Genomic DNA, 144,179 nt, shown 5'->3' on the forward strand with positions numbered 1-144,179 from the left:
TCTCTTGAATCTTATACCTGAAAGTCAAATTTTATGTTTAATGCTAGACTTTTTATCAGGAAAGCTTGAAAGACTCCTATTTCATTGAATATCCATCGTTTCCTTAATAGAGCATACTCATTTTTTTTTTCTGGATAGTTGATTCTTGGTTGTAATCCAAGCTCTTCTGTCTTCAGGAATATCATACTCTAAGCCCTACTATCCATTGATATAGAAGCTGCTAAATCTTGTGATATCCTGACTGTGGCCCCACGGCACTTGAATTTTTTTGCTTTCTGGCTGCTTGCAATATTTTGTCTTTGAACTGGGTGCTCTGAAATTTGGCTATAATATTCCTGGGAGTTTTCATTATGAAATTTCTTTCTGAGGATAATCAATGGATTCTTTCAATTTCTACTTTACTATCTGGTGCTATAATATCAGGATACTTTGATAACTTCTTTTTTTTAAAGATTTTTGTAAGGCAATGAGGTTAAGTGGCTTGCCCAAGGCCACACAGCTAGGTAATTACAAAGTGTCTGAGGTCAGATTTGAACTCAGGTACACCTGACTCCAGGGCCGGTACTCTATCCACTTGCACCACCTAGCCGCCCCTATTTCTTGAAAAATGTCTAGGCTCTTTTTTTGTTAACTCTGGTTTTCAGGTAGTTCAATAATTTTAAAAATCTTCTTTCTGTATCTATTTTTGAGGTCAAGTATTTTTCCAATGAACTATTTCACACTGTCTTCTATTTTTCCATTCTTGTTTTATTGTTTCTTGATTTCTCACAAAGTCATTAGATTTCATTTGTTCAATTCTATTTTTTAAGGAATTATTTTCCTCAGTGAGCTTTTATACCTCCTTTTCCATTTGACCAATTCCATTTTTAAGGAGTTTTTTTTTCCCTTAAGTGAATTTTTGTGCCTCATTTTCCATTTGTCCAATTCTGCTTTTTAATCCATTCTTCTCCTTATTGAGTTTTTTGTCCCATTTTAATTATTTGGCCTAGTCTGGTTTTTAAGATGCTATATTCTTCATTATTTTTTGTTTCTCCTCCATCAAACTGTTAATTTTTTTCATATTTTTCATATATCACTCTCATTTCTCTTCCCAGGCTTTCCTCTACCTCTTTTGTGATTTTCAAAATCCTTTTTGAGCTATTTCAAGACCTGAGACCAATTCATAATTTTCTTGGAGGTTTTGAATGTAGGAACTTTGATTTTGTTATCTTTTTCTGCATATATATTTTGATCTTCCTTGTGACCTTAGTAATTGTATATGATCCAGTTTGTTTTTTCTTTTTGCTTATTTTCCCAGTCTATGGCCCAGGCATAGTGTCACAAGCTATTTTCAGAGATATTTCTGGGGACCTACAAGTTTTCAGTTCTTCCAAGGTGATATGATCTAAGGAGAATTATTTACTAATCTCCTGTCTTCTGGGGTCTGGGAGTGATCTCAAGCATTCTTTTCTGTCCTGGAACTGTGTGGAGTATCCCTGTTCCCCTGTGGCCCCAAACCCCTCCCCTCTGCTTTGGTTTGCCACCTAGGACTAAGACCCAGATGAAAATATGGGGGAAAGTAAGTATAGACCATGCAAGCATAGCAAAAACCCCTGTAATCTCTTTCTGAGCAGTTTTTTGACCCCCTTGTAATCTGTGGACTGAAAGCTCTGGAAGTAGTTGCTGCTGCTGCTAATTCAGTGACTCCTAAGATCTGCTCCTGGCTTGTTCAGGCTGGGGCTACAGTGGCTCAGACCACACTCCTCTCTCACCCTGGTGCATCTTTCTAAGTTGTCTTGGACTGGAAAATTATTTTGTTCCATCTTCTTATAGGTTCTGCCACTGAGTCAAGGTATTTGGAGGGATTTGAGGAAGAGCTCAGGTGAGTCCTTGCCTTTATTCCATCATCTTGACTCCATCCAACGATTTTGAAGTTTCAAACTCGTTACCATGAAATTCTGAGGCTTTGTCAATATTTATGGTAGTTCTCAGTCACTTAGGTAGGTTGCAGGGTGGATAGAGCACCAGGCCTAGAGTCAGGGGAACCTGAGTTCATATCCAGTCTCAGGGTAATCACCTAACTTTGTTTGTTTCAGTTTCCTCATCTGTAAAATGATCTGAAGAAGAAAATGGCAAACCATTCCAGCATATATGCCAAAAAAACCTTAAAGGGGTTCACAAAGAGTCTGATATAACTAAAAATGAACCTATCACTTTAAATGTCAAGTTTATCACTGACATGTGAATTCCATTTACTTCTGCTTCTCACTTTGCCATTAGTTCAATTCAACAGAGAAATAAGACTACTCATGCAAAACAAAGGCAATACTGTGGCACAGTGAATAGAACACTGGGTCTGGAATCAAGACCTGAATTCAAAAATGATTTAAGACATTTACTAGCTATGTGACCATAGGTAAGTCATTTAACCTCTGTTTGAATCAGTTTCCACATCTGTAAAATGAGCTGAAGAAGGAAATAGAAAAATACTTCAATATTCTTGCCAAGAATACTCAAAATGGTGTCACAAAGTGTCAGATGCTATTGAAACAGCTGAACAACATCTACATATTAAGGACAAGTCATCAATCTGACTGTAAAGAATGCCAAAATATTTGACCAGGTCCTGCCCCAAGGAATTTAATGAGTTAATGAAATAATATAGAAAAGTACAGGATATTAGATAATAATGTTATGTTAAATATAAGCAAGAATTAAAAGGCATAGTTCAAAGGTAAATACCATACTAGTGGAGATGGGGAAGCATTTATATCATCTGAAGTAAGAAGGAAGGTTTCATGGAGGAGATGTTATTAGGAGCAGCTGATGTTTGTGAGCCATGTGTAGGCAAAATAGGATAGAAAAGTAGACAGTTCCCAGAAGTCCTTGAGTGAATAGAAGTCCCTTCTTGACATGTATCATTGTGCTTCCTCTCTCTCACTCTGTTTGGACTGACTCTTAAATACAATTCAAAAAAACAAAAACAAAAACAGACAGGTCTGGAAATCCTTCTCTCCCTCTTCATGGCTTCTAGACACTTTCCTTCCAGATCATTTTGGTAGGTTCCTGGGCCAGACTGTGACTCATCCATTCCACCCTACATTCCTTAACCTGTAGCCAACTGAGGTAGCATGACAGATGAGACTTAGAGAAGACTGTTGGAATGTTTGATAGAATTTGAACTGGGTGAGACAAGACCATTTAAGAAAAAAAGGAATAGCATGATTATAGGTAGTCAGAAAGAAGACCAATGAGAAACAATGGAAATAGTGTGGTATTTGGAGTCAGAAGAAAGTTCTAATACAAGAAGTTTTATTTACTCAAAATAAGTAATTCTATTACTCACTTACTGTGTGAACTTAAACAAAACACAAAAACCATTCTGTGCCTCAGTTTCCTCATGAGTAAACTGATTATTACAAATTCCCTAAAATGTCACATAGTTCTGAGGTTTGAGTGCATTAACTTATGGAAAATTATATGTTATATAATGTAGAAATATCAGCTAGTAGCAGCTACTGAAAAATGCATTTTGAGGAAGGTAAAGAGACAAATTTGATTCTACCAGGGAAGATGTATTTAGAATAAGAGACAATAATAGCTGTTTTTTATATAACACTTAAAAGATTTACAAAGTACTTTTCATATATTAACTCATTTGACCCTCCTAATAAGCCCATTTTAAAGATAAGGAAACTGAAGCCAAGAGAGATGAAGTGATTTGCCCAGGATCCCTGAGCTGGGAAGTGTCCTAGGGTGGATTTTAACTCATGTCTTCCTAATTCCTAGTACAACGCACTCTCCATTGCTCCATTTTGTCACCCAACTGACTAAAAACTTTCCTATATTCTCTAGGGAACCTTCTCAACAAGAAAGACATATTGTGTGCTTCCATGTGTATGTATATTGATGCCCAGGTGTCATTTTCTTCTAGCCTGTATATTACCACAAAGTCTTAGTTACATGATCCCACAAGAAGGATATAATTCCATGCTAGCTAATTATACAATTGGTATTAGATAGTCTGACCCCTAGTTGGTCTGGAAAGCACATCAAATGAGGAAAGGACCTGGAATGTCTAGTATGGAGAATAGAAGATTTAAAAAGCAAAGAATAAAATTCTATCTTCAAATAAGGAAGGGTATTATGGAGAAGAGAGATTACGTGCTTTCTATAGAACTCCATGGCCAAGAACTAGGACATACAGGTGGGAGTAACAAGGTGACAAATTATAGAAGAAACAACCATGTGTGTATTATGTACATGTATGTATTTGCATATGCATTTATATGCCTGTGTACATGTGTGCATATATTAACTTAGATAACTAGATATAGAAGCAAGGATATGTCTTTGAATGCTATGGCTATAACTAAACAGATCTAAGTAGGGGCATAGAGACATACCTAACTTTATTTCTATCTATCCACAAAGCTAAGTTCAAGTCCCACCGTGTTAACAAGCCACTTCATTATGAAAATCACTTAACTAACCTTGTGGTACTTGTAGGCAACTTTCAGACTCTTGAGTTTCAAAAGAGTTACAGAAGTTAACAGTACTGATTTTTATGGAATAATGAGAGTTTCCTACCTTGAGAATTTCTCTACATGGAGGAAATCATAGGTCTGATTACATAGTAGATCAAACCCATGATTTCACTGGTTTAGGGAACTCCTAAAGAGTAAACTCTCTTTCTCAAAGCCAGGACAAATCAAAAACTAAACTTGAACCCAGATCTTTCTAACTCCAGGGATGGCTCTCTATAAGCTATACTTGTTACATACATCTCATACACTAAGCCAATATCTTTATTTAACCCCATCTCTCTCTTTGTCTCTCTGACTCTGCATCTGACTGGGTCTCTCTCTCTGTCTCTGTGTCTCTTTCTGCTTCTCACTGTGATTCTCTCTGTCTCTCTCTTTTCTTTTTTCAGGTCTAACCTTAGTTACATCTAACCATTATCTAGTTTAAGAATTAGTACTGTCCAAAGATGAAAGCAACTGTTTTGCCTCTGAAAATGATCTTTAAGGCTAAAATGATTAAATAAAGTCTGCACTAACTAGGAGAGGTCTTTTCTGAGTCAAGAACCTCTGAACTTAATCAAATGAGATGAAATCTTATTTCAACCATTCTGTACACCTCAAAGTCTTGTATCAATCATGGCTGTTCTATCACTATCACTATTGGGTGGTCTCTGAAGTCCCTTTCCATTATAATATTCTCCAAACTGTAAGTAGGTTTCCCTGTCAAGAGACATTTGTGCCTTTTGCCCATGTTTCTGTCATTTATTATCCTGATCTAATACATTCTTTGTTTTTTCTAGATTTAAAGGGGTTTTAGTCTGTTTTTTTTAAGGTGAGTCAAAAATTCCTGTTAGTACTCTGTTGAAGCCAATGGACCCCTTCTCAGAATAATGTCTTTGAATGAATGAAATAAAATACATAAAATGTCAAAGGGAACCAATTATATGGAAAATACAATATCTATCTATCTATCTATCTATCTATTCATCCATCTATCTATCTATCATCTAAAACAAAACCAAAATTGCAGATCTCAAGTTGGGAACTCCTATTCAAGACACCAAATTTTGGCTCCTGTGAAGCTGTGGCTTAGGGGTCCTGTTCTAATTAAACCAGAAAATCTGATGTGGAAGTCCCAAATTGCTCTGTTCTTGAAACATAAGATGGAAACATCTGACATGAGATTATTAACAGTTCTGGTTATACAGTCATCATTTCTCATGCTCCTGGGGAATCTTCATTGGCAAAATAGATGAAACTGGGCTGCTACATTTGTTACCAAATCATTGGAAATTCCCTTATTGCACCCTGAATCATCCTGAGATATTTTCATGTTTTAAACCATTTACTAAATGTTGTCATAAATCAGGGTCTCTCTCTAAATCCTAGTGTCTCATGTCTCATCTTCAAAAATGTGCACAGCATTAAAAAAAATTCTCTAGCTTTCTAAATGTATAGTAGATGACAAGGTATTTTTGTAATTTAGAGACCACCAATTTGCTTTCCCAAATCAAATCTGATTTTACTATGTTCTTCAACCTTCCTTTCTCTGAACACAAAAAAGTTGAGGTAAAGACATATAACTAGTTTGGAATTTATCTGAATAATTTTTTGACAATTTTATTTCTAGCTTTTCATTCAGTACTCTTTGTTTAGGATAATATTTTGGGAATTTCCATGAAAAGATTATAATTGTGGCTAAACATTGCATTTTTAGATATGTTGAAGCAAGTTTTGTTTGAAGACAGTAATTTGCTCTCTATCTTAATGTAAGATGATATAATGGATGTGTGTGTGTGTATTAGTGTGTATATGTGTTTGTACAAAATGTATAAGAAATTATACTAGAAAGTACATACCAGTGTTAATATTAGGGCATGATTCTATTTCTTCCTTATCATAATCTCCTCTTACACACATCGATGTCATACACATATACATATATGCACAATCTTCCATACCATTACTATTTTAGATTATAAACCTCACATGTCCAAGAATCCTGTTTTCTTATATTTGTGTCCTAATGTGGCCTAATACAGAACAAAGAATAAGCACTTTAATTTATGTCTTTTGAATTAAATAACATATTTACATCAGGGCTTCATAACTAGTGAGTGTCTGAGGCCACATTTGAATTTGTCTTCCTGACTCTAGGTCTAGTGCTCTATCCACCGAGCCACCTAATTACCTAGACTTTGAGATTGAAGGGACTTAAAATTTTAGAGTCCAACTCATCCATTTTACAAAAGAGGAAACTGAAGCACATAGTAGGTTTAGTGATTGTGACAAGGCTCATATAACTAATGTCTGAGGTAGATTTTGGAACAAGATCTTCCTGATTCTAGGTTCTATGCACTGTCCAATAGATCGTGCTGCCTTTTGAACTTCCTTGTCATTTCTTCCCATCAGTCTCATGAAACTCTAATAATCTTATGACTAATAATGATCATAACTCTTAATTTGTGACCTTACCTCCAATCTCTTTTCCCCTTCAGTAGATTCCAGATTCTGGGTTTCACTGACAGAGTGACCTCTAAAATGTCACAGATATGACAGAATTATAGAATGGAAGAACTTAAGGGGTCATTTAGGCCAATCTCATCCCTGAGCAAATAAAAGCTTTGCATCTCAGAAATATGTAGTGGCATTCTCAAGATCACAGAGCTGTTAAGTAGCAGAAACAGGACCAGAATCCTCTAAATCTAAGAACATTCTCTCATACCATACTACTCCTCTATTTAAGAATCTAAAGTTGTTTCTTTTACCTACTTCATCATGTTCAAATTTTCTGTCTGACTTTTAAAGAGACTGAATCTACTCAATATGATATGTTGATCTTCAGTCTCATCAATCCATTCACTGGTCCCCACACAGATTCCCCTTTCTCTGTCCTACTGCCAAATCCTTTTTTTCCCATCTTTCCCTCCGTTGAACCACTGTGGTTTCTTGTCCTTCAAGGCTCAGTTTGATTCATATTTTCTCCATGAAACTTCCTCTAAAATAATTTTGTTTTATCTTATTACTCTAACTGAATCAGAATGTTACCTGTGCAGCTTGTACAACACATTGGATATGAAGCTGGATTTTTTAAAATTGCTTTTTTTAATCACCTTACTTAGATCATAAACTCCTCATACTTAGGAGTCACATCTTAGACTTTGTATCAGAGAATCATAAAGCCTAGGAAATGAAAAGGACATAAGCAAGGCATTATTCTCACCCAATCCATATATAAAAATGTAACATGTATCTTGTGAGTAATCATTCAGTCTCTGAATAAAAATCCTCTAATGAAGTAGAAACAAATATCTCCAAGGAAGCAAGTCTTTTCTAACTTTTATTGGCTCTAAATGTTAGAAACTTATCAATATGCTTTCCTGTCATCAATTCTAAATGTGCATTTTTGACATTTCTACCCCTTAGTCCTGATTGTGCCTTCTGGGACCAAAGAGAATAATTCTAACTCCTCTTTCACACAACATCCTTCAAATATTTGAATATAGCTACCACATTCTCACTGATCCTCTCTTCTCTAGGCATCCTGAAGAATTCCTTGTAAACCATGATTTTATGAAGCAGGAAATGATCACAAAATAACTGGTTGATTATTAACCAGCCCTCTCTTTATAGTTCACTTCTGCCAAGGGTTTTTTACTTTAGGCATTCCAAATTTTCGGTGAACCCACAACTAGTCTTTTGATAGTTTTAGGAAGCCAAGAGTCTTGTTAAGGTCGTCTGAGGAAACTTGGGCATTATCTGTTCCTGTTACATTCAGCCTAGATCTCCTCCCCAGCTTCTTGTGCCCTGCCCCTCCCCCAATCCTACTTTGAAACATTGTGATGACTAGACTTTTTTATGTCCAAAAAAGGCTCATAAGTAAATCTGAGAGTTTAAATAAGAATTGTCTCAATCTTTTACCCCCCAAAGCCAATGTCAAATGAAGAAAGAAAGAAGTAAACACCATGAGGGATGGTATATTATTATTCCTATCCCTTCACTTAGAATAACTTTTGACTTTCTCATAATGTCAAGCTTAAAAATTTCAATAAAAAGAGGTATATATATATATATATATATGTGTGTGTGTGTGTGTGTGTGTGTGTATAAGAAATCTGAGTCTCCGAGGACAGAACAAAATATAAACTATAATAAAAAGTATTAAAGTGCAGTAATTCACACACATACGCACACAAATATAAATCATAGCATAGTAATTAGAAAACTGGCCAGAGTCAGGAAGTCTTGGAATCAAGTGTTACTTCTAATGCTTCATGGTTGGGTGACTTTCAGCAAGTCATTTAAGTTCTCAATGCTCTAAGAAAATCACTAAGACTGTTTCCAAGAATGTGCTGACCAGCCCTTTAATGAAGGCTTGCTGATGGATTAATTGGTAGAACTAGTTTCCCCAGACCAAAGAAATCAGAAGTTCAGTCTCTGTGCTTTATAACTGTGAACGTTCATACTACAGCGGAATTTAAAATAATTCCTCAAACGTGCTGCTAAGCTTTCATGAAGATTTCCTCTGTCATTTGTAAGCAAGGCAGGCAAACTACAAAAACAAATCAGCCTCCAAACCCTTGTTTTCCTGTGTTACTGGTGTATAATCAGACACTGTTTTGACAAAGTGAATTTCTTAACATCATAGAATATTATTGAAAAAATCACCCTAGATCATTGGGTCCAAAACTTATGTTTCATAGTGAAAGAAAATGAAGCCCAGACTTATCCAATGTCATACTTGATAGAAAAATTTAACTATTTCCTCATATTTTCTGATTTTTATGTTTCTTTTAATTCTGATTTTTTTTAAAATGGAGAATACAGCAAAGCAGGCACTGTTTTCTTTGGAATAGTAATTCTTTCCATGTATTCGGTATATTAGACTACTATTTTTCTTGTCAGTTATTAACAATAAACTGAATTTATCTTAAAATGACTTTTCTCCCCTACTGAATTTGATCTGACCACTCAACTTTTCACTTCCTTCTGCACTCACCTTTTATGTGGGCATTGACTCCCCAGTATTTTCCCATTTACTTTATTGAGTCTCTTATTTCCCAGGGAATGGAAAAAAAGGCCTAGAGGCAAGTTTGTGATCCTTAATCATATTTACTATTCCCAAGGTTTGGTTCTAAAATGTTTGAGTGAGATTCTTTGCCTTGCTTAGCTTCTCATAGCCAGAACCTTGATGCAGCAATATATTATACTGACTTGTGACAGCACTTGAATGACAGAGGGAAAATGATGCTTACTTGAAAAGCTTTAGGTTTGTTCCCTGCCAACAAGGAAACAGGAACTGAAGAGACACCTTTGAGAAAGGCCACTTCTATGTGATAAATTTGTGCAGGTAATTAATCTCCTGTGCCCTACTCAAACATACCTAGGGTTCTGTGGGCAGTCACAGCAATGAGGGTTGAGACTATAATACTTTTTGAAATTGATATTGATTGTTTTTATTGATGTTAGAGGAAACCCATCAGCTCTGCTGCCTTGTTTTGTTTTAAAAAAAATATTTGTGATGCTATAGACCCCTGAAACAGAGCAATGTGAGTTTATTTCTCTTATAAGGATTTCTTGAATTCAGGGGTGTCTTATTTTTGTTATTCATAGAGTTAACCTATGCCTAGATTCTATTCCTGTAAAAAAAAGATGCTGGTATAGGGAAAATGTTTTTTCTTGGGTTTTCAAATGACTTTTTATATTTATTTTAATCCTTTTTAAAAACTGCTTAGAAATGGAGTAAGATGTAGATTATGTAAGAAAACTCCAGGCCTAGCCCTAGTGGTTAGCTTGGAACCCCAGATGTCAATCAAAAATATTTATGAAGCACTAATGTGCTAAGTACAGCATTAGATACTAGGTAGAGTTGCAAAAACAAAAATTGAACATGTGTTTTCAATGAATATGCATTCTGTGATAGGGGATCATGTATATAGAAGCAATACAAAATCCAGTAACTAAGGTGATTGGGGCAAAAAAAAAAGTCAAATTCTTTGAGCAAAAGATATAATTTCTAGGTATAAACCTCAAAGAGGTCAAAGACAGAAGGAAAGGAATCCCATGTACAGAAGTATTTAGAGTACTTTATTTGTAGTAAAGAACTGAAAGCAAAATGAATGCCCATTAGATGTGCAATGATTGAATAACTAGGAGGTACAGGAATGTAGTAGAATATCATTCATATTATAAGAAATGAATATGAAAAATTCAGAGAATCCCAGGACTACTTATATGAACTGATACAAGGAAAATTATGTGCTCAATGATTATAACAATATATAAAAAAGAGTTAAGTGTGATAAATTTGGAAAAGCAAACTGGAACCAGATTATGAAGGTTTTTAAGACAGACAGAAGTGTTAAGGTTTTATCCTAAAGACAATAGATCCAGATCTTCTGAAACCCTAAGAGAATTTCTGAAGAGTTACAGAGTAGATTCAGAAAAAAAGATGTACTTTGGAAACTTTGTACTGATACAAGAAATATGGAAATTCAAGTTAAAATACCAGATTTTTTAATTAAATAATTTTGTGACCTTCTTTGGGTAAGCTACCCACTCCTTGGGACTCAGTTTCATCATCTGTAAAAGGAGTCAACTAGAATTGATGTGCTAAAAGATCTTTTTCAGCTCTAAAATACAATGATTCTATAACTAAGATGATTCTTCGATTCCATTTCAGCTCTACAATTCAATGACACTAACAACAAAAATATCTGGGAACCACCTCATCAGGGTTATTTTCACTTCTCAAGAACTCTAGTAACCAAGACAACAGTTTGACATGAAATTACACAGCCCATATCTTGGAGTCATGAAGTCAGGGAAACTACATCTGGTTGGCGGTGGAAAATGTGCTATGAAAGTGTCCCACAAGAAGGGAGGATAACCATATGAAATGAAAAAAACAAGTCCTAATGGGCAATGAGAAAACATTAATACATCTATTCATACCTATGACTATGGGGAATTTGTGGTGGAGCAATTTTAAGTGATTGGGCTTGTTTCTTATTGTCCCATGATATAGTCTAACACAAAAAAACAAAAATTCTGTTATGTATTTCAATTGCATGACTGCAAAATTTTCTCATTATAAAGACATAAATAATTGTACCTAGAATTCAAATACGATGCCAGTTTCTCATTTCCAATTCTATTTTTTGGCTACACTACTTTTCAAACTCAAGAAACAGGAAAAATAACAACATAACTATTTTTTTTTCATTTTGTATGAAGTAATCTAGTTCTTTTTGATTTCTTTCTGGTTTCCCTTCCCTAATTTTATACAAATGAATAAAAAGCATAGAAAAAACAAAGATTGAAGAAAAACAAAACAGAAAGAAAAATATACCCAATTTGTCAGAGACTGACATTTAAAAGGTGAGAGATGTTTGCCTGAGATAGAAAGACAGGTAGAAACTAATGAATTATTTCTTTGATGCTTAAATGCGTAGATGAAATCCAACAATAAAGGCACTGGCTTCAATGGTAAGCTTAATCACATTGTTTCAGACAGTTCTTTTCTCCTCCATCTGTCCATATCTTTTGTGAGTCTTTAGCCAATTTACTAGAAAACTTTTTCTATAGCATCTTCAATTCTGTCTTTACAGTTTCTTCTCCTGATGTCTATAAGCTTCATCAGTCTCCTTCATATGACACAAATTCTGCTTACATCTTAATTCTGTTATACATTTGAAAGTCATCTTTCTGTAGTTGATGGATTCATGAATTCATCAAATCTTGAGATTCTCACAAGTGAACAAATGTATCTTTACTTCCTCATCCTCTTGCATAATTGTTCATGCCATTCAATGAATCTTTCATTGAAGATATGCATAAAATGCTGGGATTTTTTAATATTTTGTTGTTACTATTATAGAATTCACGTTTTCTATTTGTGATTTTTTTATTCTTACTTCTATGTTCAAGAAAGGTCTCCCCTACCAAACCTTACTCTGCCCCTACCTAGTTATACACATCCTTTTTTTCATATCTTTTATATTCCTAGGAAAACAAATAATCCTTAATGATATGCTTCAGACTATTTACCTATCATTGCTATTAGGAAAATATTAATATTGTAAAATGATATGCACTTGTAGCAAGAAACGACTTGGACCTAGTTTTCACATGTAATTTCTCAAATGTGATCTAACCTACTCTCTTTTTCCTATTCAATTTTTGGGCTAACTCATTGTTTATCTGTAATATCTGTCCAAAACAGAGGAGCTGATTCAATTGGCCGCCAATCAAATGATAAGCCATAAACTGGGAGAAAAGCATTGCCCAGATGGTGAGAATGATCTTTTTTTTGAATGGTTGTGGATTTCATTAAGGAGGCTCTCTAGTGTTCCAGAGTTTGATGTAATCAAAGCAATGTCATCTGCAAATAGGTATATCTGTAGAACTTCATCATGTATTAACTTTGGAATACTTGCAGACAGATCAAAAGAGAATTAACTGCAATTTGTTGCAAGGGGGGGAATAGGACACAGATTACCAGCATTTTCAGTTTTCTCCAACCAGTTTAACTTTTGTGATTTTTTGAATAAAACTGAGGAACACATTGGGTTGGATGGGGCTTGACAATTTCTTCATCACAATTGCAATCAGTTCCTTTTCTGTTCAGTGAAGAAGAGTCCTAGGGATACTTGCCATATTTGGGGGTGGGAAGCATGGCTGGGAGGGAAGATTTTGTTAAGAATTAAAAACTTAAAATGTGTTTTTGACCAGAAGTCAGAGGAAAGTTGAAAAGAGAGGTTCAGAAGAGATAACATAGGCATTCATCATAATAATTGTGTTGAAAGATTGGTATCCTTCTCCCTAACAAAGAAGGCTTATAAATCACAGCACACTCAAACGGGTGGTGTTCAGAGTAACAAAGGGTCCCTGAAAATAGTACTTCAGTTGAAGGAGCTCAGTAGGAGGCTAAAAGGATTACATGTAAATAACCACAGAATTCTCTAGTGGATGGTAGTTTTACATGATCTGAAGCTAGAAAGATAACTGAAGGCCAGTTAAAAAGAAAAATAAGTTCATGTGGGAGCAGCAGGAAGAGGCACCTAACATAATTCAACACAGCAGACATTATACTAGCAAAAATCAGTCCTTGGAAGCTGTTAGTTGTCCTTCCATGAACATGCCATATTTATTTTCCAAACAGCACTATTAGTATTTGTATTTTTTTTATTTTATTTCCCAAAGAGAACTCAAACTCTTCCTGTGTAAAGCTAGGGTATTGATTGACTTTGAGGAAAAAGAGACAGATTAAATACTTTTCTGATAAGTGGACCAAATTAATATAGGGTACTACATAGACAAAGGATCTAGGCAATTCTGCTAGCTCCAAGATGCATGAAATGACATACTTGCAATTGTTTTGGAAAGAGTCTAACTTTATAGATTCATTGAAGTCCTCAGATCCTTGATCATTATAATTATATTCTATATCTCCAATTCATAATAAGACACAGGAAATGTGTCTAGAGGCACTTTCTGAGCAAAAACAAAGGAATAAAGTAGAGAAAAAAAGTTTTTTACATCACATACTAATCCTAACTGCTGTTAATCAGGAAAATGCTAACAAATATTTTAACATGTACCAGAAAACTGGCCTGATAACTTCGACATTTGAAAGACCTAACAAGAGAAGTTTGTCCTGTTAGATAATGATTGGATAGGGAATTCAGGATCCAAGAAGAAAAGAATTCAATAGTCCTTTCTATTTTTTCATCTGAGGTTGGCATAAAGGTCTGTACATATTTTCTGTGCTTAGAAGAAAATGACTTCACCCTTTAGAATGTCATGCTTTGTGTTAGAAATCAGTGACTAAAGATGACTTCTAAATGCTTTTCATGCTGAGACTAGATTTTATCTGAAGATGTTTCATCACATAATTTTCCCTGCTATTAGAGCCAATTATTATCTATGTGAATGTGAGTGCACATGTGTGTATAAGTTTCTGTGTATGTGTGAATTTGTGTGTGTATGTGAGTTTGTGTGTGTATTTGTGTGTATATGTATCAGCATGTGTGTGTGTGTGTGTGTGTGTGTGTGTGTGTGTGTGTCTGTGTGTGCTCTTTTGGCACAGAGGTGTGGTTTAGGTCTGAGAAGAGGCTAGGCTAGGAGGCAGGGGAGAGAAGACCATTTTTAACTGTACACCCCATATATCTTCTGATTCATGTCTTCCTTTATGTATGGGTGCATACCTGCATCCACAAAGGCAAGTTTCCACTGCTCTGAGATGCTCGACCAATTGAGCTGATGGAGAGCAAGTCACATTCTGTTTTACTTCATACATCACCAGCCAAATATCCAGCTGAGCTGCAAACCCACAAATCATTATTGGTGATGATGTCTAAAGATGCAGAGTGTTAGAGCACAGCATAGTCAGTCTCAGATTTGGCAGTTAAAGCAGTCTTGTATTGACTTGTAAACTTTACATCTAATATGCAGGATATTTAGCACATAAATTATGCATAACTCTGAATACCAAGATGTCATTTATAGAGATTAGGTACAGTCCTAGGCCTTGAACTCAAATAGGTTTATGGTAGAAAAAGAATATTCCTAACTTTCTGATAAAAGAAAAAAAAGACTCTGCTAATTTTTCATTGTTCTAAAAATGAGGAAAAATCTTTGCTAGAATGGGCATGTTTTAGGCAACAATTCATTACAGTTGCTAAAAATTTACTACCAAATTGCCAGGTAAGGCAGATATTTTTTAGTTAATGTAAAAATCAACATGTGAAAATTCATTTAAAATAAAGACAATACAAATCATTGCAGTTTTGATCTTTAAAAGCTTTGAGTATGTTGTGATTTTATTGATATGGACATGTCTTCCCCTAAAACAAAATGAACACACAAACACACATACACACATTTACACACATTTTCTCATTCCATTCAATTTCATCTGTGTTTTACCATGTCATTATAGAGTATCTATCCAGCATACAAGAGTCCTTCCTTTTCTTATTTTTTTTTATTTTACTGGTACCATCAAGTGGTCCATTGGTATTTTAAGTGTTTAGGAGTTTCATTCTTTGTAAGATTATAAGTGTAAAGCCAGAAGGAATCTCTGAGACTTTCTAGTCCAATTCCCTTCTTTTATAATTGAGAAAACTGAGGTCCAGGGAAGTTGTAACTCCCCCAAAGTCAGATAGGCAATAAATATCAGAATTAAGCTTTGAGCCCAAGCCCTCCAAATTCTGAAAGTGTTCTATCTACTATACCATCAGCTTCTCATTATTGTATAATGATTAAATTAACTCCAGTTAAGCAAAATCGTTTATTAGACATAGGATGTCTATATTTCAGAGAAGCATTGGACAACTTGTGGACTGCTTGATAGGGGGAGCCATAACTGGTTGAATTACCAGAAAGAAGGAACAGAGTGATACTTACCTGGAGGGAGAGCTCTAGAGAAGTACTCTTTGAATCTGCCCTTGACCTTAGTTCTTGATAATATTTTTTATCAATGACTTGGATGGAGGCTTGCTAATCAAATTTATAAAATTCAATTGAAAGACAACTATCCTGTTGAACATTTTGGAGGACAGAGTTTGACTTAAAATGAACTCAATGGACTAAAGCATTGTACTGAATTTAATAAAGTGACATTAGGGATATATAGATATAACATTCTACATTTAAGTTTCAAAAAATTACTTGAGTACAGGACAGGGGAGGTTTGGTTAAACAACAGTTCTTGTGAGGGGAACAAAAGATTTGAGTGTTTAGTGGTTTGCAGTGGTTCAGTATGAGTCTGATATAAAAGCCAAAAGAACTTCCAAAATCTTAGGCTAACTCAATAAAGATACTAGATCAAGAATGAGGGCTGCCTAGGTTCCACTGTGCTTTGATAACTAGGATGGTAAGAGCACTAGAGATTGTGCCATAGGAAGATGGATTATAGGAAGTGGGAAGTTTTAGCATGGAGAAAAGAAGATGTGAGAGGGAGGGCATGATAACTCTCTTCAAGTCTCTGAAGGGCTGTCATGTGGAAAAGGGATTAAGCTTGTTTTGCTTAACCCCAGAGGGCACTACTAGAAACAATGGGTAGATATTTCCAGAGATAGATTTGGGTTGCTACAAAGAAAGACTTCCTAAGGATTCCAGTTGTCCAAAAGTGGGATGGACTGCCTGAGGATACACAGGTTCCCCATTACTGGAAATCAAGGAGAGGCTTCATGACCATTTATTAGAGATACTTTAATAGTGGGACAAGAAGACCTCTGAGTTCTCTTACAACTTGGAGATCTCATGGTTTGTCAGACCAAAGTATGTTCTCATATCCTTTCTTGGCAGAACAAAAGAAAGAAAAAGTGGTAAAACAACTAGAGAACTCTACAACTCAAGTATTAAGGAGGGATAGATAACCATTGCAGCTTTGGCTTCATCTCAGGATTTATGGAAAGAAAGAACCCAATCTACCTTCCTTAGTTTACAGGTAAAGAAAACAAGGAAGAGAGAGATTGAATAAATTGACCAAAGTCACAGAAATAAGAAGACCTGGTATTTAATCCCAGGTCCTGGGTTTCAAAATCCAGATGTCTGTTCATTATATGCTATAGTCTTTCAGCTAGGAGGAAAAGCATCATTAGGGGAACAGAATTTGAGCTGGTCCTTGAAAAAAAGTAAAAGATATGAATTGTGGTGAGAAACTGGGAGATGATGTTGGTGATGGGATCAACAACAGCAAAGAGTGAGGGACAAATGAAACATGAACAAGGGACAATAATGAAATTGCCCTGAGGACAGAAAGAGATTCAGCAATGAGCATTTTTCAAGGATGAATCAAACTTCTATTGAAAGCTATAGTTTCTTCCATCATTTGATAGTCACATAAAAAAGTTCCAAATCACCAATAATTAAAGAAAGGCAAAGTAAGGCAAGTCCTCTGCATACACATCAGATTGGCAAAGTTGACCCCAAAATGGAAAATAACAAATGTTGGAAGGGGTGTGGAAAAACAAGCACACTGATGCACTCTTGGTGGAACTTTAGATTCATCCAGTCCTTTAAAAAAGGAATTTGGAACCCAAGAGTTACTAAAACACATTTCCTCTGACTACTTTTACCAGCACTAGGCTTATACTACAAAGGGATAAAAGAAATAGGGAAAATTCCTATAAGCACAAAAATATCTACAGTAACTCTTTATGTAAGGGCAAAGTATTGAAAACCAAGAGGGTACCTATTAATTAAAGATTGCCTGAAAAAATATGGTAGCTAAATACCATATATGTAATAGAATACTACTGGCATATGAGAAATGAAAAAAAAAAGAGATGGTTTCAGAGAAACCTGAGAAGACTTGAATGGACCAATGCAGAATGATGTGAGCAACAATCCAAGACAAATTTATATCATAATATCAATACTGTAAACAAATTTTATGTCTTGGGCACTCTGATAAATGTCAATAATCAATCATGATCCCAGAGAAGTGGTGATGAAGCATTCTATTCTACTCACCTCTTGACAAAAGGTAATAGATCAATATGAAGAATGAGCCACACTTTTTTTGGTTTGCCTATCCTTGTTTATAACAAGATTTTTTCCCCCATAGAGCAAGGAGATTGGAGAGAAAAAAAGTAATGTTCAACAATGGAAAAGCAAATAAAATTTCATCTAAAAAATGATACCCACAGTTGGCCTAGAATTGTATATTAACTAAGAAGAATCTTCCTTTCAGCAGATTTCACTAAAATTCTAGAACTCTTTATTGATTAGTGGAAGGCACAAGTTTTACACTTTTCCATTAATAACAAAGTTGGTTTAATTAAGTTCTATTTTGCCTTCTAAAAGTTCAACAACCTATAATCTTACTTAAGACTTCCCTAACACAACGGCCCTGGAGTCAGGAGTACCTGGGTTCAAATCTGGTCTCAGACACTTGGGCAAGCTACTTAACCCCATTTGCCTTGCAAAAGAAACCCTAAAAAAAAGACTTTCCTATCAGTAGTCTGGAAATTTTTGCCAATTCTGGAAGTACCTGCAGAAGTTATTGAAGTAGCAAGGTCAAGTCAAACAAGTAAACAACAGATCTAGGATCAGATGGTGTATGTTTAAATGCTGTCACTATCAAATGCCACATCCTTTCACTTTATTTTATTTGACCCTCACAACAATCTTGTGAGGTAGGTGCTATTATAACCTCTATTTTACAATCAAGGAAACTGAAAGAGAAAGAGGTTGAGTGACTTTCCCAGGGTCACACAGTTAGAAAGTTCCTAAGGTCAAATTTGAATTAAGTTTTCAAAACTCCAGGTTAGGGACTTTATCTACTGTACCACCTAGCTGCCATGGGCAAAACTCCTACCCTCATACCCCAGTGGTATTCTATTACATATATGGTATATAGATACCATATTTTTTCAGGTAATCTTTAATTAATAGTACCCTCTTGGCTTACAATACTTTCTCCTTACATAAAGAATTACTGTAGATATTTTTGTGCTTGTAGGAACTTTCCCTATTTCTTTTATCCCTGTGTAGTATAGGCAGAGTGCTGGTAAAAGTAGTCAGAGGAAATGTGTTTTAGTAACTCTTGGGTTCCAAATTCCTTTTTTAAAGGACTGGATGAATTTTCTCCTCATTAAATATGAGGTCAAAGTCCTTACTTCTCTAAAGCCCCTTCAGCTCCAAATCTATCATTCCATCAGAATGTCATCACACACAATCACGAAACTTCATAGTGTTACCCTTAACATATTACTACCACTACTACAACCACCACTATGTCTTAGAAACTGTTCTAGATGCTGGGAATATACAAAGACAAAAACTAGAGTCATTGTTTACATTCTACTTAATATTAGATAAGAATCATCTGTATCAAGCTCTTCACTTGCTAATTGAGGAAAATAATTACAGAAATACAGAGAAATGACTTGCCTAAGATAACACAGCAGGTGAGTGCAAAGATGAGATTCAAACCCATCTAAATAGAAGTCCCCTTCCTTCCCTCCATCTTTCCTTACTTACTTCCTTCTCTCCTTTCTTCCTTCCTTCTTTCCTTCTCTCGTTCCTTTGTTCCTTCTTTCTAGTGTTTCTTCCTTCCGTCTTTCCTTCCTTCCTTTCTTCATTCCTCCTGCCCTGCCTCTCCCTTCCTTCTTTCCCTTCCTCCTTTCCTTCCTTCTTCCTTATTTTCTTCCTTCTTTCCTTTCTTTCTTTTTATCCCCATCACCTAGTACAATCCTTACTACATGGCACTTAATAAATGTTGCTGGTTGATTCTGACTCAAATTCTAGAGTTCTTTCCATTAGCCAGGCCAAATTCTATTTTCTGGTATGTCAAAAGACCTGCAAGAGGAGAAATGAAAAAGGGTTATTTTTCAAAGTCAATATAGCACTGAATCTTGAAAAAAAAAATCAAGATTATATAGGGAAACTGCATTCAGCCAAAGATTTTTAATGGCTATACAGGCCTGAAATCTGCCTCCAGATTCTGCTGTCAAATAATGCACTGAAAAAAAAAAAAAAGAAACAAGTTTTTTTTTTCAAAAATCAGCATGTCTTTGGGATGCTTGTAGACTTTTCAGTATCAGTTAGAAGCAGAGCTAAAAACAAAACATCTAACAAAGCACTGTAGTGCTCAACCTATATTGTGTTCTGTTATTCAATCTCTATGTGGTCTCAGCCAAGGTGTTTTATACAGCTTTCACAAGCCGTGTCATCACCATTACCAACAAGCAACAGGCAGGATCAAACACAAAGTCAGACCAGTCCGCAATAAGATCCTGGAACGGAATCAGTCCCTTAGCAATGAAGATAGGATAGATAGCTGCAGCTCAGCTCTGGTGTTCGGAGACCAGGAAGATGATGGATGAAAGAATGTTTAAGCAGCAATTGTGTGTTGAACTCAAAGGCAGGCAGAGAGAGCATTTAAATGCAGACCAAAGGTGGATGGAAAGGTTGGGGAAAGCCAAGAAACAGCGGCGCATGAACTGACATAATGCACTGTGCTCAGAGATCTGGAGCAGGGTGTTAGGTGTCCTGGGAACACGCGGAGCTCTGCCCACGCCAGACCCTGCAAACAGCAAACACAGATCCAGCCAAAGCAGAGAGGGTGAGGACCGCTGGGTGAGCATTTATTTGTCCTTTCAGCCGCACATAAACACACACGTACAATTATTCGGAGTTTTCTCTGTCACTCTCTTCTCACATCCTGCTCTTAACTCGAACCCCCCGGCTAGAAGTAGTCAATTCCCCCAAACCGCACCACCTATAAACAGAGTTGGAAGCATCTAAGAAGACTGGACCTGGAGTCGGGTGGACCAGAGTTCATCTGCTGCTTCAGTTGCTTGCTAGTTACTGGGTGATCCTGGGCAAGGCATTTCATCCTACCTCTGTTTACTCATCTGTGAAATGAGCTGGAGGAGGAAATGGCAAAACCACTATCTTTATCAAAAAAGCCCCAAACAGGGTCACAAAGAGTTGGACACAATTGAAAAGCAACTGAACAACAATATTAATATTCCTTCAAGGCTAAATTCATATAACAGCCTTGACATTTTCCTCGTTGGTCTCCATTGAAACTGATTTCTTCCTCCCTCAAAATTCTCAGAGTATTTTGCCTGGCTCTTTTACCTCTATAGAAAAAGTGCTAAACTTTTTTTTTGTGACATGGACCTCTTTGGCACTCTGGTGAAGCTTAAGAATCCATGTTCACAACAGTGCTTTTAAATATATACAATAAAATCTATAAGATGACCTAGAAAAGCAATCTTATTGAAATCCATTTATCAGAATATGGAAGAACAGGGTCACAGATTTCTCTGGGTTTTGTGGTTGTCTGTCTTTCCTTCTCAAAGAGAACCATGGGAATCTATGTCCTGCCTGAGAATTGGATTGGGGGGGGGTGCAGTTTACAATGTCACCAGCCTCACACTTTTTTCTCTGGTCCAGTGCCAGATATAGATCAGTATGACTGAAGATGACCCTTCAGGTTTAAGAATTTGTCCCATCACTTATTGCATGTGTGTGTCTTTCATAAATATCCTCTCTCATTAGAGTTTAGGGTACTAAGGGAATTTCTCATTGGTCATTTTTATACTCCTAGTGCTTAGGAGAATGAGAGGAAATCTGGACTTGTGATCACTAGTGTACGGAACTTCTGATATGGAAACCTGTCTTAACAATGCAGATGTCCAACTACAGACTGGGGTTCAGGAATGACTGAGAGAGTTTAAGAGATTTGAATAATGTGTCAGAAATAGCATTCAAGGGCAGCTAAGTGGCGCAATGGATAAAGCAGCAGCCTTGGAGTCAAGAGTACCTGGGTTCAAATCCAGCCTCAGACACTTAATAATTACCTAGCCATGTGGCCTTGGGCAAGCCACTTAACCCCATTGCCTTGCAAAAAAAAAATATAGAAAGAAATAGCATTCAAACTCATGTTTTCCTGACTTTAGGATCAGTTATTCACTAAAACAAACTGCCATGCACTTTTCACATAGTTGAGGCTTAATGCATTTTTATTAAAATGAGTTACAATAGATACACATTGATGGGGCAGTTTATTAAAGAGAATATTGGATGTGGAATCAGGAAGATTCAAATTCAAAACCTATTTCATACACTAATAATGTGACCCTGGTCAAGTTGTTTAATCTTTCTCAATTTCCTTCTCTGTACTGTATCCCCCAAAAATAACATCAATTTTTGCTCCAATTTTTTCAGGAGATTTCTTTTTTCATGTGCAACTATCTGCATTTATTCAAATACATGTCATCATCTTCTGGAACATCACCATAACTCTTCAAACCCCAAACTCTGATCTGAATTTCTTTTGACTCCATTTCCTGTAGAACCATTATTCTCATGTTCAGCAATATAGCTCTATGTAAATGAGCTCTCTTTGTCCTTGTAGGCTTTTCCTAGTGCATTGGCATCACAACTATCAGTGATTTTATTTCATGAATTCTTCACTCAAGTCACCACCTCTTGCAGGCTCAGCTTCACAAAGTTTATATTCTATTTCCAATATGTAAATGGATTGTTTATTGCAATATCAAGAGTCTAGAGATAAGCAGTGGTTCCTGCGGGAATCATTATTTGATCTACTCTTCTCTGTGCAAGGAAATTCTTGTTTTTAGAGTGGTGAACACCAGCTGAAGCCCAGACTAACAGACTTCTTTGACCACCTTGAAGAACAAGTGGAAGCATTAAATCGACCCACTTCCTTATAATTGCTTGTGTGCATGGGGCTTTTTTCCATTCCAAGAACATAATTGTCTGAAACACATTCAATCTTATCTTTCTTCCCCTTAGTGATAATTAGAGGTATAAATTGTATTGAATCAAAACTATCAATGTATGTTTTTTTTATAAGTTCAGAGACCCCACAAAGGGCCCATGAAAGAGGTTCAAAGACAAATGCTCTCTGAACAGGTTTAACCTTTAAGTTTTCTTCTATGTCCATCTTGGCTTGACATGTTGATTTGGATAGAAAAGGGGAAGAATAACTGAGTAAGTGAAAGGAGGTAAGAGATTTGACCCAATTGGTTTGGGTAGGGGACTGGGATCTGCCAAGTATGAAGACCCTGTGGAAAAACAACAAAAGGACTTTTTTTCTGTGACAAGAAAGAGACTCTAAATGAGACATGGAAGGGAATCAAAGAAATAACTACCCTTGCAACATTGATAAGACACCAGCAAGAGCATGGCAAGATTGAGCTAACCCTAGGTCACATAGCTAAGTAAATATTAAGTGTCTGAGGTTGGATTTGAACTCCGGTCCTCCTGACTCCAGAATCATTACCACCTAGCTACTCCCCTAAAATACTTTTGCAATAACAGATATTCATTAAGAAGCAGTTAGCTGCATTCAGCTTCCTCATAAGCATTTTTAAGGTAATGGAAATGTCAACTACATTGAAATCCTACTTTAAAACCATAGTGTGGTTTCCATCATGTGGAAGAGGAAGAGAATCCTGAAGGCTCAGAGACTATGTCAGCAAGCGTACAGGCCTTGGCTGGTTCCACCAAAATAGGAAGGTTCTAAGCACAGTTCCTGCAATGGATGTGTATTTCTGTCCTTTTAGGTCAGAGAAGCTCTTCTAGGTGATGGGTCCACAGAAACTGATTAAAAAAAATACTTAGGCAATACAGTATCATGATATACACAGAAAATACCTAGATGTTTGGAAAATTGTATTAAAGTCTTTTATTATTTAAATTTTTTTACCCCAGTTACATGCAAAAGCAAGTGTCAACATTTACTCCAAAACCTTAAGTTTCCTCCCGTCCTACTCCCTCCATTGAGAGTTACTTAGTGTAGGTTAAAAATGTGTAGCCATGAAAGACAATATCCATGTTGTAAAAGCAAACATAATCCCCACACACACACCCACTCATACACAAAGAGAAATCTCAAGAAAAATAAAGTGAGGCTAAAGAAAGTATGCTTCAGTCTATGTTAAGACACCATCAGAGAAATTGCTTCAAAATTTTTTTCCCACCTTTCCTTCTTGTTTCTATTCTCTCTCTCCTTTCATCCTGTCCTTCCTCGAAAGTGTGTTGCATCTACCCTATCCTATGATTTTCCCTCTTTTTTATCATCCACACAACCCTTCCTTACCCCTTGTCCCCTTCCTTCTATCCCTTTCCTCTCCTATTTCCCTCTAAGGGAAGATAAATTTCTATATTCTATTGAGTGTATATTGAACAAAAGTCTTGATGAACAAATATAACATTCTGTTTCTCCCTTAACATGACAGGACAGAATCTGAAGCCAGAAAATGTGAGTTCAGATCTTAATTCTGCCACATGTGAACCAGTCACCATTTCTTTGAGCTTCAGTATCTTTATAGGGATAGTGAAGTGATATCCAGATACAGGATGACTGAACTTTGAGTCCAGAAAAGCTGAATTCAAATTCTATGTCAAATAATAGTCAACTGACCCTGGGCACCTCAGTTAGTTAAACTCTGCCTCAGTTTCTTCTTCATTAAAATAGGGTTAATCATAGTACCTATTTCACAGAGTTCTTGAGGATATGTAAAACTCTTTACACACCTCAAAATGCTCTTTCTCTGTCTCTCTGTCTCTGTCTCTCTCACTGTCTCTTCCCCCCTCCTCTCCATTCCTTTTTTTTTTTGCAAGTGAACTGGATTTATTTTTTATTTTTTTTAATTTATTTTTTATTCTAATTTTGTACAAATGTTTTTTTACATTAATAAAATATTCTTGTTTACAAGTAAACAAAATACCCCTCCTCCCCCATGAATATAGATAGACTTGCTTGGGCGAAAAAAGTAAAGGGGAGAGAAAAAAATTAAAATAAAAAGAAATAGTAATAATTGTAGGTATGGCCAGGAGGCACAATGGACGAAACACCAGCCCTGGAGCCACGAGCACCCGAGTCCATATCCAGCCTTGTAAACCCAACAATCACCCAGCCGTGTGACATGCAAGCCACCCGATCCCCACTGCCCTGCAAAAACCAAAAAAAAAAGAAAGAAAAAAAAGACCCAAAATAAAATAAAATAGTAATAACAGTAGGGGTGGCTGGGTGGTGGACAGAGCATTGGCCCTTGATCCAGGAGCACCTGGGTCCAAATCCGGCCCCAGACACCAAAAGATCACCCGCTATGTGACCCCAGGCAGGCCATCCAGCCCCACTTGCCCTGCACCCTCCCCCAAATAATAATAACAAAAAATGTGCTTGAGTCTTTGTTCCAACACCAACAACTCTGTCATGGGTGGATCTCATTCTTTATGATAAGTCCATCACAAAAGTTATTTCCATATTTTTCCACCGTTGCCATTGTTGATCGCAACTCCCTCCTTTCTTATTTCTCCACTACCATGTACTCTATTTTCTCTCTCCTTTCACTCTGACTCTGCTGTAGGGTCGCTGAGTGGTGCAGCAGAAAGATCCCTGGTCCTGGGGCCAAGAAGCCCTGAGCCCCCATACCACCCCTTAGGCCCAGAATCCACCTGGCCCTGTGGTCCTGGGCAGGCCTTCCAATCCCAGCCCCTTGCAAGAAGTAAGAAAGAAAATGTGCTATATCTGGCCACTCTCCCCCCATGGTCCATCCTCTCCTCCTTTATTCACATCCCCACCCCTTCCCCCTGCTCCCCGCTCCTTCTTACTCCAGATGTCTATACCCCATTGAGTATACATGCGGTTTCCTCTCCTAGCCATCTCTGATAAGAACAAAGATTCACTCATTCCCCCTTGCCTCCCCACTTCCATATCATTGCAGTAGCTCATTGTAATAAAAAAAATCTTATGTGAAATATCTTGGACTATTCCCCCTCTCCTTTTGCTTTCTCCCATTCCATTTCCCTTTTTTTCTATTGACTCCATTTTTACACCATATTTTATCTTCGAATTCAGCTTTCTCCTGTGCTTCAACTATAAAAGCTCTCTCTACCGGCTCTATTAACTGAGAAGGTTCATATGAGTATTATCGGTGTCATTTTTTCTATGCAGCAATACATGCAGTTCATCATCATCCTCCAGTCTCTATGCTTCACCCGAGTCCTGTATCTGAAGATCAAACCTTCTGTTCAGCTCTGGCCATTCCAACAGGAACATTTGAAATTCCCCTGGTTCATTGAAAGTCCATCTTTTTTCCCTGGAAGAGGACATTCAACCTTGCTGGGTAGTTCATTCTTGGCTGCATTCTAAGCTCTTTTGACTTCCGGTATATTGTATTCCAAGCCCTACGAGCTTCCAGTGTAGTTGCTGCTAAGTCCTGTGTGATCCTGACTGCAGCTCCATGCTATTTGAACTGTGTCCTTCTGGCTGCTTGTAATATTTTCTCTTTGACTTGGGAGTTCTGGAACTTGGCTATAATATTCCTAGGGGTTGGTTTTTTGGGATCTCTTTCTCTGGGGGATCGGTAGATTCTCTCCATTTCTATTTTGCCCTCTGCTTCTAGAATATCAGGGCAATTTTCCTGTAGTAATTCTTTGAAAATGATGTCAAGGCTCTTTTCCTGATCATGACTCAGGTATTCCAATAATTTTTAAATTATCTTTCCTAAGTCTGTTTTCCATATCAGTTGTTTTTTCAATGAGATATTTCACATTTTCTTCTAATTTTTCATTTTTTTTGTTTTGAAGTATTGATTCCTGATTTCTGTTAAATTCATCAATCTCCCTGAATTCTATTCTTTGTCTGAAGGATTTGTTCTCCTCAGAGTTTTCTTATCTCTTTTTCCATCTGGCCAATTTTGCTTTTTAAAGCATTCTTCTCCTCAATAACTTTTTTGAACTGTTTTATCCATTTGACCTAAGCTGTTTTTAGCATGCTATTTTCTGCAGCATTTTTTTGGATTTCCTTGACTAAGCTGCTGACTTCATTTTCATGTTTTTCCTGCATCTCTCTCCTTTCTTTTCCCAGTTTTTCTTCCAACTCCCTCATTTGATTTTCAAAGTCTTTTTTGAGCTCTGTCCTAGCCTGAGCATAATTTCTGTTTTTCTTGGAGTCTTTAGATGCAGGAGCTTGTGCTTCCTCATCATGAGCAAAATATTTCTCAATAGTCTTCCTTTTGTTTCTTTGCTTGCTCATTTTCCCAGCCTGGGCCTGGTTTGGGGGTGCTTCCTGAGCTTTTGGGACACTCCCACAAGGGTCTCAGTGTGTGAGGCTCTGTCCTCCCTCCTGGTCTGTGAATGACCATAAGCACCTCCCTCTGCCACGAGGTTGAGGTGAGGGGGGGCCCTGCTGTTCTATGGGGGGGCCTAGACTGGGATCAGGATCTGAATGTGGTCAGAGCCCCAGAGTCCTGTTCCAGAGGCAGAGGACTGAGCTCTACAGTCTCTCTTCACTCCCCTCCCTCAGCTCAATGGGCTCATGCCCTGGAGGCTCCTGCTTACTGGCTCCACCTGCTTCTGTTTCCTGGATCAGGGCTGGGGAAAGACCATGCTGCTTGCTGTGTGCCCTGAGGTCTGGGCTCCATGTGCTAGCTCTGGCAGAGGTCCCCCGCTGTTCCCCCACTTTGTGCCCAGTGTTCCTCGGGGTGCAGCTCAGGAGACTCCCCCGCTGCTGTGAGCTGAGACTTCCAGCGCCCTGGGGCTGCCTCCAGGAGGTTGAAGTTTTTTTGCTCTTCTGGGCTACCCCTCTGGCCGTCAACCCCTTTGACCCAGGGAGCAGAGCCTTTTTGCTCTTTTCCACGTTACCTTGAGTAGGAGAACTGCCTCACTGGGTCCCTTTGTGGGTTCTGTCTCTTGAAAGTTTAGTTAGAGTCCTTAGCTGATGAATTTTATCAGAGAGCTCCTAAGACTTGATCCCTTCTTGTCGCCATCTTGGCTCCGCCCCCTCCATTCCTCTTTATTGCTTTTCTCACTGTATAAATGAAAATACATATTTATGTAAACATAAATGCACTATCATAAGTATTATTTATAAAAATTAAAAAGGTGATGAGCCAGTTATCTTCAGAAGGCTCTTCTGGTTCTAAAGCCACAACCCTTTCATGATCCCATGAAAGTCTTTAGTATTTTAATATTTATGTTCATTGATTGTTGAAGTAAAGAAAGTTTTTCTCCTTACTCACCTCCCCAAATATCCTTTGAATTTCCCAGAGAAATAAACAAAAGAGTTCATCCATCAATAGCCTACACAATCAAGGTCATAAAGGACTGAGTGATGTTGCTTTGGAAGCAGCCACAGCAATGAAAGTTTAACCATGCCTTAGATGAGAGAAGGCTGCCCAAGGGGAGATTAGGGAGGGGCCTTCTTCCTATGTATAGAGTCATGGAGGAACCTTGAGGTTATCCTCCCATCCTTTGACAATGTTTTAACTCTTTGCCATAGCTGGGAAGGGTAGAAATGAGATGGCTTGACCAAAAACAAGCCATGCAAAGCTGCAGCAGGAGCAGATGTTCTCCAAACATGAATAATTTGAGAATCAAACCTTCTTTGTAACATGCCTGAAACTGTTGGTTGCACAATATGTATATCTTCCATTGTAAGCAGATGTGCACCATAGCACCATTAGTAATGAGCTGCCAAGTCAGCTTGTCTGACAGTATTTTATAGAATAATCTTTGTGGTTTCTGCTCCCTTGGCACATTACTTATTCTTGATCCCATAACAAATAACTTTCCCTATATTCTCATTATTTACTCTTTTGTCTGCATGGGAAAAGTGTCTCTCCCTTTTTTTTCTCTATGTACAACTACAATCTTTTCTGAAATCTATTGCATTTAGTCACATTACTTGTGAATTTGATCATTATAATTATTATGATTATAATTCATATCCATAAAGCACTTTACATTTAGCAGAGCTTTCAACTATAATTTAAGATTCTTATTTATTACAGAAATTGAGTAAGAATCATCAGGGATTGGTTATTTTTTTCCATCCTCCATTTTGTAGATGAAGAAATCAAATCTATAGAGATTGAGAAATGTAACTGAGGTCTTTTTTCAGAAGCAAGATCAGAAATCCTAGCCCTAAGTTTCTCAAAGAACCCATAGACAACTAAAAGATCACCTCAGCTCTTTAAAATTTTTAGATACAGAAAATCAGTTAAATTCTTGATTCTGCAACTTAAAAATTGCGTGACCCTTAGCTTAAACAAACTAAGTCCCAGTTTCTTCATCAAAAATGATTTTTGGAATAGGAAATTAAGTGAATGTCCTTCATTTGGGGAATGGCTTAACAAACTGTGGTATACGTATGTGATGGAACACTATTGTTCTATTAGAAACCAGGAGGGATGGGAATTCAAGGAAGCCTGTAAGGATTTGCATGAACTGATGCTGAGTGAGATGAGCAGAACCAGAAAAGCATTGTACACCCTAACAGCAACTTGGGGGCGATGATCAACCTTGATGGACTTGCTCATTCCATCAGTATAACAACCAGGGACAATTTTGGGCTATCTACAATGGAGAATACCATCTGTATCTAGATGGACTTTGAACAAAAAACCAAAGACAATTACCTTCAAATTAGAAAAAAAAACCTGTTATCTTATTATGTAATTTTACTATCTCATATTTTATTTTTCTTCCTTAAGAATATGATTTCTCATGGGGCAGCTAGGTGGCGCAGTGGATAAAGCACCGGCCTTGGAGTCAGGAGTACCTGGGTTCAAATCCGGTCTCAGACACTTAATGATTACCTAGCTGTGTGGCCTTGGGCAAGCCACTTAACCCCATTTGCCTTGCAAAAAAAAAACCTAAAAAAAAAAGAATATGATTTCTCTCTCATCACATTCAACTGAGATCAACGTATAACAAGAAACCAATGTAAAGACTAACAGAATGCCTTCTGTGGGGGGTGGGGGGAGGGAAGCAAGAATGGGAGGGAAATTGTAAAATGAAATAAATGAAATCTTTCAAAAATTGATTTTGGAGAAATCATCTAATCCAATCAATTCATAGTACATAAATGAGAAACAGATACCTATTAAGTCTTACTTCTACTACACTATGCTGCCATGTTTAATTTTTATCATTTGTTCACAAAAAATTTGCTTATGTACTTTATAAGCATTAGAGTGATTTTTTGATGTATACTTATAACTTATAGATATGAATATATGCTTATTATGTCCCATATGAATTTATATCTCCTGCTCTCCTATGAGACAATTATCACATGGCTAATCTTTTCTACACTATAGGTGTATTTTCCTCATTGCATACAATCCATCCAATAGTAGGAACTATATAATGGATTCATTCTATCTAAATAAGAATTCTACAAAGAGCAAGAAGAAAGTACTTTCGAAATCCAATGGATCTTGGATATCACAGATGTGCCTTTTTTTCAGTGATACAGATCACAGTTCATCCATGTTTGTCTGTGTAGTATGTATGATTCTTATTCATGTCCTGCCATGAATGTGCCACAAGAGTTTCACCCTTGGAGGCAGTCCTTGAGACCTCTTGGTAACACAAGGGTGCCATTGGGGGATACAGAATATCTATCATCCATCATTCTTGCCATATGACAATATCATTTTTATAAATCACATATTTAATTGATAAAAATCTCTTAGAGTGTCTTCCCTATAAATTTATATCTTTGTAACATATTGAAACCTGCTCATACCCACCATGTGCCTTGTCATTGCACTCCAGGTTACCCTCTACTTCAGTTTTTTAGAAAATGTTTCATTCCATATCTTGTAGATATACTGTGTCACCAAAAGATTATGTTGTTTAAAATAGGGGCCTCTGTTTCAAGAGAAAACATGGGGTCACTAAAAATAACTTTGTTATTTCCCAAACAATGCAGCATATCTCTTCCTTCTATTTAAATCTAGTGAAAGTTTCTTTTATTTGTAAGATATGCTCAAGATATGCCTATGTGTATGTGCTCAACCCCATTAGTACTATTTGATGGTACTATTTTCAATAGCTACTAGAAATTTCACTGCAATTTAATTTTTACTTACCTTCTTTCCTTTCTATTGCTATTTAGAATATAATCGAGTTAAGGATTTTTTTTAAAGGTGCTACATGAAGTTTAAGGGTTGTCCTAATCTTTTTATTCTCAAACATTTCACTCATTCTCTTTATAATTGTGATCATAACTTTAGGGAAGATTATTTCCAACCTATTTAAAGAAAAGTTATGTTCTCTACATTCAAACAGATAAAATGACTTTGATAATGTTATATGCACATATACGCATATGGACACACATACATATATGTATATATACATAAATATATATTTGTGTGTGCCTATATTTACACAAATATAAAAGTTTACAAATATGTTCATATATTTAGCTCTAAGTATATCTTGGGCAGGTAATGCAAATATATAAAGAAAGAGAGTGAGAGAGAGAGAGACAGAGAGACAGACAGAGAGAGACAGAGAGATGGGATGGATGAATGGATGATAGTGTGTGTGTGTGTGTGTGTGTGTGTGTGTGTGTGTGTGTGTGTTCAGAGGGAGAGAGAAACACACGGGGCAATAGGATTTTCTTGATATTGTAGTCAATTATATCTCTCATATATGAGCAGTTTTTTGGTCACATTCCACGTGAACTTTCCTCTTTCCACAATCCAGAGAGTCATTTAATAAGGTCTTTTCTTGATTACAAAGGTAAGATCATTGGGGCTATAAATACATATCTATTATTTTTTGTGCATATAAATACAGACACTGATGAATGAGTTCTATAGTTTGTCCATTTCATTGCTTTAATCTAGAGAACAATGAAAAGTAACCATGGGATTAAAAATGAGAATTTTCTTGAAAAGACATCAAGTTATTGAGCACAAATAGAAACCTCACCACTAATCTGTATGTAAAGATCCTGAATGTCACATTTTGATTTAGTTTTAAAGTATATTATCTATATTGCATTATATTTTTATATATTTTGTTAACAATTTACCAATTACATTTTAATCTGGTTTGGGTTCCACTCTAAGTGCTGTGGTCTTATATAGTCAAGTTGAAACAGCTGAAACAGGAATAGGACTTAGGAGGCCTCAATTATAGTCCTTTCTCTGCTATTCATAAACTATATGATCCTGAGAAACTCATAGTATCTTTGTATAGGACTCAGTTTTCTCAATAGAGATAAAGGAATTGGACAAGATATTTCATCTCTCAGGTCCCTTATAGTTCTAAGATGGCATCATTGCTACAGTCTCCCTGGATAGATGTCCACAATTTGGCTATAATGTCAATCGGGTCAGGTCAAAAATCTACAAAATGCAATAAATTCTAAATCTAGTCAAGGCACCAAGCACTCATTAAGGGACTTCAGTAAATCTGGCTCTTCAAATATTGCAAATATATATTTGGACTTCAAGTGTCATGGTTTTTACAAACTCTTGGAGGAAGATGAGACAACTAGGTAGGGAACAACTAGATAACAATGCTTGATGATCTGTTCTCAAATCCAAGGGTGGGAAATAAAGTTCCATGTGTTCTTAAATAAGCACTGGCTCCATTTAGAAGAAAACTGAACAGTATTCTCATCTAAAAGTACACAAACAAATTTGCTAACTAAATAAAAAGAGAATTCTCCTTTGCAATTGAATTCAATAAGCAACTGGATACTTACAAATGATTGCAGAGGTGTCTCTGCTTTGTCCAGATTTCTCTGAAGAATGTCAAGCTGTAATTCTTATCTTGGCTCTGCTATAGGATTTCAGGCCAATTCTGGAAAATTTCTTCACCAGAGAAGTAAGAACATGAGGAAAATTACTAACCAACTGCATCTGATTAGAGAGGTAAATGGGGAATATTTTTTTAATAATATAGCTTTTAACATGTAGAGTCCTTTATAACTGTTTTGCTCACTATATTAATAACAATCTGGATATATGAAGGAATATGCTATCTGCATACAAAGAACTGATAAATAAAAGTAAGTATAGAATGATTTCCCATGCATATACATATTTGTGTTTGATGGTAACAATCTCTAGGGTGAAAGAGGGGTAAAGAAAAAAGAAATTTGCATAGTTTTATTATATTTTAAAAGGAATAGCAAGTTATACATAACAGATTTGTAGCTTCGTGTGCAATCATCTTTTTAAAATTATGCTATGTAAATGCTTTTTTATTCCATAAATTAAAAATTAAATAAACAATTTAAAAGGCAATAAATATTTCCACGGAACTAAATGTAATTGAGAAGAGCAAGTGTACAATTTTTTTTTATTTTTTTGCAAGAAAATGGGATTAAGTGACTTGCCCAAGATCATACGAGGTTGAATTTGAACTCAGGTCCTCCTGACTCCAGGGCCGGTGCTCTATCCACTGTGCCATGTAGCTGCCCCAGTATACAGTTTTTAATAGCAACAACAGCATTAGTAAAGATGAGCTCTACACCTTTCCCAGACACTGAAGTATTCTGCTTTACCTAATAAGCAGAATCAGTTGTGTTCAAATATACACAAATCACAACAGCTCAGTCTTACTCAAGGTTCAAAATCTTGCAGGACAGTCATGGTGCCAGAAATTAGAGCAAGCCTGACAACTCTTTCGCAAGCTTGTCTATGACATTTTATATTCTTGATTTTAATCTAAGTGACTTTGCTGTATACATTCCCTCCAATTAACTCCTTCTCCTTTTCCAAGAGTAGGAGTAGGTAAGACTCAAGCAACCATCACGATAGCCAGGGTAATGGTGTAAAGAAAGTTCAATCTTTAATGTTTTCACTGCAATAAACAAACATCAATGGATGCTCTGAATGCCCCAGGAAGCACGTATGAATGCTCACCATGCTTTTCTCTGCTATATTTGTATATACACATTTTGATGGTTTTTCAATAGAGCTCAAGTCAAGCAGTGTGATAATAGCTTACCCTATGTAGTTTATCCTGGTCCCAACTGACTAATTTTTTGATTGACATTCGTGTGTATTTGCTATTTGAAAATTCAATTAATTATTTAATTAGCTAGCATTTCATTATCTTTTTCTTACAACAAAAGGTCAGCACAACAACAATAATCCACTTTTTTTTTAACAGTATCTGATGTTAGTGATTAATATAGAAATCCAGAATTGTTGACTGCCAGCTTGTTTTTCTAGCTGAAATAGAAAAAGGCACTCAGGAAAGAGAAAGAATTCAGAATGTGCCAAACTACCACCATGATTTTGACTACCATCTCCCCTCAGCCCAGACTGCTAAGAATAAGAGCCTTAGGAACCACAGCCCCACTAGATCATTGATGGGAGAAACTTTGTGAACAAAGGGCCTAGATTCCTCAGTACAATCAGCCACAACACCAGCCCAGCTGCCAATAGGTAGATAGGCAGAAAGGACTGAAACTCAGTCCTTCCAGTTTAGCCTTCACAGCTAACATCTAGGGAATCCTCTCCTATGAAGGAGCCATCCATCACTTTCAACTGCCACCCACAAGGCAGGCGAACCAGCCTAACTGAAGCAGAGTACCCAGACAGCATATACTGTCCCCTCAGGATCTGGCACCAACCTACTTTCACACCTGATTTCACACTACTTGCCACAAAAAATTTCTCCAAATCTATCTTTTCCCTAGGAGAGAAACCATGGCTAGAGCTGGCTCAGAATGTCTCTCAAAATCTGGTTGTTAAATTTTCAGCAAACATCTATACTTTTGAAGCTGACAAATGTTACAACTAAGGACTGAATTCATTGTTTTGCTGATTTTCAAGCATTAAGAAGTGAAAATATTAATGAACTTTAAAAAAATGTGTCATGTGTACCTTTGCAGAGAGCCACTTGTTAAATATTTACCAGAAAATTTCAGATACATCCTAATCCAGGAATGTTGTGTTTTACTTTTCTTTCTTTGTATTACTGGTGTTAAGTCTATGGTAAGTGCTTAATTAACATTTATTGACTGAATGACTGATGTTCTCACTTGGAATTCCTACTGCTAGTCAAGAATCTGAAAATAAAGTGGGAAAAGAATATGATTGGGGGGAAGGGAAGCCAAGGAAATCTAAGAAGTCGTTTGTGTGTGTGTGTGTGTGTGTGTGTGTGTGTGTGTGTGTGTGTTAGAGAGAGGAAGATAGAAATGACTCAGGCTTTTAAAGACTGGATAAAGAATGCTTGTAATATGTATTAGTATCTAGGTGAGGGAAGGATTATAGCCATAAATGGTATTAGGGGGAAAACTTGGAATATTGATTTAATTTCTAGAAAAACACCAATATTTTAATGTGATGTAATAATATGATAATAATAATAGGATTAAGTGTAAACATCATGTCTTTAATTGGTGAACATTAGACAACATTTTATAAGTAAAAGATTTATAGTTAATTGCAAGCTTAATATATCAACATGAAACATGGTAGCCAAAAAGAGAAAGGAAGGAAGGAAGGAAGGAAGGAAATATGATCTTTGGGTGTTTTAATGAAGCATGTTTTGTTACATACTCACCTGATCAAAATGTATCCAGAGGGCTATTTTCAGTTCTAGCAACCACATAATAAAAAAGATGAACAGGATAGGGAGGAGACTGGAATGAGAAGAGATTGGTGAAAGAAACTAGGAATATTTGATCTGGAGAAGAAAAAACTTAGGGGGTGGGAAGGACAGTATGATAGTTGTCTTCAAATATGTGCTAAACTATCATATAGACAAGGTATTCATTTTACTTGGTCTCAAAGGACAGCAGAGAAACAATGGATAGAAGTTCCAGAGAGGCAAATTGAAGTTCAATAGATGGAAAAATTTTCTGACAATTAAGGTTGTCCAAAAGTGAAATAGGAATTCTCAGAAAATAATGTGGTCCCCATCCCAAGAGATTTACAAACAGAGGTTTAATGAGATCTTGCTAGGGATGTCATGGAGGGGATTATTGGTCAAGATGTATTAAATGGTTCCTTCCAACTCTGATATACTCTGCTTTAAAAACTATAGAAATTAAGGTTGAGTTTTGTAAAAACAATGCCGTCAGTCATTTTAAAGTCTGTTTATCATTTATCCCTAATTAGCATGCAGCAGAGTAATGGCTGAGCATGTCATTCAATATGTGGAAGATTACCTTGTGCGAGTTTTATTTCATTGCAACATGAAGCCCCAATCACATATGCTCAGACTTCATCATCTATTGCTCTTGGAGCATGATAGTCTATTCCTAAAGCATGATTGTCTGCTCGCAACTTGAAAAGATTAAAAAGAATGCTGCTGGTGACTAGAACATATTTCTCTCTGTGAGATTAAATCTGACAGAAATATTAGAAAGGGGTTTTGCTTTCTAAAAGGCTCATCCAATAAACATAATTAGGCTAATGAAATAAAGATGAAACCCAATGCTGGTGGAAGTTATCATCTGCAATTCTCTCCTTTGAGCTTGAGAAGTCAGAAACTTATATCAGTTCACCCTGCAACGGAAAAACTACTCTCAACCCTCTCTTGTCAACCCCAAGACATTCTCCTGGGATTCATAGAGCAACACTTGGAAACCATACCCTTAGCAACATGACTCTAGGTGCTTACCTGTCAAACAGGTTTTCATTTGCACAGGAACATGAATTATAACCACTGTCCCAGAATGGCAAATGGAGTATTTGACACAGGAAAAAGGAACCTTTTGGTTGTCATATTAACAAAGAAACAAACACATTCATGGATATGCAAAAATTGAGTGGAAAATTATAAAAGCAATAAAAAGGATATGCACAGTGGGAATAAGTTACATTGTCGCCATCTCCTAAAGATCTCAGTGTTAAGGATCTTTTAGGTTTTTGCAAGGCAAATGGGGTTAAGTGGCTTACCCAAGGCCACACAGCTAGGTAATTATTAAGTGTCTGAGGCCAGATTTGAACTCCTGACTCCAAGGCCAATGCTCTATCCACTGCACACCTAGCCACCCAGTGTTAAAGATCTTAAAGAATTGTGGTGGGAAAGCATAAGACACATTTAGGATAAATAGAATCTTTCTGTGAACAAATTCTCTGCTTCCCAAATAGCACTCATTCTATACCACCATTACTGCTCAAAAACCTTTGATGGATGGGTCCTCATGGCCTGCTAAATAAAGTTCAGATTCATTATTTAATACTAGCTAGCCTGTGCCATTCTTGAAGATTTTACATGGCAATTTACAGAGATTGTCTCAACTAATCCTCCCAACAACCTTATGAAATGGAAACTCTTGTTACCCCCATTTTACAGATGAGGAAACTGAGGTTACAAGGTTTTGTTACACAAATCTACACAATTAGTAAGTTTTGAGATAGAATTCAAACTCACATTTTCCAAATTTCAAGTCCAGGGCCCTATCTTCTATACCATCTACTTGGTCTCACATCCTATCCCAAATTTAGTTCTCAAAGGCTACAAAAATGAGTTCTCTCCCACTGAATTGAAAAAGTTTTAAGTAGGAGCCCAGTATGATACGATCAGCATTTCCCTGACTCAGTTTCTTCACTGCCACCTTCAACATGAGGAGTTTTACCTAAAAGAAGACAATGTTGCTCCCAGGATCTCATTAGTCTACATGAGCAGTCCTGGCTTTCTTATCTACCCACCCCCAAGTCAAAATGGAATAGGCCTAGAACAAAATCATCTCTGGATTTTCCTTTCACAGTTTCTGGTGATCTTTGGACATTAAAAATCCCAGTCACTTAGAACCCAGGTCCCTCAGACTTGATGGATTTCAGAAACTAGAAAAGAAATTAAAAAGCCACTGCGTCCTTATCACATATCTTTGCTGTTAGGGCAAAGCAAATTTCCTTTTGTTAACTATTCAATGACTAGTACTCACAAACATTTCATCCCAACATTGAGCTTGAACTTTTTAAAAATACTGTTAAAGTCTAGGACTAGCCTATTCAACTACAATATATATGATATGTTTGACCAAAAACCAATGAATTTTTTGACCACAGCTACTCAGAAAAATCCAAGAAGTGAACTATATCCATAGAAGTAAGCCCAAACTAGAAAGATTGGAGATTCATCCATCATCAAAATAATGTTCATCAGGCTATGGACTTTGTTTTATTGGTTTTTTGGTGCCCCAGAAACTCATAAAGACCTAAGGCTTAGAAAGAATTTAACCTAAGGTAGTAAAGGAAGTGCCCACAAATGATACAGATATTCAAATTGTATAGTATCACTGATCTTCAGGATAGAAGGAACCTCAAAGAAACCTCAACCATTTGAGACTCAGTTTCCTCATTTTTTTCAGATGAAGATCTGAGGCTAAGAGAGTTCAAAGAACTCACTCAATTTCATCAGAGGTGAAATTTCAACCTAGGTCCTCTGAACCAGGGTCAACATTCTCTTTACTACTCAGGTCTAATTTTGTGGGTTTTAAATTGAATTGATATTATCAATGGGTAACAAGCATACAACTTTATTAAATCTCTACAAAAATTAGTCATTTCAAGTTTATAAATCATTTTAATTTTTCTGGGCTATCTTCAACAATACTACTGACTTCCAAAAGAGATTATAATTGCTGTAATAGAAACATAACATAAATATAACTGTATTGCTTTCTAAATCAATGTGGAATTTTTAGGACATGTCATGTATTTGAAAATCACCCAAAATGTCTTGGCAGTACCTTTCAAGCTAATTGGAAATGTAAACCCTAAGATTTAGAACCATCATCACTGAGGAATCTGTCCCCCCAAAGGATAAGCAGAATGAGGCAGGCAACCTTATCACAGAGAAACTCCATTTTTCACCTCTGTGAGTTGTCATTTCAGTGTTTGCAACATTTTGAGGGTAGACAAAAAAGACAGTAATAACTGGTTTGAATGCCTTCATGGTACAGCTGTTTGCAACAATACCTCTATTCATAATTCTCAAGAAGGGAAATGACAGGAGTGCTGTGAAAGAATATATATATTCCTCTTTACACTGTCCTTTAGGTTAACTCCCAGGGTGCTCTCAACTCCACACAACAGCAACTATAAATGAAAGCATTATGTCCAAAGTTATTACACAAGGTCAAAGGGATGTCTACAAACCCTGCAATGTTTGCTCACTGGGAAGCCTCTGTGTGTTGTATTTCAAGTGTGTAAGCATTCTCTTCTGTTCTTGTGCATATTCACATAGATGAAAGGCAAAAATGTAACCTTGACCAGAGTATGACCAAAGGATAAAAGTGACTTCTTGAGGGAGTTAGGAGGAGTATAGTAGGAAGAGAGGAAGAGAAGTCTGCCCAATCTATTAAAAAATTACCATCCCTCTTAGAAAAGGTACAATCGGGACCTACCTTTATTCATTTAACAAATATTCTTAAATACCAGAGGCATTGTGGGATAGAGCATTGACTTGGGCTTATATGTTGCATCTGATTGATACTCTGTCCAACTCTGGGCAAGTCACAACCTCTTATGAACTTCAAGCAGTTCCCTAAGATTTATCTGCTAAATTATGGATGAGATGCCTCCTGAGCTGATAGAGGGGGTTAAAATAGACTCTGAGCAACATTTTCAAGACTGTACAATCCAACTCTTTTTATTTAATGGATAAGATCCAGAGAGATTCATGAACCTATCCCAGGTCACATAGGTAGTGTATAGCAAATAACAGAGTCAGAATTTGAATCCAAATTCTCTGATTTTTTCAATCCAACAGTTTTTTCTGACATCATTAACTAGAAAAGAGGCCATTATCTCCATGTAAAGATCCCTGGGGCCATATATTAACTGCATTTTAAAATATAATATCTAGGGTTTATTGTATTTTTATTTGTATCATTATTTCCCAATTGTATTTAACCTGGTTCAGAGTTGCTGGTCACATGCAGCCAGTGGCCCAAGTATTTGATAGTTCTATTATCACCCCAAACTAGAAGCTTCCTAAGGGGATAAAATCATATTGAGAGCTTAAGAGGGGTTTTAAACCACCCCTATAGTTTTGGTGACCTATACTGAGTGATATTTTTATAATATTTTAAAGCATTCAAAGCACTTTCCTATTCATACTCTATTTGGTCCTGGAAAAATGTGCTAAAAATAGAGTCTGGGTCCCAGATTTGGGTTCAGATTCTGGTTTTGCTGCTTACTATGTGACTCTCAGCAAGGTGCTATTTCTTTCTGAGTTTTATCCTCTTTAAAATGAAGGACTTGGATTAGATGATCTTGAAAGACTGTTAGGCACCCAGGTGCATAGATTATATAGAGTCAGAATTCAGGAAGACTCATCTTCCTGAGTTCAAATCTGGCCTCAGACAATTACTGACTCTGTAGTACTTACTACACAAGTCACTTAACTATGTTTGCCTCAGATTTCTCATTTGTAAAATAACCTGGAGAAGACAATGCCAAACCATTCCAATATTTTTGCCAAAAAAATGCCAAATGGAGTCACGAAGAGTCAGACACAATTGAAAAACAACAAAAGATCTGTTAGCTAGCTATGACCTCATGATTTTCACTTTATATATTTTAAATCACAATTTCCTTGAGTTGAGGAAAAAATATGATGGTATCGTTCCCAGTGGACACCCCTCCATATCTCTAAAACAGTTTCTGAACTGCCTTTGCTTTAAATTGTCACTAATATAGAACTTCTTGCTTAGAATATATTTCTTTCAGATATAGTACAGTGGAAAGAGTTCTAACTCTAGAGCCAAAGGATCTGGGTTCAAAGTCTATTCTAATGCACACTACTTGAGTCACCTTGTTCCTAATATCTGTGAATTTCATTTTCCTTAGCTGAAAAATGAGGGGTTTAGTTTATAAACCACTTTGAGGTTCATAAATCCTAGAACTTTCTAGATCCAAGATGCCTGTGCCTCAGGGCTTATTCTTCTTACATGTTTAACTTTTAAAAGGTGATGGAAAAATATTTATAACAGCTCTTTTTGTGGTGTCAAAAATTGGAAATTGAGGGGATATCCATCAATTAGGGAATGACTGAACATTTTGTGGTATATGAATATGGTCATATATTACTGTTCTTTAGCATGAGCAGGTGGATTTCAAAAAAAATCTGGAAAGATTTAAGTAAACTGATGCTGACTGAAGTGAGCAGAACCAGTAGAACATTGTAAATATTACCAGCAACATTGTGTGATTCTCAAATGTAACAGACTTAGCTGTTAGCAATACAGTGATCAAAGACAATTCTAAAAGTCTCGTGATGGAAAATGCTATCCACATTTAATAAAGGGACTAGAGTTTGAATGTAGAACAAAACATACTATTTTCACTTTTTAAAAACTGATTTTATAGTTTTATTCTTTTTCATGAATTTTTCCCCTTTCATTCTGATTCTTTTTTTCACAATATGACTAATATGGAAATAAGGTCAACATAATTGTACATGTATAACCTATATCAGACTCATTGTCATAGGAAGGGGGAAAAGAAGAGAGAAAGGTAGAAAATATGGAATGTAAAATGTTACAAAAATGAATTTTGAAAACTATATATGTAATTGGGAAAAGAAACTTAATAAATAATTAATAAATGAAAGGTGAGTAGACATGATCAGAGAACAGAATGATCTTTCTTCAAGTTCTGCCCTCAAGAGATCTTTTTAAAAATGCTTTTAAATTTAGAATTTACTCACAGTTTTGACTTCAAGAGAACTCAGGTGTTTAGGGAATGGAGATATATTTATCTACGTTGAAACATGATTTCTTGTTTTGGGGGTAAAAAGGCAAAGACTAAACCTGAGAATGCAATTTCCTGCTTTGGAAGCAAGAGCAGAACTTTATATATCCTGCCTTCTGGGGAGCTTTATGCCATTGTGGAGAGTAAGTCCAGGAGGAAAAGTGGATAAAAATTAGGAAAAGAGCTAAATTTTATACAAACTCTGAGGGAATAAGGGGACAAAGATAAAAAAGATTTGATTATACATTTAAAGTCCCTTTAGTTCATATGACTCATATGATATAAAGTATAATATGAAAGGAATGATGATTTAAAAATTAATACAAAACAGTTGGCAAATGTAATTCAGCAGTTTTCCCAAACCCCAAACTTTCAAAAACTGTTAAAGACATTTACAGATCACACAATGTGGCCAAATCCACCATTTCTCATAAAAGGCATTGCTTCAGCAGGGGTTCCCACCAATAAGGGATCAGTTTATTTCAAAGTCTTTCAAATTCATTCATGAAACCTTTAAAGCATTTTTTATTATTCCTGGAAAATGACTAAAAATGTAAGACTCTTAGCACTATTATCACCATACATGGGGGGAAAAAAAGGGTCACGCATATACTTGCTTTTTAAATCCTTGAATTTTTTTTCCTCTCTTAAAGTGCAGTGGAAATTGTGAGGTAGGGTAATCATTTCTCTTCTGACTGAAGCAAATTTTTCATATTATATACATATATATATATATGTAGATAGAGAGAGAGAGAGAGAGAGAGAGAGAGAGAGAGAGAGGAGGAGGAGGAGAACTCTTCTTGGTAATATGCATCACTAATTTAGTGAACTTTTCATATTTCCCACTGTAAAACATTTCTTTCTCTACCACTCCTAAGTATAGTTGCCTTAAATTATTTCAGCTGTGCCTACAGAACAAGATATACTTTAAAAAAATAGCCACTATAATTCTTAGTCTGGGAGGGGCAAAGGTCTCAAGCTACATTAAGAAATAGAAGAGGAAAAGTTGGCCAGAAGGAAATGATTCTTCCATCCCTGTTTCTTTCTAATAATATATTGCAGGTGTAAATAGTCATTGCTAATTTCTATCATTCTAAAAGTTTCAGGTTTATGCAATTCTAAGCTCTTCACTTGGGAAATGCACTATACTGGGTACCTGTAAACAGATCAAACAGACAAGAGCAAAATGTAGTAAGAGAAGAATCAAACCTCCATAAGTTATTATTGATTATCAAAATCATCATTTCATTGCAAACCAATTTAATCTGAGTATACCTTTTCTGTAGTCTGTTTGGTTGATTGGTTAGGAAAATTTTCTCATAGACCAGAATTACGGAAAGAGAAAAGGATTTGGAATTGTAATAACTGAACCGAACTCTCAGAACATCAGTTTCTTCATATGTAAAATAAGGAGAGTGTACTTAAGTCCCCTCCTGCTCTAAAGTCTGTGATACTAGGCTCTTTGGATGTAATGAGAGCTATCACTCCCCTGGAACAAATAATATTGCTTCTAATACCTCTTGTGTCAGATAGAGGTCCATTTTCCACAAAAGAACAGTCTAGCAGAATATTGAATGAAAATGGGAATGAATGAATGAGTGAAATAAATGAATGGTGGGTGGAAACAATTATCCAACAGTTTCTGGCAATCATTGGGGTTGGGGGTATGCACAATTATCTAATTGTACATGGATCATAGTTCAGTCTCAAGAGCTCAAAGTTTCATATAGGGGGGTGAATAGATCCTAGAATCTTTATAGGTTAAACCATATCCACAATTGATGCTTTTATCCATAGTTTTTATAATCAAAATTAAGTATCCACAAGTAATTAGTCTTCTCCAGTTATGTTTCTGCTACCTATTGTTTCTAAATAAAGAATAGAAAAGGTTACTGGACTTTGACCTTCTATATAGACCTTCTAATAGAAAAAATAAATCAACAAGCAATTACCTGATGATGTATGAGACCAGAGGATACAAATATAGTGAATGACACAATCCTTCCTCTCAAGTAGCTTATGGAAGACACACACACACACACACACACACACACACACACACACACACACACATATATATATATATATATATATATATATATATATATATACTTACTAACAAATATAAATTGTTCAATACAGGTAGGGTACTTTGGAAGGGAGGGAAGGAGCAGTTGGAAGATGAAAGAAAAACTTACTATAGAAGGTGATGTTTGAGCTACATCTTGGAGGAAGAGAATTCCCTGAGACAAAAGTGAGATGGGAGTACATTCCAGGTATGGGGAATGGTCAAGAATAAAGGTGGGAGATAGATTGTTCTGTGTGAGGAACAGAAAGAAGGTTATTTTGATTGGATCACAGTATAGAGGAGGGAAAGTACTGTCTAGAGAGGAGGAGGAAGGTTGGAACCAGGAAGGGAACTTTAAAAGGTAAACAGAAGAGTTGACATTTCTAACTATAGGTAACAGGGTTAACTAGAGTTAATTGAGTAGGAAAAGTATATGATCAGATCTGAACTGGGGAAAAATTACTTTGGTGGCAAGGTATAGGGAGAGACTCAAAATAAAGAAACCAATTAGAAGGATGTTGTAATAACCTAAGTAAGATGCTATGAAAGAATGAACTAAAGTTTTAGATTTGGGAGCAAAGTACTCCTATCCAAGGTAGAATCAACAGATACTTGTTACATATTTACTATGTGTTAATCTGTATTAAGTGCTGGGAACTAAAATACAAGCAAAGAGACAACTGTTCTCAAGAAGTTTACATAAAAGAATGCTAAAAAGGGGAATGAAGAAAGTCTGACCCAGACACTTCCTCCAATTGGCAGAGTGCCCCAATGAGAGAAAAGGGGTATCAATGTAAAGGAGGTAGAAGGGTGAGAAGCCTGCAGAGACAGAAGGATCTTCCAGGATGAGAAGGCTGCTGAGATTTGATGGCAAAGTATGGAGGGTAGGAACTGGAGCTAGCAGTAAAGACTAAGCACTTCCTCAAAATGGAGGTTCTGGAGGATTTGATGTAGAGGTAGAAGCCACAAAGAGGATGAGTGAGAAGTCAAGAAGAATGCTGAGGTGATGGACCAGAAAACTGGAGTGATGGTAGTGTCTTCTAAAGAAACAGTGAAATATGGAATTGTGGAGGTTTTGAGGGAAGAGTAATGAATTCAATTTTACACATTTAAATGTGAAATGTTTCCAGGACAGCCAGTTCAGAACATCCAATAAGCATCCAAAATGTGATAAGAAACTGAAACTCAGAATAAGCCTTATGAATCTGGACCACCAGAAGTATATTGGTGTCTTCGATAGAAATAGAAAAGTTGGAAAGGCAAGAGTTTGGAAGAGAAAAAGACAAAGATAAATTAAAAAGGTTTTATTATCTCTTACTTAATACATCAAAGTTCTCATGTCTTGCAGTGATACAATCCCTCCACTGTTTCTGATCACAGACACTGTGTCAAGTTAGGAGACAATGGACATGAGGAAAAGACACATTATAAAATGGCTAGACAACATGGTGCTAAGCCTCTCTGAAATCAGTAAACTGACTCACATGGTCTTTCTTGCACCCAATATGCAAGCAACCCAGTTCTAGTTTGCTGATGTCCTTCCACAAATGTACTGTCCAAAATGCACGTGCTACATTAAGTTTGGCCTTCCTAGAGCAGAGAACAACAATGCTACCTTTTGGTGGGGGGCTGTACTTCTGGTAAGTCTTTGGTCATGATTTGTGATGTTGTTGGTATAGGGAACTCAAACGATGGTACCTTCTCTGCTAAAGTCAACTTATCAGCTGTTCTTCATTTGGGAATCTTTGGGAGTTTACTTTATCCATGAAACAATCAGGTGCCTTGCAGAGGGTCACATAGACAGTATGTGTTGGAGGAGAGAGAGACTAGAATTAGTTCTTCTGGCTCTCTACTCCTTATATCACTGTGCTACCTGTTGGTCTTCTGATAATGCAGCCTGAAATCACATAGGCTTTTTTGTCTACCAGATCACATAGTGGACTCATTAAGCTGCCTGCTGAACTCTATAATCCATTTTTCTTCTTTTTTTAAGTACATAAGACAACTGCTGATATTTTTAAATTGAAGGTAATAATCTTTGGTCTTTGTTTAAACTTCACAGTTCCTTCTCCAGATACAGATTGGTATTCCATCACAGATCCCCCCGAAATTGTCCCTGATTATTGCACTGATGGAATGAGCAAGTCCATTAATATTAGTCATCACACCATGTTGCTGTTAGGGTGTAAAAATGTTCTTCTGGTTCTGCTCATCTCACTAGCATCAGTTCATGCAAATCCTTTCATGCTTCTTGGAAATCTCATCCCTCCTGATTTCTAATAGAACAATAGTGTTCCATAATATACATATACCACATTTTCTTTAGCCATACAATCCATTTTTCAACCACCAGGTACAGAAATAATTTTAGATTTTGAACATTTTCCCATACTATTAAAATATTTTTGGATCCCCATTCCATTATCTAATACATTAAATATCCTTCCCAGTTTTATTTACAGACAGGTATATTTGTTATGCCTTTATCCATCTGTGCCTTTTTCCATGTCTTTTTTCCCTCCTCATTCCTAGAAGGAAAAACACTTTAAAATTATGAATTATTAGTCAGAAAAGAGCAAATGCTTTAGTGTAAATTCTTTTTGGTCCTGGATCAATATCCTTTTTCTCTTAGTAAGACTCATTGGTTTTTGTGCATCACTAGCATAATCTTCAAAAACCTAGGGAGTGTTTAGGAGTACCCTAGTTTAATATCTAAGATAATGATATACTATATAGTATGTTGTAGACATCATATATATATATATTTATAAAATTGATACACAGATATATAAGATACTAAAAAAATCATACTTTTCCTTAGGCCAGTGGTGTGCCCCTAAATTGAATATACATATATTCCTATATGTGCTGTTTTTATACTCAAAATAAGTTAAAGAAAATTTAATCTACAACTACCAGATTTCTGTATGTTGGTGCCAGGTAAAACAACTTAGGCCCAAGGGGTAGATTAACTATCTTTAGGTGAGACATCAGATTAGGAAGTTTAGGATAGGAACAACCTCCTAGCTTTGTTATATTCTATTATCCTTTTATTGCTATTTAAATCCAATTTTAATAAATTTTGCATGGAAGTAGTAAATTTGCTGCAAAAAAGATGATCAAGACTAATTAGTATGGCTTAGTTTCCTGATTATAATTATAATGTCAAACTTTATTATTATTATTTTTTCTTTCCAGGCTGCTCCCCTCCAGGCTTCCACATCTGGACTTGTTCTGCAAGCATGATATCAAGCAGTATTAATCCCTCCAAATGAACCAGTACTATCAGTCAAATTGCATCCTTTTCATTAAAATTAAGACTACTCATTAATTATAGAGTAGCAAAATGGAGGAGTTCAACAGTATGCAACAGTAAGGACAGATTTGAGGAGTTATGGAAATTAAAGTCATCATTTAGAATTCCATTTTCCAAATTACTGCACCTTAAACTCTATCTCTCTGAGGATGGTATTATAATTCCCATTTTGTGTTTTTGCACTCAGCACACATCAGTGAACCAAGATACAGACAGATGAATGAATACTTGCTTTGCAATGGACTTACAAAGCCAAGCCAGAGGGAAACTGTCAATTAGTTCAGAGAGAGCTAACACTCACACTCAACTCTTTTTATACAAAAGAGAGGAAGAACCAGAAACAGAGAAACAGAAATAGACTGGGAAGAAACATGTACATGCCTTTATGGGAAATCTGTTGTTGAACAGACTTTGATAAACAGTAAGCATCACATCTTAATGAGAAACCTGTGAGTGAATACATAGTTATTTCAGGGAATTTACAGTAAAAATTATATTTTATTAAAAAAAACAAATAATACCCCAATGAAATTCTCAGGAGTCATTTTCAAGACTGTTCTGGCAGAATAATTGCAAATCCAGAATGGTTCTTTTCAAGGAAAATTTAGTTATTATTCTCTGACCCATAATAATTCCACTTAAAGGACAGCTGCAGTGAATGCAAGGGCTCTATTTTTTTAAATGATTGATTTTGGAGAAAAACAAAAACATGATTGATTCATTGGTATCTTTAAGCTGACATTTGGTCCTAAGTCTTTTCTATCATTAAACAAAAATTTAATAGCATTTATAACAGTTATTATATTTACCCAAAAAGGTAGGCTTTTCTTTTATAGAATGAAATCATGTAAATGTATAATTGGTGGTGGTGGGGAATCTAAAACCTCAATATGCAAAAATCACACTACACACACACACACACATGCACACACACACACACACACACACACACACACATATATATGTAGAGGTCTACATACATAAGCAAACAAATAGACACTTTCCTTTCCATCTTCTGGAATATATTAATGCAGCTAATATGTATTCCAACTGTCTGGGTCTTTTTCTCCAGAGGCAAGAGGAAGGACATGTACAGAAAATCAAGCTAGAATGACTCACCAGATAGCTAAATGTAGCCCCAGACACTAAAGGAATTCTAACAATGCCAGTGTTCTTTCTATCTGGTTTTCTTTAAATGGGATGCCAGCAAGTCAAGGAGGTCTTACCCAGGATTGGTGCATTTACTATTCCCTTTTCTCTACCAGAGTATAAAACCCCACAGACCTCAACCTTCCTGAATCACTTAGAATGGTCCTACAAAGCCTAGTTGCCTAGACTTATCAATTTGATCATGATTGTCTTTTAGAATTCAAAACAGTCTCAATCATTAAGTTGCTTTTATAACCCTGGACAAATTATTTAATCTCTCTGTACTCAGTTTCCCTTTCTGTAAAATGAGGATAGTCGTAATATCTACCTCACGGGGCTGAGAGCATCAAGTGAGATAACAGTTGCAAATCTTAAAGTACTATGTAAATACCAGTTATTCTCAAAGTTGTTCTCAAGTTAGCACTTAGAGCACCTGGACACTCAAAATCATCTATCCCCAATATTGATTTTTATATTTAGTTAACCCTGTAACTAGATTGAGTGTGAGGTTTCATTTTTGAACCTTGAAATCCAAGACTTGTCTGGAGGACATACTTTTCCCAATCTAGTAAGTTTCTAGCATTATAGCCTGAGAGTGATTCAGGGAAAGCTTCTGAAGTAACCTTATTTTCATCCTTACAACAGTGCCATTTGGAGGAAAAGAGAAAGAAATTTCAATGCATTACAATGAGCAAACTGTTACTTCATCCAATTTTCAGAAACTGTTTTGTTAGGAAAAAAAATAACTTGCCTAAGCCCAACCCTGTGCTATGTTGATGCAATTCCCTAGTAGATAAGCTTCAGAGACCCAAACTGCATAAAGAAAGTATGCTATTTGTTCTGGTTTGAAGAATACCGTGCCCTCAGTCCACCATCAAACAGTATGAAGCCCTGTTATAAAGGAGAATCCAAGGATGAAACAAAATAGGATAAAGAGTGAACAGTCAGTTTAGTCTCTATCAGCAATTCCTAAAAAACATTTGGTCTACATCTCAATATATGGAATTACTTCTCTTCCTTCAAGACCCAGTTCTCTCTCTCTCTCTCTCTCTCTCTCTCTCTCTCTCTCTCTCTCTCTCTCTCTCCTTTCTCTCTCCTCTCTCTCTCTCTCTCTCTCTCTCTCTCTTTCTTTCAATTTTTCTAAGTTCTGGATTTTCAAAATATGGATGCCTTTATCACATTCTATGTTGCATTAAATGGATTGCTTATGTAACTTTTATATTTTTCTATTAGACTGTAACTTCCTTAAGGCAAGGGATGACATTGGCATTCCCAGCACCTAACACAGCACCTGTCCTCAGGTTTACCCACAGTAGGTGCTTAATAAATGTTTGTTGAATTCAACAGCATTAAACAAGCAAATATGCATGCATGTTACTATTCTAGAAGAGTTAGGAAATATTAAGAAAAATATACCACCAAACTGGGAGTGGTAGTCAATACACTGAATGATGGTCTCAGGAATCAGAAAGATGATGACCTGCAGTACACTGGTCTGAATCTAATAAGATGATATCTAGTGTGGATAAAAGTAAAACTTTACAGTTAGGTTTAAAAAAACTGATTGTAAGTTTAATATATTGAGAAAGCAGTTGGTCTAAAAACAAACTCAGTGTATTAATTGATGTATATGAGCATGATCAAGTACAAGTTTAATATGATAGCCCAAAAAACTAATATGGTCTTGATACGCATTAAGTAAATTATAAGATATAAAAATAAGAAGACAATAATTATAATCTATTCTGCCTTGGTCAGACCACATCTGATATCTAATATTCACTTCTGGGCACCACCTTTTCCTATAATCTATAACCCAGAGTCTTCTAAAGCTCAGGGTTTATGTGAACTATGGCCAATCTTATGTCATTTTATCTCTTTGGTTTATTATATATTTACCCCAATGTTTACTCTATGGAAATCTCAAATGTGAATGATGAAATTTTCAAGTGGACATTAAAGTCAATATAGCAAAGATGCAATTAAGGCATCATACAAGCAATGCAACTTTCATTTTCTGCCTTAGAAGAGTCCATGAACAAAACATTCAAATAAGCTTTCCATCAAAGGGAACTGTCACTTTGATCAGGAACACCCCTGAATTTAAAATGGTATTGACAATCTAGAGAGTATCTAGAGGAGTTCTTAAAGGATGTAAGGGGAACTGATGTCAAGCCATACTCTGCTTAGTTGAATATTTCTTCTCAAGGAGGATATGAAAGCTATCTTCAAGTATTTGAGGAGCTGTCAAGCAGAAGAAAAATTTGACTTCTTCTCTTTGGTCCCAGAGGGTCCAAATTATTGTGTAGAATAATTAATGTGGGAGAGCTAGAATTAACAGGTCAACATTGCAAAGAAGCAAATTCAGACTTGATCTAAGGAATTATTATTGAACAATGAGAACTAAACAGAATTAGAAAGTTACCTCCCAAGGTCATATGTTCTCTTTAATTGGAAGTTGAGAAAAATCTACATAACTACTTATTGGCTGTGTCATAAAGTGCAGTGGACAGTCAGGAAAACTTGGGTGCAAATCCTACCTCAGATACTTACTGGCCATGTAACTCTCACAAGATTAGCCTCTCCAGACTATAGTTCAATCATTTCAGCTTTGTCTGACTCTTTGTGACTCTATTTGAGGTTTTCCGGGCAAAAATATTATTTTGCCATTTCCTTTTCCAGTTCTTTTTTTAGAGGAGAAAACTGAGGCAAAACAAGGTTAAATGACTTGCTCAGAAGTTATATTTGAATTCAGGAACATGAATCTTCTTGATTCCAAAACCTGGAGCTCTTTACACTGTACCATATTGTTACCCAGGTCTTAGATCACTGACTCTTAGTTTGCACACACACACACACACACACACACACACACAAACTATGTACTGATGATTTTATGACAATATGATCATTGGAGTCTCTTCAAAATCTGAAATTCTGTGAGAAAATGCCATGCTGACACTGAATATCCTTATTATGTAGTTTAAGTATCTACTTTGAAAACATTCTAAGGATTAAAACACCTAAAACAATTTCCTTTTCCAGTAATATCACTGTTCAAAAACATAATTTTTTGGAAGATTTTATTTATTTTGTTTTACAATTTCCCCCCCATTCTTGCTTCCCTCCCCCACCCTCACAGAAGGTATTCTGTTAGTCTTTACATTGGTTCCATGTTATGCATTGAGCTCAGTTGAATGTGATGACAGAGAAATCATATCCTTAAGGAAGAAAAATAAAGTATGAAATAGTAAAATTACATAATAAGATAATGGATTTTTTCTCATTTGAAGGTAAATAGTCTTTGGTCTTTCTTCAAAAATCTATAATTCTTTCTCTGGATACAGATGGTATTCTTCAATGCAGATAGCCCAAAATTGTCCCTGGTTGTTGCACTGATGGAATGAGCAAGTCTATCAAGGTTGATCATTGCCCCCAAGTTGCTGTTAGGGTATACAATGTTTTTCTGGTTCTGCTCATCTCACTCATCATCAGTTCATGCAAATCCATCCAGGCTTCCCTGAATCCCCATCCCTCTTGGTTTCTAATAGAACAATAGTGTTCCATCACATACATTTACCACAGTTTGTTAAGTCATTCCCCAATTGAAGGACATTCACTTAATTTCCAATTCTTTGCCACCACAAATAGGGTTGCTATGAATATTTTTGTACAAGTAAGGTTTTTACCCTTTTTCATAATCTCTTCAGGGTAAGGACCCAGTAGTGGTATGGCTAGATCAAAGGGTATGCACATTTTTGTCGCCCTTTGGGCATAATCCCAAATTGCTCTCCAGAAAAGATGGATGAGTTCACAGCTCCACCAACAATGTATTATGTCCCAGATTTCCCTGCATCCCTTCCAACATTGATCATTGTCTTTTCTGGTCATATTGGCCAGTCTGAGAGGTGTGAGGTGGTATCTCAGAGATGCTTTTGTTTACATTTCTCTAATAAGTAATGGTTTGGAGCAATTTTCCATGTGACTACTGATTGCTTTGATTTTCTCATCTGTACATTGCCTTTGCATATCCTTTGACCATTTGTCAATTGGGGAATGGCACAAAACATAATTTTTTAATATGATCCATGAGAAAGAAAAAAGTTTGGAAAAGACTGGGAGACTTAATGTTAATGAATGAGTCAGTGGGGCCATTTTAAAGATATAAATTTCCTCCCTTCCCATAATCAAGAGAGTAATCGCCCTTGAACCATTGTTCAAGCCCCCAGAAGACAAAAGAGTCAGTCTTTCAGGTCTCTTTCAGCATTTCAGCCATGAATGACCTCTCTTTCCTCCAAGTTTTCCAGTTAAAGATTCCTCCAAGGAGATGAAGAAGTTATGAATGTTGAATTAATTCATGCATCATTTCTGGAGTCAGGAAAAATCAGTCTCCAATATTAGCTTATTTTTCCCCAGGAAATAATATTTTATTTATTTATTTTTCCAACTACACATAACAGTTTTCAACAATCATTTTTTTAGGATTTGAGTTCTACATTTTCTCCCTCCTCTTCCCTTCCTTTCCCTCTGACAGAAAGGAATCTAATATAGGCTACACAAGTATAACCTTGCTAAGCATAGATATACATTAATCATGTTGTAAAAGAAGAATCAAATTAAAATAAAAAAATACCTAAAACAACTGTAAAAATTGAAGATAGTAAGCTTTGGTCTGCATTTAAACTCTACAAGGAGCCAAGATGGCACAAAGCTAACATGCTCCCAGAGCTTTTCCCTACCAAAGATAAATGAAACCTCTATTCTGACATTCAAACTGCAGATCCCATCAAGAAAAAGAGAAGATTCAAAGAAATTTTCAACTGCAGAAATCGGGGAGAATCTTCAGTAAAGGTCTGTCTCTTTGGGGGAAAAGGGGTAGCAAAGTCTAGGAGGAGGGAGAGCAGGAAAAGCCAGCAGAAGGCTTTTAGCCACAGTACAATCCAGGTTCTGAACAGCATAATAATAACAGAGGTCCCAGCAGCTAGATAGCAAGCCAGCAGGGAGGATCCCAATTCTAAACAAAGTCTGAAGCCTGATAACACTGGGGTAAAAGACAGTATTGGGTTGGGAACAATCCTCTGTTAAGTCAGAACCTGGACAAAGGAGGAAAAAAAAAAACCTCTACAAAGACAAGGCCTGAACTGCATAGGCAACATCTTGGCCAACAACAAGCTAGGGATCAGATCCCAGCCCTAACAAAATGAAAGCTTGGATCTATACTCCATATACCCCAGGAGCATAACTAAAATAGCAAAGAAGAACAAAAAAGCCAAAAGAGCACTCACTATAGAAAACTACTTTACAGACAAAGATGACAGCAATGCCATGTCTGAAGAAGAAAGCAGTGAAAAATTACTCCCAAGGGAAGTATCAAAACGGTCTACAAATTGGACTCAAATATAAAAGCTCATTGAAGAGCTTAAAAAAGAATTTAAAAGCCAAAGAAGAGAGGAAGAAGAAAAATGAAAAAAGAAATGAAATTTTGTCATGCAGGAAAATTGTGAAAAGTTGACCAAAGAAATCAATTCTGTTAAAAAGTAAAAATATCCAACTGGAAAAGGAAATGCAGAAGCTAATTGAAGAAAATAAAATCCTAAAAATTAGAATTGAACAATTAGAAACCAATGAATCTACAAAACTACAAGACTCCATCAAACAAAAAAAAGACTGAAAAAGATTAAGAAAATGTAAAGCACCTTCTAGGGAAAATGAATGACCTGGAAAATAGATCCAGGACAGAGACAATCTATGAATTATCAGACTACTAGAAAGCCTGGATCAACAAAAGACTTGGAAAACATCATGCAGGAAATTATAAGAGAAAACTGCCTAAATCTACTAGAACAAGATAACAATATCAGCATTAAAAGAATTCACAGAACCTTCCAGAAAGAGACCCCAAAATAAAAACCAAATTCCAGAACCCTCAAATAAAGGAGATAATATTTCAAGCAGAAAAAAATTCAAATAAAAAGGGAACACAATCAGACACAAAGGACCTATCAGCCTCAGCACTGAAGAATCAGAAAAACTGGAATAACATATTTCGGAGAGCTAAGGATCTGGCATTACAACCTAGAATGTACTACCCTACAAAATTCATCATATACTGACAGAGGAAAACATGGACATTCAATGAAATAAAGGACTTCCAGAATATCCTGACATAAAGACCAGAGCTGAACAGAGAATTCAACTGCCAAATACACGACATGAAGAAGATAAAGGGGACTGAAAAAACAAAACTGTTTTAAACAAATGTTGGTGGACTATCAGATTGTATACAACCATAAAAGGGAAGATATAACATGTCTAATTCTTTAGAACTTTACTTGTCTAAGGATAAATAGAAGGTAGAATATAATTGAAGAAAATGAACTAAAGGATATGGGTATAATTGGGTCTTGTCTAAGATGGCATCACTATGTTTGAGACAAAAAGCCATTAAAAAAAAGCAGGGGTGTTAACTTTAACTTAAGTGTCTCATTATGCTTTGAGTCACTTTAATCACAAGGTGCTAAACATCTTGTCTAATGAGGGCATCACAAGCTGCCAGAACCTGAGGTGGTGTCTCCGTAACTTGCAATCATCTGTAAAGCTCTCAGTTGAGACCTCTAGAGCCTCCCAGTACTTAGAGATCTTCAAGATTCTTACAGTTAATTAGATCAGCCTCAGGTGCTTCACTTAACAAGAGGTTATTTTTAGAGGGGGTGTCAAAGTGGGAGAGGCAATGCAGGGAGGGAAGGGCACAAATAGTTCAAGAAATGATATGACTTTGGATGATACTTTGGCTTGTGAGAAGGATTGTGTGTAGATACTTGAAAAAGAAGATAAGGTTAAAAATGATTATAATTACAATTTGATGCAATTTTAATCAATGCTGCCCATCAAAAATTCAAGTAAACAATCTGTGATGATATCTTGATAACAATAGGAGCTTATCAGCCAATTAAATAATTGAACTGTAATTGATGATACCTGATTAATAATATTAGAGCAATAAATAACACCAAGGGAAGAGGCACAAAGATTTATAATTTTAGAGGAACAAAAGGGAGAATTTGAATGCTGAGTAAATTCTATTCAATAGATTTAACCATTGAGGGAATAAAATACATTCCCACTTAGGTTTAAAAATCAAACTAACTTAATCTACAGGGAATGGGGGGATTGGAAAAGGGAAAGATAAGGGAAGAAGAGACTGATAAAAGATAAGGGAAGGTATAAGTGAAAATAAACTGAAAGTTAAATTTTTAAAAGAAAAGTAAAAGAGGAAAGGTAGTAAAACTTTGGTGAAAAAGAATAAGAAAAAAGGAAAGAGAAAAATATAAATGGAGAAAGATAGCATGGAGGGAAATACAGAATACTAATCTTAACCATGTGAATGGGATGAACTGTCCCATAAAATGGAAGTGGTTAGCAGAATGGATTAAAAATCAGAATCCTACAACATGTTGTTTACAAGAAACACATTTGAAGCAGAGAGATACATGCAGAGTGAAGGTAAAAGGTTGGAACAAATTATATTATGCCTCAGCAGAAGTAAAACAAATCTGGGGTAGAGATACTAATCTCAGAAAAAGTAAAAGCAAAACTCAATCTTATTAAAAGGAATAAGGAAGGAAATTGCATCTTCTTAAAAGGCACTATTTGAAATAAAGCTATATAATTACTAAACATGTATGTACCTAGTGTTATAGCATCCAGATTACTAGAGGAATAGCTGAGTGAATTACAAGGAGAAATAGCAAAACTTTAATAATGGTATACTTCAATCTCCCTCTCTCAGAACTAGATAAATCTAACAACAAAATAAACAAGAAAGAAGTTAAGAAGGTGAATGAAATCTTAGAAAACTTAGATATGATAGACCTCTAGAGAAAACTTCATGGGGATAGAAAAGAATATACCTTTTTTCTCAGTAGAACATGGCACCTTCACCAAAATTGACCATATTCTAGGGCACAAAAAAAAAACTTTAAAATCATATGCAGAAAAGCATTTAAACACTACAGTTTCTATTCCGGATGTGGATGTTATTTTCCTTTATAAGTCTTTAAAATTGTCTTTGATTATTTGTGCTGCAGAAAAGAGCTAAGTCTATCATTGTTAATCATCACCTAATGTTGCTGTTGGTGTATATAATGTTCTTCTGGTTCTGCTCACTTGACTCAGCATCAGTTTCTACAAGTCTTCCAAGGCTATTCTGAAGTCCTATTCCTCATGATTTCTTATACAACAATAGTATTCTATCCCATTCAAATACCACAATTTGTTCAGTCATTCCCCAGTTGATGGATATCCCCTCAATTTCCAATGGTTTTGCCACTACAAAAAACATTGCATTAAATAATTTTGTACAGATGGGTTTTTTCCCCTTTCTCTTGATCTCTTTGGGATATAGATCTATTAGTGGTATTTTATTGGATCAAAGTTCTTTGGGCTTCTTCACAAAGCATAGCATCATAGATTCAAAAGTAGAATTAGCCTCAGAGGTCCATAAGGTCTTCAGGTAAATTCTCCTTATTTTACAGATAAGGACACTGAGGCCCATATGGGTTAAATGATTTTTGCAAATTACTCACAGGTAATAAGAAGGAGATTCAGGATTCAGAACTAGCTTCTCTGATTCCAAATCCATTGCCCTTTGTAGTATATCATCCTTCTTTTAAGCTATATCCCACCAGAAGGGATTATTCCCTCCCTGTGATTTTCCTAACAATATTTACTTACATTAATCAGCTCACTGATCATGAAATCATAGACTGGAGCAATAGAGCAGGAAATCACACAGCTAGGAGAGAGTTTACAAGTCTGGCTTTAACCTCAACAGTATTCATTTTAATTGTTGTTTAGTTATTTTTCAGTCACGTCTGACTCTCGATGACCCCCATATTAGGTTTACTTGGCAAGGATACAGATGTATTTGTCATTTCTTTCTCTAGACCATTTTTCAGATGAGGAAATTAAGGCAAACAGGGTCACACAGTTATTAGTGTCTGAAGCCAGATTTGAACACAGGTATTCCTCACTTCAGGTTTGATACTCAATCCACTGTGCCACCTAGATGCTTCCACCTATACTCTTCATCTAGGTCTTCCTACAGCCCAGAATGCCTCCCATACTACTACTACTACCCCACTCCATTAAGGAAATTAGTTGGGCAGAGCTAGTTCCTTGATCCTTAAGTTATTTTTTTTGTTCCATAATAATAATAATAACAATCATAATAGGTTTTTTGTTCCCTAAGAGTAATAATAATAATAATAATAATAACAATCATAATAGTTTTTTGTTCCCTAAGAGTAATAATAATAATCATAATAATAACAATCATAATAGTTTTTATAGAGCACTTTGTAAATATTTCTTTTTATCCTCACAACAATCCTGAGAGGTAGTAAAATTACTATCCCCATTTTATAGAGTAGGAAACTGAATCAAGCAGAGGTTAAAGCCCAGGGTCATAGAGCTAGTAATTATAAAAGGAGCATGTGAACTGACTCCAGATCCTTTGCCTTCTCTTCACCACCAAGTAAAATTTTAAGAAGGGGATGGTGGGTGATTTTAAAGCAAATTATTTATTTATGTAAAAGGAGTATGTAGCACAGTAAATAGAGCTTCTGGCCTGGAGTGAGAAAGACCTGGGTTCAAATGTGATGTAAGGTATTTGCTAGCTGTTTGACTTTAGAGAAGTCACTTAACTCCATTTACCTCAATTTCTTCTTCTAAAAGGTGAGATAAAGAAGAAAATGACAAACCACTCCAGTATCTTTGCAAAGAAAATCCAAAATGGGTCACATAGAGTGGGATACAACAGAAAATAACTAAGCACCAACAATTTATTTATCTCATAATAATCTAATAAAATCCATGGCTTAAGTATTAATATCCTCATTTTATAATTGAGGAAATTGAGACTAGGAGAAGCTTAGTGCTTTGCCCATAGTTACTCAGTCAGCAATTTTGAAACCAGGATTAAAAATCAGGCCTCCTGAATCTTAAGTTCAAGATTCTGAGCATAATCATAAAAATAAAATAAAATATTTAAATGATTTAGCATTATATCCATACTTATTTAACCTAAACAAGTCTTTCAGTATAAAACTGAAGCAACTAATTATTCGTTCTCTCTGTCTCCCAAGTTGCTTTTATTTTGTTTTGGGGTGGTGGTGGTGGTGGTGGTCATTTTAATTCCCTGTGCTTGGCTATTTATTTCCTTTTATATACATGTAGTTTTCTGGATCTGCTTTCCTCACTTAGTATTAATGTCTCTACATATTTTTCATATTCCTCATATTTCTTATATATTTCTTCATAATTGCATTGTAATGTTTCTTCCTGATGTTATAACATCCTGTGCAACCATTTATTAACTTTGAAATATTTAGGTTGTTTCCAATCTTTCAAAACAACAAATACTACTGCTATAAATATCTCTGAGCAATTTTCTTTTTTTTTTAGTTTTCCTCAATTCAAGTTCACAAACATTTATTACATATAATGAACTGGACTGGACTGCAGAAATACAGTGATGAACTAAGACATGGTCCTTGCCCTCAAGACATCTCAAACTCAGTGGGGCAGCTAGGTGGCGTAGTGGATAAATCACCAGTCTTGGAGTCAGGAGTGCCTGGGTTCAAATCCGGTCTAAGACACCTAATAATTACCTAGCTATGTGGCCTTGGGCAAGCTTCTTAACCCCATTTGCCTTGCAAAAAAAAAAAAAAAACTAAAAAAAACATCTCAAACTCAAGCAAGATAAATTCATAAATGTTTATATTACAAATTATAATAAAATCAAATGAGAGATTCAAGGAAGAAAAGATCATTTATAGCAATGAGATACAGAATGAAATATGAACAGGGCAAACAGAGTCCTTGACTAAAAGGAAGGACTTTATCATGTAGAAATTTAGGGGGCCATCCATTATGGTTGACAATTTTTAAAAAGTAACAAGTATTAAGGTAGAAGATACAAAAATGTTTTTATAAAGGATTAATTAATTTCATATAAAGCAATACTAGTACCTTCCCCCTTCCCCTTCTGGATTTTTTGATAAGTTGCTCCTTTGCTCTAATTTGCAGGGTAGGATAGCCTTCATAGAGGCAAGTAACTCTGTAGCAATGCATTATACAATTACTTGAAATAATATTTAAAAAAGAATAAATGTACAATCAGTGTCCTGAAGATGTACTGTAGAACTTTGAGGATGTTTGCCTCCAACATTCTTGACTACTCATCAGTTTTACTGGTCCAGTTTTTAAATCCTGACTCAAGTGTCAAAGAAACAAAACTAAAAAAAAACCAAAGCAAATAATCAAATAAAGCCATGCCAATCTCATCTCTTCTGGGGGGCAATTATCACACCTTTTGAAAAAAACCTCCCACAAACAGTTCATTTAGAAGTATTTGTAATGAGTAATGACAATAACATGTTGGAGATAGTTAGAAGTCATTTAGCTTTTGACTCTGGCTGAAGGTCTGTCTGGTTGAAAAGGGGGAAAAAAACGTAGAGGTTTTACTTACTTCCTCCCCTAGTTTTCACCCTTGGAAGGTAGGTGTTTCCATCTTGGTCCACATAGTCTCTCCTTTCATCAGGCATAACTGGGTCTCTATTCAACATTCCATTCCTACAGGAAAATCCCTAAGCAAAAAGTAAAAGAGGACTGGACAGTCAGGGTCTCTCTCCCTCTTTTCCACCTTTCTCACAGGTGCCCTCATCATCTCCTAAGCACAGTTGTTTCCACCAGCACCAGAAGAAGCAATTCTGCCTATCCAGAACCATATCTCCTAGAAATTCAGGTCACTGGACATTAAGAACATACTCTTTGCAACCAAAAGAAGTCTCCCAGAACATAGTACAGTTAACAAAGACTCTAAGTCTACAAAGCACAAGACAGAATCAGTGAATGTATGGTACCTTGCTTAGAACATAGAGAATATAAAAAGAAGTGATAAATGATAAGACTGGAAATTTGGAATGAAATTAGATTGTGAGAGCTCTGACCCTTTGGTAAAGAGTATATATTTTGGGACAGCTAGATGGTACATCAGCCCTGGTGTCAGGAGGACATGAGTTCAAATGCCGGCTTGTTCACTTATTAGCTATGGGATCCTTGGCAAGATGTTTAGCCCCAGTTACCTCTAAAAAAAGAAAAGAAACCATATATTCTGAGAAAGGAAGTTAGTGGAAGTATTTAAGAAGAAAATGACATGGCTGGAGTTTTTCACTAAAAAAATAGTAGATTACTCTGTCAATAATACAAAAATAAGGCAGAGAAACCTCAGACTTGAAGCAGAGAAACCAATTAGGTCATTCTAAGTCAATGGTCATAAGAGCACAATACTAGTATGAGTGAATGGAAGGGTTGAGAAAAAGAATTCTTAGATTATGTTCTCAATCATTGAATTATTTTCTCATAAGGGTAATTATTTTTTAAAAATTCTTACTTTTAATCTTACCTACAATCTACCAAATGATTGCACCAATTTTGTAATTCTATCAACAATGTAGTAGTACTCTTATCAGGAAAGGTAGGCATTACAGTTATAGAAATTTGCACATATGATCAGATGGATAAATGTTGTCCATTGGTTCATTTCACTTAATTGTATGTTGTTGTTGTTATTGTTACTAGTAAAGACTTATTTTTGTGGTGCTAAGCCTCTGTGATATATCTAGGAATGGCTGAAATAAAAAGAAAAATATCAATAAAACTTTTTTAAATGCAAGATTTTGTCTGTTTTTCCACAACTTCAGAAAGCTAAGGCTATTGCTATGTACTCAAGAACTCAGAATTTGTAATCCTGCCAATTCCTTTTCTTATTCTTTTCAACTTCCTAGGCTCCCAAGTGTGAATGCCCTTGGAATTTAGAGCCAGAAGAGGTCTCAACTGATCTTCTAGTTCAGGAGTTCTTAATCTTTTTTTGTGTCATGGATCCCTTGGCAATCTTGTAAAGGGCTGTGGAGTCCTCAGAATCTGACATTTAATAAATGTGCATTGATTGATGGATTAAAATATGCAGGATTAACCAGTTACATTGAAATAGTTACCAAAATAATTTTTAAAAATTTCATTCTCCAGGCTAAGAAGCTCTGATCTAGTTTAGGCCCTCATTTTATGCATGATGAAATTGAATCCTATGTTGACACCCTAATCTGCCTCTAAGGGGAATAATAGTTTTAGACAGTTGTTATTTTCCCAAATCCCTGCCAGAAAAAAATTCTAAGATCACTCATCTTTTGCCATTGCTGTTTCCTTTTCAATTCCTGTTTGCTTTGTGATCCATTAAGAAATGTAAATACATGTTTTATCACTCCCAATAAATTGTAAACTCTTTGAGGTCCAAACTTTTCATAGCAGGCACCCCCAAAAAATCAATGCTCTTGAATTGAATTGAAGCTTGAGAGGCTTTAATGAGGGGCACTCTAAGCTTGTTTGTGTCATGAGCCCTTTGGAAGGCTGGTAAGACCTATGAAACCTTTTTAGAACTACAATTTTAAAACAGATAAAGGAAATGCTAAATTTCAGTTAGAGATCAGTAAAATTTTCCCCTCATCCAAATTCACATACACTCTGCAATCTATGTTGCTTTGATGAAAAGAAGAAATAAGTAAAATGCTCATTTCAATGAATTGAGAACAAAGACTACAGTGATGGATTTTATCTGGACCTGACTGCCTCTTTTATGTGACTTTCCTTATCACATCCATATTACAGGCGCCTCAGAATAAGCACAAAAATCATTCTCCAGGCAGCCGTGGAATCTATACAGGCTCTTTACAATCAACAGGAGTGGCATCATAGAAATGTTCCATTGGAGGCCTTAAAAATAACCATTTCTATTTGAAGCTCAACAACAGAGTCACTCATTTTCACTGTTGTATTTTTATCCTGACTGAAAAGTAAAAGGGGTTGGTAGGAATTATTTATACAAAGATTATCTTTCTTCCCTTTTATTTCACCCCTCCCCATTGATCTACATACACATCCTTGTATAAATTCACTTATCCTATCCCCTCACCCTGTTACTCAAAACCCTCTCTCTCCCCTCCTCTTTTGTCTTTTTGAATTGTATGCATGTATGTTTTTATGTATTATTTCCTCTTTAACTCATGTCATTTGTTAATATGAGTGAAGGGCAGTGACCTAGAAAATGTGAGTATACTAAGGCTGAAAGAAAAACATCTTAAATAAACAAAGAATAAGGCCATTCATTGGAAGGATCAAAGGAAGTTGAGATGGAAGAAACCTTAGAAATTATCTAATCCAATTCCCTCCATTTAGACAAGAGGAAAACTGGAACCCAGAAATATGAAATGATTCTCCATTGTTCCTAAGTAATAGATCCAGGAATTCAATCCAGGCCTTCTGATTCCAAATCTAGCAGTCAAAACAGTATTCCTATTTATTTATTCACTTAAGCAAAGAAATATTGGGACTGCTGTGGATAGAATCGATTTTTTTTTAGTTTTTCCTTTGGCTTTCAACTTTGAAGTTTTCAGTCAAGCACAAATGACTGATAGAAAGATAAATTTCAAGTTGTCTGAACTAACATAGCCAAAAAAGATAATTCCATTTAGCTTAAAATATAGAAAAAATACATTCCTCTGGGGGGGGCGGAGCTCTATCCTTGCATAATATTTTCCACTGGGCATGACAAATCTGTGCTTTATCTCATCAATTTGAATATTATTATACAATGAATCCCTACCTTGAACCTATGCTGATGCTTCACTGGGGCTTGAAAAATGATCTGAGGCTCTCAAAGATTTTGCTTAGCAGGTATCGCCACCAAGCTTTCTTTATTCTGTGTATGGACCAGGCAACAAATTTATTGTTCTTAGTAGAAGACCAGCTTGGATAACTTAAAAGAGGAACAAATCCCAAGTGTTGCTTACTGGATAATTATTGTAGGAGAAGCCACAACAACTACTTAAACAAAGGAATGGAAAGATTATAATCTACATCAATGTCAGGATACATTCATTCACACCAGTGAAATTGGGATCATTGGTATTTTGCAGTGGGGAAGAGACTTGCCATAGTTATTTCTATAATTTAAAAACCCCATTCATTCTCTTGTTCCTGTCACTGATTTTCAAGACTCATGCTTGCTGGGTGTGATCTTCTGTTCCAAGATCCAAATAGTCCATTAGATCTCTAGTCTAGTCTAGTCTTAACTGTAAGTTGATACCCCATTGATGTTTTCCAGGATGATGTTCAGTGGTGAGGATCACATCTGTGCCCATAGGTGCTAAGGTCAGGAAAATGGAAGAATCAGAGCCTGGAGCAGATCTTATTCCAAAGGCTGTGAGATAACTGAGGATTTGGACCCACCATGTTCAGGACTTCCCATACATATACAGCTTGAATCTCTAGGATGAATCCCTGTCCTTTTGGGTCTCTACATTCAAGACTTGATGATGTTTTCTTATATATGAGGGAAATATTTCCCATGAATATGTGAACTGAAAAAAAATTTAAAATATCCTGAACCCCTTCGGCAGCTTGTTAAAGTGTACAGACCTCTTGTCAAAATAAAATTTTTAAATGTTTATAAAATATATAACATTACAAAATATGACACCTAATAGAAATAGTTACCAAAACATTTTCAAAAACAAGTTCATGATTCACAACTTAAGACCCCTGATCTAGAATCTTATTTCTGTAAATCATAAGACATTCTTCTTACTCTTACCCTGAGCTATTCTTGATTAAAAGAATGTGAACTCCTTGAGAGTAGGAAACTATTTTACTTTTCTATTTATCCCCAGAAGTATTAGCACAGTCCTTTGCATATCAAGTACTTAATAAATGCATTGGTTATTCATTAATTCATGTTCTCCTATTAATTTTTCATATAAGATCTACCCAGAATGCTAGAGACCATCTTCTTATTCCCTTTGACATCATATGTGTGGTAGAAGGGATGGTCTAACCCTCTGCCCTCATGGAAGTTAGACTAGTATGACCTTAAAAGGTATTGAAACCATGAATAAGACTTTATTAGCTCAATGTACTCTTTAGTCTTCAACTCAGGTTGTGCTTTCTAATTATTGGCAGACCATGATGGGCTTATAAGGGGTGAGGTGTTCTGAGTCAGTTGAGACAACTCATGATGTCCTAGGATGGCCTTCTTAAATAGTCTTCTCTTAAAATAGCAAAGTAAATCTTCTATTGCTAAGTGTTGAGTATCCTATGAGTGTCTCTTTCATTCCAAAATTGAACCTAAGACCACTAGGTGACAGAGTTGTTGTAGTGCCAGAGTTGGAGTCAAGAAGGCCCTTAGTTCAAATCCAGCCTCAGAAGCTCTATGACCTTTGGAGAAATTTCCAAAAGTTGTGGGAACTAGCTAATATAAGAGAAGATAATATAAATGTAAGAGATAATATAAGTGTAACAATCCCTCATGAAGGGTTAGATGCCTGCAAAAGCCCCTAGAATTTACAGTTCTCATTTGGGGAAGAAAGGAAACCTACCCAAGATTAGCTTTATATGAGGTGGGAAGAAGTTTTCTTTTGCCTTGCTTTGTTTTGTTTTCTAATGTGGTAATGTAGACGCATTTGGGTACTCTTGGAAGGAAGAATGAAGAGAGAAGAAGCAGTCATCATGGGCAGCAGTATGTCTGGAGCAGCAGCTGGTGGCTGCCATTCCCTTCTTTAATCTATGATAGATGACATCTATTTAAATGGACAGTCTGAGAGGTGTGTATGCCTGCCTATGTTTATGTATATTTAGTGACCCAGAAACAGTAGCATGGGAAAAAAAAAAAACAAGGGGAACTGGGAGGCCCTACCCTGCCCCAACCTAGCTTGCATTTTTGGTTTTCCTAAATTTATCCTACAAAAGAATATATTTGCCTGATTTAATATTATTTCTCATAAATATCTGTGGTTGACTGTGTTCTTATATTACTGTGCATCTTTTTATTTGCAAGTGAGAATGCACAGGATGACAAGAAGGAGAGATCTTAGTGCAAGGCCAGTAGCTCAGTCCATTATTAGAAAGTTGTGATCTCTTACTGGGAGGATCAACATGAGTGATTTCATAGTCACCCTTCTAAGTGAATAATTACTGTGAAGTTGAGCCTGATTTTATAAATCTGCCTCATGTAGAAATGCTGTTATATAAATATAAAATATTTTGCAAACATTGTTATTATTGTTCAGTCCTGTCTTACTCTTCATGATCTATTTAGGGTTTTATTGGCAAAGATACAGGAGTGCTTTACTATTTTCTTCTTCAACATATTTTACAGATGAGGAAATCCAGGTCTACAGGGATACATTATTCAAAGTCACACAACTAATAAAGTATATTTCTGAGGCCAGATTTGAACTCAGGAAGTTGAGTCTTCCTGACTTCAGGCCCAGCACTCTATCTTCTGCACTACCTATCTACCCATTTTGTATACACTAAAGAGCTACTTTAATTCTATTTATCCTAAAGTTCCAGGGTCTTGTCTATCGTAACACAGACTGGCTACCACTGGAGTACATGGATTATGCATGAGTGATCCTCACTCTTGCTAAATGACCAGCTTATATCTCCTCCTTAATCAGTTGTCCTCCTTTACAATGCTTCTCCTCTGAAATTCCTCATTTGTAATATGCTCCTACTTACCATGGCCATCTTCATAAGTCTTTAGATGATCTTCCCTTCTAATAGATACCACATAAAGAAAAAAAGTAAGAATAAAATAACAATAAAATGTCAAATGTCTAAAAAATCTTCAAAAATTTTATTCATCCACATATTGATTCATAAAGTTGTGTTGCTGCTTTTGTTCTTGTGGGTATGTTTAAATAATTAACCTAAGAGGCATGCAGAACCTGAATCATTCATTAACTAATCCACATTTTTTTTTGTTTAAAACAATGGGATTAAGTAATTTACCCAAGGTCATACGGCTAGGAAATTATTAAGTGTCTGAGCTCATTTTTGAACTCAGGTCTTCCTGACTCCAGAACCAGTGCTCTCTCTGCTGTGCCACCTAGCTTCCTCACTAATCCACATTCTTTTTTTCTTTTACATTGACAGATTTATTAGAGTTTACAACAAATAAGCTACTGCCACTAACTCCAAAATTAAATTTTAATTCCAACAAGGATGCATTTTTCAAAAGGATCATACCGGGCTAGAAATTCCATACAAATGAATAAACACTACCTTGACAAAACAGGAAAGCAAGAAATGATTATATAATACAGAACAGACATTCAGTTGGTTCAATCAAGATAAGCTATCCCTTGAACAAAAACTTTATTTCCAACATTACAAGTGTTTCAGTCAGTCCAGTATAATATTTGGTGGTAGTGTGTGACTCTTTTGACAGAAGGGATGTCTGATGTCACCTTTATTGTGGGAGGCTACTGCCAGATCTTCAATGTTTTTACTAACCATTCCATTGCCTCATCAAGGCCAGTGCCTTTAGCTGCTGATGTTTTGAAAATATGCCATTTTCGGTCCTTCAAGGGGAGCCCAAGTGAATTTGCCATCTCTGTGGGGGTCATGGCCTGTTTCATGGCCTGTTCCATGTCCTGTTTGTTTGCAAACACCACTAAAATGGCTTTCCTTAGCTCTTCTTCCTCCTCTAACACAGCGACTAACTCTGACTTGGAAACTCCAATGTGATCTCAACCACAGCTGTCTACTACATAAATGACTGCATCTGTGTTTGAATAATAACATCACCAGTACGGCCTGATACTTGTCTGTCCTCCTAAATCCCAGACTTGAAATTTAAGATTTTTGTATGTTACTGTCTCAACATTGAAACCAATGGTGGGAATAGTAGTAACAACTTCTCCAACTTGTAATCTATGCAAAACGGTTGTTTTTCCAGCTCCATCTAATCCCAAAATTAAAATTCTCATCTCCCTAGTTCCAAACAGACTGGAAAAAACAGTTGAGAAAAAGCCACCCGTGGCGCCACCACGGCCTCTCCGGCCTCCTCAGGCCTGGTCCCCGACAAAGCCTCGCAGGCAGTGGCTGTGACTTCCACATCAGACTCCCAGCTCTGGTGGGGTGGGGGAGGAAAGGGAACTCACTAATCCACATTCTTAAGAAATTTTTGGATCTGATTCAGATAGAAGATGTAGGTTGGAAAAAAAAATCAACCTGGAGTCCTAGGACCAGTTTAGAAACCTTGGTTCTCAATGCCAATTAATTGGTTAGTTAATGTCCTCCAACATTTTTGTACTATGACTTAGGAGTAATCTATCTTCAAAATGTTTGTGATGTCCAAGGTAGGATCCCAGAGAGGCTACCATAATCATCTATATTTCTTTTTAAAATCCTTTGTCATGTTTCCATCAAGCCATGTTTCTATCACATCTGTGGCACATTCTACCAGCTATCCAAGGCTTTCTTGATATTTAAGTATAAATCTCTTGAAAATAATCATGGCTGCCTATATGGGTCTCTACTAACTCTGGTATATGTAATAGTTCATCTAAGCAACTGATCCTATCTTTGGTGACTGCTTCACTCTCTTTCTCCAACAATTTAGCTAGCAGTCTCTATCATGAAATTTATTTTATTTATTTACTCTATGATCAGAAGTAGACATTATCATGATGAATTTCCAAGTACTCTCCTTTCTAAAGAACTCTTTAGAAAGTAGAAATGTTTCAGGGTTTCATGCAAGATAGGAGTTTCATTGTTTTTCTTTCTTAATGTCTTCTTTAATATATTATATCATCTATCCCAAACAATAACATCAACAACACTGCGTAAAGTCATCCCAAAGGTACCATCTTCACAGTCCTTAGGCATTTCCCAAATAAAATTAAGCAATTTTACATTACGACTGAAGGTAGCTTATATGACCTATACTAAAACAGCAATGTAGCCAATATTTCTTTATGGAACTATGAATATATCATACATCTAATAGCTACAACAAAAACTCTAGTCAAGCCCCCTGATGACCCAGTGTATCCTATGCCAAATGTAGCAGCCAGGGCCTTCTATTCTAGTAGTATCAGATTAAAGAGGAATTCCTGGTAACCATGGTAGGATTCATGTTTTGGCCTCATTGAAACAAACCTGTAGCTATCTGAATTTATTTCATTTTTGGCACTCCTTTAGGGATGTATGATTCAGTTCACTTGCAAACAACAAGCTCCTAGTAATCACTTGACTATAAAATGCTTTTATTACAACATGCAAAGAACAGAAATGGGTGTCACCTGTGAGCAACAGCTAATAGGACTGTGTCTGGCACATAGTCGAAGTTTGCTGAATTTATTGATTAACAATGGGGAGATGCCATTGGCCTGGGTAAAGTTAGAACTTCCATGATAATAGCATTCTTTTTCATCAAAAAAAGTTCCTATAAAGTTTTTTGCTTGGTTGTACCAGTCTTTTCATCCCAGTGGTGGTGCTGCTCTCTTAGGTTCCAGCAACACTCATAGGCTGTGGGTCTGATAGCTTTTGCTACTGACTTTACTTCTTGCTGCCACCCATATTTTTAATGTTATATGGTCCTGTGGCATACCTTTCCTGAACCTACATTTATGCTCCTTTCTTATTCCCAGGGATCTCTCCATTCTCCCCTATTCGAAGTTAATATCCTTGGATACTTCATGAGAAAATGAGTCCTAGTTCTCCTCAAATAATATCCAGGATCTGGGTTCAGTACAAAGTGAGAAGATTGTTTATTCTCATATTAACGTGCTTGTTGTTTCCTTCTTCTAGTTGCACAGTACTTACTAGTTATGTAATCCTGGACAAGTTTTTTAAACTCTGTCTGCCTCAGTTTTCTCAGATGAAAAATATGAGTTCACAGGATTATTATGAGGTTCAAATGAGACAATATTTGTTAAAACAAAAAACTCATAATAAGCACTTAACAAATGTTTGTGTTTTTCTTGTTCCTTAAGCAAAAATTTCAGGCAAGGAACTTGCCACAAATAAACATTATTCAATATCTACCAAATTATACATAGTGCAATTTTCGATGCAAATTATTCCAGCTACATAAATGATATGCCAGTGCATATGGGTCAACATCTCATGGAAGTTATATATAGTAGATCATATCCATAGGAAACAGTCATTATTAAATATTAGTTATTATTAAATTAATGTTAGTCATTATTAAATATTAGACTAGCATAAAAATATAATTTTTATGTATTCTATTGTGAAAGCATCAGTCTATCCTGAAGGTAGTACTATCAGGCATTGTTAACTATCCCATTATTTTTTTTAAGAATATTCATTTATTACATCATCCAACTACTGCTGTAATCCATTGTTCTTTCTTTAGTCTCAGTGGGGAGGCAGTTGTTCTCAAACTCAGTGACCTGCAGCATAAGCTTTGTTTGTGTTAGCACTTACTCAGTGATGGGCACTGTGCTAAGTCAAAGAAACAAAGAATGGCAAAAACAGAGTGCCTGCCCTCAAAGAGTTTATATTCCAATGGGGGAAACAACATGAAAACAACCTTGTACATATAAGATAAAAGCAGTGTAAATGGAAGGTATTCTCAAAGGAAAGACACTAGCTAGAGAGGATAGGAAGGGATAACCAGAAAAAAGTCAATTTAGGAGATCAGTTTGAATTGTCTTGAAGCATTTAGTTGTCTTGACCACTGGACTCCAATGTCTCTGGAGGCAAGAGAGAGGCAAGTGACTTTGCACAGCTTTGCCTTGCTGAAATCTAATTCACTTGCAAGTCAAGACATCCCTTTCATGATGTTATTAGTTTTCTTCAAGAATGAGGGATGCGGGGCAGCTAGGTGGTAAAGTGGAGAGAGAGCACCAGCCCTAAAGTCAGGAGTACCTGAGTTCAAATATGGCCTCAGAAACTTAATAATTACCTAGCTGTGTGACCTTGTCACTTAATCCCATTGCCTTAAATTAAAAAAAATTAAAAGAATGAAGGATGAATCACAATAATGAAGAAGGCTAGAGGTACTATGAAGTAGAGAGAGGAAAAACAGTTGAGACGTGGGGGGTAAGTCAATGAAGAAACATTAAGACAGAAAAAGGATAGCCCTTAGATTGCTCAGGTTGATTCATGTTATTGGCACCTTCAAGGGTTCTCTAACAATTGACAACCTTCTGTTTTCCCAGGACTCTATCCTCTGGCACTTTCTGATACAACTGAGTCATCTGCGTAGTTCCAGTGGTCTCAGAATCACAAACTTCAAGAGTTAGAAGAGAACTCTGTGATCATCACATCCACACAAAAGAAATCATTGCAACATATATCACAAGCGGTCATCTAACCTTATGGTTAGATGATTAAATGCTATGATTAAAATGCTATGCTGTGTGTCTCCTTGATGATGGCACAGCATCAGTCTACATCTTTTAACCTTCCAACTCAAGCACCTCCTTGAACAGTTTGCTATCAAAGTCTCCACTATAATTATAATAAACCCTTGCAGAGAAGTCGCACAGTACTTTTCCCAGGACACTTTGGGCTACTCTAGAAGCCTGGTGGTTGGGCACATCTGTATTTGTCTAATGAAGTGCTCATTCGGTTATGTTATTATCCCCTTCGAGGGATAAGAAGTCTACATCTGCCTGCTCTAAAGAGATGCAGCTGCTGATTCTTTCCAAATGAACAGCTTGAGTCAGTCACACTTACCTTTGAAAATAACAGATGCAGGTGTGCCTTCTATTCCAAGCAAAATTCTAAAGCATGAGGTTAAAGGAATGGATTGGGAACATCTAGAAAAGGAAATCATGATTGGACAGAGCTGGGGGGCTTTGTCAGGAATGTAACAAGTCATAATGAACTCATTTCCTTTCTTGACAAGGTTACAGTTTGGGTGACCTGAATGCTGGCAATATAGTTTATTTCAATTTCAGAAAGACATTTAGTAAATTCTTTCAACTTATCCTTGTGTGTCCAAAGGAGATATATGGGCTATATGTCATATACTTGCATAGATCCAAACTTTTGGAGGCTGGATTCAAAAGAGTTGACATTATTGACTCAATGTCAGCTTTAGAGGAAAGTTTTTGATAGATGCCCAGATATCTGCTCTTGGTTCTGTGCTGCCAAAATTCATTCTAAAGGAATACAAGGCATGTTTCAAAGACTTGCCAAAAAAGACCCCAATTGATTATAATATTGGCCAATTGTTAATAAAGAAAAATGTAAAAATCTATCATTGGACTCAAAGAATCAATTCATTATAAATAAGGGAAGGGGAACAAGAAGAAGGGAAGATAAGTTTATTAAATATCTATTTAAAGCTCACTACACACTTTACATACCTCTTTTGATACCCATAATACCCCCATGAGATAGGTACTATTATTAACTCCATTCTAGAGTTGGAAAAATTGAAATATTGAAAAAATATGAAATTGAAAGAGGTTAAGAAACTTTACAAGGCCATAGAGATAGTGTCTCCGAGACTAGATTTGAACCCAAGTCTTTCTGACCACAGACTCAGCATGCAATCCACTATACCTTTTAACTGCCTCTAAGAGGGGCAACATGATTAGGGAGTTGTTTGTCTAAAACTAAGGGGAAAAAAAGGTTACCTGGAGATTTTTGTGGTCTGAGGGCTTGTAATGTGGAACAGCATCCAATAAAATGAAAATAATCATGGGTGGTATTGAAAGGCATCAATCAGAGGGTATTACAGTGCTCTCCCCTGTTGGTCCAATTGTGTCATACTATTTTCACTTCCAGCTGCCATAATTTCTTGTTGGAAAGCATCTAAAGGTGCTATGGCATAGGAATATCATGTTTAGTGTGAGAGTGGGGGGTGGACTTGTGGGAATAAGTATTTATTAAGTATTTTTGTATTTTAGTATTTCAGTTTTTGACGTATTTGAAGAATTCTTAGAAGGAGGGTTTAAACTTGTTGCACTTGGTTCTGGAAAACAAGAGCAGAAACAATTATTATATTAGAAGCAAATGGAATTGTTGTAAAAGTAGAATGAGTTTTCCTTGAAGATAAGGTCTTTAAATGAGAGACTGGAAATTCTTATACAGAAATAATTAGAACTCTGTGAACTCTGAAGAGGTAAGTGATAGTGGATAGAGCACCAGGACTGAACTGAAAAAGATGTGAAATCAAACCTGGTATCAGACACTAGCTGTGTGACCCTGGGCATATCACATAACTCTACCTCAGTTTCTATATCTGTAAAATTAGCTGAAAAGGAAATGGCAACCACTTCAGTGTCTTTGCCAAGAAAACCCCCAGATGAGGTCAAAAAGAGTTGGACACAATTGAAATGACCGAACAACAACAACAAAAAAGACCTTCTTTACAACTGTAATTCCATATGAGACTAAATAGTTTCTACTTTTATTAGTTAAACTATTAAGGATGCCCAAATGTTCAAATGAATCCATTATTTCATTATAAGTTATCCTTCCCAGAAGATTGGGGAAGAGACCAAACACATATTAAGTACACATTGTGTTAAAAGCTTTATAAACACTATTTCATTTGATCCTTGTAACAACTCTGTGAGCTAGGTGTCATATTTATTCTCATTTTACAATTAAGGAAACTGAGATGGTTAAATATTTTGCCTTATGTTTTATAGCTAACAAGTGCATTTGAACCCAAGTTTTCCTTATTCTATGCTAAGTACTTTATCTACTGTACCACTAGCTACACTACTATTTTCTTCTGTGGTCAGTTCTGGTTGCTGGGAAATTACTTCTTATGTATAGTCAAAAGAATCTATCTGTAATTTTTATCCATTATGTCTTCCATTTTTTCCTAATCAAGCCTAAGATCTTTTCCAGATGTCAATCCTTCCCATTCTTAAATAAAGCCACCATGTCTGCCCTTAGACTTATCTTCTTCAGTCTTTTAACTGATCCTCATGTAATATGTTTAACAGTCCCCTCATTATCCCCGATGCCTTAATCTGTATAATTCTCATCTTTCTGATGCACTCCCTGGAATGTGGCCCCTAGAAGAGAACATCTATCAGAATTGTAATCTAACGAAGACAGAGGGCAATCTCTCAGCTGGGATAAGGACTGAAAAAAAAGAAACAATGCCATTGTTTCCACAGTAAAGAATGCTGTTCTTCAGCCAAAGTAGAACTAACCCTCAGCAAAATCATGAAAGAAGTGCATGTCTTCCAAAAAAAATCTTTTTCCCCCCTCTTTCTCTAAATGCTCCCCTCCCTAACTCAGGGTGATGGTAGTCTCAAATGGTTCTGGACCTTCCTTGATCTGATTTTTTGCACTATTGGGGATTGGTTTAATGTGTTCTGCTTCCCTGGAGGATTTATCCTTTGAAAGCAGGAAGAGCGAAAGAAACTTAGAGGAATGGACATCAGTGGTGGAATTTCAAAGACCAGGGACATCCAGACAAAGGAGATATTCCTAAGTAACAGGTAGTTTCTGATATTGGTGGAATCATCATAGCTACTAAGAGATGAGCATATGAGATACTGCTTTCCTTAATGAGTATTTTTATACAGATGTGAACAAGAATTGAATATGAAGAAAAGACAGGGTGAGAGGGGTAAAATGATCTTCATTGATAAAGAGTATAACCACCTGCATCAAAGTATCCCCAGAAACTTCTATTATTTTTCTCAGACTTCTTCACTGACTACCTTTACCTTTGAATAAAATCATCCATCCACTCATGAAGGAAATGGCTATTAATTATATTTTATTTCTTCTTATTTTTTCTTTAATTTTAAACTCTTGGATTCAATTCCTCTCTTCTTAGAAGTTATTGTCATCTATAAGGAGGGTGTGTGTGTGTGTGTGTGTGTGTGTGTGTACACACACACATGTGTGTATGTGTATGTATATATGTGTGTGTATCTATGCATGTATGTGTTTGTATGTGTGTGGTCCTGGATTCCCTCCAGATTATGCTGCAGGATCTGAAGAAAAAAAATAATAACAACCACAGCCAAGAAGGCTGAAAATGGATTAACATAAAGACTGGCACTGAGCATGCTGCTGTTTCTATTCTCTTCTGGGAAGGCAGCAGATAGAATGAATGTTCCATGCTTTATATGCCTGAAGAGTAATTTTTCACTAAAATGTATCTCTCATTTTGCCTAAAGTTAATTGTATTATTGCCTTGTTAATTTCAATTTTTTCCACAATTGAAAACAACTCAATGTTACAAAATACATATAAAAAGAAAAAAAAATATGCGCACATACAATTAAAACAACATTTATAAAGCATTTGCTGTTCTGGGTACTAGGGAGACAAAGATAAAAATTATATAATCCCTGCCCTCAAGTTCACATACCATGGAGAGGGAGAGATAAGAGAATATATTATGCAAAAAAAGTATGGAAAAGAAGGAAATATGATAGATAAGGACAAAGCTTTCTTAGAAAATGTGAGAAAAGAGAGATAACTTTTTAGGGAGAGGGAGAAGATGAGGGGGCAGCTAGGTAGATAGAGCACCAGCCCTGGAGTCACGAGAACTTGAGTTAAAATCTGGTCTAAGACACTTAATAATTGCCTAGCTGTGTGATCTTGGGTGAGTCATTTAACTCCATTGCTGAGCCAAATAAATAAATAAATAAAAGAGGTGAGGGAGAGAAGAATCAAAGATTATTTTGCAGAGAATATGAGACTTTAGAATAATTGTAAAAGAGAGATGAGGGATACATTCCAGACCTAGAAAAAGATCTGTATGAGGCAGCAGATGACATGTTGGATTTGGAAAAAACATAGCCAAATTTATCTAGAACACAAATCATAAGAAGTAATGTGAAAGATAAGTTAAGGCAATTAGGTGACACAGGGATAGAGCACCAACCTTGGAGTCAGAAAGACCTGAATCCAAATTTGGCCTAGACACCTAATACTTACTTAGATGTGTGACTTTAAGCAAGTCACTTAAGTCATTGCCTTGGGGAAAAAAAAAGATAAATTAGAGTATTAAAGTCAGATTACACAAACTTCAAGATAAGGAGTTTATACTTTTTTTTTCTATAGACAGTAGGGAGCAACAGAAGACTTTTGAGTGATTTTTAATTTTGACGGGTCTGTGGAGGATAGATTGAAGAAGGAAGTCTGTCAGTCAATAAATATTTAACATTCCTACTAAGTGTCAAAGGTACTATGATACAAAGAAAATTACTTTAATACTTTAAAATTGCTTAGATGCAAAGAAAGACCCTCAAAAATTCATTTTCAGGAGTGCCTTAGGTGGCACAGTGGATAGAGCGCCAGCCCTGGAGTCAGGAGTACCTGAGTACCAGCCTCAGACATTTAATAATGACGTATGTGGTCTTGGGCAAGCCACTTAACCCCATTGCCTTGTAAAAACCTAAAAAAATATCATTTTCTCATGGGGGAAACAACATATAAAAATAATAAAATACACACAAATGAAATAGAAGGTAAGTCATTTCAGAGAGAAGGCATTAGCATGGAGTAATGAAAGAGGAGAGCCTCCTGCAGGAAGGTAGGATTTGAACTGAGAGCTGAAAGATGTCATGGAAGCCAAGTTTCCATGGATGAGAAGATGAGAGGAGAAAGAGCATTCCAGATGGGGAGGAGAGAGAGTTCACTGGTGAAAAGATACAGAATCATGAAATTATGTTTTGTGTATAAGGAGGTTTAGAATAAAGAATAAAAAAAGTCAAAAATATATGAAATCTTAAAGGCCACTTATTTTTTAGTTTTTTTTTTCAAGGAAAATGGGGTTAAGTGGCCTTCCCAAGGCCACACAGCTTAGGTAGTTATTAATTGTGAGGCTGGATTTGAACTCAGGTACTCCTGACTCCAGGGCCGGTGCTCTAACCACTGCACCACCTAGCTGCCCCTAAAGGCCATTTTTAAAGAGCCCAATTTAAAACAGACAATTTTATATTTAGTACTATAGGTACAGGGAGTTGAGTGAGTAGGGAGGTAACATGATACATATATAGAAGATGAATTGGCGTGGGGAGAGACTTGAGACAGCCAGACCAACAAGAGGCCAATGCAATATTCCAGACAAGAAATGGTGAAGAAATGTACCAGATGGTAGAAATGTCAAAAGAGGACTATTTCTGAGAGATGTTGAAAAGGTAGAATCAACAGAACTTAGAAATTGAGAATATATTCAGTGAGTACGAGAGAGAAATTGAGAAGACCAAGATTGCCATCCAGGACAACTAAAAGGATGACAATATTCTCAACAGTAATAGGGAAGCTGGATCATATTGAGTTTGAGATACCATGGGTAATCCATTTGAGAAGTTCAAATGGCAAATGCCAATTTGAGACCAAAGCTCAAATTGAATATATAGATCTGGTATACATCTGGATAGTAAAGAGAATTATACACACTGGAGTTACTGAGAATACCTGATCAACATTTGAGAAAGTTTATTGTGCATAATATATTCTCAACACCTCCCCTCCTCCAAGTTGAAAGTAACAATGTAAGCTCCTTGAGGGCAAGGGACTTGGAAGATTCCTTTGGCTAATGGTTGTGACCTGAATGAAGATGAAGCAAAGGAAACTGAGAAGTGGGAAAGAAATCAAATAGTAATAATTACAATAATCAAGGTAAGAAGGAATGAAGACCTTAACTAGAAAGGTAAGTGTGTGAGTGAAAAAGAGAAAGATATAAGACAATTTACTTATGTATACTTCATAATCATAAAAGTTTACCTGGCTTTGAGGGCATCATGATATTTAAATAAATCTAAGAACCACACTGGGTGTGTTTACTAAGGTAATTTTATGCAAAGAGATGGATGAGTCACATGAAATGGTCAGATGTTCATGGGTTACAATCTGCATCTTTGAAGAGAACATGAACATCAATGAGATCACAGATTGATCTGAGAATCTGATTTGATATCAGTATTACTATTAGTATATTTTTTGGGGGGAGTCACATTTCAGATTGAATATTGAGAAATCAGAGAAAAGTAATGAGAAAGTTGAAAGAACCAGAGGCCATGCCATATGAACGCAAACTGAAGGAATGGAACATACTTAGTTTAGAAAAGAGAAGAATGAAAGCTGTCTTCAAGTGATATCATACATCACCAAAAGAAAAACAATAGTTTTCTTGGAAACACAGACAGAATCAGGAAGAAGGGGTCAGAAGTTGCAAGGAAGAGTATTTAAACTTTATGGAAATTAAAATCTTATGAATTAGAGCTACCTAAGGTGACTTCATAGTTAAATGACTACAAGTTGGAGATAGTATAGAAAGGATTCCTGGTCAGTTTCACGGTTGGTCTAGATACCATCTATGGTCTCTTTAGATTTGAAATTCTATAAATCTGTGATGCATTATTAGAGCAATTCTGGCTAAAGGGAACATAATATCACTAATAAATTCACGGGCATTTTAGAGCCCTAATAAATAAAAGAAGCAAATATTATGTTGTTGTAGTCTTGAATGAAAAACAGAAGTCCACGAGATCATTCTGAATGTCTCCTTCTTATTCCATAGATTTATAACCTAATAGTACCAACTAAACCATTAAGACACGGTCTTATGTGAATAAGAGGATCCAAGAGCATCTTTGCTTCAGTCAAAATGTCTCAAGATATTTTTTTCTTCAATCTTTTGGATATGTTATAAATGGAAAGCTATTTTTCCAAGTACTTTCCTCTTTAGATTTTAAAACTGTATATTTCAAGGTAAATTTATTCCATATGTTCTGATTCATTTATGTTGGATTCATCATAGTGTCTTTTTTTTTTCCCAAGAGTTATTTGGTGTCCAGGAAACTTCATGAAGCATTTTGTGATTTAAGCTCTTTACCCTGCATCCATGACTCACCACACTTCTTGTGCTGAAAGGCTCATTTAATTTGGTGGTCCAAAATCTGATAATATGGTTTATATTACCCTGATTTACATATTTCAAAACTGATTTCATAAAATCAACCAATCAGCAAAACATTATTTAGTATTTTTATATGAAAACATTGCTCTGAGAGTTTTATCTATATATGGAGGGGGTAGTGAAGAAGGGAGTAATAAAGAGTATTTATTGCTCTTACCCTAAAAAAGGTTAGAATCAAATTAACAAATATGATTTTTTAAAATTTCAAGGGGCGGCTAGGTGGCACAGTGGATAGAGCTCCAGCCCTGGAGTCAGGAGTACGTAAGTTCAAATTTGGCCTCAGACACTTAATAATTACCTAGCTGTGTGACCTTGGGCAAGCCCCTTAACCCCATTGCCTAGCAAAAACTAAAAAAGAATTCTAACAAAAATTGGTATGTGATAATTTTTAAAAATATATTAGTCAAAAAGTGCTGAAGGTCTTTAGAAAAAAGAAAAGATAAGCAGGTGTTGGGGTACTCTGGGAGTCTAAGAATTTTAGAACTGGAAATTCTTGAAGATCATCTAGTTCAACCTCTTCATGTATCAGATGAGAACTTGCTAGGGAAGCTGAACTGGTGAACTCTTGATTCTTGAAGCTCTAAGCCCTATAAAGCCTGATTAGTGCATATGATGAGAGGAGTTAGAAGGGCTAGAAGAAATAATAAAATTCATCTGGAAGAAAAAAAAGATAAAAAATATGAAGAAATCAAAAAAAAAATGTGAAGTAAAGTGGCCTAGCAGTACCAGATCTCAAAATGTATTACAAAGTGATAATCACCAAAAGAATCTGGTACCAGTTAAGAAACAGATCAATGGAACAGTTTAAGTACACAATACATAATAGTATATTACCATAGTAATCTAGTGCTTGATTAACTCAAAGACCTAAGCACTGGCAACATCTGAGAGAGCAGTTTCATTTGAGTAATAAAGGATGAGCTAGGGGCGGATTTAAGTAACAGAAAGTTAAGGAAAGAATAAAGGGAAAAATCCCTTTCCCTAGCCCAAGGATCCATAGTTTCATCCATCTGACCACTTCTTCCACTGAAACAGATCAAAACAACTCCATTCATTAGTCCAGGGGTTTCCATTTAAGTGGTTCCCAGATCCCTTGAGGGGTTTTTTCTAATAATTTTCTAAAGATTTGTACTAAAAAAAATGTAATGGTTTCATAAGTAATAAATAATTGCAGATTATAATGAACAGTATATTAAATTTCTCAGGGTAGAATCAGTAATTGTCAAAGGAACAAGGAAACCACTGAAATTCTTTAGGTTCATTATTGTTTTTAAAAACTCAACAAAATCAGAAATATAAATGAAAATGTTGAAATTAGCATATTCTAATACACATTTAATAACCTATAAATTTCCAGATTTTCTTGGAAAACAAAGTGATAGAAAAAACAAAATAGTTTATATATTCACGACTCCCAAACACCATTATGAAAACCATTTACATTCTTTTTCCCTTTTTTATTGTGAACTTAACACACACTAAATAAAATGAGCATTTTCCAAATACACTAAAGAACAGATGGAAAAACTGGAATATAAAATGAAAAATGGTTATTTCATACATTTTTCTTATCATTTAGAAGATGTTTCCTCAACAATGGATTGATAAGAGAGGAGGAAGAGAAGGAGAAAGAAAGGGAACAGCAGGAGAAGGAGGAGGAAGGATAGATCAATAGAAGCTTTGATTCCCAAATAGTAATATAGAATTCAAAAACACATCAAAGTAAAATTGATGGGATTATTATGGTTTTTTCAGCCAAAATAAAATGTCAGTGACTCATTTTCAACATGTTGCCCGCACAACTCTCAAGCTTTTTACCTGTACTGTTGACTATTCATATCTTCCCCACTCTATACTTATACAATTGATTCTTTTTATTCCTGCATAGATCTCTTATCCCTATCAAATTTCATCATATTCATCCTACTGAGAAAATTTTAGATCTTGATTCTGCCCTCCAATATTTCAAGTATGCTTCTGAGTTTCATGACCTGATCTTACAATTAGCTACATAATCTAATCAATTGTGTTTATTAGAGGTAGGAGTACTACAGCAATTTTATATATATATATATATATATATATATATATATATATATATATATATATATATATTGTATCTGGTAATGTTTAGTTTTCAAGTAAATGGGGATTAAAAAAAAACCCAAGACAGAATGGTAGGAAAAAAATGAATCCCACTGATTAGAATAAGTTCATTTGGTTAGTGTGAATTATAGCAAAGAAAAAAAGAAAGCCTGGAATTCTAAATGAAAATTATTACTATTATTATTATTGTTGTTGTTGTTATTATTATTATTATCACCATCATCATCATTATTACAGCTACTCAGAATGAAGATCTTCTAAAAGGCCCAGCTATGTATTAAATCAAAAAGTGATATGTTTTTCTTTCAAGTTGCACAAATTCATATTAGATTTAACAGATGAAAAATGTAAAAAAAAAATTAAAAAGGAAAATGGTGGGGGAAGAAGTCAGCCATCATTGAATACAGGCAGCAATCCCCCAAACCCTGGCCAAGTCAACAGCTGCTATGGCAAATATTCAAGAAGTACATGAACTTGATTTTTCCATATGTTTATCAGAGTTTGGGTATTGAATTAGCTTTATGTATCTTATGTCTAGAAATGTTATTTCCTAATGTCAGTTGGATCATAAAGAATAATAGAGATATTTAAACAAAAGGCAAGTTCCATTGGTCAGTATAAAAATCTACTTGGTTATATAACAAATAACAAACAAAGTAAAACAAAAGGTCCAGAATTCTAATGAAAATGTTCTTTTTTGGTTTTTTGCAAGGCAATGGAGTTAAGTAAGTTGCCCAAGTTCACACAAATTATTAAGCATCTGAGACTGCATTTGAACTCATGTACTCCTGACTCCAGGGGTGGTGCTTTATCCACCATGCCACCTAGCTACTCCTGAAAATTTTCTTTTTTCAATGTTTTCAGAATGAATAACTTCCAAACCTAACCTCTATCAACTATATAATCAGGAAGTTAGATTTCTCCCTTCTAGTGAATGGAATCATATTAAGTTTAATAGGTGAATAACTAACTGAAACTAAAAGAAGTTATACAAGTTTCAACTAATCAATGCCTGCCCATCCTGTATGTTTTTCCCTATTGTCCTATCCCATTTTTGCCTCGAGGGTCAATTGAAAAGTTAGGGACTATTGTTGTGCTGTCTTGACATATCAAAATCATTAGTTTTCCATTGTGTACCACTTTCTTTATCATATGATCAATCTATCTTCATTTTCAGTCATACCCCTTATACCACTTCTGTATAATTTCTTGTTTGTGATATGCTACAGTCCAGTCACACCCACCATAAACCTTTTCATTACCCTTTGAATAACCTTTGACTACAAATCTTCATAAATTGTAATGTTCTAAGCACTGCTAAAAACATTGTAGCATTCTAACTTGCAACACAGCAAACCCAGAGGAATTTTGGTGTTTAAACAGATGATTCTTTATTTCTAAAAAAAGGTTTGGAATCATTAAATGAGCTTTGCAATTCAACCTACTGTCCTCATGTACAAGTCTGTGCTCAGTTCACTGTATATGTAGATTTTATCCAAGATATCTTTACTGTTGGACAGACTCATAGGTTGTTCATTGAATTGTTCATTAGGTTGCTCATTCAATTTCATAGAACAAAAATCATTCTCCATGTTTTTTCCTATGCGGATAGTTAAACCATTCTCTATAGGTGAGTATTCTGTTTCACCCATTTTCCCAAGCTGTCTTCTGAGTCTTTCATTCATTATATTAGCTATTCCAGCTTCACACAATATGAAAATGTAATAAATATGCCATCTTCATGGATTTTTTATTAATCATTGATAAAAATCTTGAACAGAGCAAAGTCAAATGCAGAAAGTACTAAAAGAAAAGTTGAATCTTCCTCATGCAGAATGTTAGATAGAATCATCTGAGTTTTTGTAGTTTGTCTCTTTCCTTGATGTGTATTCCAGACAGTTTCTATCATTCAATTTACCCCAATTTAACCCATTATTATTAAATACATACTAAGAACAAAGTCCTAAGAAGATGAAATGGAACACAGACCAAGCCCTCAAGGAACTTATGATCCAATGAGAAAAATAGTTCTCACATATAAAGAGTTTTAAGGTTTGCAAAGCACTTTATATTTTCTCATTTGATCTTCCCAGGTCTTTGAGAGATAATTGCTATTTATTATTCTCATTTTGAATTGAGGAATTGGGGGGTATGAAAGGTGAAATAATTTACCCACAGTCAACCAATAAGAATTTATTAAATGTCTACCATGCTAGAAAAACCAAAAATGTCCCTTTCCTACTTTCCTCATAATGTAATGGGAAGATAACATGGAAACAACTTTGTACAAACAAGCTTCTTACAGGATAAATAGGAAATCAATAGTTATACAGCTCATAATTGCCTGAAGTAGTATTTGAAACCAGACCTTCTGTGTAGGAACTGTGTTAAGTGCTGGAGATAAAAGGAAAGATGAATCCTACCCTCAATGAGCTTACAAAGGAAAGACAACACATAAAGAAAGGGGATACCAAGGATACCCAGATAGGGGCATCTTGTTTCATGGAACTGAAACCAGGAAGGCTAGCAGATGCAAAGTGGACAGACAAAATTTATTATTTTGTGCATTGATACATACTTACAGCTATTTAATAAATTTAGGAGAGAAATTCAGATAAAATATGAGAAATTACACAAAGGAGAGATTAATTTCAGCTGAGTGAAATGGAGAAAGCTTAATGAAAGTCAGTGGCACTAGATTGGATCCTTGACCTAAGAGAAGGATTTTAATAGTCAGATAAAAGCAAATGTACATCTGGAATTACCGGAAAAAGAGTGCAGAGACAAGAGAAACAAGGAAAGCCATTGGAAACAAAAATTGTTCCAAGTAGAAAAAAAAACATAAAATATATTAAGGAAAGTAAAATGAGTTAAGACTGGAAAAGGAATTTGTTGTTGTTCATCCTTCATTTTCTTTCTTTCTTTTTGAATTATAAAGATTTTACTTATTTTGAGTTTTACAATTTTGCCCCTAATCTTACTTCCCTCCTCCCACCCCTCACAGAAGGCAATTTGCCAGTCTTTACATTTTTACCATGGCATACATTGATCCAAATTCCATGTGATGAGAGAGAAAACATAAAGCATAAGAGATAGCAAGATCAGACAATAAGATATCATTTCCCACCCTAAATTAAAGGTAATATAGTCCTTGGTCTTTGTTCAAATTCCACAGTTCTTTCTCTGGATACATGGTATTCTCCATTGCAGACAGCCCCAAATTGTCCCTGGTTGTTGTACTGATGGAACGAGCAAGTCCATCAAAGTTGAACATCACCCCCATGTTGCTATTAGGGTGTACCATGTTTTTCTGGTTCTGTTCATCTCACTCAGCATCAGTTCATGTAAATCCCTCCAGGCTTCCCTGAATTTTCATCCCTCCTGGTTTCTAATAAAACAATAGTGTTCCATGACATACATATACCACAGTTTGCTAAGCCATTCCCCAACTGAAGGACATTTACGTGATTTCCAATTCTTTGATACCACAAAAACAGGGCTGCTAGGAATATTTTTGTACAAGTGATGTTTTCACCCTTTTTCATCATCTCTTCAAGGTATAGACCCAGTAATGGTATTGCTGGATCAAAGGGTATTCATATTTTTATTGCCCTTTGGGCTTAGTTCCAAATTGCTCTCCAGAAAGGTTGGATGAGTTCACAGCTCCACCAACCGTGTAATAGTGTCCCAGATTTCCCACAACCCTTCCAGCAATAATCATTGTCCTTTCTTGTCATATTGGCCAGTCTGTGACATTTTTCATTTTCAAAGAGGGCCAGTGGCATAATGGGTGATGTCTTGACTTGTCCATGAATTGGATTTAAGTGAAGCAGAGGTTGTCAGTCCTACTCAATCTTCCTGAATCATCAAAATCCAGGCGCAGGACAACAGTCAGGACAACTGATGATAGCTCAGGGTACAACTGCCCCCTGGCATTTGACTACTGAATTAGAGCTTGATTATACTTTATTTTGAAGGCAATAGGAAAATGCAAAAATTTGAAAAAGGTGAATGATATGATCAAAAATACATGGTTATATATGTACCAATATATTTAGACAAGATCTTTACATAGTGAAAAAGAAAAGCATAAATTACAGGAGTGCCCACCTATTGGGAAATGGTTAAACAAATTATAATATATGAATGTAATGGAATATATTGCACAAAATAAATGGGAAATGGGGAAATGTAAGGGGAAACTTCTATGAACTGATGCAGCATAAAGTAAGCAGGATCAGGAGAACAAATTATACAGTCAAAAAAACATAAAGAGAAACATCTCTGAAAGACTTTAGATCTCTGCTCACAACAGTGATAAATGATTCTGGAAGGCCACAGAAATTTAAAATGAACTTTTGTACATCTTTTGTTTTTCTGGACAGTATATGTTTCTTTGGGGATTTTATTTTTATGTATTGTTTTTATTCTTATATAGTGGGTGTGGTCAAAAGGTTTTAAAATAATTTTAAAAGACATAGTCATGAGATTATCATATATGTGAATCAAGAAGATTCAGAAGGCAGCACTAAGAGGGAAAGATTGGAGATGGGAGGGATGGGCAGAGAGACGCCAGTTTAAAAGTTATCATAGCAGTCAAGTAAAAGGTAGTCAGGACCCACTGATAGCGCATAAAGAAACAAGGGAATAAATATTATAGCCATTGTAGAAAGAGTATTTAGTGACCAGATGGATTCATGACTTTGAGGTTTCAAGCATGGGTGTTCTAGGAGGGGAGAATAATGCTACCATTGATAAATATTTAGAAACTGGAGATAAATTTGTTTTTTTTGGGGGGTGGGGTAAAGCTGATGAGTTTCTTTGGCATAGGTCAGGCTGGATATATAAATCTGGGAGACATTTGCATAAAGGTAATAATCGAAACCATGGGAGTAGAAGAGATTGCCAAGGGAAAGAGTGTAGAGAGGAAAAAAGGGCCAAAGACAGAGCTGTGTCTCTAAAGTAATGGCCTTTTCTCTCCATGGTCCATTGCTCCTTTACTTCAAAGCTCATTTTTGCATTTATTTAAGGCATGGCTGCCAGTCCACAACCTGGTAAACAGCTTTTTGTTCTTATGAAATTTCTCTCCTCCCCAACCTTATTAGGTACAGATGCATCCCTGCTTTTCTAGAATAGTTTGTATAGTAAAAGAGAGGTGCTGTTTGATGCTCATGATGTGGGAGGATGGGAAGGAGAGATGTGGGAGAAAAAGGAGGGCTATGAAGCCCAATACATTAAGGTATCAGCTACAAAGATTCTGACTTGCTTCATTTTGACAAGCTTGACAAACCGATGGAACTGCTGTTCCAAACTGTCCCTCCCACTATATCCAAGATGATCACACACCTGCATTTTAAAGGCTTTTTGCTATCACTTACCTCAGTTCTTTATAATAATATTAAGAATATTTTACAATTCTCCATAAAACATTTCAAAGCTTGCATGCAAACAATTTCATCACAGACAGCTGCCAGGTGATAGAAAAAGAGGGGCCCCAGCAACAGCAGAAAGGAAAGGGAACTTTCTACACATTCTTTCAAACCCCATTATGATATTTTAAAAAGTCTCTCCATTCTTCCTTACATTAAGACTGACAAAATGCTGCAGAAGGGGAAATATAGTCTTTTCAGTTTTTTTTAACAAGAAGGCTTAGATTAACTAGAAAAAAATGAGTTTTGCTTTTTATTTTTGCTTTTCCAATACCTATTAAGGAAGTGAAAGCAGAGTAGCAATAAGAAAGTTAGGCACGATGGAACTAACCTTGACTCTGTCATCAGATGACCTGAATTCAAATCCAAGTGGCTTGACAGTTATCCCTACCACGTTTGTAGGGGTTAGGGGCATGGTGTTCTCTCAAGATGGAAAATCCACATAAAATTTTTTGACTCATCTTTGTATCAGAAAAGAAGTCTGATTTTTTTCTTTTTCTTTGATGGGGAGTATACAGTATCTTTTTGTAAAATTTCAGTTGTTTGGGGGCAGGTAGGTGGTGTAGTGGATAAAGCACTGGCCTTGGAATCAGGAGTATCTGGGTTCAAATCCGGTCTCAGAAACTTAATAATTACCTAGCTGTGTGGCCTTGGGCAAGCCACTTAACCCCATTTGCCTTGCAAAAACCTAAAAATACAAAACAACAACAAAAAAAAATTGGGGTTGTTTATAGTTATAGGGTTATATTATGCAATACTATACATATATTTTGTGCATTTCTGAGTTTCTAAACGTTCTTCTGCATTGTCTGCTGGTTTTTGTGTGTAATCTGTGGCTTCCATAAAAATCCCTCAAAATTCCCATTTCATTTCTTTTTTTTAGGTTTTTTGCAAGGCAAATGGGGTTAAGTGGCTTGCCCAAGGTCACACAGCTAAGTAATTCCCATTTAATTTCTTATCTCAACCAAAATGTATAGAAACTTTTTGGGGGGGATATCACATCAAAAGATAATTGTATTTGTGTAACTTTAGGTACATCAATATCCTCATTTATGAAATGAGGAGCTTGATAGCAGGTTATTGCTGAGGTCCTTTCCTTCCAACTCTGATAGAAATACTCAATATTTACAAAGCACTTTAAGGTTTGCAATGTGTTTTACATATATTACCTCATTAAATCCTCAACACAACCCTGTCAGGTGCTATTATTTTGCTCATTTTGAAAATGAAAAACTGAAGGAGGAAAGAGGTTCCTAGAGTCACACAGCTACAAGTGGATAAAATGGAATTAGAACTCAGGTCATCCTGAGGGGGTGGTTAGTTGGTACAAAGGATAAAGTGCTGAGCCTAGTATTAAATCTATCTCATGCACTTTCTATGCTGTCCTGGGCAGATCACTTAACCTTCTGTTTGCCTCAGTCTCCCTTTCTGTAAAATAGCTCCTACCTCCCAAGGTTGTTATGGGAATCAAATTAAGTTATATTTGTAAAGTACAGTGCCTAATACAGAAGTGTGATATAAATATTAGCTATTATTGTTGCTGTTGCTGTTCCTGACTCTTGAGTTCATTACTCTATCCATTATTGAATTATTTTGACTTTCTAAAATATCCCCTATTCATACCCACCCCAAAGATATACATTGTTAAGAGTTCTTTCCCTAGGAGTTCCCCTTAGCAAAGAAATGGCAAGTGTTGTCCTTATCTTATACAGCTAGTTTAATTTTGGGTGTTATTTGGTTTTAGAGTTGTTTTTAAACTTGGTTATAAAAGGCAAGAAAGTCTTGAAAGGTAGCCCCCAGCTAGGTCAACTAGGAACTAGGGTAGCTAGGTCAGCTGGGTTAACAGGAAAGGATGGCACAGTTTGTTCTATGATGATCAAGTGGATGGTTGCAGCAACTCAATATCCTATCTCTAACCATGATGTCAAACCTTGTAATCAGGTTCTTATCAATTAGTAACTGGGAACAGGGAAGCTTCTGTTGTTTTTTATCCCTCCAGTAAGGAACTTTAACTAGGAGTTAGATGTGTTTATTTCCTTTGCTTTCTGTTTGTGTTGGCTGACAGATTGAATATCTACAATCAGGAAAAATATGTTGGTTTGATTGATTTTTCTTAAAAACTGAATTGAAGTACCAGTCCCTTGGTCTATCATTTATGTTGACACTATCTTGCTTAACTACCTCAAGACAACTTAGGAAGATGAAAGTCAAGATTTGTTTTAATTGAAGTCTGGGAGCTTTTTATATTAATTTTTAAGATTGAGCTATAGACATATTAACATAAGACATGCATATTCACAACCCTAATTCATCATGGTAGAAAAATCATGATATGTAAGCACACAAAAATTCCTAAGAAACAAAAGTAATATCATTTTATGTTCATTGCATAGTGTTGGAATTTAAATAAAATGCTAAATATAGTAGTAATAGAAAACAGACTACCTCATCTGTGGTAGGAAAAGGGAATTTTCAGACCACTAGTAAAAATGAATGCAGCCAAGTTTCAAATAATAGAGAATATGAATGGCATAGATCATTAGAATTCATATCTAATGCCAAAATACTCATTTTTTAAAAAATGTTTAAATGTTGGGAGGAAAGCTAAAAATCATTTAGACCAATCCCCCTCATTTTATGGATGAGAAAATTAAAGCCCAGAAATGTTAAATTTTATTAAGTGGTTTTCTGAAGACATAAAAATTAGTGGCAAAGGCAAGACCAACACCAAGACTCTTGTCTCAAGTTGGATGCTCTTTTCATTACATTACAATGTATCCCTTTTAGTCAAGAATAGCAATCTCATACTGCCAAGACTTTTAAAAGAACTGCTAATACAAGGCAAAATTAAATGATTAGGATTTCATTTCCTTTATTTTCCCTACCCAAGATAAACAAACTCATGTTCATATATCAAAAATACTTTATTTATGAAGAAAATCAGGCGACACTAGATATAATGACTGCCAAATGACATAACGAAAATTAGTAATAACTGGCTACCCATCTAAAATTCAGTTGTAAAGTCTATGTAAAGCAGACTATTAGCAAAGATAGAAATCAATGCCACATTAGAAGAAAGAATAAAACCAAGACAAAATGGCATTCAAATGAAACAACTCCAACCTGAATTATCTAAGAAAATTCCCAAAGCTGAAAAATAGGAAATGAATGAGAAAGACATTGATACTTATTATTGCTATTTCCTAATGAAATTTAACCCACTTCAATCAATCAATTCAAAGAAGACAAAGGAGCTCAGAAATCACTTCAAATAGAAATTTTCTTCTCTTTAGAGACCAAAGACAACAAATAAACTTAGTTACAAAATTTTATACAGAAGCATTGGAGGAAAAAGCAGATTTCTATAAAGTTTGATGAGAGACCCAATTAAGTCAGAACATTGTACAAGAACATTTAAGACCAAAGCTGTGAAAATAATTCTGATTAGAGAAATGCAAATTTAAATAACCATATGGTATCACTTCAAACCTATCAGATTGATCTTTTCATTTTTGTGTTCTTAGCCAATGTTGGGGAGGTTGTGGGAGGATTGAGACATTAATGCTTTTCTGTGGTGGAGCTGTGAACTGATGCAGTCATTCTGGAGAGCATAGAGAACTATGCCCAAAGAGCAATAAAACTGATCATAACCCAACAATTCCAATATTAGGCCTATATGCAGAAGAAATCATAAAATATTGGAAAAGTCCCACATGTTCCAAAATATTCATAGCAGCAATTTTTGTAGTGGCAAAGAATTGGAAATTGAGGAATGACTGTTGGGGAATGTTGGGGAATGACTGAACAAGTTATGGCATATGAATGTTATGGAATATTATTTTTCTATAAGAAACCATGAATGGTCTGACTCTAGAGAAGCATGAAACAGAAACTGTGCAAAGGGAGCAGAACCAAGCAAACTTTCTACACATTGACAACAACATTGTGAGTTGATCAACCTTGATGGATGCAGCTCCTCTCAGCAGTTTAGGGAGCTTGGCCAAACTTAGGAGAATGATTAGGGACAATGCTCCCCAGAGGGAAAAAAGCAAAACAAAAAGCCCTTCAGAATCTGATGAACACTACCTTCTCTTTTTTAAAAACTTTGTCTTATGTATTTCTTTCCTATCCCATGGTTTTCTTTCTTCTCCCTTAATTCTAATTCCTCATACTGAAAATGACTAATCTGTAAACATGTTTAACAGAAATATGAATGTACAATATTCACTTGACTATTCATCACTAAGGGGAGAGGGGGTAGGATGGAAGGTGGAAGAAAAGATGTAACTTAAAATATGCATATATATATATATGGATAAATGTTGAATCACTTTTATAACTTGAATCTGAAAAATAAAATATCAATTTAAAAAAGAAAATAATTCTGGATTTAGAATTGAAAGAACTAAGCTTTAATTCTACTGCCATTTTCTATCTATCCATCCATTTAGCCTCATCTATAAAATGTTTCTTCATCTGTAAAATGAAGTCTTTGAATAGATTATCTCCAAGGCTCCTTCCAAAACCAAATCTATAATAAGAGAGGATAGTAAATGATATGATATGATATGACATTGTTATGGTATGTATGGTGTGGTGTGGTGTGGTGTGGTGTGGTGTGGTGTGGTGTGGTGTGGTGTGGTGTGGTGTGGGGTGGTGTGGGGTGGGGTGGGGTGGTATGGCTGGGTAAGGTAGGACAGGATGGGGAACCTTATCTAAATGGTTGAAAAATGGAAGAGATCTGTCAAGATTTCCATGACAAACTATTTTCTCCATGAATCACTATAGAGTCATCACATTTTGGTTCTAGCATTACAGTCCTCCAAGATTTTACATGATGAAGTAGAAATGATGATAAAACAAAGATATCTATCAAACCAGTAATGCACAGACAAAATCCATTTGGAAAATAATTAAAAAAGCAATCATTTTTGAGGGGACAAAGAATTAGTGCTAAAGATATCTGAAAGGGTTACCAAGTGGACCAAGTGCTTAGGAAAAAATCCAGTGGATGGTGAGATTTTCCAGATGTTCTTCTTTATATGATATGCAGGTAGATAGATATATGACTCATAAGAAGAAGGAAGTGATTTGGATTGCCTTTGGTAAAGTATGTATTGCAGTACTTTTAAAGATTTAAACTTCTCCCTGCAGGGAGGCCCATGTATTTTTTTAATCAGTAATCTTTCAGAGATTCTATAAAGCTGAAAATCATGAATCATTAGACTCTCTGAAGAATTAATGTCAAAGGTCACCCAAAGGGGTAATGGGGAGATGACAGGTGGGCATAAATATGTTATAGCATATTATCGATGAAAAAGTGCACAGTGAAAGCTGCTGAAAAGATATCAAAGAGTCACTTGAACAGAAACATGGCTTGACACAGAGCAAGATGCAAGGATGACAAATTGATAGCCTATGTACTCCATTGTCACTCATATGGTATCAAGATACTTAGCTATGATAATTGAGTCAAATACTTCAATGGGAAAGGAGGGAAAAGGAGAAGGAATGGTAGAAAATATTCAGGAGGAAGAGGTGATCAACAAGGAAAAGAGGTCAAGAAGGATGAGTAATAAGAACATTAGAGTCTCTCTCTCTCTCTCTCTCTCTCTCTCTCTCATTATCCTTGGGGACAGATGGAGAAATTCAGGCTAGATCATTAGTCACCAAACATTTTTAGTCATGTTCCTTTATTATTAAAAAAATTAGCATGCACCCTGCATATACATTATTGTTACAGTACATCACATATTTTATACAATATGATATTTTAAAAGGATAAAATAGAGCTAAAATAGACAATATTTTAAAATAATTTTTACTTCTTGATACAAAAAACGATTTTTCTCCTAAAAGCAATTTAATTAAATATGCTTCCTTATTTTCAAAATAACCCTGTGTACATATTGAGAAAAGAACAGACATGTAAATAATAATCATCTATAATAAACTATTGAGCTATTTTGATCAATGCTGGTAGTCAACCAGCAGTTAAATTTTTTCATACTATTTTATTGAAAGATACACAAGAAAATAATCAGATAATAGACCATAATAGTGAACATAGCAGCTTTTCAGAAGAAGCTATGTTTGTATGGGTACTGATAACCATTTGACACAATGCAAAAAAAGAGCAGGTAAGAATGAATTATTTCTGATTTCAAAAAAGCAAAAAGATATAAATCAATTACTTTATTTTTTAAATGTGGTTCTACTTAATGGACAATATCTTGCCTTAATTTTTGTTCATCTCTGAAAATTTTGATTGGATAATTTGTTTAATTGCATGAAAAACAGGGGGAAAGCCAGTTTTCCTGTGCAGGAATAAAAACAATATATAAGATTGAGAAAGTGGGTTGTGACCATGTCATAAAGCACTTTAAATGCAAAATGGAGAAGATAATATTTGATCCTATAAGAGTGATGAAGCATTTAGGTAAAAAGATAATGCTATAAAATCCACAAGGCAAATCCCAATCCATCCATGCCTGCTCATCCTGTGCAATTCATTCTGCCCCACTCAAAATGAAAAAAAAAAGTAAGGTAGGGCTTTAATTCATGAGTCATTGTCCTGAAGTTCAAAGCCTGCTGTATGAGGGCTGCCACCTAATCTACAAGGTAATCTGGGCATGAAAGGGGGATTTTACTGGGAAATGAGAAGATGGGATACTTTATAGTTGCTTCTATGCACATCCTGTGGCATGGGGTCCATGAAAAGAATCAAACATGAATGAACAAATGACAATTTTGTTATAGCTGCTCTTATGAACAAAAAAATGTGCAAAAGGAGGAGTATTTAATTGAGAGGTTTTAGAACCAAAATGCTGAAAATGATTGTGTTAGACACAAGTCTGATGAATGGATATCTGGAAGGGTGGGATACAACCCATCTTCGCAATCTAAAATTAGTTGTTCACACAATCATTCAAAACAGACCATAGACCTCTAGGAACTCAACTTTGGATACCACTGGGCTGGATGATATTATAGTTATAAACAAGCAGATCTGGTTAAATGATTGGACTAAAAATGTAATCATTAAAATGTAGATCTCAATTTGGTAATGATATGATCAGATTGGTTCTGCTTTTCTTTTAAAATATTATTTAAAGTTAATCATCTTTTCCTATTACTGATTTAGGAGTCATGGTTTTTGTCTCTGAACTTAGTTCAGAAATTCAGCTGGCCTGTAATGAGTCAAGTTTAAAAATCCAGTTCTGCTGAACATTGTTCTTTTCCTGTCTCAGGGAAATTTTTTATTCTTGAGGGATGCAGGTGTACACCAAGGATTCTGATCTAGTATCTTTATACCACCAGTGCTCCCAGATCCATCCTTCAAAGATGTCTGATACATTATCCAAAGAAGTCTGGCCCCACTATCTCCAACCTTGCAAGTAAACTCAAACAATGAACATTTTTCAGTAAAATGAGGGGGAAAAGGACTTGTTGCCGGCCCTTCATTCCCAAATTCCAACCAATCATATTATCTCCTGCCTCAGCAACCAATCATATTGATTTCTCCATGTATGAAGTTATATTCTTTGTTCTATACTACCCAAAGCTATAAAAGAGAACTGTCCTCACTCAGAGGAAATTTAGATCTTATTTATTGGTAATACATTGATCATGCTCAGAACTTTGTGTCTCAGGTTACCTTATTTTTTTGCCATAACAGTGACTTATATAAAGACATAGATGGCTTATTGTTTTATTTCAAATTTTCAAATGACACAAAACTGAGAAGGATGATTAATATGTTAAATGGAAGAGTCAATTTTCAAAAACATTCAGACAGGTTAGAAAGATGGGCTGAATATAATAAAAGGAAATTCAGTTAATGAATGAAAAGCATTTATTAAACACCACTTATATGCCAATCAAACCCCTGCTCTTAAGGGGCTTACATTCTAACAGTGGATACAAAAATGCAAAAGGGAACTGAAGAGGAGTACTTTTGTCTGGAAATTTATAGAAATAGTTGGGGGGGTTGAATATAATAGCAGTGTTCAAAAATTTTAAGAGCTATCATGTTGAAGAGGTAGCCAGTTTTCTTCAAAAGGACCCCATTTGGGGTTTTCTTGTCAGAGAACTGGAGTGGCTTGCCATTTCATTCTCCATTTTACAGATGAGTAACTGAGGTTAAATGATTTGTTCAGGATTACACAGCTGGTCTGAGGCAGGATTTGACTCAGGAAAAGAAGTTTCCCTGACTCCAAGTTCAGTACTCTAACCAGTGTTCCACCTAGCAGAGTGATAGGTAGGACTAGATGAGCCTCTCTTTAGGGTTCTATAGATTAAAAAAGCACTATAGTGACATGATTTCTCCTAAGCCTATGCAAAAAGAGTAGAGCCTGAATTACTGTCCCTGATCACTGTGAGTTTGATTATCTTGATTAGATTTTAAATCTGTTGTAGGATTCACTATATGTTCCATAATGTTGAATCTGAATGCAATTAGAGTAGGCTCAAATAATTCTTTAACATGGGTAGTCATGTAGACAGTACATGAAGAAATTTCTATAAAACATAGTCTACATTTTTGAAAGTAAGAATCCTTATGATTCCTTCCATTATTTTTTATCCCTTCTTTATTAAGGAACTGATATCCTCCAGTGGTTTGAAAGAATAAACTCAGAAACGATCACTTCTGAAAAAAATGAGCAGTTTACTATTGCTCTCGATTTTAAAGGATTAGTCTTTTTTCTTTTTTTTTTAAACAAAATTCTCCATTCTTTTCAACCCAACAAGTATTCATTAAGTAACTACCAGATGCCAGATATTATATCAGGCATTAGGAATGAAAACACAATTTAGTTGTTTAAAAAATTATCCATTCTATGTTTTCTATTTTCTCTGGGGAGGAATGCTCCCAAAACATATATTTTTAGAATAACAAAATAACTATTTTCAATGTCTTTTGGGGCTTTTTTTACATTTTCAACCATGCTACTTGTTACATAAATAACTTGTAAGTACATACATAGAATTTGCTTCTTTACAGTAAAAGAAATTACATGAAAATGATAACAGTTGATATGCAGGATTTTGCATATACTCTCCCATTTAGTCCTCATGGTGAGATAGGATTACAAAAGAGATAGCTATCATAAAAATCCCCTATTAGGGTTAGGGATTAAACCTATTCATTAATTTCCATTTTATAGGGGAGAAACTAAGATCAGAAAGATTATGTGCCCATGATCATTTAGGAAGTTTCAGGGCCAGATTTTTAACACAGGTCTTTCAGATCCTGTAATGTAGCGTATTATGTCTATTATACCAAGCTTCTGTCACACTATATGTCAAATTCATATGTATTTGTTTGGTATGTAGTTTTAGACTAGACTAGAAAATTCTGTGATCTCTGGGTTAAAATGTTAATAATTGTGAATATACAACATATCCTTTGGATTCATATCAAGTGATACAGGGGATTAAATCAGAAGGCCTTCCTTACTTAGGACAAATGGAGAAAGGAAGTCACAATAAAAGCAAAATAAGAGCAAACTTTTGATATGGGCAACATCTAGTAGCTGTAAAAGGCTTCTTAAAAAAAGTGGAACAAGTAGAGAAACCAATGATCTGTGCCATTCAGAAGGACAGTTTGCTACACAATATCATCATCTCTCATAGAAAATTCAAGGCATTTCTATGTTTATGAATTTTCTTTAAGTAAATAGAAAAATTAATGTCTATATGGCAGTTTTTCATCTATGACTTATTTATTTGGTATATATAATATATACATATAAAAAAAAATATATATATATATATAAACACATGGATGCATATGTATTTATCCATCACATTCACTTTTAAAGTAACTTTAATGACTTTTTAAAAATATGATGTCAGGGCAGCTAGGTGGCACAGTGGATAGAGTGCGGGCCCCTGGAGTCAGGAGGACCTGAGTTTAAATCCCATTTCAGACACATGATAATTGTCTAGCTGTGTGACTGTTGCCTTAAGTAAAAAAAAAATTTAAAATATGATGTCAGTCATTTTTTTCTGATAATGAGTTAAAGTAATGATAACTCAAATCTTGAATCAGAGTTAGAAAGGCCCTTAGGAAGCATCTAATCTAGCTGCTTCATTTTTATAGATGAGGAAACTAAGACTTAGAGAAGCAAAGGAATTACTCAGTAACAAGGACATTAAGAAGTGGCAGTAAAAATGGTAGTAAAAGTGGTAGTAAAAATCTTACAGCATGTCCCTTTATATTTCATCTATGCAAGGAGGAAAAGGGAAGGGAGAGGGAGAGGAGAGAGAGAGAGAGAGAGAGAGAGAGAGAGAGAGAGAGAGAAACTATAATAGTTATAGAGTTAATATGATATACCTGTTGAATATGTTAGTGTATATATATATATATATATGTATGTATGTATATATATATATATATATATATACATGCACAATATTCCATATTTGTGTAAGTATCTAATATATTCCCCCAAAAGGGTGTATGTTCCTTGAAGGTAGGATTTTTTCCACTTTTATTTTTGTAGCCTCTAGTCCTAAAACACAGTATATATTTAATAAACAGTCAGCTAAAAGGTGCTGATCTTGTACTCTGGGGATTTTGAGGTCAAACCCTTCCTCAAACTCTTACTTAGCTGTGTGGCCCTGAGCAAGTCATTTAACTATTCTACACTTTTTTTCTTCATTTGTAAAACGGGGATAATAACAGCACCTGTTTCCCAGGGTTATTGTGAGAATCAAATGAGATAATAGACTAAGACACTCTGAAAACCTTAAAGCACCATGAGAAAGCTAGATATTTTTAATAAAAATAATTTCTCAACACTGTGACTGACTTTAATAGTTCATATTTGTAGAGAGCTTCAATATTTATAAAGTACTTTTCTCTCAGGAATCCCATTAGGTAGGGAGTAAACATATTATTTTCCATTTTATGAATAAAGAAATTTAGGTTCTCAGAGAACATGCCCCAAATTCCCCGCAATCAAACACCTAATAAGTATCAGAACCTCTAGTTACTTGGATTCTCATGATTCTAGTTTAAATGAATTTTCTTTTTTTTTCAAACCATTTTCTATTGCCAGACTATTTCAGCTTATGTCACAGGAAGGAAGAAAAAATAAAATTCCTTATCAAATTTTCATTAGGTAGTATTTTTCTCATTTACCAAGGTAGCTTCATATATTGATTAGATTTAGGAAGGGTAGGGGGAGTACCAGTGGAGTAAATCCAGAGACCAGGGTTCACAGTCAGGAGCTGTGACATTGCAGCGGGACTTCTGCAACTGACAACTGGAATCTGTCAGAGAAGTCAGCATTCTGTTTAATCCTAGAAGCAGAAACAGGTGGCACATACTGGTCCCACTCAGAACTGTTGCTGCTGATCAGCTTGACACAAAGAGGGGCAGAGAACGGGGCTTTCTATGTTCTGGAACCTAAAGGTAAGGTAAGTTTTATAAATCAGAAAGATAAATATTCAACCTGATGGAAAACAGTAAGTTCAGAGGTCACTGAGCACTAACATAAGGAATCTACAAATTTACATGAAAGAGACTGAAGATATGATTCCTTACGCACAAGCCCTATATCATAACAAAATTACAAATAAAGACTTTACCAATCAAAGGTCAACCTGTCACTGAATGACTGGATGACTAAAATCCAGTTCTCTATTTCTGTAGAACTAATGCCAACATAATTTAAAAAAATGACAATTTAACCTAATTAACCTATTTATTCAATGCCATCCCAATTAAATTACTAAACAATTATTTTACTGACTTAGAAAATATAAACAAAAAGTTCATTTAGAAGAACAAAAGGTCAGGAATTTCAAAGAAACCAGGAGAAAAAGGATATAAAGGAAGGAGATTCATCAATGTCAGTATTCCAACAGTATCTCACCTGAAACTATAAGATGAGATCATTATTGAAGTGTAAAATGTATAATTTCCATAATGTTAAATTAAAAATTTCTTATATAAATAAAGCCAATGCAGCCAAGAATAGAAGGAATGCAAAAATCAGAGGGTACAGGTTTTCATAGATAATCTCTCAAATGGAATGTGATTATGTTGAAATACTGCTGTGGTATAGAAAATGATGAGCTAATTGATTTAGAAAAACATGGAAAGATTTGGACCTATGAAAGAAGATGTTACCCATCTTCTGAGAAAGAGATAACAACTGAAAATAAGTATAGTAAGTATAGACATATATATATATATATATATATCTGTATGTTTATCGATATCTAGGTATATGTATGTATATAAATCCATATTTAATTGTAGCCTTCTTTAGGACAGAAAGGAAAAAATAAAAGTACAAAGTGCACACAACAGAGAACAAAAGAAAACCTACAAGAAAGAAAAAAAATTGGACAACTTTGAAAACCATATGTAGTATTTATTATATAGGTTTTCTTGGAATGGAAATTTATTGTTTATATTGAAACCTCTTATGTTCTATTGTCTATATGGAAATTATTTTTTTATCTTATTCTGTATTTAAGATTAAAATAAAAATTCACCTTCAAAATCTGTAGATTTGTTTTAGTATCAGTGAAATGGGGAGACTGGACTAAATGACCTTTAAGGTCTTTCTTATGCCAAGATCCTGTGTAAATTTAGGACCTAAAACCTGGTCACCCAATTCTCTTTGAAGACAAAGTTGAAAGGGAGAAAAAGGGAGAAAGGGTGTGGCTAACAAAGCTGGCCTTATATAAGAAAAAGGATACTTCTGTTGCCCCTCCTTATGCTATTCCAATGCTACTTAAGAACTAGTAGGTGACATGTTAAAGATGTGATCATTGGAAGCCATAAATACTGATATCTGCTACCTAAGAAATTGTCCTCTTAAATTAGATTTTAGCCTAGTTTGAATAATAGCTAACTGAGGCAAGGGAATAACCTGGTAAACAAATTATCTTATTCATTTTTAGACTTTTAATATGGTAGTTTCAAAGCCTGGATTACATTAAATGGTAATTAACTAAAATATCAATGCTAAGCTATTAAAGGTATACTTACTCCAACATTTCAAGAATTCTTGATTTCATTGCATGGCTGCCTCTTCCTCCAGTGTAGATGATAGCCCTTTCCCCACTTTTAGAGACAGTTTTCTGAGTTCATGAAGCCAGAAAGAAATGCATTACAACATGGTCAGTCATCTAGTGTTGAGTGTCTCTAAACTGAGTTCTGCTGTTTCTCTTGTGACAGAGCTCAGAGTCCTTGAAGCCAGTCCAGCTTGGTAGGGTCTGCCAGAGGTTGTACTCACTTTTAAAACCTAAAAGCCTCAGAGTCACCTCAACAATGAGATATAATTTTAGTTGAGGATTCAAGTCACAGCAGATCATGCTCACCAAAAAAAAAGTCAGTCCTCACCATTGAGAATGTGACCCTTTAACAATGGAGGAAAGTTTGGTGTTAAGAAAGTCTATATTAGGTTCTTCTGTAGAGCACAAATGAGCACTGCATTTGTGGCACTAGTTTCAAATTCAAGCTCTACCACCAATGGCAATTAATAAGAGTGGGCACTGGTGCTGTAGTTTCATTGATAAGGAAAATTCTCAAGGGAGTAAACTCCCTCTATCAATTCAGGTAGCTGCCTTTTCTTCATCTTAAAATCTTAGAGACTTGCTTGGAGAATTGAAAGGTTGAACCTAAGAAGAGGAAGAGGAAAAGGAAGAGAAAAAGAAGAAGAGGAAGAAGGAGGAGGAGGAGGAAAAGGGGGGAAGGAAGGAAGGAAGGAAGGAAGGAAGGAAGCTATAAGCTACATATAGGATGGATAGCAAGAAAAAATTCCTAGAGCCAAGAGATGGAGTGCCTTGTGTAAGGAACAGCCAGGAGGCCAGTGTTATTGGATCAAAGAATAAATTGGCATAGATTCATTGATTTACAGATAGAAGGTACCTTAGTGGGCAGATATCTAGTCAAATCCTCTCCTTTTACAGATAAGGAAACTAAGAACTGAAGAATTCAAGTCAAGGAGAGGAAGAGGCAGGTTTTTAAACCAGGTTCCTAATTTCCAAGCCAGCATTCTTTCCTATGCCATTATTATAGTGACACATGATCCATGCCTATAACATGGGCTGTCTGGTTTGGGGGAAATAAATTAATCTCTCAATGCCCCCAGGCAACACTTTAAGATTATGTCATTTTTTAAGATACCCCAAGTCCAGACATTAGGATTTTCCTCTGACTCTAACCCATGTCCCTCTTCATCTTGGTCTACAGTCTTCCTTGGCTTCCTTCAAGTCCTAACTAAAAATCCTGAATTTTACAGGATCAGGAAGACTTTTCTGATTCTCATTAATGCTAGTGCTGATGATCTCCAATTCATCCTCTAGAAAGCTTACATAATTGTTTGCAAAGTTAAATCACCCATTAGACTATAAACTCCTTCAGAATGGGAATTTTTTGCTTTTATTTATATCCCCAGAATTTATCACAATGCCTGATCCAGAGTAGATACTTCATAGAGGCAAGTTTGAAAGTAAAACTTAGAATTTTATCTTGCTATGTGACCTTAGGGAAATCATTTGCCCCCTTGATGCCTCAGATTCTTCATTTTTTTGTTAACTCCAAATCTTAAAAGATTTATAATTTCACTGATAGCAGTACTCCCTCTACCCACACAAATCACAGTTCTTGCACATCAGAGTAAACACTTTCATGAGTTATTGTGATCAAATTTACTCAAGAAAAAATGATTTCTTAAATGCTAATAAAAAAAGAACTTTTATTTTCAGGTAATCTCATCCTTCATGGGTGGCATTGCCCAGATATCTAGAATGGTATTATAATAGAGTTTAAGGACACTAAATAGTAAGTTAAATATTATTGGGTTTGTTATCAAAAAAGAGCAAGAAACCTTTAAATAACATTTCTGTTAATGTTTAAATATAACCTTGCCTAGAGGTACTCTTCCAATATCCCTGAAAATCCTATGATATGATCTCCAAAACATTTTTCAAATATCTAATAGTGAATATATGTTTTTAAATAGAATTTGTATTTTTATATTGATATATACATATAAATATTTGTGTATACACATGTGCTCATGTATACATACATGTATAATACACACATATACATATATATGTGTATATGTGTGTCTGTCAGAAGCTGGTGAATGGGTAGAGCTCTACTGGCAAAACTGTGAAATTCTTATGTGGATGAATTTGAGGAGTTTACTACTAGAAAAGTATGATATTATGTAATGGAAGGATCATGCTCCCTAATATGGATCATGAGCAGACATTCTATAACCAGTCCAAGTGGTTAAAAAGATGGATTTTAAATTAGCTATTAAGGTAGAGCTGGAGTGCGACCAAAAAAAGACTACCAACTAAAGAGAGTCTCTTCCTGTATTTCCATTCTGTATAGTTACCATTCAAGTGAGAGATAATGTTGTAAGCCTCTGGATGGGCAGAAGCCTTGAGACTTTTATTCTTTGATTCTATTTCTTCATTTTTGCTTTAAAAGATCAGAATGGTGAGTCCACCAGAGATCTGAGAGTTAAAGTCCATATTAGAAGCCAGATGGTGAAGAGGGAAGTTCTGAGATATCTCTTTAATCCAGCATGTGTTGAAGGAAGAAAAGAAGGAGCTAACCCGATTTATGCTTTAGCACCCCTCATTTGGAATTGGATTTGGTGAAATGAATGGTTAAAGAAGATTTGCATTAAGTTTGATTCCATTCTCCTGAGGAACTAAGGCAACATAGGAGATGGTGGGGGAGATAGGGAAAGAATGCTTTGTAATTTCAGTTTTTGCTAGAGTGTCAAAGTAAATATTCTTTTGAAAAACTAACTCTTGACTAACCAAAACTGGGTTGTTAATTACTTACAGTTAATATGGGAGAGACTATATAAAAATGGGGACTCAAGTCAATAACACAAGAGAAAATGCCTAAATCTTCAGGGTTATCCTAAGGACCCTCAGCGTAAGTGTAACCAACCTCATTCTGAGAGACTTGCTATAAATATATGTATATATATAAATATATATATATATATATATATATGTGTGTGTGTGTGTGTGTATGTATCCTGTTTCATATGTTTATGTATATATATATATATATGAGTATACAATCTGTATTTTAAAACAATATGAATCTCTATAAAATGTCATGAAATTTTTACTCAACTCATCAATCCATTAGTATTTATTAAGTGATTATTTTGCACTAGTCATTAAACTAATCTCAATAGTTTTCTTTTTCATTGCAAGGAAGAAAAAAGGAATTTGACTATATCTTTTGAAATAGTGTAATAATTTAGTTCAATTTAACAAGCAAATTATTAAACATCTGCACTCCAGGTACTGAACTTAAAAAAGAAAAATGAAAACATCCCTTCAAGGAGTTTACATTCCTTTGGGAAAAAAAAAACAATATATACTATACAATGATCAATAAAAACAAAAAGTCCAAACAGAAGAGGATCCCTTTCAAAAGTGAGTGCCTCCAAATATTCCTATGTACAAATTGCATTATACCTACTTCACTGAGCCCTGGAACACCAGAATCCCTTCACTAATCCACAATCGTGCAAAACAGGGGTGAAACAATTACATAATACTGTGGAATAATAAATGTCTTCCATTCTTCTTCTTCCACTTCAATTTACCACCTTAGTTCTAGGAAAGCAAAACACTTGAAGTTATGATCCTATTTGTTTATGAATTCTTGGACATCCACAACCCATAATTGGGGTTAGCTGTGTATGAAATAAAAAATCAATTAGCAACTTCATCAAATAAGGTTCCCCAAATATTTCATAAATGAGGATTTTTAAGAAACCTTGAACTTTTCTGGCTGTATTTCAAGTTATTTATTCTTTCCTTCCCAGGCAAACGTCCTCAGAGCAATTTTTATTTGGTATCTCTAATGTACTGCTGACATCTTATCTAAGCCATTGTAGCTCAAAGGGCATCCTACAATTTAATACTAATATGCTTCTCTAGATGTGCTAGGAGTTGTATGGGAATCGCTTTTCCAATCATTGCACATGTATGAATTTTACTGGGAATTATATGGAATTTACATTTGCAATAACATGTGAATATGTGATTCACTTGCACTGTCAAAATTCTCATGACAAAGATGAATACTTCACTGGAAACAAAAAGTTTGAGAAGCCTGGGTCTAGGTCTATTCATTTTTCCCTTGAACTATCCATCCCAAGACCCCTATCTTTAACATCAACCCCTGCCCCATTGTTACAAAAGCTGTCATTTTTTCCAGTCCTTGTGATCATGTCATTTCACAACTGGAAACCCTAAGATGAACAAAGATGTTTGTATCCTACTTCATAATTTTCTAATGAGATCCTCATTCATCATATAGTAGTTCTCTTTCCTCATCTGTGAAATAAAAGGGATAGATTGGATGGACTAAGAGTTTTAAATTTGATAACTATGGTAAGTTTATTTATACCATCTCACTTCCTATTTCCAAACTTCTGAAATCTGCTTTTGGTCCAATTGAAACAAATTGGTCTCATTTGCCCATTCTTGGGGTAGGCATTCCCCTAAGTCATCAATGGATTTGAAGGAGGTCAGCTATTCTTGACCTAGTTTAGCCCATCTACTGAATTAGTTTTACTGGTGTGTGACTGCTGCACATGCTACAGCTTCTTGGAGGCACAGGTGAGAGTAGAGTAACAGGTGGATATGAAAAGTGGGTGAGCAGCCCTAAAAAGAACTCAGGAAATTCTTTCATTAGAGGTGCTAGTCTTTTATAATGGTAATAAAGGTCTGCCTGAAGGGATTTATTTAGTAATTAAGTTTAAAAAAAAGACAATTTCTTTGTCCCTGTGTCTTCCCTCTCCCAATCATTTACCTGGGAACCCACAAACATGGGTTAAAAGCATGAAAAAGGTCTGAAACCAGACTTGGACTATAGCTTATAAAATGATGCAACTGGGTGTAGTTTAGCAATGAGAACTTAAACAAGGAGCTAAAATGAATTTCTCACAATTTAGAATAAAATCTTTGACAAAGATGTTGTCCTTGGTAACTAGGAAATTGAATTTTAAAAACAGACTTAAACCTGAAGACCTGGAGTGGTTCTGTATTGCCAAGATCCTGGGGCAAAAATTCTCTCTTTATGAAGATGAAATTTCTGTTCCAGGCAAGGTTCAATAAATCTTACCCTTCTACCTCTTTATTATCGAAAAAGCCAACAAAGACTCATTCCTTCTCCAATTTGACTACTGGGCATTTGAGATCCTTGCCTTTCCACAAGAACTTTTTGTTTATTTATTTTGAGGGAGGGGGAAGGTACTAGGTCTTCATCTAAAAGTATAACCAAATAACTTACTTTTCCCCCTCATGAGAAATGAACACCTCCACCAAGGACTCCAGTTGAAACCAGAAGCAAGATGCAAAATAAAATCTTCAGACTAGATACACAAATGTAACCAGTCCAACTCATGACCAAGAGACCCACAAAATTCTGTCAAGTCACAACCACAAGAGAATAATAGGGAGCAACACCTGGTATACTACATGTTATAGCCATACATTTGACAGACACTGTAAGATACTACAGAGTAGCAAGAAACAGGCCTGAAGAGAGCAGCATGGTTTTATCATCAGACTATATCAATACCTCTATAGCATCCCTTCCAAAGATGTGTCTTTGCCAAGTATTTCCTTTATGTGGATGCCCTCTGACAGGTCCTCTCCTACATTGGCAAGATGTATATTTGTATAAAAACTATGACTCAAGTTTATGGGAGAGTAGTTTCTACTAATTTTCCTACTATGCTATTTCATTAGGCACATTCACTTTGAGTTAATTGTGTCCTCTGGCTCACTAGAAAAAGTAAACACTTTGGTAAGGGCTCAAGATACAGTTATAAGTGTATGTGAACCCAAAGGATATGTGAACGTAGGGTAGCCAAGCATGAAGATTCTGCTGTGTAAATCAGGGGATGGTCTCAAGAATGATAATTATGTTAAAAATCAAAGTATGTATTCTAATTTCTATTAATTTGAAATAATAAAACAAAGTCAAACAAGTTTGCTACCTGTTTCCCACCCTATTATTGAGAGAACTGGGAATATTCACTTGGAGAGAGCAATGTCCCCCCCACAATTGTTCTCTCTAAGTAAATATCCCCAGTTCTCTCAATATTCCCACAAATGGCATGACTACCTCTAGATCTCTCAGTACCCAGATCACTTCCTCTAGGACCTATATTTCTTTCAAGTTATCATTTGTTTTCAGGGGCTCTTTCTTCAGGTCATCTTTCTACATATTATAAAAACAGACAATCCCCTATCTGGGTGCCTTTCCCCCCCTCTTCTCTGTCCATTTCTTTCAGGTACAATAGAATCTTGTCATCTAAAATTTTCAGATAATTTTATACTATCTAATCTAACCACCTTCTCCATTTGAATCTGTGTAAATCATTTTTGGAACTCAAATGCTTTCCTTTATATTTATTTCTATGACTTTATATTCTTCAATCTGCCCCATCATTCTAGACTCCCAAGGTCATTTTGGTTCCTGATTCTGTCATCTAATATGTCATGGACCCCCATTTCCTCATCTATAAAATGAAGAAGTTGACCTAGATGGTTTCTAATATTACTTCTAGTACTGGATCTATGATCACATTTAATTCTTGCAACAGCCCTATAAGACAGGTTTGAATAGCTATTATCATCTCTTGTCTTTGAACAGTTAAATTACCATTCCATTTTCTGAGTTTAGGTTATAGGAGCTATCTGTTACAAATAATGCTAGTAACCAATCAATTCAGGCAAAGGAGTCAGACTACTTATACATAAAGGCACAGTCTCATTTTCCAGTGAACCACCCAAGAGGAAAATGCATCTGTCACTACTTCTAAAAGGAAATTATCCAGAAAAATTGAATCTCAAGAAGAAAGGTCAAGTTCAAGATCCACAGGGCTATGTAGGTGTCTCTTCTCTGCCAGATGAAATAGCTTGACAAAGACATTTATCTTTAGAAGAAATATAAGCCTGTTAATAAAAAGCTAGGTAGTACAGTGGAGCGTGCCAGCCCTTGAGTCAGAAGAACTTTAGTTCAAATGTGGCCTCAGAAACTAACTGTGTGACCCTGGGCAAGTCACTTAACCTGCTTGCCTAAGTTTCCTCATCTGTAAAATGATCTAAAGAAAGCAATGGCAAACCACTCCAATATCTTTGCCAAGAAAACCCCAAATGGAGTCATAAAAAGTCAGACATAACTGAAAAACAACTGAACAACAAAGTTCCATAACAACAAACTCGGTTTTTTTCTTTATGACTCTAGCACCCATCTTGGTATTGGCTGAGCTGAATGTCATCCAATTGAATAGGTGTATTGTACTGTATTCTCTTGTTTACTGTATTGTATTATCTTGTATGGCATCACATATAATCAACATCATCATGATCATTGCCAACATTTATATAGTACTTACTAAGAATACTTCTCACTTTACAAATCTTATCTCATTTATTCCTCACAATAATTCTGTTCGGTTGGTACGGTTATCATCTCCATTTTACAGATGAGAAAAATGCAGCAAATTGAAGTTAAGTGACTTGGTTAAATGACTTGGTCAGGATCCTATAGTTAGTCAACATCTGAAGTCAAATCTGAAATTCAGTCTTCCTGACTCCAGTGCCAGCATTTATCCACTGCATTGCCTAGCCAAATTGAATTGAATTGAAATTCTTATATTTAGTCAATTATTTAAGAGACTATTTGAAGATAATTCAACATGGATCAATTAAATGATCAAATATGACTCCAGAGAACTGATAAAGGACCCTGTCTACCTCACAGCAGACAAATGATGCACTAATGTATTTTTTAGACAGTCTTTATGAGAATTTGCTTTGCCTGGTTATGCTTATATAATGCACAAATTTCTTTCCCTCTTTTGCTTTCTTTCATTTTTCTTTTCAGTGGGGGAGGGGAGTTGAGAAGGAAGAAATATATATATATATATATATTCTTTTTTTTAAATGAAGAGACAAATTTCCCTTTGAAGCATTTTGACTGGTAGCAAAATATTAGTCTAAAAGACTGGTTAAAAATAACCCTTTTAGCTATCCTAGCTGTAGATGGCTCAATCTGAATCTATTAAAACTTTACTGCAATATAAATCATCAACTTCTCCCAGCAAAGATAAAACCCCTTCCAATGGTCACAAATAACCCTGATTCACTAGTCTGTCACCAAAGAGAATAAAATCTAAAGTGCACTCCAAACTGGAAAATTCAAAAACAATATATTTAATAATAATCTATTCCACTCACTCTCCAACAACATTGGACACGAGTACAAACAACTAAACTTACCTAGCAAATATTTATACATCCAAATAATTCTTTTCAATGTAAAAAAATCCACAACTCACTTATATTCTATAAGCCCCAGCCAGCATTATTTATTTGTCCATTCATTTTTCACCTATGATCTATGTTAATTATAATGCCAGCATTCTTTTAGTTCTTATCTCTTTTTTTGGCATTTCTTCTTAAATATCTCTCCATACTTCTTAGTATTCCTCATGTTTGTTATTCTTATTTTCACTAGGATATTATATTTTTAAAAACCTAGTAATTTGCAAAATGGATGTTGACCTTAATCAGTAGAAGTTTTTTATATCAAAAAAATACATAGGATCAATCTGTATCTCTATTCCCTTTATAAGACAATAATGTACCAAATTCAGCACCCACATGTTATTATTATACATTTTGATTTCTTCTTGTTTTGGCAATTGCATACAATACTGCTGTGAAAATCCTTTAACAGGTAACTCTTTAAAAAAAACCCCTCCATAGTATATTCCCAACAACAATTTTTGTATCAAGGTTATGATTATTTCTCTAATGTTTACTTAGTACTCAGTTTGCTCTCTAAAAGGATTTCACACATTTGCAATTCCATCAGCAATATGCAAATTTAGATGTTTTTTCTATATACTTATCAGCATTGAATATCATTACTTTTGATTATCTTTTACCAATTTTATGGGTCTCAGTTGTTATATAAAATTACTTTAATTTATAACAGTTGGATTATTAATAAGGATGAGCATTTTTTCACATGATTATCAATAATATGGTTTTTTTTGAAAATTGTTCATATCCACTAACCACTGTTGACTTGGAGTTACTATTTTTAATAGTTCCTAAAGGTTTTTTAATGCCAAGTTTTTAACTGCTTTGTTTGTTATATTTTCCATCCTATTACTTTTCTTTTCAATTAATTTTTAAATTTATTTTTCAACTAGAAACATGTATTTTCTCTTCTTGCTACTTCGCCTTCTACATCCACTAGAAGGGAAAAAAGGAAAGAAAATGCCTGTGAGCCTAATCAAGGGGGAAAATGCTTACACTGGCCTTATTCAAAAATATAAATCCAGTTCTTTACCTTGAGTCCCTCACTGTTCTGTCAGAAGGTTAGTAGCAGATATCATCATTTGTACTCCGGTCATTATAATAATAAGAGTTCTTTCAAAGTTTGTTTCTACATACTGTTGCTACTGTATAAATTTCTCTCCTGATTCTGTTCCTTTAATTCAGTTCATACACATCTTCCTAGGATTCTTGGGAACTTTGTTCTTCATCATTTCTTAGAGTACAATAGTATTTCATCACATTCATTTACCATCAGTTGCTTACTCCATTTCCCAATTGATTGGTACTCATTAATTTCCAGTTCCTTGTCCTAATAAATATTTTTGTTGGGGTCCTTTTCCTCTTTTTTGATCAAGAAACATAGCAGTGAAAATGTATTCACAATTTAGCAGCATTTTAGGCATAGTTTCAAATTGCTTTACAGAATAACTTAAACCTATCAATACACAATTCAATACACAGTAAATTAATGTGCCCATTTCCCCACAGCTCCTCAAACATTTCCTTTTTGTCTACTTTGACAGTCTGATGACAGTTTGATTGGTATGAGGTAAAAGCTCTGAATTGCTTTTATTTTTGTTTCTCTAACTATTACTGATTTTGAGCATTTTTTCCCCACAGGACTAATTATAACTTGGATTTCTTCCTTTAAAACATCTTTTTTTTCATATTTTTTGACCAATAAAAATTAGAGGTTTTTATTTGGTTAGGTTTTGGAGGGAAGATTTTGTTTGGTTTTATGGTAATACAAAATTTCCTTGTTAATTATGTCTAGCTTGTGTTTCAAAGCTCATCATAATCTTCATAACTTTTCAGTTTTCTTACAGTGTATTCACCTGCACATACTTGGAGATCTACTCTTGCTGGTCTTTATGCATTATGCATATCTCCAGACTCCTTCATCTCTACTTCCTTGTCTTCCTCCAAGTTTCAGTTGAAATCTTACCTTCTAAAAGAAGCATTTCTTGATTCTCTTTAATACTAACATTTTCTCTATGTTGATTTTCTTACAGTTTATCTTACACATACCTTGATGACAAATAATTATTTGCTTATTATCTTCTACATGAGAATATGAACTTCTTGAAGCAGGAATTGTTTTTTGCCTAGCATATAATATATGTTGACCTAATTATTCCTTCCATTTGTTGGGCTAGGAAAAAAAAATTCTCTCCCTTCCACAATGAGATAAATACATCATTCCAATTTCTCCCCTTTTCCCTACTAGAGTTCATCTTTCCGTGTTTATTTCTCTCATCCAGCTGAAATCCATTGCAGCATGTATTATGAAATGTGGAACTGACTCCCTTTCCCCCAAAATTGCTATCAGTCTCCTCAGGAATCTTATGAATTAATCCTTTTCTTTCATTTTTACAAATGAAGAAAATGAGGCCCTAAAAGATTAATATGGACTTGGGCAAGCTCACATTATTACTCATTACCAGGTTTTCCAGTATTGAGTCATTCTTCCATTTATTCACTCATTTGGCAGTCATTTATTAAAAATATAATATGTGCGCAAGTCAAGAATCCTCCATAGTGCCAGACTGCTTGAGGCTCAGAACAGTTCAATTTAGGCTAACAAGTATTTATTAAATACCTACTGTGTGTGAAACACTGTGCTGAACAAACAGTTCTGTCCTTCATAAGGTGATTTCATAAGTAATATAAGAAGGAAAAAAGGAATAAAACAATGAGTGCTTGAGGTTTGTTGTTCTTATTATTAATTTGTACAATGTAAAACAAGCCACCCAAAAATATGTTTTCTGATGATAATTCATATTTGTCTAGTTTTTACAATACTGTGAGAAAGGAAAGGTGGTATTGTTATCCCTATTTTACAGATGATAAAAATCAAGGCACAGAAAGGTTAAGGGACTTGAACAAGATCACTCAACTACTAAGTTTTAGATATTGAATTTTTTTTTTAGGTTTTTTGCAAGGCAAATGGGGTTAAGTGGCTTGCCCAAGGCCACACAGCTAGGTAATTATTAAGGGTCTGGGATCAGATTTGAACCCAGGTACTCCTCACTCCAGGGCTGGTGCTTTATCCACTGTGCCACCTAGGCGCCCCCTAGAGATTGAATTTTAACACAGGGTCCTCCTGATAGTATTAATAGAAAGCATTTATAGAGTGCCTTAAGACTTTGTTTTAAAGTGCTTTACATCTGGGATTTGCTTTGATTCTCACCATAATGACCAGAATAAGTTTCTGAGGTAGAATTCAAACTCACATCTTCCATAAGCCAACTCCAGAGTTCTATGCACAGGGCTCCCTAGCTACTTAAGCAAGGACTAATTCAGGAAACATCTCTGCAAAGTTCTAAACTCAAATCTTTCCCTGATTTCAAGGAGTTTTTTATATCAATTAAATCATAGTTCTACACTCTACCATCCTAGAAATCTCTCTCTCTCTCCAAATATGTGTGTATATGAATATATATTCATATATTTGTAAATGTCTATAAATGTATATGCACATATAAATACATACATATTCAAACATGCATATATATATATATATATATACAGTCAATATAGAGTAACTTTCTAGAAAATTCCAGAAAAATAAAACAATGTAAATGTTAATAGAAATTAACTTATGGGGAAAAGGAGATTAGGTTTTTGTGACCACCAAAAACTGTGACCACCTCATCTTTGTAGATAGAGTCAGTAATGAATCATTGATTCATTAATACCAAACTTGAGGTCAATAGCAGCCCCCCAAGTTTGATTATCTAACACCTTGATTTTTCACACTAAGCCTCATCAATGACTTTGCACACTGGGTTTAGACTCCAAAGGACTTGCACTAAGCTTTGGGAGCATAATTTCAAAACAAATTGAATTTAAAAAGGCACACAATGAAAATATTCAATGAATGCATGAGGGAGCTCTTTACCACAGCAGAGCAAACAAGACCAGTATAGCACCTGGTAAGATACCATCTACTCCATGAATCTGCATGCATCAGGCCTCTTATATTTTTCTCTATTGTGAATAGCCAATAATGCAAAAGTGAAAATAAGTTTATTAATAAAACCACACCATTGCTGGAAGTCACAAAATGTGTGAATGTTGAACATTGACAGTGAATAAACACACGCAAATGTTACACATGCATGTACATGTCTACATATAAACACACACATGTGTGCAGCTATACACACATATATTATTTGTGCAAGGTATGCATGTGTATGCATATTTATACATATAAATATACATGTTTGTATATATGCAGATAGATTAGAAAGACGATAGATAGGTAATAGGCAGACAGATACTCATTAGATAGAGAATTAGATATAGAGAATTTCCTCTGGAGCTGTGCAAGAAAGAATTAAAGACCTCACCCAAAGCTGTCTAGTTCAAAAGCATTTAGCATGTAGACACAATGTACAAGTCAATAGTGAGCCACAGATTAATAATGAGATGGTCCCTGAGCCTTTGTGCAGACTTCCATGCTCATGTGCCCCAATCTATTCAGCTAGGTCACAGTGAGAGTTATCATGTATGCAAAAGTAGGGAAGCAGGTGATGGGTTAAGGTTCCCAGAAGCATTTATCTATTGACTAAATTGCAAAAATCTGAAACTCCCCCTCCTTCCCATCTTTCCAAATGGTATAAAAATCCATTGTCCTGGGGCAGCTGGGTGGAGTCAGGAAGACCTAAGTTCAAATCTGGCCTCAGAGACTTAATGATTGCCTAGCTGTTGACCTTGGGCAAGTCACTTAACCCCATTGCCTTAAAAAAAAATCTCACTGCCTTACAGAAACAAAAAAAAATACCACTGTCCTGTCTGTCTTGAGAAGTCTAGTCAAGATTCTTTGGGATATGGGATATGATCATGTTTCCCTGGGTATTCAGTAGATCAACATTTTATATGATTGTGATCTTAGAAAACATCAATCCAACCCCCAGGATATTGAGACCCAGAGAGACTATTGTAGGGGAGTGTTGGAGCCAGATCTTGAGAAAGAGTCAATTGTTAAGTTTTCAGTATAAGTTTCTATGCCTCTAAAGGACTTGGTTTATTATTTTATTGATTGCCTAAGCAGTATCACATTCAAATAGAAACAGGGGTCACTAAACTATACATTGAATTAGAAAACCATAAATTAACATCTGTATTATATTGTAGGGCAGCTAGCTGGTATAGTGGATAGAGTGACGGGCCTAAAGTCAGGAAGACTCATCTTCCTGAGTTCAAATCTGAACTCAGACACTAACTAGCTGTGTAACTCTGGACAAGTCAATTAACACACTGTTTGCCTCATTTTCCTCATGTATAAAATGAGCTGGAGAAAGAAACGGCAAGTTACTACACCAATGTCTCTGCCAAGAAAACTCCAAATAGTTCATGAAGAGTCGGACACAATTAAAATGACTCAACAACATCAAATGTTAAATTGTATTTTTGGTTCAGGACACTGTAATGTTACAGGCCCTTTGTGGGCAGTGTTGGATACCTCTGGTTTAAAATTCAAGGAAGTGATGGAGAAGATTTTATTGATGCAGATTAAATTTGCAAATGTGTTGGGAGTAGATATAGTCAAACTTTTTGTTCTCAAGAATCCTTTACACTCACAAAAATTACTGAGGATTCCCAAATCAATTTTTTATGTCAGTTATACCCACTGATATTGTACTAGAAATTGATACTATTTAGTATTATTACAAAAATACTTTTATCTTGAGTACCTTCTGAAAAGGAGGAATCACTTTGGAACCTCCAGAGCACACTTTGAGTGTGTTCTGCTCTAGAGTGGCCTTTCAGTTCAAGTTTGGGAAAGAAGGGGATTCCCAAAAGGGGAATCTGAATGATCATGAAGTCTCATAATAATCCAACCTTAGAGTAGAGATCTTTCACAAAGACCTCAATCCCCCATTACTGAAGAAGATTGTCTACAGGTGAGAACCTAAATGAGAAAAAATGACAATAATGACCTACTCTGATCTTTAAGAACTGTTTGTTTTATTGTTTACATCTTCTCTATATGCATTAATTCTAGAATATCAAGAATTACAATTATTTGTGTTGACATCCACAGACCTACTAGCTTGTAAATTCCAAGAACACAAGGACCAAATAGTTTCTAAAATGTATTCCATAAGCCATCATCAGCACAGTGCTCTGCATACAAGAAGATACTTAATAAATATTTTATGAAAAATTGACCATTCTATGCTAATTTAAAGAGATGGCAAAGAGAATTTGCTCATCTAGAATTCTATGTCAAAATCTTAAGTCCTCTTGAAACTTGATTTAAAATTTGCAAAACCTTTTTTTTCCCCCCACTACCTTGTGAGATAGATTGTATGAGTGTTATTATCTCCATTTTATAAATGTGGAAACCTCAACAAGTGAAATGAGTTACTAAAAGACACACCAGTAAGCAGTGCCTTCTGACTCTACTTGATTGGCGCCACTTACATACTTAAGATTTGAACACATGTGTGTAACATCTATATGTACATGCATATATAATATGTCTAGACTGTCCCCAACTCTCTCAAGGCCAAATCTGTTACAGTTCACCCTTCCTTTAGAGTTCTTTAGTAATGTTAGTGGGTTGGAGAAAATCTCCACTGACTGGAACCCTCATTGACTGTTCTCCCCTTTTTTCAGAAACTCAATACTTAGTACCCCAAATCCATTAAAACACCATCAGATTAACTTTTACAAAGGAATGCTTGTTTCAAAGATATAGTAAAAACAAATAAATATTTTCCCCCAATGCTTTTGAAGCATCATTACCCTTATAAACCCTAGTACTCTGGAGAAGGGAAGGGGGTTAGACACACAGTTTAACTGTATAATATTAGTACCACTAAATTCAAGGCAAAAGTTCTCCCATGGATGGGCTCTCTAGGACCCTGGTTTCTTAGGACTTTTGGATAGAACAGCTATAATATCCTGCCTGGAATCCTGGTCTCTAAGATTCCCCAGACCTAGGCTTTTGAGTCAGGGACAGCCCTTCTTGCCTAAAGAACAAATAATAGGGCCAAAACCCTAATCCCACTTCTTGGGCTCCCATGACCTAAAGGGAGAGGGAGGGATAGAGAGGAAGTGGCTCTCAGGCCCTTCATCTCTCACAGCATGGTGGGTGTCCTAGATGAAATGACAGAAAATAGTGCCACTGTGTTTAATCAGGTAGTTTTTAAAGAGATCAACAGTTTCAGTTATGAGGACAAATCTCTGCCATCTCTTGAAATTATTATAGAATGGTCAATTTTTCAAAAAATATTTATTAAGTTCTTACTCTATGGGGAAAAACTGCTTTCATCATATAGTAGGTCAACACAGAATATCCACATATGACCAGTTCTCATGTCTCTAAGGAACAAGGGTGGGTGGTATCCTTTTAGGATAATGCCTCTGTATGAGCCAAAATCATATATGTGTACATACATCCATATGCAATATACAAACACACAGACATAGGAATGGACATTGATATAGATAGAGACAAAGACAGAGAGAGAATTGTAAAACTTTAAAACAGAAAAGAAACTTCTACTGTTGCATATGGACAACTGCTACTTATATAGCTTCTCTTAGGAAGTTGCCTTTGGGCTGTATGACTTGCTGTGGTCATACAACCAGTATCATAGAAAGAACTCCAGCCTAGGTCTTCCTGACTCCAAGACTAATCCTCCAACTAGTCTACCTCTTCCAGTACCAAAACAATTTTTTAAAAAAAAAGAACTAACAGCATCCTTAGTGATCATCTGATTAAATCCCCTCATTTTACAAATGGAGAAACTGAGACTCAAAAGAGATATCCTCACAGGCACCTCTCCAGTGGGGTCAAAATCTCTTCAACTGACAGAAAGGATTGTACTCCATCCCAGCTTTTACCTAAGTCAGCTTTATCATTTAAGAAAAATAGACCCCCTAGAAACCCAACTGTGCAGTCAAATTGTTTAAGGCAAGTCTTTGTGAATATGCAAAAAACAGGACGTAAATGGGCAGTCTTCTATGCTGTTTCTATGCTGTATACTTCTATGCTATTTTGAGTTGGAAAAACCAGACCCCAGACCTAGAGACTGTTCAGTGTAGCTGCTGCAGGCTCTAGCCTGATGGCATAATACATTCCATAATCTGTCTTCCATTAGCAGGGTCATTAACAGATTTTATAAACAGCTGTTATGAGCATGTTTACCAATTCCTTTTCTTCCTTCAGTATGTAAAAGGATCATTTATCTGTGTCGTCAATCTCAGAGTTTGGAAATGTCAAGCCCAAGAGTCAAGATTTGTTTGAAAGAGAAAAGAGACTCTATGAAAAAATAAAATTAAAAAAAGAAGTCTAATTTTCCCTTGAGCAAGAACCAAAAATGTCTGTGGTCTATGGAACAATTTTCAATACTTCCCACTTTGCAGAATTGGGGGAAATATATAAACCAGAATGGTCACATAACTTGTTAGACGAGTATATACAATGGCTCTTTAAACATGAGAGGTACAATTGAAGTTGAACATCTGCCTAAAAATATTCTTTTAAAAAATAATTGCTATATAAGAAGCAAGGCTGCAAAGGAGATGGTTTTGTGTTTTGTTTTGTTTTACTAATGGGATCCCAAAATAGTTAAGAAATATGAATCACAAGCAGAACAGGGAATTTCCATCAGGGTGTAGGATGCATCACCAAATGAGGTGGTGCCCCTAAAGACTAAAAGAGGTTAAATTATTTTTCCAAGACCACACAAGATTTTAAAAGATAGAAACAATGAAGAAGTAAATTTGTGGCATTTAAAAAATTCCTTGATCATCAATCAATAAGAATTTATGAACTGTCTTCTATTTGTCAGACACTGACTAGATATTAAAAATCAAATATATCCTCAGTGGATATCTTTGCACCTTCTCAATCATTTCCTCAGCCCTTGTACTTCTTGCTCTGGGAAACAATAATCAAATCAATATTAACATTGTCACGGATGGGGTGGCTAGGTGGCACAGTGGTTGCAGCACCAGCCCTAGAGTCAGAAGTACCTGAGTTCAAATCCAGCCTCAGACACTTAATAATTACCTAGCTGTGTGGCCTTGGGCAAGCCACTCAACCCCATTTGCCTTGCAAAAACCTAAAAAAAAAAAAAAAAACATTGTCACTGAAAAGGGAATGATTTTCCACTGTCCTGTGTTCAATATCCCTATAACTTCCTACAAGAAAACTCCTTTTCCTGGTTACCACTTCTCAAAATGTATTAGAACATAAATTCCTTGAAGGCAAGGAGTACTGTGCTTTGTGTTTATATCTCTGGCACGTAGCACAATAAGTGATACATGATGCTGCTCAATAATGTTTGACTGGGCATGATCTCAAGGGTTTCCTTGGTAAAGATGCTATAGTGGTTGGCAATTTCCTTCTCCAATTTTAGGGTACCTAAGGTGGATGGAGTTCTAGCCTTGGAGTCAGGCCGATGGGAGACCAAACCCAACCTCAGACACTAACTAGCTGTGGGACCTTGGGCAAGTCACTTAACCCTGATTGCTACGTAACCAGGGCCATTTCCAATCATCCTGATTCATATCTGGCCATTGGACCCATATGGTTCTGGAAGAGAAAATGAGGCTAGTGACTTAGCATAGTACTGGCTCACTCAAATCCAACTCACGTGCCTGTCATGGTATCACCTCCTTGATGGCTTGGTGTTCAAGAAGGAAGGAAAAGCATCACCATCATCATCATGTACCCCCATCTTACAGATGAAAGACTGAGGCAAATAGGATTAAGTAACTTGCCCAGGGTCACAAAATTAGTAAGTATGTGAGGTCAAATTTGAACCCAGATCTTCCTGACTCCAAGTCTAGTGCTCTTTTGTTGCAGAGACTCAGACTAGGAACTTAATACACAATTTTTTCATTCATTTGTTAAAAGACAAAAGTATGACAATCCCTAACTTTAAGGAACTTAGAATAGATCCCACTTAGAATAGGACCTACTGAGCAAGAGAGCAGACACAATGTTGTGATTATAGCATTTTGAAATCTTTGAGTGTGTGACCAACAGTTCTATAACTATCTGAAATTTCAGAACCTCAACTTCCTCATTTACAAAATGAGGATAATCATTTACACTAACAGTTATGGGCACAGTGGAAAGAATACTAGTTCTGAGGTCAGAGGTCCTGGATTTGCAATCCATCATTACTAATTACTGCTACTAATAATGGCAGCTAGATTACTCAGTGGATAGATCTCTGCATGTGGAATCAGAAAGACCTGAGCTCAGACTCAACCTTGGACACTTACTACCTGTGTGATCTTGGGCAAGTCATTTAACCCTGTTGGCCTCAATTTCTTCATCTGTAAAATGAACTGGAAAAGAAAATGGCATTGCCATTGAAACAAATTGTTGTCATCTGCCTATTCAGCCAGAAGTTGTCTCATGCTTTGGGAAAGCACCCCCTAATTCATCCAACTGTTACTTTTGACCTGGTTTAGCACAGCTGCTGAAACCAATTACCAGGATGTGGCCACTGAGTGTGCTACAGCTTCTTGAAACGAAACCACAGTGAGAGCTGAGTGATAGGTGGACACCAAAGGTGGACAAGCATCTCTGAAAAGGGCTTGGCAAGCTTACACCAGAGGTGCTAATCCCCCCCTGAGCACCTCATATGCATTACCAAAAGGGTTCATATGACCCCAAAAGGGGTCACAAAGAATCTTGGCATGACTAAAACAATGGAACAACAACAACAACAACAATCTTGGAAGCTAGGTTCTTTTATTTTCTCCATTTTACAGTTAAGGAAACTGAAGCAAGCTGAGGTCATATAAGCTGGTAAATGTCTGAAGCTGGATTTGAAGTCAGGTTTTCCTGACATCAAGTTCAGTGCTCTGTTTTCCTCATGTAACCTTAAAAAATTCACATAACCTCCTTAAATGACCTCTAAGGTCCCTTTAGATTCTAAATCCTATGATTTTATGGCTTCCTTTGCATTCTTACTTTGAGGAAAGTTCCTTAAAGAATCCTGCAGTTCTTGGAACTGAAAAATCTCTATACACATATGGGATATCATTATTATTATTATTATTATTATTATTATTATTATTATTATTACTATTATTAGTTTCAGGTAACTTAAAAAAGAAGTAGGAGCAAAGCAACACCTTTACCCACTCCCTGAGATGGAGGTCATCTGACTGAACTTACAGATACTGTTGTACCTTTTTCCTTGGAGGTTACTCCCATGTTTTCTTGTTCCTCTGTGTAAATTCTGGTATTCACCCTAAGTCAACTTGTAAAATAGTTTGACCCCAAATTCCATCAATTGATGCCAAAAATTAATCTCAGAAATTCTGAGATGACTCAGAGCCTAGTTGACTTGGAAATATGAGGCTGGAATAGAGTCTGTTTTCCTTTTGAACTATTAAGATTCATTTTCATTTTTTAAAGTCACCATTTAGAAATAGGAATGATATTGGGGGCGGGGGGAACAATTTGACCTTTAATAATAACTGGTGCTATTTGAAATGTCTTTTCAACTGTATGCATTTAAATGTATGCACTTAAATAAACTATATTGTTTTAAATAAACTATATTGTTTTAAACAATAGCTAAGTTAGAAAGAACTTGAAAATATAAAGAACACAACTGGGTATAGCTTTTTAATATTTCAGAGGGATAACACAGTTTGAAAGTTATATAATATAGTAGTGTAACTTTATTACATTATATAGTTTGGAGTGATTATTTTTAAGTTGGCAAGTTAACAATTATTAATTAAGCAACTATGTGTCAGAGACTGTGCTAATCACCAAGGATACAAATATAGGTAAACTCTGACTTAAAATCTAATGGGAGAGACAACATAAGAATAACTATATACAAACAAGTCATATGCAGGATAATTAGGAGATAATCAACAGAGAAAAGGCACTAAATATAAACGGGATCAAGAAGGGCTTCTTGTAGAAGTTGAGATTTTAGGGGCTACCTAAAGAAAGCCAGGGAAGAAAAGAGGCAAGTAAAAAGAGATTTCTGGGTCTCAGGGACAAACAATAAAAAGACACAGATGGAATGTCTTATATGAGGAACCCCAAGGAGGTCAATGTCACTGGATCTCAGTTGAAAAGGGAGGAAGGAGACAGGTGGTGAAAAATTTAAAAAGCCAAATAGTGCATTTTCTATTTGATCCTGAAGGCAATAGAGATATACTAAATAAACAAAGGGATGGATAATTGGATGGATGAATGAATCAAAGCAATAACTAGACATCCAGCACCCTTGTTTAGTGTTGTAGTTAATTAATTATTTCTAGTGCTGTCAAAATGCATTCTTTATTGTTTTCTTCTCCCTTTCCTCATGTGTCTCTTCAATTTTGAAGTGAATATTTTGTGAAACAGAGTAAATATGCCAGATCCTCCTTGAAAATGAAACCCCTATGAGAAGATATCTTTGATTCTTTAGGACAAGCAGTTTTTATCCCACATTAAGTCTAATAAGCCTGGACAGGTGGTTGGCCTTCACCAAGGACTCATTTGTTAGAGGCAACAAAGGTCATATGTGTAGACACACACATAAAGTGAAGTGGAGAACTTAGCAATTTACTGGTGAATTCAATTAATGTAGGCTGCCGACTTAGATCATTCAGGGCTGAAAAAGATGAGAGGAAAATACTGAGTGGGGGAGGAGGTACAGAGAAGGGGAAAGGGAGAGTTGGCTTGAATTGCCTAGATAATCGCCTCAACATGACTTCATTTTTGTCTTTGTAGATATAGTCAAAAGCCCACCCCCATCTGCCATTATGTGACTTTATTTTGAAAAGTTACAGGGGTGGCTAGGTGGTGCAGTGGATAAAGCACCAGCCCTGGAGTCAGGAGTACCTGGGTTCAAATCTGGTCTCAGACACTTAATAATTACCTAGCTGTGTGGCCTTGGGCAAGCCACTTAACCCCATTTGCCTTGCAAAAACCTAGGAAAAAAAAAGATACAGAAATAAATCAGAGATTTGTTGTATTTAAATATGTAGGAATCAGTCTATTTGACTAAAACTTTATTAGAATCTCAGAGGGTATATGGAAATTTTCTCTCTGTAAATTGCTTCTCACTTTCTTAGTTTCAGGGTTTGGTTAGTTTTATGTGTAGAGGGTGTTGTTGGTGGGATTATTTCCCCCCTACTTTAATTGCTGCAGGGACTTCAATTGCAGGTGAATCAAAATTTTAAATTCTCCACATTTTGCAAACTTGTCATTATGCATGCTATGGGCAAGTTAGTAGATTTAGTTATGCCAATGATTACAGAAAGATACATTATTGCTGCATTATAATGCATAAACAGGTTTTATGTTTGCCTGCATAATATTAGAAACTCAAATTTATGGAGTCACAGAGTTGTTATCATCATCCAGCTTTTAAATAAGGAAGAAATTGGTGATTTACAGCAGGCATAAAGAACTTTCCTTGTCAAGGTGCTCACTGATCCATGGCACGTAATTTGGGTAAACTATATGAGTCTGTGATTGGGCGATTAAAAATTATTTGCATTTTTATAATTTAAAAAATGCATCCATTTTTACCATTAATCTTCTCTGGTGGCATTCACCCATTCTGTGCTAACAAATTTTAAGTATTCAGAAGCTCCTTTAAATAGTTTTTCACTTCAGAGCATTTAAGGAGAGATGTAAGGCACATGGGAAGCCTTAAAACACTAGATAAATGTCAGTTACTATTACTGAGTATAAGGGACAATGTTAAAAGATGCTTCTCTTACTGCTAAGTTGTAGTTATCTTGTGAATGAATCATAACTACTGGTAAATTATATAAATGAAGAATTAATTCCAATAATGAGAAATAGAACTATTTATTCTCTGGAATATTAGTAAAAAAACATAGGTAGAAAAAATAGCAAGAAGGGATGGCATTCAATTAATAATATAAGTAAAACTTTTGGATGAAAGGACTTTTTTGTATTCTCAGTGGCTACACTTGAACACAGTATACAATCAATGTCTGCTGAATAAATAGATAAATCAATGATTTACTGAATGGTTGAATTTTTGTTTTTTCATTCATGTAGTATTCAATATTTGGTTTCTAATTCTATAGGCAAATAGATAATGAGCTCCACCACCCCAACTCCAACTCTTCCAACTAGGCTAAAGTTTTGGTTTTGTTTTTTTTCCCAAAGAGGTAGTTAAAATATATGTGAGTATATGATGATCATGATCTTATTATCATTTTTTCATTCACTTTTTTCATGATAGCACAGAAATATATCTCTGTTCTCTAGTAGGAATGGGCCAAATCACCCCTCAATTCACTAACAGTCAATTAGATAAAACAATTTGAAAAACCAGGCCTCAAGAGCCTAAAATGACTCAATTAAATTCATTTTGCCATTCATTTAGTAAGCACTTACTCTGTGTCTGTCAACCTACCAGACTCTGGGGTTACAATGAAAATGAAATAATCCCTGGAAGAGACTTTAGGCTAGTTTAATTCCTCTCATTTTACATTTAAGGAAGGTGAGGATCAGAGGTGATTTCTTCAAGGTTACTCAAATAGTATGGTGGAGCTGAAATTGGAACTCAAGGACCTTTACTATAAACCTTTCTACTAAGCAGGATTTAATGCTTTTGTTTGTTTGTTTGTTTGTGGGGAGCAATTCAAGTAACACACCATTCATAATAGTCTGACATTTTTAAATTTATAAAATGGAAGATGTCATGCTAGACAATAGTTACAAATGTTTTAATAGTGGTATGAGATTTAGAAGGAAGTTCTCTTATATTAGATGTTTAGAAATCCTTAACTCAAAAATTGATTCCTAAAGTATCAAGAGGATACAAAGAAAATAATTTAAAAACTAAAGCTATCCTATAATATAGGACATAATATAAATTTGAAAAATATTTATGAAGAATGTGAGTTTTAGTTGAATGTGTGTCATCAGTTTAGTTGGGATAGGGATAGAAACTGGACTTGAGATTTCTTTGGTATAGGGAACTCCTGGTGGGAAAAACCCCTTCTGCCAATTCAGGTTAGAACTGACAAGTGAAGTTATTTGCCTAAGTTCATACAGCTCTTTTGTTCCAGAGGCAGGATTTGATCCTAGTTCTTGGCTTCTAGGATGCTTCAGTATTTACCAAAAAAAAGACAAATTAATCCAGATGAATTATATTTATGAGGTAGGTTTTGGACTTTATTGTATGCCATGTGTGCCTTTTGTGAGTCTTGGACCACTTTTCAGATTTTTTTTTAAAACAAAATACATAGAATTTCAATTATACAGTTATCAAAAAAATTTAAGTCAAACAGATTCCAGGAAAAGAAACTATGATTTTAGAAAAGTGACTTTATGCAAATTAAATTCACTTCATTTAACAAATAATCCCCAAATGAATTGAATTAGATTTAAATAAATTAATCAAGGCCTTTCCTTTGCTCCTCACTCTTACTCTACCCAGATATTCTCTCTAATAGTTTTTAATTCATTCATCAAACATTTAGTTAGATCCTACTGTATACAAAATACTCTTATAGAGAAACTACAGGGAAATATAAAAATGACGAAGACATAATCTTTGACCACAAAAAAACTTGCGATTCTATCAGGAAGAAAAGGAATATAATGGAAACATCTCTGTATTCTCTTTTTGTCCTATATAGGCATGTACCAATCCTCCTCTGTTCAATTCAGAAAAATACAATTAAGTGAAAATCACTTACTAAGTAGAGTGAATCTGACTAAAACCACTCAACTGAATTCATCATGTCAATCTATCAATAGGAATTTATCAAGTAACTATTATGTGCTAGTCTCTGGTGAAATGAAAATAAAAAGGAAATTGTCCTTACCTTCTAAGAGTTTGTATTCTATCGAGAAAGATGGCATGTACAAATAAATATAAGGGTATAGAGAATATAAACAAAATAAATACCAGGTCATGTATGTATTAAAGTAGTTAGTATGTAATTAAATCATCATTTTTATGTTGACTTTGTATCTCTGAATTTGTATATCTACAAATAGATTATTGGATAAACTCTAAGAATGGTTCAAGTGAAATATTACTGGAAATGAAAATGACCTTCAAAAATCAAGGAAGTTTCTCTGAGGTGGCATCATTCCAAGAGTCTTGAGGGGTGGGTAGGATTTTGACAGGCAGAATTTATGAAGGACAGCATTGTAGAATGAAGGGATAGTATAAATAAAAATGGGAAAGTAAAAGTCCTGTTCAAAGTCTAAAAAGCCATCCAGCTTCTCTGGCACATGAGAGGTATTCTATTATAGTAGCCAAATTTAGCTCCTTCACCAGGTCATATATATGTAGCAGATATTCCAAATGGACAGTGAGTTACTCCCAGAATTGAACAGGCATAAGAAAATGAAATGGATAGTCTTCAATAAATTGCAAAGTTAATTTACTGATCTCTCCCCAAGTTATTACCTGAAACAAAGACCTGTCTGTATAACACCAATATTTTATTATCTATATTGGGTATATAAAGTGGAATTCTGTAATCTCCAAGAAAGTTGGGAATTATTCAAAAGACAAAGAGAGAGAGCATGTGGTAAGCATGAGAAGGCTACAATAAACTGCAAATGTGGAATCATCTAAGAGGTAGAAAGATGTCATTATGGGAAGGAAAATGCATTAGTTACATTATCGAGAAAAGATACTTAAATATTCCTGATTCTAGGGCTAGCACTCTATCCACTGTACCACTTAGCTATCCTCATTAAAGTATACTTTATATTTGGACATCTAGGTGGCACAATGGATAGAATACCAGGCTCAGAATCAGAAGATTCCTCTTTTAAATCTGTTCGCAGATACATACTAGCTGTGTGACCCTGGGCAAATCCTGTAAACCTATTTGCCTTAATTTTGTCATCCATAAAATGAGCTGGAGAAAGAAATATCAAACCACTCCAGTGTCTTGGCCAAGAAAACCCCAAATGGGATCATGAAGTAAGACCCGACTGAAAAATGACGAGCAATGCATGCTTTTAAAAGGCCATGTTGTTCTCCATTGAAAAGGTCTTTGTACGGATGGATTTATATTTTTATATTCATGTATGTAATTTATATTTATATTCATGTAATTTCTTTTACAGCACTGCTAGGAGATAGGTTAGTATAAGCATACATGTTCTGTCTTTACAGATGGCCTCAAAAGGCAGAATTAGTAGAATTAGCAGCAATAAGCTAAATTTACAACCTACTGGTGGTATTGTATTTCTTTGAGTCATGGACAATCTCAGGGCAATTAAAAATGAATATAACATAAAGGATAATGCTTGGGTGTGAACAGGTTGCAAGAGAGAAGAAATGAGGAACTTCAAAGAAGAATTAAGTGCTGTCAGGGAAATGTATGAGGGGGAAGGGGAGGAGAAGGGAGATGTAGAAGGGGGTGGGGATGAAGATAGATTGACCATGTTGCAAGAATTAGGAATAAGAGAAGATTTCAGGAGGAAAATGAAGAAGGACTCCAGTATGCTGAGTGAACTGTTTGCTGCAGATCCAAATTTGACTAAATGACTTTTGAAGTATCTCCCTTTTAGATTCTATGATTTTGTGAAATGAGGAAACATGCCTACAAACATATAGGTAGCAAGTATTGTACTTTCAACCCAGATCTTATATTTCAAAATTTTTCCACTACATTCTGTAAAACAAAATTGCATTTATTCAGCAAATATTTATTGACCCTACAAATTCAGTATGCAAGTCACTGGGCCAGAAGAATAAAATAATTCCCTGGATTTTTCTAGGAAGGAAATGAAGCTAAATAAATATTTCTATCTTTTATAGTTAGAAGTTACGCAAGATTATTACACTTACAAATAACATGCTGTACATAGATTTTACAAGTTCACAGTCTACTTTTACCTTATGGTTAATATGTCTTGTTCCATAATTAGCATTAGGTAGCTCTATAAAAGAGTCACAGGTTTTATCTGTTTCACAATACATAGCCATCAGGAGCTAAGTAGACAGAAGAATTGATGCCATCATATTAGCTTAATGAAACCTTGGGGACTCAGGACTCCATTTGTCTTTCTCCAAGTGTTATGATTCCTCATGAAAGCTTCTACTGAAGAAAACTATAGAGAAACATAAGCCCCCAAGAAGACAATGCTGACCCTCATACCACAATTTTCTTAATCCACTTTACTCATCTCCAGCTGATCTCAACTACTCCATCAATCAACATCATCTAATTAATTAAATTCCTGATATGTCAGGTACTATATATATATATATATATATATATATATATATATATATATATATATATATATGTATGTATATATATAGGTTCTTTGACTAGAAAAAATGAAATAATCTTGATCCTCAAGGAGCTTATGCTCTTGTGTATATAAAGTATATGGAAAATAATTTTAAAAAGGGTTTGATGCATATCACCTTAGATGGAAGGGACCATATGGGAGACCAGGAAGCTACTTTCTTGAAGACAGGAGAACTGGTTCAGTTGTGAACAGTCCATATTGGCCTACCTTGTGGTTAGGAGTAGCAGACTGGTTGCATAACCAGAATTGCGTGTCTTTAAAATTCCTTGACTGGGACACTTTGATCTCTTTCCTTCCAAGCAAGTTATAAGAAGGACTAATATTTTTACTGAGTGAAAGCTTGTAGAGAGTAGTGAGGGGCCTTAGATCTACTGTCAGTTCCCCTTAGGATATGTTCTTGTTAAATGGGATTCTGTGTGTTTCACTTTTCCATTTCAGTTCAAGGTGGAGAAAAATAGTCTCCAATCTGAAAGTTTAAGTCATGAAGACTTTGAAAACTAAAATTCCAGGCCATGTGTTACAACCAATTCAAGAAAGAGAAGCCTTTAGAGATCAAGTTTGGGGATGCAATCCCTCCCCTCACCTTGGACTTGGAACTTTGTGGGTCTACTGTGTTGTAGGAATTGTTCGAGTAATTGTGGACCAAATCCTCTCTCCTTCCTGGTACTAAAGTAGTATAAAGTAATGCCCCTGAGGTGTTGGGGGAAATATCTGTACATTAGTTCTTTCTATATCTTTGAAATGCTCTTCTGTGAAAGCTAATCTGACTGTCAATTGATTATTCCACCCCTCAAATTTGGGCAGGGGTTGGGGGGACAGTTGCTGGACTCCTGCCAAATGCAGTGACAAGAGGCACTCTCCAAGGCACTGAAGGAAGAGTGAAATATATCACACCTGGTCTTCAGACAGGGGAACTTGAGAATATTCAAAGCAATGAGGGGCAGAATGCAAGAAAGGCTTCATCTAGGAAATGGAATGTGAACTGAGCTTTAAAGGAAATAGCATTCCAGGAAGTATAGGGCTGGGGAAAATGTATAGAAAAGGCATGGAAAACAACCTGGGCAAAGTCACAGAGACAAGACATGAACTGCAAGGACAAGACAGGTGAGGGACAGCAAGAATGCAAGTTGGGATAGATTGGTGGAATGAATTAAAGGGAATACAAAGAGAGTTTAAATCTCCAGAAGCACTGGGCTTCTGTGGAAACCTCCAAGAGTAAACAATAAACATTCAAAACCAGTCTTTGTAGCTTTCTGGGAGTCTTGAAATATAAAGTTCAAAATGAAAACAAACTGTACTGTTTGATTTTTTAGCACAGGAGCACTGAAAAGATCTATTTTTCCCCTATGCTCAAAAAACTAATAAGCAAATATGCCATCTTTTATTCCTACTTCTAGACCCTTTTTTCCTCTAATGGGTACAAGCTTTCAAACTACTTCATGAATCCTCTGGGATTCTTATCAATCAACACTGCTTGTTGGAGGTGCTTCTCTCCTCAACAGAATTTATAATTCCCCTCAAGGAGCCTAATTTTTACAATTCTCCATAGGCAAAAAAAATCCATTGATGGCTGCCTTTCTGCTCTAATTTTTAACACAATAGAATTCCCTCACAATCATAAACCCCAACATGTTCAGCCATTCTTCAATTGTTGGGCATCCCCTCAATTTTCGATTTTTTGCCTCTGCAAAAAAAGCTGCAATAAACATTTTTGTACATGTGAGTCTTTTTCCCTTTTTTATGATCTCTTTGAGATACAAAACCAGTAGTGGTAATAATACTGGGTCAAAGGGTACATACAGTTTTATATTCTTTTGAACATAATTCAAAATTACTCTCCAGAATAGTTAGTTAAGATCACAATTCCACCAACATTGCATTAGTATTCAAATTTTTCCCTACATCTCCAACATTCATCAAATTTCTTTTCTATAATATTAAACGATCTGATCATTATGATGCCTCAAAATTAGCATAATTTTTTTTTAGGTTTTTGCAAGGCAAATGGGGTTAAGTGACTTGCCCAAGGCCACACAGCTAGGTAATTATTACGTGTCTGGGGCTGGATTTGAACCCAGGTACTCCTGACTCCAAGGTCGGTGCTTTATCCACTGCACCACCTAGCTGCCCCTAATTAGCATACTTTTTAAGAACCCAAGGTCACTTCCATATGCAATGAAGCATCAAGTAGGTTTTCAGTGAAAGGAAGAAAATAGAGATTTATGGTACAATGTACTTGGCTCTGCTTATACTCAGTTATATGATTATCTATTTTGGAGAAGATATAGGGAATGGAAATGAAAAGACAAAAATGTCACAGTCTCTGCCCTCAAGAAAATTTCTTATTCTTCCAGGTCAGAATCAGATTCTCTTTGGATATGACCATGCTCTCATACCTTATGCCAAAATAATTAGGTAATTAATCAAGCACTAACCATTTATTAATCATCTATCTTGCTCAGGAATTAGGAGAAGCTGAGGATACAAAGAGATAAATTAATCAGGCCCTTAAGAACAAGAGATATGTTCTTAAGATCAGGAATCTGTACAACTTTTCTCCTGATTTCAGGAGCACAATATTTCAACAAGTTCTGTAAGAAATAACAAAAGAAAATTTCAAAGAAACCTGGGAAGACTTGTATAAGCTAATACAGAGTGAACTGAGGAGAAAAGAGAACAATTTATACAAGGACAACTTTTATAGATGTAAAAATTCTGTTCAACTCAAAGATTCACCATGATTCCAGAGGAAAAAAAATGAAGAATTCATTAATAATAAAATGTATGAAAAATAATTAAGAATTTATCACTTTCTGACTAAGAGATGATAGACTAATTATGGAGAATCAGATACATATTTTGAGCCATTGTCAATATTATTATAAGGGTTTTATTTTTTGGTGGGGAGGAGTTGTCAAGGGTTGGGAAGGAGAAAATAATGCTTGTAAATTAAAAAAATAAAATTTAATTTTTAAAAATGACACAAAGTTAAGACAATCAGTACTGACACAGCATTTTTTGAAATGTCAAAAGGAGAAAATTGGACATAGTCTAATAACCCAGGAGAACAATCATGATAAATTAGCATCACTGTCAAGGAAACTTTCAAGGCAGACAGTGGACCAAGAGATAGACCATCTTGCCCAGTATTGCTAATGAAGTGTGAATATCTAATTCAATTACCTGTTCTTATATTACTGAGATCTATGAGGGTAAAATGCTGAGTGAAGATTAGAAAGATATACTCTTGTCTCACTAGAGGGCCACTTCTTAGTCAATGATGGCACCTATTACTTTTTTGATATTCTGTATAATGTGACTGCTTCCAGAATAGTCCAGCAGGGCTGACACCATTTCACTTATCACATTTCTTGTCCTTCATTTATCTCCTATTAAGAAATAAATTACTGTGCTAAGGAAAGTAGTTTGTGGTATTAAATTAGGAGATATAAACTAAGCAGTTCAGTTGGAAATGCTGCCTTTGGAGCCATGTCCTTTTCAAATTGTTATTGGAAGTTCTTAGAGATCAGTTTTAACCTTGTAGAGGAGCCCTAAGCTAAATAATCTCACAGAATGAGAAAGAAAAAAACGAGGAACATAAGCCAAGTTAGCAAAGAACTGGACTTTTGAGAAGGAATATCATAAATCTTGGCTACATTGAACTTATTTTCTTAATATATCAACCTGTGATTTCTTTTACTCACACCATGCATACTTTTGCCAACATTAAAACAATAAATAACACCTGGGAATCTAGACAGATGTCTGAAAAAACAATTGGATTTTCTTCAGGGTACAAAATCTTGTTATTTTAGAAATGCAGACATCTCTGCTGAATCTACATGTGGGAAAGTTGACCAGCTGAAGGATGGTCTTTCACTTATCACATGTCTAACTCTTAAAATCCTTGAGGGTAGGGACTGTTTGATTTATGTCTTTGTCTCCTATGCTTTGTCCAAGGTCTGACATATAGTAGGTGCTAAATAAATGCTTGGTGATTAATTACTTTGGCATACTGTACCAAATCCTCTCCAAGGAGGACATGATTAAAGAACAGAATGCTTCAAAGTGGTAGAATTAATGAGCCTGGGGCTTAGGATAGAATGTCATCTTCCTGAAGATTGGATTATTAACAGTTTTGTCTAGCATAGTAGCACTTAATAAATATTTTTTAACTGATTGATTAATTAATTGGTGGGGCAGGTAGGTGGTGTAATGGAGGGAGCACCTGAGTTCAAATCCGGCCTCAGACAATTAATAATTACCTAGCTGTGTGGCCTTGGGCAAGCCACTTAACCCCATTAGCTTGCCAAAAAAATAGTAATAATAATAATAATAATAATAATAATAATAATAGAAGAATTGGTATAAGAAGACCTTGGGACATGTATTGGTTCATTAGCTATGTGATCAAGTTGCATAAGAACTAATAATAACTCATTTATTTATCAGGAACTTTATATACTATGTATTTTCCTCATGACAAGCATGAACTTGGAGCACAAGTAATATTTACTATTTTAAAAGTAAGATAATTTAAAACTCAAAGAGGTTAAGTTCAAAGTCACAGAGCTAGTAAATGCTTAGAGCCATGATTTGATCACTGGCACAGCCTCTCTAAATGAGATGTTGTGAGCTTCATTCAGAATAATGGATGTAATGGTCTTTGGGGACACAATCTTTAACTGGGTAAAAAAGTGACTCAACTGTGCATATTCTTTAACCCAATGATTCTACAGCTAGAAAACACCACAGGGAGGTCAAAGACAGAAAAAAAGACACCATTGTAACCAAAAATAGTTACATCACTTTTTATATGTAGAAAAGAATTAGAAACAATGCAAGTGCCCATTGATTGGGAAATAGATTTGGTTTGGCTTAGTTTTGAAGTTGTAGTATATAAAGTTAATAGAATGTATAGAATAGAATCAAATAGAATTATACTATAAGAAATTATCATTATTAATATGATTTATTAATATATTATTATTTTATTTAAAATAATGTTCTAAGGTTTACAAAGTGCTTCACAAATATTCATTTTATCCTAACAACAATTCACTTGGCATTTATTAAACATCTCCTATGTGTCAAATCTTATACCAAGGGATTTACAAACATTATATCATTTGATCCTCACCCCAAACTTGGGAAAGTAAATACGATTATTATCTCTATTTTACATATGAGAAAACTGAAGTGGACAGAGGTTAAGTGACTGTCCTAGGGTCACACAGATTACAAGTTTCTGAGGATGGATTTTAATTTGTTTTTATGGCTGGAAGTCTAGAGATCAATCCATGAACTATAAAAAGTTTTATATGAATTCAAGAAAAAAATCAAAAACCAGGGAATGATACAGAGATTGACTAGAATAATGTATATAAAAAGAACAACTATAGAATCAAAGCTGAATGCCTGTTTTCATAAAGAATTCAAGTGATCCCAAAGCAGAGATGAGAAAAAGCACTTCTCTCCCTTCTTTGCAAAGGTAAATAACATGGATGTGAAATGTCTCATATGTAGTGAAAGACTCAGTTGTCGTATTGAGTAGTTTTGCTCAATGACTTTTCTCTCTCATTTTTATTCATTGTCACAGGGACTGTCTCTGGGTTGAGGAGAAAAGAGGGAAATAATGGTAGAAAAACAAAAATAGCAATTAAACAGTCAATAAATAGCTACTATCATTATTTTCTATCCATGATTACTAACATGAAATATCAATGAATAATTAGAAAAGGTTAGATTTAGGATTAGGGAAGAGATCATCTCAGTTATAGCCTTAGGTTTAAAAGAAAGGGCCAGCCCTACCCATCTTATCAATGATATAATTTGCATTGACAATCAAAGAATATGATTCAATCTTTCTTCAAGAAAAAAGTGAACAAGAATATCAATACCTCTTTGAGTTTTCTGACTTGTAAAAATATATTCCATGTTTTAAAAAGAAATATTTCCTGGAGTTTCCCATAATATACAATTATCTTTAATGCCATCATCTGTTTCAATACCTTCATATTTACATGGTTTTTAGCAGGGAGCCTTTCTTAAAGGTTTCATCTGTGAAGAATGTGCATATAAACATTCCTTTCTTTTCTGAGCACTTTCTTATAAACTCTAATATCCTTAACCAAAAATAACAGCTGTCCAGTCTCTCTCCAGTTATGGGTTTCATTTCTCTCTCTCCACCCTCTTCATTCCTTTAGGCATTAAATGTATTGACACAGATGAACATGGTTGAAAGATTGGTTTTCAAATGGAAAGCATGGTCCATTATATGGCTACCATTGTATCTGGCAGACAGAGCCGCCTAGGCTCATTCTTTTTTGAACTGTTTCTTATCTAAGTTGTTTGGAATGTGAACAAAAAAATCAAAATAATTCATTTTATATTTGTTCCACTTTTCCCAGACAGCTCTCACCTTCAGCAAAAGCAAGTGCAGCATCTTCCATGAAGCTTTTAACCAGAATCTTCCTAGGGGGAAGATGGGGAGCAAGTTGCCTGACCTTTGGCTCAAACTTTAGTTCCAAGGACCAAACGGCTGGAGAGTTAGTGATTTACAGGCAGCTGATGGGAATCATGCTTCAAAAGACCTGAGACTCTTAAGTGTACAATCAATCCCTTTCCTCTTTTGCAAATGCTCTCTCAAGTCTCCTTCTGTGATTAATTTCATGACCACTCTTGAGAATCATTTCAACTTGATCCCATTTGGGTATGATAGCAGAGGAGATCATGATGGATGATTTAGGATCATAGTTGAAAGGACTTTGATTTAGGATTAAAGTTGAAAATGAATTTAAAGGTCATCTAGTCCAATTCCTTCATTTAAAAAATGAAAAAACAGGTTTCCAGAGCTGAAGTGACTTGTCCAAGGCCACACAGTAAATGTCAGGGGCTAGATTTGTACCTCTGGCACAATCAGGTCTTCCTGATTCCAAGTCTATCCTTTTATCCACTACCCTCCAGAGTGTAATTTTGCTTTATTTTCTAATTAATTAGGTTTTTAAAACTTTATGGGACAAACCAAGCATTTCTATAACATTGTAAGAAAAAGATGATTGCACATGAAACTGCAAACCTATAATGTAAAACTTGCTATTCCTTTTAAATATATGATAAAATTATCATGTAAATTTCCCCTACTTTTTCCCTCCCCCTCTCGCCACACTATATGTTCTGAAATATTTATAGTAGTACTCTTTGTGGTGGCAAAGAACTAGAAATTGCCTATAATTTGTAAAAGGAGTGAATGGATAGCCACATTGCATGAATAATGAAGCATAGGTTTATGCAAACAAATTGTTCAACTTTGGGCAACTCATTTCATATCTGTGGACTTGAGCTTTTAAATATGTCCACGGGATTTTTTGAAGTGGTTTGACATTTCCTTCTCTAGTGAATTAAGACAAATAGGGATTAATTATCCAGTGTCACCCTGAGGTAGGATTAAAACTCAAATCTTCCTGACTCCAAGTCTACCAGTCTATCAACTATGCCATCCAACTTCCCTTCTCAGCTATTTCCAGGATCAATCAAACTTCACTATCTGTGACTATAATTAAACATATAGACCAAATCTAAATTTTCTGTATAAGAATGTCTGTTTTCATCTATACTCAGCAAGCAGGTTAATGAACTTCCTCAGGTTCATTGACAACTTCTTCTTAAGGAAAAACAGTATATGTCAACTGTAATTTGAATGAAAGCTTTTTTAAAACTTTATGAGTTATTCATATATGTTGAAATATTTAGTAAATATGATAAAACCTCCTGTTAAAGAAAATGAATTCTATTCATTGACAATATGGCCATTAGTCTTATTTCAGTGGTAATGGAGAGAGAGAGAGGCAGGTTGAGAGACCAGAATACTTCAGTCCAATTCTCCCCACAGACCCTTATTATCTGTGAGACAGTTAATCATTTTACTTCAGTTTTCCTTATCTATAAAAATGGGGAAAATAATAGTATTTCTCAGGTTTGTCAGTGGGGTTAAAATGAGACAATATAAAGTGCTTTGCAAATCATAAAGTACTAGACAAAAGCTAGCTTTTCTTGTTGTTACTATTATTATTATTCCTCAGACTTCTCTTTCTAGATGTTGTGACTACTATTATCCCTTCAAATCTTTAAATTTTCCAAACACTTGGGGGAGGAGGTGAATAATGTATGTTAAAAGAAACATTTGCTTCAAAGCCACTATTTTATTTTAAATCAATAATTTACTCCTCACAGACATGCAGTGCTAAATTATGAATTCCTCAACACAAAATCTGACATTCAGTGTAAACAGTTCAGGAGCATAAAAGTGAGAGACAAATGCTACCAACCACAGAATTCACCTTATTGAGAGCTTAAAAAGAATCAAAGAATCTTTATCAAGATTAAATGAAAGGGGCAGTTAGGTGGTACAGTGAATAAAGTACAAATAAAGCACCAGCTCTGGAGTCAGGAGGACCTGAGTTCAACTTCAGTCTCAGATACCTAATACATACTTAGCTGTGTGACTTGGGACAAGTCACTTAACTCCATTGCCTTGCAAAAATCAAAACACACACACAAAAATAAATAGAATCATTGATCTTTGACCTAGAAGGCTTATCATATTTCTTAGTACATCACAGGGATTAATAAATACTTATTGAATCTCAAGAAGTCATCTGGTTCAGGCAATCTCTTTTATCAGGAAAAGTATTATTACTCTTATTTTATAAATGAGGCAACTGAGGTTGAAGGACTATAGAATGTCACATAGTCAGTGAGTAACTCCTGAGAAATTAAGACCTAAGTCTCCTGTAGTGCTGGGCTATACTCTGTTCAACTGGACTCAGTTGGACCAGACTAGACTATGAAACAATGCTTCTTGGACTACGGAAGCTACCCACCAACATGATCTGATTTGAGGGAGCTAAAAGGTCCTCCCCCTACCCTCTCCAAAACTATGTATTTTGCTAATATTGCTAGGTATCTGAGACCTCGACCTTATTCAGCAGTTAAAGCTTTTTTTAATATAGAACTTATCAAGAAGTTACACTGTAAACTAGTATCAGAATGTATAAGCCAGCTGCTTAGGTTATCAGAAAAACCATCTAATCACTTACTTGCAGTGTGACTTTGGCTAAGTCATATCACCAGACCCTTTCACCAGGTTTCATTATCCTCCTCTGTAAAGCCAAAAGGTTAAATTAGATCATCTGCAAGGTCCCTTCCACTTCTATCAGCTGCGGAATACAGGCCAGGTGAATCTGATTGAAGATGTGGCATCTAGAATATCATGCTGGCATTCATCTGCCAGGCACCCCTACTTCAAGAAGGATAGTGATCCACCTGTCCTTGTTAATGTTCCTGATCTCCTTTACTGTTAGAAAGTTTGCAATCATGTTATTGCCACCGGAGGACTGATATCTTTCTTGCTAACTGGAAAATACAGCTTTGTAACTGGATTAAAAACTGCTGTGAGACAGTGATCCAGAGCTGTGTCTAGGAGTGTTAGTCAAGTCGTTCTTTCATTAGGCTGCATTACGTGCTCTGGGTACCATTTGTGGCATGGATAAATGACAGGCTGCTTTCCCATAGCCAGACATGGTTTTATTCGTATTAATGCTTATAATAGTAAGCAATAAATAATAATCCTTTTGCAGGGAGTTTGCTTAGCACACTACTTCAGTTAAAGGGGGAAAAAAACTAAAATTCCCAAAAGCTAATCCTTAGCCTTTCCTTCAAGGAAGGAAATCAGAAACCTTTTGTTTTTCTTACATTTTTTTTAAAAACTAGACCAAAAAGTAAAAGATGGATCTCAAGGGAACTAAATAGAGGGGGTGAAAAGTGAAGAAGAGAAGTTTTATATGATTCTCCTAGTCCATGAGACTAAGAAATTAAAAAGAGCAACCCTCAAATTCAATTATCTAATTAAAGAGGGGAGAAAAATCTGTTAGCCCTTGGGGAACACATGAGAATAAAGTAAGCAAGAGATTTAGAAACTGGCAATGGATGCATTTTATCTCCAAGGTGTCATCCATGGAGCTCCTGTAAACAAAGGGAGGTTGCTTGGGATGGGTCATTATACTTGAGCTTGGGTTTAATGAAATGATATCAGATTCTTAGATTTTAGACAAGACTTTTGTGTCAGGATAATTAAATCAAAATGACATACCTACTGTTTCTTTCTGATTGGCTCCTTTTAATGAAAGGAATTTCACTAATGCTCCCCAATTCCTGAACTATTGCAGCAGTTGTCTTCCCACATTAAATACTGTGGTTCATGTCTTTAAAGAGACAAGTATAAACGTCAACCTCCCTTAACAATCAGAGTACTGTTCATGGAAAAGGAGACAGGCTTAGACAAGACAAACTAGGTATGGCATTTTTTTCTTCTTCAGAGAAAAATAAACTATTTGGATCACTTGTGGGCAGAGACTACAATAGTCCTCAAAGTCGGGAGAGAAGCCAAACAAGAAAATGGTAAACATTTGTTCTTTGTGAAAGAAAAACAACCTTTGAGAAAAGACAACTCAAAATCTGGGAAAGGCAAGCTGGGGTAGGTGAAAAAGATTTCTGGCAAAAAGACTTCTGGAATATTCCTATTTCTCTCCAACAAATCTTTGTCTAGGATAGAAAACATTAAGTCATATAGTATAATCAGTAGAAGGGGGGCAAAAAGATCATCTCACAAAAAATATAAGAAAGGAAAAAAAAGAGTCTTCACAAAGCATTCTTGTTTTTGTTAGAGCAGAGTTTGTTTGCTTGTTCATTTATTTCTTTTGGGAAGCCAGACCTGTGACTTCATAGGAAATGCTCTCCAGCCATGCAGATTTGCAACCATTCTGTATATTTATAATCTGAGGATGCAAGAGACCTTGCTGGAAGTCACACAGCCAGTGTGTATGTCTGAAACAAGTTCTGACACTAGGTCTTCCTGACTCAGCCACCACTTCTCAGTTCACTATGTTATACTCAGTCTCTCATTCTTGCCCTTTTTTATCTCATATTTTCCAAAAGATAACACTCTTTCTTAATTAGACATGTGGTTGATATTGGGATGGGTCTTTGGGAACTTTGGTATTGGACATTTTGAAGGATCTTCTGCAAAAGAACTTGGATGGAAATATTTGATCCATTGACTGAATTATTAATTATTTAAATGTTTTCCTGGCTGGGCATAGTAATGTCCTAGGTCTGATCTAGGAGGCCTAATGCTAGACTTTCAACCATGGTCCCATTGAAAGGCTAATGGCCTTTTTATTTGATTCTAACAGATACTTCAACCATGGTGACTGCTGTCACTCAAATCACACTTGAATAGTGTGTGAATCTGCCTTCACAGCAGGGAAGCTCAGGCAAAATTCTTCACAGAATAGAAGACTCAGGCTTAAAGTTAGTAGACTGAAATTTAAGTGCCATTTCTGAATGCCTTTATTGTATGACCTGGACAATTCACTTTAGCTTCATCTGATCCTCACCTTTTTCATCTGTAAAACTGAGATGATAATATGTACGGCATCTGCTTCACAAAGTTGTTTTGAGGAAAAGGATTTTGTAAACTTGTGAATATCCAAAGGACTTGGGTTTTATTTTTCCCTTAAACCATGGAAGAAATTCAAGGGTGGGAATGTCCTTCACTACTCCAAGACCTCTGCACAATACAGAAGCCCCAGGGAGTTCATTTTCTGCATCATATAAGAGTTAAATAATTTACCTAGGTTCACACAACTAGAATGTGACTGAGGAAGAATTTGAATCTGTCTTTATGATTCTAATACCAGTACTGTATATATTTTGCCGTTATTGAATTTTTTAAAGAGCTTTGAAATTATACATCTTTTTAAAACATTTTCAAATAATTTATCATTGTTACCACTTTCCCTTAAAACCCATATCCCACCAAAGGAAAGAGGGAAACTGATGATGTACTGGATATCAGTGGCAGGTAGACTTCCTACCCTCATGTAGTAATTATGTCAATTATAACAAAGCAAGCTCTATTTCATGAGAGGAAGAATCACTATAATATTTTCCTGTCCATCATTATCTTCCCCCCCCCAAAAAGCTACAATTTGATTTACCTTAAAGACCAAGTCAGATGATAGATAAAAAATAATACCGATAGTTTAGAAGCATGGAATGGTCATTCTAAGTTCTAGAAGGCAAACATCATTGGTTTTAGTCTCAGAGAGTGCTGGTTATTGTCAAATGACATTTTACATATATGTAAGGGAGTGTGGGTGTGGTGTGTACTTTGTAATTATAGAGACCTAAGAAATAGAAATTATTATTCAGAAAACCAAGTTAAAACTGGGGTAAGGATACCTCATTTTACAAAAACTTCTGGGAAAACAGGAAAGTAGTTTGGAAGCAATTAGGTTTAGATCAGCATCTTACAATAAATGCTAAGTTGCAAATCAATATACAACTTAATCTAAATAAAATCATTTTAAAAATTAGAGATGAATAGAAGGAAATAGTTTTTCAAAATCACTGTAGTTTCAGGGAGAATTCTTAATCAAATAAGAAATAAAGGTTGTAATAAAATATAAAATAGACTGATTACATTAAATTTTTTAAATCTTTCCAGGATCAAAATCAATCTGTAAAGGATAGGAATGGCTATTATTGAATTAAAAAAGGCTTTACATCAAATATCATTGATTTAAGTCCCATATCAAAGATCAGAGGAGAACTGACTCAAATACATAAAGTCACAAATGTCTTTCCCCAATAGATAAATTATTTCAGGATTTGAATAAATAGCTTTCTTTTTCAAAAGTGAATTTTATTGCTCTTCTGTCTTCACATTACAGTTATTTCTTTAAAAAGATACTTTTCTTCAACACCCACTTAATTTGATTTTCCTTTTTAAGGGGAAAAAGAACACTTCTATGACTGTTCATAAAATTATGCCCTAGTAGTCCCTTGCCTCTCAGCTATGAAGAGGGAAATATATTTAATTGTCTGTATTTTGGGGTTACTATTACTCTTTTTTAGTTCCTCAGTTTGATTTTTTTTAGTAAGAGTTTCATTTTATATATATATAATCATTATTTTTTGCACTGCTCATTATATTCTTTATTGGTTCTTATAAATCTTCCCAGATTTCCCTGGATTCTTCATGTTTGTCATTTAACTGCAAAATCATATCCCATGAAATTCACAAGTGCTTTTGCCATTTCTCAATTGATGGCACTCCATTGGTTTTTCAGTTCTTTACTACAACTTTTGAAACAGTTTTCAAAAGAAGAATTGTATACTATGAACAAGCAATTGTATATTATTAACACATTTTTATTTGCTTTGAAATCACTAATTACAAGCGATTACAAATTGAATTAGCTCTGAGGTTTGACCCCAAATTCATCCCATTAGAAGAAAATGGCAAAGAAGGAGAAGGAAGGTTAGGAAGGAACAAAGGAAGGAAGGAAGGAAGGAAGGAAGGAAGGAAGGAAGGAAGGAAGGAAGGAAGGAAGGAAGGAAGGAAGGAAGGAAGGAAGGGTGGGTCAGTGTAGAAGGCTTATGAGATGAAAGGCAAAGCTGTGAATTGATCCAAACATTCTGGAAAACATTTATAAGAAGGCAGCTAGGTGGTGCAGTGGATAGAGCGCTGGCCCTAGAGTCAGGAGGACCTGAGTTCAAATACGGCCTCAGACACTTAATAATAGTTGTGTGACCTTGGGCAAGTCACTTAACCCCAGTGCCTTGAAAAAAACAAAAAAAGTTTAAAAAATTTTATAAAAGAACAATCACAAGCCATATCTAACATTTTGATCTAGGGATCCTACTAATAGACTTGTGCCCTAAAGAGATTTTAAAAGGAAAAAAAGTTACAAACAAAAAAGAATATATATATATACCAAACTATTCATAATAGCACTTTTTGTGACAGTAAAGATTGTAAACTAAATGGGTGTCTCTTGTTTAGGGAATGGTTAAATAAACAATGATATATGAATTGAATGAAATATTACAGTGCATTGCAAATAATGATTAATGCGAGGAATTCAAAGAAACCTAAAGAAGTTGGCCTGAACAGACTCAGAGTGAAATGAGTTGAACAGTAGAATAACTATTAATAATATAAATGAAAAGATATTAAAAGGAAGTCATACTCTATCAAGACTAGTCTTTATCTTGGAGATCAGATAACAAATTTCTCTTTTCACATCATAGAGACAAGATGAAACTGGAGCAGATAAGATTTGTTCAGTACAGTCAGTTTTCATTGCTTTAACTATTTTTATTTAAATGTTTAGTTTTTTCTTTTTATTAGGGAAAGCATTAATTCTAGGTTAGGGGTAGGAGACTATATCTAGAAATTATTTTAATATAAGAAAAATGTTATCAGTTAAACTGGTTTATATATATACATATACATGTATATTTTTAAAGAAAATATAAATAAGGGAACAGAGAGGTGATATCTAGTTTAATTCAGGAATCTGGAATTATTTCCAAATAAAAGATCCAGAATCATCTAGTCAAATGCTGGTTGAAATATGTATTGTATTCAAAGTAAGATGAAAAACTTTATATTAAAAATATAGAGAGCATTTGAGGTATATATTTGCATGTATATATATATATATATATACATATATATATATATTTTTTTTATTTCCAGTGTAACATTCTCTTGGTCCTAACCCTGCCAACAGAATTCCCCCTCCCCCAAGGAAATGAATTACTACATTTCTATTTGTTATATTACTTTTTTTTTAACCTGGCACTTAAACAGATTGTGATGCTATGAAATCTATGGTTTCTTCTCAGACCTCAATATGCCAAAAATCCATTAATTCATCTGCAAAGCATAGCAAAACTTTTCCATGTCTTAGTAGACTATATTCACAGAAAGACTATCTTATTTGGTTAAAAAATCCATTCATTGCTTGGTGACAAGTCCTTTATAAAGAAATCTCTCTAAACTTAAGTTGAGAGGCAGCATGGGAAAGTACAGAGTGGTAGATTTGAAATCAGAAAATATGGATTCAAATCTTGACTTTGCCACTTCCCATGTGGTCCTAGACCCTCAGTGTCCTCATCTATAAAATGAAGGGGTTAGACTAGATGACCTCCAAGGGAATTTCTATTACTATTCTCATGACACCACATAATCCTTGGACAAGAGTCATCCTAGATGTAATGCCTTCCCAGATAGGCAAGACATATCAGGCTGATTCTCCACTGACCCTGTCTTCCTCATTTGTGAAATAGGGATAGAAATAGCCTCTATCTGGCAAGATTGATTTGATGATCAAAGGAAATAATATGTGTATTTTGTAAATATTGAACTTAATTTAAAATTAATCAAACTTTGTAAACATTTATTTATTACTTGTTTATTCATCCATTTATTTATTTATCCATTTATTTATTTGTTTATCCATTTATTTAACCATTTATTTATTTATTTGTTTGTTTGTTTATTTATTAAAGAGTCCCAGGTCAAAATGAGCTATTGGAGGAGGATATCAGTAAAAGGTAGTTCTCACTAAGCTGATAGAAATCAAGTGGCAAAAAATGTCATAAAGGACATCTGCTTTTCCAATTTAAAACAAACAAACCTTGCAACACCCAGTTTCCTTTAGCTAGGAATATATGAAATGGCTTTGTTTAGTAAAAAAAAAAAAAAAGTGGAGGATTAAGGAAACTGTGAAATGATAAGGAAAGAATGCTGTAATTTAATTGTGAATCTTCTTAATGGAAATCAAGGATGCTTTATTTCTCAAAGATATTCCTGACTCTTTTTTTTGTCCCTAGAGAACTGTAATGACTGTGTTTTTATGTATCAATTTGCCTCCTGCTGAATATAGTCTCCTGATCCTTTTAAGAATTTCCTTTCTCATAATCAACCTCTAGAGGAATTTAAAGTCTGAGAAAGGTGTTCTTACTTTGATTTATATAAATTCACTGTATGTTGACAACACATGCTTGACTGTTTATTTCTTTTACAGAAATTTGCCTGGAACTAGTGAAAACTGTCTTCTAAATGCACCACAACAAAACAGACATGTTACATTATTGCAACAGCTTTTCCATTTTTACTCATTCTCTGCACTTATTTGTATGCTATAATTCCAGAGCTAGAAATGGAAATGTTTGCATCCTTCCTGATGGGCAGAGATCGTTCTCATCTAGGGAAGGGAAAAGATAATATTCTAAAGCTAAAACACTGAGGCTACAGAGAGAAGAGCATAGGTGATCCTCATGGTTTGGTCCTGGGTCCTCTTTTTTTCTCCTTCTATGATACTTCACTTAGGAATTCAAATCAATTCTCAAGTATTTAATGATGATAATTCTCAAATCTACCTATGCTACTCCAATCTCTGTGCTAAGCTCCATTCTTGAATCACCAACTTCCTTTTCAAACATCTCAAACTGGATATCCAGAAATCATCTTAAATAAACATATCCAAAACTGAACTCCCTACATTATTCTCCCCCTACATCTTCCCCTGCTGCTAAAGTTTTTTGTTACTATCCAATGTGACACCATCCTCCCAGTCCCTCAGGTTCAAAATCTAGGTGTCATTCTCAACTTCTTACTCTCTTTCTAGTCCCCATATTGTGTTGCCAAATTATCTATTTCACCTAAATACACTAATTTTCTCCTCTGACATTGTCACCACTCTGGCACAAGCCTCCAGACCTGTTCAGTACACTAGTTTGCTAATGGATCTGCCTGCCTCAAGTCTCTCCCCACTCCAATACATCCTCTATGCAGTCATCAAACTGAAATTCCTAAAGTGCAAGTCTGACCATGCCACCCTCCTTACTCAGTAATCTCCAGAGGCTTCTTAACATCTCCAGGATCAAATACAAAATTCTGTCATCCAGTCTTTCATAAGGGGTCAAGAACCCCTCTGACTTTTCTAGTCTTCATACCCATTGCTCTTGCTCCCCAATAGCTACTATTTGATCTACAGTCTTCCTTGCTGTTCCACTAACAAAACAGTCTATCTCTCAGCTCTAGGAAGTGAAAGTGAAGTGAATTTAAATGAGGCAGGGCTGTGCAAAGCTATTAGCCTCACTCTCTCCAAAGTTATCAGAGTTCAGCAAGACATAGGTCAGGATGATTGGTGATGGCCACAAATACCTTGTTCTTTTTAAACTAAAGCCTTTCCCAGATTTCAGTTTATCTGAGGCTATTCCCATTGAGTAATTAAAAATTATGTGAGAATTGAGGCAAAAGATGGCCTAGTTTGCCTTCACAAAAGAATCAATCTGAGAAGGGAAGACCCTCTGGTGAAACTGGAATGATAGGAGATTCTAAGGCTTTAAAGAATGGTTCTTTCCTTTAATAAACATGGGGAAGTGGGGAGAAGTTGATAAATTTTGGGAACAATAGCAAGATAATAAATTCTGTTTGAAAAAATGTTCATATACAGGTCCTGGTAAGATCCAATAGATCATAGAGTGGGAAAAGGACAGGATCAACCTGAAGTCAAAAGATCTGGGTTCAAGTTTTATTGGCTACCCTTGTGATTTTACAAATCACAATAACTTCTCTGAATATCAGATTTTTTTCTAAGTGAGAAGGTTGTGTAAATGATACCCAAAGTTCCCCCTTAGTCCTGTGATCAAAGAGGCGACTGGAAATTAAAGACTAGTCCTGATTTGGGAATTATTCACATAGAGGTCACAGTTGAGCCATGAGAATGAATGAGATTGCCAAAAAGGGGGGGGGGGAGTGAAATGAAAAGGGCTAAAGAGAGGATCTTATAGAAAACTGACATTTGGAAGCTAAGAAGGAAAAGAAACTTTTAAAAAAGTTCAGAAAAGGAGAAATAAAACAGTAGAGTATCCCCAAAAGCCAAGAAAGGCAAAAGTTTCAAGGAGTCTATTCAATAGTGTCAAATCCTACATGGAACTGCAAAAAAAAAATGGCAGTGATTTAGAAAAGGTCAATATTGTTGCTCATGTTGTTCAGTCATGTCCAGTCTTCCTGACCTCATTTGGGGTTTCCTTGGCAAAAATATTGCAGTGGTTTGCCATTTCCTTCTCCAGCCCATTTTACAGATGAGGAAACTGAGGCAAACAGGGTTAAGTGACTTGCCCAGGGTCCCATTAGCTCCAAAGTATCTGAGACCAGATTTGATCTCAGGAAGATGAGTCATCCTGACTCTTGGCCCAGCACCCTGCACCCCATGGTTGCCCATGATGTACAAGCACTGAGGTACAAATGAAAGGAACAGAAGAGAAACCTGGAGGGTTTTGACTCACCTCCCACTCCAAGAATAGTGGTATTGCTTCTTGTTGTTCCCCACCTTGAGGCTCAGGGTTGTGCCAGATTGTGAAGAGCCTTGAATGTCCAGAAAGACATTTGGCTCTATTCTAATATGGGTCTTGTAGTAAAGGAATAACACAATCAGAATCTTTTTCTCTCATATCTTCAATCTTCCTGTCCACTGACTTCTTCATTCTTTTTTTTGTACAACCTGTTTCTAGAGAAGAGATTCCCTTTCAACCTGTTGATTAACTGCTCTCTCTTCCTGATGGGCAGAGAGAGAGATAGAGAGACAGCTAGACAAAGACATAAACAAGAAAGATAGAGACTTAGAGGGACAGAGCCACACACACACACACACACACATACACACACACACACAGAGAGAGAGAGAGAGAGAGAGAGAGAGAGAGAGAGAGAGAGAGAGAGAGAAAAGGACAGAAGTACAAAGAAAGTAAAAATGGAAAAGCTGTTGCAATAATGTAACATGTCTGTTTTGTTGTGGTGCATTTAGAACATGCTCTCTCTTTCCAATGACAAACTTTTTTGGAAGAATAGTCTAATCTTAAACTGTGAATATCCTTTCATCCATCAATATCTCTATGAGGTATGAATCACAGAGATCATCAAAAAAAGAGGAAAAATCTCACATGTACAACTCTTTTAGTGGTAGCAAAGAATTAGAAAATTGAGGGAATATCCATCAATTGAAAATGGCTGAACAAATTATGGTAAATGAATGTGATGGATTACATTTATTTGTAAAGAAAAAGTAGGAAAGACTTGCTTAAACTGATGTTTAATGAAGAGAGCAGAATCAGAACATTATGCAAAGCAACACTGTGTGAGAATCAGCTATGATATACTTAACTCTTCTCAACAATACAGTGACCAAAGACAATTCCAAAAGTCTTGTATTGGAAAATGCCATCCATATCCAGAAAAAAAAAAAGAACTTTAGAAGCTGAATGT

General features: G+C 35.5%; 1 long non-coding RNA gene and 1 pseudogene across 1 annotated transcript; both read right to left on the reverse strand.

The window, feature by feature from the left end:
* Window positions 1-25,634: 25,634 nt before the first annotated feature.
* Window positions 25,635-98,532, reverse strand: LOC141516118 (uncharacterized). The gene is made up of 4 exons (XR_012476614.1): window positions 98,351-98,532; window positions 35,328-35,406; window positions 32,512-32,620; window positions 25,635-27,810 (listed from the first exon to the last, which is right to left on the reverse strand). It is a non-coding gene; the product is annotated as an uncharacterized LOC141516118 (long non-coding RNA).
* Window positions 62,625-67,634, reverse strand: LOC141516117 (ADP-ribosylation factor-like protein 1 pseudogene; annotated as a pseudogene).
* Window positions 98,533-144,179: the final 45,647 nt, after the last annotated feature.

Source organism: Macrotis lagotis, chromosome 3 (genome assembly GCF_037893015.1).
Source record: "Macrotis lagotis isolate mMagLag1 chromosome 3, bilby.v1.9.chrom.fasta, whole genome shotgun sequence".
NCBI lineage: Eukaryota > Metazoa > Chordata > Mammalia > Peramelemorphia > Peramelidae > Macrotis > Macrotis lagotis.